Source organism: Chiloscyllium plagiosum, unplaced genomic scaffold (genome assembly GCF_037043375.1).
Source record: "Chiloscyllium plagiosum isolate Xiang-an unplaced genomic scaffold, Cpla_swu_hap1 HiC_scaffold_7, whole genome shotgun sequence".
Taxonomy (NCBI): domain Eukaryota; kingdom Metazoa; phylum Chordata; class Chondrichthyes; order Orectolobiformes; family Hemiscylliidae; genus Chiloscyllium; species Chiloscyllium plagiosum.
Genome location: NW_028270145.1, coordinates 109415563 through 109559741, shown reverse-complemented (window position 1 = coordinate 109559741; position 144179 = coordinate 109415563). Strand labels below are relative to the sequence as shown.

The window sequence follows — 144179 nt, the reverse complement described above, 5'->3', positions numbered from 1 at the left end:
TTGGGTGCCAGATTGTTGTGGGAGCGCAGGGATTATGACAAGGGCTGGAGGCGCTGGGTTCTAAGTGTTGGATAGATGTCAACTATAGGTCATTTCAGGATTGGAAGCATGGAAAATTTAGTGAATGCTGATCTCAAAGTTTTTGAAAAAAGAAGGGTGAAAGTTGAACCTTACAGGCAGAACCACTATATAAACTCATCTGATTCAGAATATGGAGAAGGAATGGCATCAATAATCATTTAATATCAATATTCCTGCTGTTCGAACCATGTCACAATATTTTTCTTTTACAATACTTACATTCTTCTTTCTTCTAAATTATTTTCCCACTGTTTAAGTTACCCACCTCTCCCCCTCCAGAGCCCCTCAGTATCCATTAGTCCCTGCTGTGTGTGGCCTGGCAATGTGGCCGTCTCATTGGTCTTTGCCAAGGTTGTTTGACAGCCTGCTGTTAGGTAATATGTGCAAGAGCTTCTGACGTTTCTGCCCTCACTGTGCTGCCTCTCCACTGGACACCTACCCCTCAAGGCAAATCTGTTGACACTGGACAGATCCTAGATGTGAGACGGTTACTCTGAGGAACTATGTAACATCAACACCGCGTCAGGAACAAATTATAAATATGGTTAAAGGTGGTAAGCAGGGTTAAATGTTGTTCTCATCACTTGTCTTTTCACTTGCAGTCTATCCCTGCCTTGTTCTTTGCAATGGGATCCATCAGGGTTTGATGCGGTGAATATCAAATGGGTCATGATTATACTGCATGCGATCCTCAATGTAAAAGCTGGTGATTCAGTGAGTAGACGCTGGTATTTATGCTCCACATGAACATATTCACACTTTTCTTCATTGATCCTTGTTTCAGGTGCTCTTTCTTGCATAGCTTCCTCATCAATGCACCAATATAGGTGATGGCCCAGGGGTATTATCTCTGGGCTGTTAATCCAGAAACCCAGGTAATGTTCCAGGGACCCAGGTTCAAATCCCACCGTTGCTGATGGTGGTATTTGAAGTCAATTAAAAATCTGGAATCAGAGTCTAATGATGACCATGAGTCAATTGTTAGGAAAAACCCATCTAATTCACTCATGCCCTTTAGGGAGGGAAACTGTCCTCCTTATCCAGTCTACATGTGACTCCCAACCCACAGCAAGGTGTATGACTCTTAACTGCCCTTAGGGCAATAAATGCTGACTTAACCATTGAAGCCCACATCCCATAAACGAATTAAAATAAATCACTGTGCCATCTAAAGTTCCATGTTGACACCATTCCCTTGGCAAAGGAGCTCCTTCTGAGTTTCCAAACCAAGCTATCAAACCCTCAGTTTTGGAGTTTCCCACAAGCGGAAACTGTTTATCTTCATCTGTCCTATGAAGCCCCTTCAAAATCAATTAGGTCACCTTGAGAGAACAGGGCACCAGCTTGTTTGGTCTTTCATCAGAAGTATATACTCACCATATCAGCAAGAGGTGTGGGTCCAAAACAGTGAAGGGTTCTATCGGAGCACCTATAATGATAATTCCCCTGATTGTATTTTAAGTATTCTGCTTCCTCTGTACCTTGCCTGTAAATTCTGTCCACAGACCTCCTATGAATGGGTGAAGAGGGCACAAGGGAGGAGGCAGTTTAGAGGTAACATCACTAGATTGCTCAGCCCAGCCTCAGTTTCTGGTGATATGGGTTCAAATCCCATCATGACTGACACCAGAATTCAAATTTGGTTAAAGGGAAAAACTGGAGTTAAAAGCTACCCTGACAGGATCTTGTGATGCAGTGGTAGTCACCTAACTTATATTATAGAATCCCTACAGTGTGGAAACAGGCCCTTCGGCCCAACAAGTCCACACCGACCCTCCGACCCAGCCCCATTCCCCTATTATTGTAAGTTTACCATCGACTAATGCACCTAACCTACACATCCCTGAATACTATGGACAGTTTAGCACAGCCAATTCCAATCTGCACATCCTTGGACTGTGGGAGGAAACAGGAGAAAACCTGCACAGACACGGGGAGAACATGCAAACTCCCCACAGGCGGTTGCCCGAGGCTGGAACTGAACCCGCACTGTGAAACAGCAGTGCTAATCACTGAGCCACTGTGCCACCCTCTTTGAGCCAGGAGTCCCAGGTTCAAGTCTCACCTGCTGCAGTAATGTGTACTAATATATCCAACAGGTTAATTGGGAAAACTATAAGAGCAGTATCAAGTATTGGTTAGATTACAGCTGGAATATTGAATGCAGTTCTGGACTATAGAATCTCTGTGATTGCACTAGAGAGGAACTAGAGCAGATTTACATATAGCCTGAACTGGAGAGTTTTAATTATGAAGAAAGATTAGATTGGCTGGGGCTGTTTAGTTTTGGAACAGAGGCATTTGAAATAACTAACTCATCCAAAATAACGAGCATCTCGATAAAGTGGATAGACAGCTTGAGTTCCTCATGGCTGAGGGGGTCATAAGTTGGGGGGATATAGATATAGGAAAGAATTTTGAAGAACTCCTGGCATGGTGTGTAGTGTTCCTGTCTTGAGCCAGAGGCTCTGGGTTTGAGTTGCATTCCAGGAGCTGGGATGGTCAAGAAAGGTGAGTATCAGTCTACAAATCCTTCCTACACATGTCAATGACAGGCAGTGAAAGCAGGTCAGACGTGTGATGGAAAATAATGGGTGCCTCTATCTGTAGCTTCAGGCTCCCACAATGTACGTCCAAGTGTGTTGTCACAACAACCCAGGCTCCTCGAGTGATTGGTTAACTCAGCTGGCTGAACTGCCGTTGTGGATCAGATTGTCATCCCTCACAATGGAGTTAATTGCTACGTTGGCTGAGGTAGTTTTGAAACCTTATGCCCTTCCTCTATCTGTGGAACTGCCTATGGCCTAGTTTTTGGGAGCTGTCTTTGGGCCAAGAAATGATGACGTAGAAAGTTCAGAGAGGAGATATTTTCACCCAGAGGGTACTGGGGATCTGAAACTCATTGCCTTAAAGGGTGATATGTAAGGAAGCCATTCAAAGAACATTTAGATGAACATCTACAAGGTTGTAGATAAAGAAAGTGGGTAGACACAATGGGCCAAGTGGCCTCCTCTGTGCTGTAACTTTCTATGGCTGTAAGATGTTTGGTTGTGAGGGCTTTCACTGCAAAATGACTGCTGACATAACCTGACTTGTCTCTCCTTCTCTAATCATTTCAGCTCATAAGCATTTGAGATCCTTATGGCCAGATGAAGTGGGGGAAATTTCTATTCCTCTCGGTCCTATCGAGGCTGATATTTATCACTCTACCAACTTCACTTAAGTATGTGCTATCTGCTCATCCATCGCCTAGCAGCTTGTGGGATCTCACTGTGCACAAACTACCTTCTGTGTTTCCTCCATTACAACAGTGACTACACACCCCCAGACATGAAAAGGGGACGATTGAGTGAAATAAACACCAAGTCTATCTTCTTCCAAAACCAGCTGCCACTCCTCTCCAACCCTTCAAGGTAGCTTTGCCTGGACCCTTTCCAGTAGAGGGCGAGATTTCTTGTCCATTTCCACCAAGTCAGCTTCTTGTTAACAAAATAAAACATAATGTTTTCACCTTCTAGCCAGTTTCACTTCCCAAGAAAAACCTAACAAGCTCCAAGTTAAGTCACATCTGACTTCTCTCTTTATATATTATAAACAGCAAACGCTCCACCCACCCCCAGTTTGAAAGCGCGCAAGTTTGTTGCCATGGTAAACGCAGAAAAACCTGTTAATTTGACAGCAATGTTCTTGTCCTGAGGATAGCCTTCCATTGAAGAAGCTAACGTGACAAGCTCAGTTAACCCCTTTCTCTCGAAAGTGAAATTCATATGAGAAAGGAAGGCAACTTTTAACAAATCCTCAGGGACACTGAATTGTCTAATGCAAACGTCCCAACTAATGGATTCAGGTAGAAGGTAAAAGTAAATTCGCCAGAGTCCAACAGATTGTAGGGCTGCTCTCTCATTACAGCGAGACAACTAGTGTTGGTTTAACCCGAGGGTCAGCGTACCTCTGATAAAGGGAGAGGCGAGAAGAAGAATAATGACCTCAGCCAGTGTATGAATTGAACCCACACTGTTGAACCATCACTCAGAATTGCAAACCAGCCATTCAACCAATTGACCTTAGAGGAATGATAATTCCAGTGATAGTTCCAGTGGGCAAGTATTGAGATAAAACCATGAAGAGGAATTGAAGCTGAATTTATTTAAATGTATGATAATTCCAGGAATAAGCTTTCAGAGGTTCCAAGGTAGGAGTTAAATTCAGTTACCTCACACATATCAAGGTGGTAGAGAAACAAGGTGTTAGTTAACTCAGCTGTCTGGTTAGCTGGTCTGTCTGATAGTAACAGTGTGGGTTCAATTCCTGCACAGGCTGAGGTTACCGTGAAGGCCCTAACTTACTCCTTGCCTGAGGCACAGTGACTCTAAAGTTGAACTCATCACCATTCATCTCTTTCTCTAGTGGGAGAGCAGCCCTTTGGGACCATAGTAACTTTATCTTTATAATAGAGAAAGGGGTTTTAGTGTGAATACTATGCAAGGGATTTCTTTAAGAATCGTCGTGAGGTGGTGGGAATATACTTTTGCTGTGTGTTTTACGCTCTTTGAATTTAATAGACTGGTTTGTTCTATTTTACTTAAATTTCTTTTGCTAATGCACTTCTGTTTAGTGGCGAAATCAAAACCTGCAACATTGCGTGCTTCTGTCTGAATGACAGACAACCTCATTAAAGCCAAAACAAAACAAACAATGATCTGTGAAACCAGATTTTAGTCTGGGATCTGACTTTTCCAGTGATAACATCAGCTGCGATCAGAGCAAGGTGAAGTTAAACGTCGAAGAATTTGATTGCTCAATGTTTGTAATATTGGATCAGCGACACAACTCTGTTTGGAGGTATTTCTGGAGATTCAAACACATCATTACTGACCATATGATGTCTGATCATCTGATGACTGATTGTTGACAGATGATCATATGATATTATTGAATTTCCCTTGGAACACTGGCTGGGTACCCACAGGGCACAATCTTAGTCTGTGGTTTGGTGCCAGTTGCTGTTGTATGGGAAGATCATCAAAGAGTGAGCGAGGCAACCGAGGGAGGGAACACTGAGAGGACACTGAGGGAGGGGAACACCGAAGGAGTGGACATCGAGGGAGGGAAAGACCGAGGGAGGAGAAAACCAAGGGACTGGAAAACTGAGGGAGAGGACATCGAGGGAGGAGACACCAAGAGAGGAGACAACGAGAGAGGAGACGAGGGAGGGGAAAACTGAGGGAGGAGAAAACCAAGGAAGGGGAAAACCGAGGGAGGGGACATCAGGGGAGGGGGACACTGAGGGAGCGGACACCGAGGGAGGGGAAAACTGAAGGAGGGGACACCAAGGGCGGAGAAAACTGAGGGAGAAGAAAACCGAGGGAGGGGACACCAAGCGAGGGGAAACTGAGGGAGGGGAAAACCGAGGGAGGGGAAAACCGAGAGAGGGGAAAACTGAGGGAAGGGACACCAAGGGAGGGGAAAACCGAGGGAGGGTACACTGAGGGAGGAGAAAACTGAGGAGGGGATGCTGAGGGGGGGAAAGAGAGGGAGGGGAAAACCGACAGAGGAGAAAACAGAGGGAAGGGGCACCGAGGGAGTGGACATAGAGGGAGGCGAAAACCAAGGGAGGGGAAAACTGAGAGAGGGGACACCAAGGGAGGGGACACCGAGGAAGGAGAAAACCGAGGGAGGTACACTGAGGGAGGGGAAAATTGAGAGAGGGAAAACTGAGGAAGGGATAAGGGGGAAACTGAGCGGAAACTGAGGGAGAGGAAACCGAGAGAGGGGTAAGAGGAGAAACCAATGGGGAGGAGAAAACTGAAGGAGAGAAACCTGAAATAACTCCACGGTGGCCGGTATCCTGTCACTGATTCACCCTTTATTAATGCGTGGAAAGTCCTTGACACGGACCCAGCTCCCTTAGAGCCAGCTCTCAGGGTGAACGGGATGTCTGACACTGCAGTTCTTATCTGTCAGCCAGGGCTCCCCGAATGGACCAGATTAATAGCCCCACGCACCACCCTCTGTGTGAAAAGGTTGCCCCTCGGGTCCCTTTTAAATCTTTCCTCTCTTACCTCTAGTTTTGAACTCCCCTAGCTTGCGGAAAATACCTTTTCTATTCACCCTATCCAAGCCCCTGATGGTTTTATAAACCTCTATATGGTCACCCCTCAGCCTTTGCACGCCAGGGAAAAAAGTTCCAGCCGATCCAACCTCTTCTTATAACTCAAATGTTCCAATAACAGTAACATCCTTGTAAATCTTTTTTTTTACACCCTTTCCAATTTAATTGGAAAGGTCCATGTGGCCCCCTGCTCTGCCATTCAATAAATGCTAACTGATGTGATTACTCCACATTTCTACCTATCTCCCAATAACTTCTCACCTCCTTTGTTGATCAAGAATTGATTCTCTCTGTCTTGAAAATATTCAAAGTCTCTGATCAGATTTACCACCTTTATAAGACCACAAAGCTTCAGTCAAATAATAGGCTATTCAATCCATCGCTGACACTACTGCGAATCCTCTTGCAAGGATGCCTGCCTTGAAGAAGTTTTCCTCCTCTCTCTATAAGAATCTCTGGGAGTCTCTCTCTCTCACTGCAACCCCCAGGTCATCTCCTCTGCCCTGAAGCTCTTCAACCATGTGCTGAAACAGACTCGCTACCACAGCAGCACCGCCCTCATGACCTGTCCTACCTGCCTATCTTCCTTTCCACCTATCCACTCCACCCTCCTCACCTTCATCCCCACCCCCATTCACCTATTGTATTCTATGCTACTTTCTCCCCACCCCTACCCCCTCTCATTTATCTCTCCACTTTGCAGGTACCCTGCCTCTATTCCTGATGAAGGGCTTTGTCCGAAACGTCGATTTTCCTGTTCCTCAGATGCTACCTGACCTGCTGTGCTTTTCCAGCACCACTCTAATCTATTCAGAACATCGCATCTGTTCTGCCATTCAACATGGTGTCATGGTGGCTTAGTGGCTAGCACTGCTACCTCAAAGCGCCAGGGACCAGGGTTCGATTCCAGTCTCAGGCAACTGTCTGTGTGGAGTTTGCACATTCTTCCTGTGTCTGTGCGGGGTTCCTCCCGGTGCTTCAGCTTCCTCCCACATTCCAAAGATGTGCAGGTTAGGGTGAATTGGCCATGCTAATTTCCCCATAGTGTTCATGGATGTGCAGGTTAGGTGCATTAGTCTGGGGTAAATGTAGATAATAGGGTAGGGGAATGGATCTGGGTGGGATACTCTTTGGAGGGTCGGTGTGGACTTGTTGGGCTGAAGGGCCTGTTTCCAGGGATTCTATGGCAGCTCTGATAATCATCAACTCAGGCGACTGTCTGTGTGGAGTTTGCACATTCTCCCCGTGTCTGCGTGGGTTTCCTCCGGGTGCTCCGGTTTCCTCTCACAGTCCAAAAATGTGCAGGTTAGGTGAATTGGCAATGCTAAATTGCCCATAGTGTTAGGTGCAGGGGTAAATGTAGGGGAATGGGTCTGGGTGGGTTGCGCTTCAGCGGGTCGCTGTGGACTTGTTGGGCCGAAGGGCCTGTTTCCACACTGTAAGTAACCTAATCTAAATCTAAAAAAAAATCTACTTTCCTGCCTTTGCCGATAACCTTTGATTCTCTCCTGATTAAAATTCTGTCTATCTCAGCCTTGAATATACTTAATGACCCAGCCTCAACAAACCTCTGCAGTAAAACATTCCACAGATCCATTACGCTTGGAGAGAAGAAATTCCTCCTCATCTCAGTCTTAAATGTACGACCCTTTATTCTGAGTTTGTACCTTCTGATCCTATACCCTCCCATAAGGGAAGCAACCTTTCCATACCTATCCTCTCAGGTCTCTGAGAATCTTGTAGGTTTCAATAAGGTTGTCTCTCATCCTTCTAAATTTCAATGAGTACAGGCCCAAACTACTCAACATCTCCCCATAAAACAACCCCTTCATGACTTGTATAATCCTAGTGGATCTTCTCCGGACTGTCTCCAATGCTAGTATCCAGTAAATCCTTTGTATCACGAATCGCAAATTTGCCTATCCGTGCCAAAATGTAAGGAACAACAAAATTCCCCTGGCAAAACTCTGAGATTTTTAACCTATTTTTGCATGAGCTCTGCCTTTGTGAATTTTATCATTTGCGGGGATTCTCAAGAGCAGAGTCCTTGCGGAAACGGAGCAATAACTGTACCTTTCCTTAGATAAGGCACTCAAAACTGTTCACGGTATTTCAGTTGTGACAAAGGCCTTACGTAGTTTTAGCAAAACCTCCTGATGTTTGACATTCTGATCCCTTTGAAATTAAGGCTGGCATTGCATTTCCTCTTCAGACAACCTGCCCTTTTTTAGATGTCACTCACACTCTGGAAATCAAGCCTTGCTATTCGTGAAGTTGTCACAGAATTTATAGAGTTTACAATTGTTTGCAAAGATTTACCAACATACGTGTCTTTTAGACCCAGGTTAACAGAAAGCAGAGACCAGGTTTTAGTACTTAACAAAAAAAATTTCTACAAATAGATAGACCTTGGCTACAGACAAATAATTGTGAACTATTTAACTCTATTAGTTAAAACTCTAACCCTGTTAGAAAAAAACACACCCCTACACACACATACAGATAGACACAAAAAGGGTATTGCAGGTGGCGGGAAAGACTGGGAAGGCCATAGGATTTACTGTGATGATTCTTGTGTCTCATCAGGACTCCCCGATCTTCCTTCTCCAGTTACTTTCAATTGGTTTGTAGGAGGCGAAGGGTGATTGAGATCCTGAAGACCTGTGCTCCAGAACTTGTCGCTCTCCTAGCCAAGCTGTTCCATTACAGTCACAACATTGGCATCTTCCTGACAGTGTGGAAGATTGCCCAGGTATGTCCTGTACATAAAAAGCAGGACAAATCCAATGCGACCAGTTACCACCCCATCAGTTTACTCTTGATTATTGGGAAAATGACGGAAGGTGTTGTCAACAGTGCTATCAAGCAGTGTCTGCTCAGCAATAACCTACTCAGTGACCTCATTACAGCCTTGGTTCAAACATGGACAAAAAATGTTTAATTCTAGAGGTGAGGTGACAGGGATAGCTCTTGACATCAAGGTTTCAGTCAACTGAGTGTGATATCAAGAAGGCTGAGCAAGACTGGAATCAATGGATATCCAGTTGGAATAGTACCTGGCAGATGGTTGTAGTTGTTGGAAGTCAGTCATCTCAGCTCCAGGACATCTCTGCAGGAGTTCCTCAGGGTAGTCCCAACTATTTCCAGCTGCTTCTTCAAAGACCTTCTCTCCATCATAAGGTCAGAAGTGGGGATATTTACTGATGATTGCATAATGTTCAGCACCATTTGTGACTCCTCAGGTACTGAAGCAGTTCATGTTCAAATGCAACAAAATCTGGAATATATTCAGGCTTGGACAGACAAGTGACAAGTAATATTCACACCACACAAATGGCAGGCAATGACCACTTCCAATAAGAGTCAATTTAACCATCATCCCTTGGCATTCAGTGGTGTTATGATCACTGAATCCCCCACTATCAATGTCCTGGGGGTTACCATTGACCAGAGACTCAACTGGACTCCCCACATAAAGACAATGGCTACAAGAGTAGGTCAGAGGCTAAGACTACCGCAGAGAGTAACTCATCTCACGACTCGCAATCTACAAGGCACAAGCCAAGAGTACAATGGAATACTCCCCACTTACCTGGGTGGGTGCAACTTCAACAACACTCAAAAGAAGCTTGACACTATCCAGGTTAAAGCAGCCCACTTGATTAGAACCATATCCACAAACATTCACTCCCTCCACCACTGCCAATCAGTAGCAGCAGTGTGTACCGCAAGATGCACTGAAGAAATTCACTGAGACTCCTCAGACAGCACCTTCCAAACCCATGACCACTTCTATCTAGAAGGGGAAGGGCAGCAGATACATGGGAATACCACCCCCTGCAAGTTCCCCTCTCAGCCACTCAACATCCTGACTTGGAAATATATTGCCATTCCTTCAATGTTGCTGGGTCAAAATCCTGGAATATCCCCCCTAATGGCATTGTGGATCAACCCACAGCAGGTGGACTGCAGGGTTTGAAGAAGGCAGCTCACCATCACCTTCTCAAGGGCAATTAGGGACAGGCAATGAATGCTAGTGAGGCCCACATCCTATGACTGAATATAAAAAATGTCTCTGACTAATTTGTTAAAAGCTGCAACTCACAGCAACTGGTGGAAAAAAAAGGTCTTCTTTCGGCTTGAGGTGTTTTTACTGCAGAGAGAAAGGACAGCACTTTCCTTCTCAAAGTTCCAATGGCTCTCACCAAACATTCACACCTGTTCAAGTACTTGGCAGCCAATTACATTATTCTTGGCAGGCAAATGGTCTTTGTCGTCAACAGCTGATCTCCACTCAACAGATCAATCAGCAACTTGTTGCTGGTCGAACTTATGTTCATATGCTCCCTCACTCCAGTTCATTTGTAGCACCTTCCCCAATTGCTTGAACAAACAACTATGTAAACAGCATTTACACTGAGTGTCAGTGAAAGGATTGCTGCAGCGGTTTATAATTGGTGCAGTAATCCTTCCATATCCCAGCTTTTAAAAACAGACCTTTTCTCATCTCAGTCCTCAAACAAAAGTGCAGAAAAAAAATAAAAAAGATACAATCTTTACACAGGTATTAGTTTAGTTAACCTTCTCTGAATTTCTTCCAATGCATTTATATCCTTCCCTAAAAAGAAGACCAATATTGCATACTGTACTCCAGATCTTGTCTTACCAATTCCCTGTATAATTAAAGCATAACCTCCCTGCTTTTGTGTTCAAGTCCCTTTCAATAAATGATAACATTCTATTAGCTTTCCTTATTATTTGCCGTACCTGCAATAAACTTTTGTAATTCGTGTACTTGGACACCCAGATCCCTCTGCAACTCAGAACTCAGCAATCTCTCACTGTTTGGATAACATGCTTTTTTTAAAAATAATTCTTCCTGCCACAATGGACAATTCTACATTTTTCCACAGTAGACTGCACTTGCCACATCTCTATCCAAACAGTTATACTACTTACATTACATCTTTATGTCCCCTTCACATAACACTTTCCTACCTGTCTTTATGTTACCAACAAACTTTCCTTTGATCCTTTCTGAGGAAGAACAATTAATGGTCAACTACTTACAGAGAACAAACTCATAAAATTTGTGAAGGGGCTAGGGTCTAATGCTTCCATTAAACTTCTAATCCTGACGCTGTTGGAGTGATGACGCTTGGTAAGTAACTCATAAAGCCATGGGAAACAGGAACAGGAGTTCAGATCTTTGAGACCGCTCCACCATTCTGTGCAATCATGGGTGATCTAACACCCCTCACACCCACTTTCCTGCCCTTTCCCCATAGCCCTTGATTCCCTGAATGATCAAGAATCTATTTATCTCAGCTTTAAATATATGCAAGGGCTCTACGCTCACAGCTCTTAATGGCATAAAGTTCCAAAAACTCATAAGCCTCTAAGAGAAGAAATTCCTCCTTATCTCAGTCTTAAATTGGTGCCCCTTTATTCTGAGACTATGCCCTCTGGTTCTCGACTCTCTCATGAAGGGAAATATCCTCTCATCAATCACCCTGCCAAGTTCCTACATGTTTCAAGGAGATCACCTCCCATTTTTCCAAACTCCAGTGAGTAGAGTCCCAATCTGCTTAACCTTTGTTCATAAGACAAAAAGGTTTTGGGATGTCTTTACTTTGGGAAAAATGTTGTGGAAATGCAAACATCCTTCTTTTATGTTTGTTGGTGTGATGGGTGTGAGTATAGGGTTAACTGAAGTCTGTTTAGTGATGTGTTTGAGTAAGATCTCTTGGAATCTATTTCACTTGCCTGGGGGAAGCCAAGGAGAAATTTGAAGAAACTGGCCATGTTTCATCATTGAGTGCTCAGTTCAGACTCCTGGCCCCGGGAATTAACATGTAGGAAGGGGGGAGACAAAATTAAAGCAAAGGAGGCAGAAAACTGATTGTCTTTTGCTGTACAGCATGTAAAGATCCATCGTCTGAAAAAGTTACTGCAGTCAAGTTGGCGTTGGGGTAATGGGGTTGTGAAATCAGTCATGAGAGAACCATGCACTGCCCAGCTTATTACAAAAGGTGCACTTTGTAATCTTTGCTCCCTATAATGTTCTCAGCCAAGCAATCAGGTTCTGCCTGTTTCTTTCCTTTCGCGGTCAGAATTTAATTGAAGTTTTAATGAAATTTGGAGCGCACCAGCCTCGGGAAACAATGTTACAATCGAGTCTATTCATGGGAAGTAACAACTTTGTCGGTTGTTAATCATTTGCCTTTGTTGTGGTGCCGGACAGGCACTTCTTTTAATATTAAAAGTTATTTGTTCATTAGCAGCTTCTGCGAACTCACGCAGCCCTTAGACTAAACCTGAGTCTTTGTAACCAGTCAATTAGAATTTTAATAAGGAAGGTGTGCAAATACAGGTTCCTTCTCTGGGACCATCCCACATTCCAACTGCTGAGATATATCCTGTGATAAATCCAAAGGAAATTTATTTTTCAATAAAGAAAACAGTTCACCACCGCATGAGGGATATTTCACTTTAATACTGTGTGCTGCTCTAGTAACACACTTGGATTCAGCTCCAGTGTCTAGCATTATCTCTGCCTTTCTCTTCACTTTGTAAACCCTTCCTTCCAATACTTGTTTACCTGCCCTATTATAGAATCATATAGCAGAGACCATTCAACTCACAAAGCCCTTGCTGGCTCATCCAAAGGATTATCCCATTAATCCCCTGATCTTAGTCTCAAAATGTTCTCTTTTAAAGCATATATCAACAACAAATTGTGTTTATATAACACCTTCAGTATCATTAAATCCCCCGCACTGAATTTGATGCTGCAACATGTAAAGAGATATTGGGAGAGGCCACCAAAAACTTTGAGTTAGTTTTTAAAGAGCCTTTTAAATACACAGAAAAGTTTTGGAACTGAGAAGAGGATATTTTGGCATATTGTGGTGAACTATCACAAAATTACAGCTGTGGCCTAACCAGGGATTTAGTTTGCCTAGCATTACATCCCCACCTTTGTGTTTTATATCTCGTCTAATAAGGGAAAGGATCCCAGCTGCTTTCTTTACCATCTCATCAACCTGCCCTGCCATCTTCAGCAGCCTGTAGATGTGCCCTCCTATTACACTTCCTCCACTCCTCTCAATACTAACCTGTTTATTGTATATTCTCTTGCTTTGTTTGCTATTGTATAAATCTGCTCCAGACTGAATTATCACTTTCCTGCCCACTCAATCTTTGATAACACCCTGCAAGGAACAGTCATCCTTTTTAACTATTGACTACTCGGTCAATTTTTTGTGTTGTGTTCATGTTTCCCCACCATGCTTCCCACATTTATGTCCAAGTCAGTAATATTTACTGCAAACAGCCGGGGGGTGCAACATTGAACACTGTGGAATGTCATTGGAAAGCATTTTTTCCATTCGCAAAGAACATCAATTGGCCATTGTCGTTTGCTTCCCGCTTTTGATCCATTTTTGAATCCAACTTGCCACATTTTCTTGCATCCCAAAGGCTTTTACATTTGAGACCAGTCTGCCTTGACAAGGTCTTACTAAAATCATTAACCTATATATATAAAACAATTAGCTAGGCACACAGCACGAAGCCCTGTGAGCACCACTGCTTTCCATTCACAAAAGTTTCTGTCAAACATTATCCTTTCATTTATGGTGATTCAGGCAATTTTGGATCCAATCTGTTTCATTTCCCTGTATCGCTTGGGAGTTTTCTTTTCTGCCCAGTTTGTCATGTGGGTGCTCAGTAACAACCTTACAAAAATCTATATAGAAAACATTCACTTCACTACAGTCTCAATCATGCATGAATTACAGAAAGCTTGTGTAGGTACAACAGATAATAAGGAAGGCAATTTTGGCATTTGTTGCTAAAGGAAGAGTATAAAAATAGGATGTGTTGCTGCAACAAATATGAGGCATTAATGAGACTGTACCTGAAGTGTTATGTATACATTTGGTCCCCATGCCCGAGAGGGATGTAGTTCACAAGATTGATTCCATGGGTGAGGGGTTTGCCTCATGAAGAGAGATTGAGCAGTTTAGGCTGATACTCTCTTGAGTTTAGAAGAATGAGGGAGACCTAATTCAGGCATATAAGATGCTAATAGGGATTGACAAAGTAGATGTAGAGAGGTTTCCCCATGTGGGGTAATCTAGAATGAGAGGTCATAGTTTTAGGCTAAGGGATGGCAGATTTAAAACTGAGATGAAGAGAAATGATTTCTCTCCAATCTGTGAAACTCACTGTCTCAGAGTGTGGTAGAGGCTGGGATATTGAATAAATTTAAGGAGGAGATAGACACATTTTTAATTAGTAATGGCTTGAAGGGTTGTGGAGAGCGAGCAGGAAAGTGAAGTTTAGGTTGAGATGAGATCAGCCGTGAAAGTATTGAATGGCACTTCAGGTTCGAGGGGCTGAATGGTCTACTCCTGCTCCTCATCAAAATGTGTGGCACTGGAAAAGCACAGCCGGTCAGGCAACATCCAAGGAGCAGGAGAGTCAACGTTTTGGGTTGGGATATTTGGTTGGCATGGACAGGTTGGACCGAAGGGTCTGTTTCCATGCTGTACATCTCTATGACTATATGTCTCTATCAGGAATAACATTCCTGATGAAGCGCTTATGCTTGAAAACATCAATTCTCCTGCTCCTCCGATGCTGCCTGACCGGCTGTGCTTTTCCAGCGCCAGACATTTTGAATCTGATCTTCAGCACCTGCAGTCCTCAATTTCTCCTAAACCTTCTCCTAGTTCAATTAATTTAGTAAGACTTGACCTTCCCTTAACAAACCTCCGATGACCATCTCTAATTAATAAATACCTTTCTAAAGGACAGTTTAACTTATCTATAAGAATTGGTTCCATTAGTTTGCCCACTGCCAAGATCAGACTGACTATCCTGTAAGTATGTGGCCTGTCATTTGCACCCTTTTTAAACAGTGGTGCAATATTCACAGAGTTCCAGTCCTCATGTCACTCATCTATATCTTGTGAGGATTGGAAAATGGTCCTTATTTCCTCCATGACTTTCTTTAACAACTTGGATACAGTCCATCTGGCCCAGGTGATTTATCCACTTCAAAGATATCAGTCCCTCTAGTATTTGTTCTTGAATTACACTAATGGTAACTAATACTTCACATATCTCTTCTTTAACTAGAACGTCTGCATTCACTAACTCTTTTGTGAAGATTGAGACAAAGTATCTATTAATAATCTACCAAATCTTGTCCATCCATGCACAAGTCACTATGTACTCTCTGATAGTCTCTATCCTTTCTTTTGTCATTGTTTTGCTGTTACCTACTCATAATGTATACATCTTTGGGTGTTCTTTAATGTTACCTGCCAATGAATATTTGCTTCCACTGCCTAATTTCCTAAGTTATTTTTTGACTTCACCCTGTACTTTCTAAACTACTGTGGGTTTTCTACAGCATTAGGTCTTTTTTGTGATTTTTCTTTTCTGCTTTACCTTATCCTCAATGTTTGTGGATTACTAGGGGACTTTGAGTTTCACAGTACCAATTGTTTCATTGTGACAATACACTGTTCCAGTCCACTTTCTCCAGACCACCTCTCAGCTTAATAGAATTTGTCTTCCTCCAGTTTAGAACTTATACCCGTTATATCTTTGTCCTTTTCCAGAATGATGATAAAGCTAACTGTACTGAGATCCCTATCTCCAAAAGGGTCACCCACGGCTACTCCAGTCGCTTGATCAGCTTCACTTCCTAAGACTAAATCTAGAATTATACTCTCTCTTGTTGGATTTGCAACACAAAGGCTGAAAGATAATATTCTTCTGAAAGCAATTTGAGAATTTTATGGCATCTGTGCCTTTCACACTGTTTGTATCTCAGTTGATACTAGAGTGGTTGAAGTCCTACTTTCCCTCTCATTTTTCCTGCTCTTGTACAGACCTCAGAGAATCCGCTGCATACTTATATCAGTCAGCATGTGCAGACCCTCCACAAGGCTGTGCCAACTGCCAGTTGAGCTCTGAAACCTGGAGTTCAGGTTTTTGCAACTAGTGACACTTCTTACACATGTAGTTGTCCAGGTCATCAATAACGCCCATAACTTTCCAGACCTCCACAAGATCAAACTGCCCTAAGCCAGACCTTAACCTTATTTCACTGAGATTAATTTCACTTACTTTGGCTTACTTACAATAGCTTTACTTGACTGTAATTTGATAAACTCTACAACAATTGGCAAAGGTTACTAGTACTGGTAAATCCAACTTATTTTTAACACATTTAATAGTTGCAATCAGATTTGTTATCAACCAAGATTTGTGAATGGACCTCTCATATATTGGAGTTGATCTTTTTCTGCGCCTTCTCTACAGCTGTAACACTAAATTCTGCATTCTGTTCTATTACCCTGATGTACCTATGTAAGGTATGATTTGTCTGATTAACATGCAAAGCAACACTTTTTATTGTATGTCAGTACATATGGCAATAATAAATCAATTCATCAATCAATCAATCATCTTTACTCAAAGCAGCCCACGGTGAATTCCCCCATGATCCTAATTTGCTGCTCACTGAGTTTATCTCACTCAGGTATACCCTACTGATCATTTGCCTGGATGGGTGCAGCTCCAGCAACACTCAAGAAGCAGACTGTTTGATCAGCGCCACAACATCAAACATTCACTCCCTCCACCACCAACGCTCAGTAGCAGCAGCGTGTACTATCTACAAGATGCGCTGCAGAAAATCACCAAAGATCCTCAGACAGCACCTTGCAAACCCACGGCCACTTCCATCTAGAGGGACGAGAGCAGTAGATATATGGGAACACCACTACCTTCAAGTTCCCCTCCAAGCCACTCACCACTCTGACTTGGGAATGTATTGCTGTTCCTTCACTGTTGCTGAGTCAAAGTCCTGGAATTCCTTTCCTAACGGCATTGTGGGTCAACTAACAGCACACGGACTGCAGTGGTTCAAGAAGGTAGCTCACCCCCACCTTTTCAAGGGGCAGTTAAAGGTGGGTAATAAATGCTGGACCAGTCAGTGATACCTACATCCCATGTGTGAATTAAAAGTAACCACTTACTGACAGTGTGGTTTGAAAAATATGCTGTTTTATAGAGTGCTCTGATGAGTATGTCCTAAGGGAGGAGACAGAGGAAGAGAGATTTAGTGAAAGGGACTTTCAGAGCTCAGGGCCTTGCCAGCTGAAGACACAATGAAACTTTAGGAAACTGGAAGTGTTTTTTTGGTTTGCTTGAATCGTAGGATCCCTACAGTGTGGAAGCACACTGTTTGGCCATCAAATCCAGATCGACTCTCCCAACAGCATCCTACCTTGACCTATCCCCCTGCCCTATTCCTGAACCCTGCATTTCCCATGGCTAATCCACCTAGCCTGCACAATATTGGACTGTGGGAAGAAACACAGGAAGAATGTGCAAACACCACACAGACAGTCACCTGAGGGTAGAATCAAATGCAGGACCCTGGTGCAGTAAGGCAACAACGCTAACCATTGAGCCACTGTGCCACCCCAATGGAAAAGAATTAGTGAATCTGGGTGGTTATTAAAAGAATGAGAGGAGACCTTATTGAAACATATAAAATTCACAGGGGACTTAGCAAGGTAGATACAGAGAGGATGTTTCCCTTGTGGGGCAATGGAGGACCAGAGGGTATTTTATCTCAGAATAACTGGTTAGGACAGAGATTAGGAGATCTTTTTATCTTGATATATGGTGAGTCTATGGAATTCTTTACTGTAGAGGGCTGGGTCATTAAGTATATTCAAGGCTGAGAGAGCCAGATTTTTAATCAGCAAGGGTAATCAAGGGTTACACAGGGAAAGGCAGGAAAGTGGAGTTGAGGATGATCAGATCAGCTGTGATCTCACTGATCAACAATAGAATAGAACAGCACTTTATTGTCATGTGTATTTTTACAAACACACAGTGAGAAGTTTTAAAAGTTGCCATATTGCAGTGCTTAATTAAAATTACAGGAGTCATACATAATAAGAAATAAATAAGCTAATATAGAGCCATAGAGTCATATAACACAGAAACAGACTCTTCAGTCCAACTCATCAATGCTGACTAGATATCCTAAACTGATCTAGACTCATTTGCCAGCATTTGGCCCATATCCCTCCAAACCCTTCCTATTCACATACCCGTCTAGATGCCTTTTAAATGTTGTAAATGTACCAGCCTCCACCACTTCCTCTGGCAGCTCATTCCATACACACACTTTTCTTTGACTGAAAAAGTTGCCCCTTAGGTCCCTTTAAGATCTTTTCCCTCTTATTTTAAACCTATGCCCTCTAGTTTGGGACTCCTGTACTCTGGGAAAAACACCTTGACTATTTACCCTATCCGTGCCGCTCATGATTTTATAAACGTCTATAAGGTCACCCCTCGGCCTCTGACACAAACACTTAGCTGACCAGGCTTAGAAATCACCGATCGCTCCCAGCTGCTGTGTGTAGTTCTGATAGTCAGTTCTCAGTTGTGAAACTGCACTGCACTGTTTTTGTTCACCTTTGACTGATCTCCAGACATGTTGGTATTTTCATACACCACAGAAACAGACCTTTTGGCCTTACCTGTCCATGCTGACCAGGTTTCCTAAAATGACCTTCCAGCTGCCCGCTGTGTCAGACTGAGGGGTGGAATGGCTTCCTGCATTGTGGTGGCTTGATAGTGTTCCTATGTGTAGGTAGAGCAAGCAATTAGAAACGCAAATGGCAGGCGGGCCTTTAATGCAGGTTGGGTTTTCCAAAACTGGCATTGTTTCATTTATAGGAGAAAGCGCAGCAGGTCAGGCAGCATCCAAGGAGCAGGAGAATCAACGTTTCGGGCATAAGCCCTTCTTCAGGAATGAGGAGGGTGTGCCAAGCGGGCTGAGATAAAAGGTAGGGAGGAGGGGTGTTGGGAATGCGATAGGTGGAAGGAGGTTAAGGTGAGGGTGATAGGCCGGAGAGGGGGTGGGAGCGGAGAAGTTGGGAAGATGATTGCAAGTCATTGGGGAGACAGGCCGCCTACTTGCGGAACGTTTCAGAGAACACCTCTGGGACACCCGCACCAACCAACCCAACCACCCCGTGGCTGAACACTTTAACTCCCCCTCCCACTCCGCCAAGGACATGCAGGTCCTTGGCCTCTTCCATCGCCAGACCATGGCAACACAACGCCTGGAGGAAGAGCGCCTCATCTTCCGCCTAGGAACCCTCCAACCACAAGGGATGAATGCAGATTTCTCCAGCTTTCTCATTTCCCCTCCCCCCACCTTATCTCAGTCCCAACCCTCGGACTCAGCACCACCTTCTTGACCTGCAATCTTCTTCCTGACCTCTCCGCCCCCACCCCCTCTCCGGCCTATCACCCTCACCTTAACCTCCTTCCACCTATCGCATTCCCAACGCCCCTCCCCTAAGTCCCTCCTCCCTATCTTTTATCTTAGCCTGCTTGGCACACCTTCCTCATTCCTGAAGAAGGGCTTATGTCCGAAACATCGATTCTTCTGCTCCTTGGATGCTGCCTGACCTGCTGCGCTTTTCCAGCAACACATTTTTCAACTCTTGTTTCATTTATATATAACCTTGACCTGTGCCTGGAGTATTGCATACAGTTCTAGTCCCATAACATTAAGAAGGATATACTTGCCATAGAGGGAGTGTAACAGAGGTTCACTAGATTGTCCCATGAGAAATGATTGGGACGATGGAACCTATATTCCATAGAGTTGGAAATAACTTTCAAACTTTTGATAGGACTCAACAGGGTTGTTGTAGGAAGATTGTTTTCCTCTAGCTGGGATATGTGGGGGTGGTGTCTGGAACCAGGGGACACAATCTCAGAAAAAGGGGCAAGCAATTATGACTGAGATAAGGAGGAATTTCTTCATTTAAGGGGCAGTGAATCATTTGGAATGCTCTACCCTGGGGGCTGTGGAAGATTACCCATTCAGTAAATTCCATGCAGGGATTGAATCACTATCTGCTGAATGTCTCCACCAATTTCTGTTTTTGTTTCAGATCTCTGAGTTCTCTGGGGCAGCAAGATGGCTCAGTGGTTAGCACTGCTGCCTCAACGCAGTAGGGTTCCAGATTTGATTCCAGCCTTGGGCGCCTGTCTGTGTGGTGTTCGCATATTCTCCCTGTGTCTGGATGCTCTGGTTTTCTCCTGCAGTCCAAAGATGTGCAAGTTAGATGGATTGGACATGCTAAATTGCCCATAGTGTTAGGTGTATTAGTCAGAGGGAACTGGGTCTGGGTGGGTTACTCTGTGGAGGGTTGGCTGGGCTGAAGGCCCTGTTTCCACGCTGTAGGGAATGTAATCTATTCCTGAAGTTACTATGCTTATCCTTACATTGTTCAGGTTTGAACAGCAGTCCTCTGGCACCCCTCTGGCACCACTCTGGCACCACTCTGGACTATAAGGAAGCATATTGCCAGTGTCTCTAGCATTTTATTTCAAATCTCCAGCATCCACAATATTTTGCTTCTATTTTAGATTTAATGGGAAGGTGCAGTTTCCACAAAAACTTCGAGTCAGGAGATGGATTTCTAGTGAAGATTAAAAGCTGGCTGAAGAAGGAGAAAGTGAGGATTGCAGATGTTGGAGATCAGAGTTGAAAAGTGTGGTGCTGGAAAAGCGCAGCAGGCCAGGCAGCATCCGAGGGGCAGGAGAGTCGATGTTTCGAGCATCAGGAGCTTATGCCTGAAACGTCGACTCTCCTGCTCCTCGGATGCTGCCTGCTTTTCCAGCACCACACTCTTTGACTCTGAACGAGAAGAAAGCCAGTGAGTTCTGATACTGAACGGTATGAGACTTTGTTGGGCACAATGGAGGCAACAACTAAATCCAGAGAGGGTTTAACTGGGCTAGAAAGTGCTTCAAATCTATTTGAAGAAAAAAGGAACACAAGTGTGGGTGCAAGAAATATGAAACCAAAACAGAAATTGCTGGAGAAGCATAAGCAATTCAACTCCATTGGCCTCTTCAGACAATCTGCTCTCTCTCTCTCACAGATCCTGTCGGACCTGCTGAGTTTCTCCAGCAATTGCTGCTATTGCTTGCCTAGGAAATCACTCAACCAGATTCAGGGTGTGGATGGAAGGGAGGAGGGGGGGGGGGCTTTCATTTCTCTGCCAACTTCCAGCTACAAATCGACGCGCCCCTTTCCCCATTCCCGGTTAATTTCCCTCCAAACATTCCCACATAACTTCTCCCAAACTGAGGGCTCGCCTCCCCTTGCAGTCGCTGGTTGCACGTTGGGCCGCGAGCGGAGTCCCCGCGGGGTGTCGCTGTCGAGCTAACCTGGACCCAGACCTAAAGTGGTCTCTGGAGAAGAGCAGGGTGAAAGTGAAGGAAGGGGCTGTTTATTAAAGGGCTGCGGAGCTCTGCAGAACTTCCAAATCTGCAGGTGACCGGGTGTATTTGTCCGGCGGCTTGCTCCTTCATGTTCGAGAGCTTGGATGAACGCATCAAGGAGAAAGGGATGGAGTGGGGAGATGAAGAGAGAGGAGGCTGTTATGGTACAGGCGAAGAGCAGATGGGCCGAAGCACTGTTTTTCACCTGTAAAAAACCCTATGTGGAAACACTCAAAGAATTTAATGTGCTGCTACTCGTTGACCTCTTTTCTCATGTCATAGAATCCCAACAGTGTGGAAGCATTTGGCCCATCGAGTCCATACTGACCCCAGAAACAGCATCCCACCCAGACCCAGACCCAGACCCAACTCCCCCCCCCCCCCCCCATATCCCTGCATTTCCCATGGCAAATCCACTTAACCTGCATATCTTTGGAACATGGGAGGAAACCCACACAGACTCGGGGAGAATGAACAAACTCGACACAGATAGTCACCTGAGGGTGGAATTGAACCCAGGTCCCTGGCACTGTGCTAACCGCTGAGCCACTATCACTGCAGTCACTCCTGCAGAGGGATGAAAAGTTTCTCCTCAATATCTTTCTTTCATGTAGTGTTTGCTTCTGTCAGTGATTTGTGAACTGTGTTGACGGTGTTAATAACACTCCTGAGGTTGTCAGAAGAAAGGTCTCCACTGTGATGGCCTAATGGTATTATCGCTGGGCTGTTAATCCAGAGACACAGGTAATATTCTGGGGTTCAAATCCCCCCAATGCAAATGTTGGAAAGTGAATTCAGCAAAAAAAAAGCATTAAGGGTCTAATGATGGCCATAAAGCCATTGCCAATTGTCAGGAAGAAAACCCATCTGATTCACTAATGTCCTTCAGGGAAGGAAACTGCCAGCCTTACCTGCTCTAGCCTACACGTGACTCCAGGCCCACAACAATGTGGACTGCTCTCTGGGAGATGAAGATAGGCAATAAATGCTGGTCTAGCCAGTGACACTCTTCATCCATGAATGAATTTCAAAGCCCCACAGTATAGCAAGAATGTGGAATTCTGGCGGAGGGGTGGAGTGTGGATGGGTTTGAAGAGCAGCTAGACAAATGCAAAAGGAAGTAAGGGATCAAAAGATATGCTGGGTAGAATAGGAGAAGAGTCAGTGAAGTATAGTAAAGACCAGATGGGCCAAATGGTTGTTGTTTTCAATGCATTTAATAATATGTTGAAAATTTCCTGGAGAACCAATACAAGCAAATTTAAAATAAACAAAAAGAATGCTGGAGAAACTCAGCATTTCTGGCAGCATCTGTAGAGAGAGAAATCAAGTTAACATTTGAGTCTGGTATGTTCTTCTTCAGTTCCGACTGGACTTGAAATGTTAACTCTATTTCTCTCTTCCCACAGGTGCTGCCAGACCGGCTGAGTTTCTCCAGCGTTCTCTGTGTTTGTTTCAGATTTCCAGCAACTGCAGTATTTTGCTTTCAACCGGATAAATTAAGTCATGCTTGAAAATGGCATGTTGTGGAAGTTTTTTGTCTTCAGGGCAATTTGCAAGAAACACCAACTCGAGGGGAAAGCCAACATGTCTGAGAGGAGAGGGATTTAATCATAGATTGGATGGCGATGCTGCAAAGATGAGATTTTCCAAGCAGCAGAGTTGGGAAAAGAGTTAGCAAGCAGTGTCACCAAGAGAGATACAGTAGGCAAAAACTCTCCCCAATAATGATAGGTCTAAAATCATAAGACATAGGACAGAGGTAGGTTTTACAGCCTAGGAGAAAGTGAGGACTGCAGATGCTGGAGAGTCAGAGTTGATAAAGCATGGTGCTGGAAAAGCACAGCAGGTCAGGCAGCATCTGGGGAGCAGGAGAGTCAATGTTTTAGGCATAACCTTTCTTCAGGACTATGCAGCGTATTGAGTCTACTCAGTGAGATTATGTTAGTAGAGATGGTTGACATTATGAATAGAAGTAAGTGGAAATAGTCACTATGAGGGATAGGATTGGAAGAATGATTAGCTTTCTTATAGATATCAAAGTGAGAACTGAGGCCATTTGGCCCATTACTATGTGCCAATGCCTGACCTCAGCTCTTACAATGCATGTCCTCCTATTTTGCAGTCTTATCTCCACGTCTTCTAACGCCCTTTCTTTTTGAATGTTGGTCTAATTCCCTGTCAGACATCTCTAATATTTCATTAGCTCCTTCACTGAGAACAATCCTTTAACAGTTCACTCCCTGCTTATAGCTCACGCTCTCCATCTCTGAATCACCACCCTGCCAACAAACAAGCTTTCATCCTTTACCTCCCTGCCAGCGCTTTTTTGAAAATGCCTTTGAAGGCTTCTATTAGAGTGCCCAATTAATCTTCTCAGTTCCAATGGAAAACATTCTAGTTTATTCATCATTTTTTTCCCCAACTCTTCTTCTTCACCTCTGCTATGTTCCTCTTGCATGGAGTGCCCAGAAATGGACATGAAAACAGGAAGATTCAATCCCAAGGCTGGAAATTTTCCTGGAGTTGTTCGCACTCCTTCCCTGACTTATATCCAGCCAACCATGGCCCCATTCCCAATTCAATATCTCTTATTTGCTTTTATATTCAGCATTTGGTTCACAGAACCAAACTGGGAATCTCCCCTGAGCTGCTTCAATGTCAGCAATAGTAAGTTTGTCTGGCAATACACTGGGAATTCTACACTTGGAGTTGTCTGGGAAAGGTGATTTTGCATTGCCTATTTTTATTCCTCATTACAGACAAGGACATCCACAAAATCTTTATGCATCCTTTAGTCTTAGATACTAATTGTTATGAGCTTCATCAACAAAAATGAATACAGCTTGGAAGTGGGAACAACTGTGAAGAGTTTCCTAGCCCCAGAAACTAAGGAATAAGAGGAGGCCATTCTGACTGAGCACTACCATCCCATCGCATCATTGATGCTTTGTCAAGTAACTGTGTTCATAAGCCCTGATAGCCCATCCCAACGAAATTCTATCAGTTTTGGTTTGAACACAAGTTGACCCCAAGTAGCCATTGCTTTTTGAAAACATGAATTCCAAATTTACAATCCTCTTTGTCCTTAAAACATTTGATTTTCTACTTTTATTAATTTTTCTACTTGATTTCCCATCTTTAAAGATCTAGATTGCCAAAAGAATATTTCTATTCTTCCAATGTATTAGGAAACATGCGTTTATACAGTCACAGTGTCTCAGGGATGTACAGCACGGAAACAGACCGTTTGGTCCAACTTGTCCATGCTGACCAGATTCCTAAATTAATCCTGTCTAATTTGCCAGCATTCGGCCTAGATCCATCTAAACCCTTCCTATTCATATACCCATCCAGATGCCTTTTAAATGTTGTAATTGTATCAGCCTCTATCACTTCCTCTGGCAGCTCATTCCATACACGTACCACCCTCTGTGTGAAAATGTTGCCGCTTAGGTCCCTTTTAAATCTTTTCCCTCTCACCCTAAACCTATGTCCTAGTTTGGGACTCCCCTATCCTGGGGAAAATACGCTGATTATTCACCCTATCCTCATGATTTTATAAACCTCTCTAAGATCACCCCTCAGCCTCTGACTCTCATCTCACTCTTCACCACCAACCTCAATTCTACACTATCAAATTATATCGAGGAGTGGTTAAATTAATAGGACATAAAGTGAATGAATACCTGAGACCTGATGATCTATATGATAGATGTGGTTGCAGAGATAATTAATACATTGATGGTCATCTTTCAAAATTCCGTATGCCCTAGAATGGGCTTTACAGATTGGATGATAAAGGTACCCCATGGCTTTGTGCATGGAAAATCATGTCTCACAAACTTGATTGAGTTTTTTGAAGAAGTAACAAAAAGGCTTTATGAGGGCAGAGCGATAGATCTGATCTATATAGACTTCAGTAAGGCATTCAACAAGGTTCAAACTTTATTGCTGGAACAGCACAGCAGGTCAGGCAGCATCCAGGGAACAGGAGATTCGACGTTTCGGGCACAGGCCCTTCTTCAGGAATCCTGAAGAAGGGCCTGTGCCCGAAACGTCGAATCTCCTGTTCCCTGGATGCTGCCTGACCTGCTGTGCTGTTCCAGCAATAAAGTTTCAACTTTGATCTCCAGCATCTGCAGTCCTCACTTTCTCCATTCAACAAGGTTCCCCATGGGAGACTGGTTACTAAGGTTAGATCTCATCGAATACAGGGAGAACTAGTCATTTGGATACAGAACTGGCTCAAAGGTAGAAGACAGAGGGTTGTGGCGGAGGGTTGTTTTTCAGACTGGAGGCCTGTGACCAGTGGAGTGCCGCAAGGATCGGTGCTGGATCCTCTACTTTTTGTCATTTACATAAATGATTTGGATTTGAGCATAAGAGGCAGAGTTAGTAAGTTTGCAGATGACACCAAAATTGGAGGTGTAGTGGACAGTGAAGAAGGTTACCTCAGATTAAACGCGATCTTGACCAGATGGGCCAATGGGCTGAGAAGTGCCAGATGGAATTTAATTTAGATAAATGCGAGGTGTGCATTTTGGGAAAGCAAATCTTAGCAGGACTTACACACCTAATGGTAAGCTCCTAGGGAATGTTGCTGAACAAAGAGACCTTGGAGTGCGGGTTCATAGCTCCTTGAAAGTGGAGTTGCAGGTAGCTAGGATAGTGAAGAAGGCATTTGGTATGCTTTCCTTTATTGGTCAGAGTATTGAGTACAGGAGTTGGGAGATCATGTTGCGGCTGTACAGGACATTGGTTAGGCCACTGTTGGAATATTGCCTGCAATTCTGGTCTCCTTCCTATTCAGAAGGATGTTGTGAAACTTGAAAGGGTTCAGAAAAGATTTACAAGGATGTTGCCAGGGTTGGGGGATTTGAGCTATAGGGAGAGGCTGAACAGGCTGGGACTGTTTTCCGTGGAGTGTTGGAGGCTGAGGGGTGACCTTATAGAGGTTTATAAAATCATGGAGGGCATGTATAGGATAAGTAGACAAAGTGTTTTCCCTGGGTCGGGGAGTCCAGAACTAGAGGGCATAGGTTTAGGGTGAGAGGGGAAAGATATAAAAGAGACCTAAGGGGCAACTTTTTCACACAGTATGGAATGAGCTGCCAGAGGAAGTGGTGAAGGCTGCTACATTTAGAGCATTTGAAAGCATTTGAATGTGTATATGAATAGGAAGGGTTTGGAGGGATATGGGCCCAGGTGCTGGCAGGTGGGTTGGGATATCTGGTTGGCGTGAACGAGTTGGACCGAAGGGTCTGTTTCCATGCTGTACATCTCTATGACTCTGTGACTCTATGACTCTAAGTACATCACAATTTAACTTGTCAATATCACACTGCTCTCTGTGAGAGCTTGGTGTGTAGAAAATGGCATTCCCCCCTAAGTTAGACAGTAACAGTTGAGGACACTTAACAATTTCGTTATTTATTTTTCTTGCTTCCTCTTTGCTGTTTGTTTCTTTCCCATTTTACACTTTTTTTCAGGTAAATAATCTGTTTCTCTTGTCCTCTTGTTATTTATGAATACCCTTCATTGTTGTCTTAAAATGGCTTTCTTCCCACCCCCTCCTCCCCCAACCCCACCCCCACCTCAATCACGCTACCTCCTTCAGGCTCTCAATTTCTCTCAGGCGCTCTCTCACTGTCAGCCTCGCAGTTTCTCTCTGTCTCATAGTCTGTCAGTCTCTCATTTGCACATTCTGTTTCACAATCTCATCCTCTAAGACCTTCTGTCCCTCAACCTCTCTCTCTCTCAGCCTTTAACTTTCATTTTCAGGCGCTCGGTCTCTCCTTCTCTTCATCTCTCACCCTCTCTGTCTCCATCAGTGTTGCACTCTTATTCAAATTCCCTCACCATCTCACTCTCTGAGCCTCCCACTGTTAAAGTCTGTTAGTCTCCCAGTCTCTCCCGGTTACAGTCTCTCTGTCAGTCTCACACCTCTCACTTTCTCTCACTCACTCGTACTCTTCCTCCGCTACAGTCTCCCTCTGTTAGCCTCAGTCTCCCACTTTCTTTCACTCTCACTCTCTCTCCCAGTCTCCCTCTGTTAAGTCTCACACTCCCTTCCTCACAGTCTCGGCTCACCACCCCTCTCACAGAATCTCACAGCCCAGCTTTCTCACACACTCTCTCAAGCCTCTGAAGTTTTATTTTACCCGCCCTCTCAATTTTTTTCCCTTCAGGTTTCTCTCTCTCTCTCTACCTGTTGGGTTTCCCAGGTGAGTACCCGAGACCTTCATCTCTCTCTCTCTCTCGCTCTCTGATGTCTGCCTCTCCATTCCCTCAGTGCTGACAGTAAATACAATAGCCAGCGACCCTGGCACACACCCAGTTCCCCGCAAGTGTTAAAGCCGCTTCCCTGACTGACACACAAATAGTTTTTTTTTGATCGTTGAGAGACGTCAGCGAAGGGCGTAAGTTGAGCGAATGTGTGGGAGAAGAGAGTAATTGTCCCTTCACTGGCAACTTCCCCAAAAGAGAGAGGGCAGAGAGAGGGAGAGAGAGAGAAAGGAGAGGGACAGAGAGAGAGAGAGGAGCGGGAGACAGAGAGAGAGAGAGAAAGGAGTGGGACAGAGAGAGAGAGAGAGGAGAGGGATAGAGGGAGAGAGAGAAGCGGGACACACATAGACAGAGGAGAGTGATAGATAGAGAGAGAGGGCAGTGGGACAGAGAGAGAGGAGAAGCAGAGAGAGAGAAAGGGGTGGGACAGAGAGAGAGAGAGAGAGGGGAGTGGGACAGAGAGAGAGAGGGGAGTGGGACAGCGAGAGGAGCGGTTGTTGACCGGGAGCAGAGAAACTGACAGAGAACATTATCAATTTCACCCTCAGTATGGACTTTCCTTAGAGAGAGACAGACAGAGAGAGGGAGTGAGAGACGGAGAGAGGGAGAGGGACTGTGAGAGATATAGAGAGAGGGGGAGACAGAAAGGGGGAGAGAGAGGGAGAAAGACAGGGACAGAGAGAGAGAGAGAAAATCAGAGAGGGTCGAGGAGAGAGACAGGGAGACAGAGAGAGACAGACAGGTAGACAGAGAGGCAGAGAGAGAGGGACGGAGGACAGACAGAGAGACACATTTTGCGAGAAATACTCCTGTCCCTACTCAATACCCCTCGGACATCTCCAACCACCCCCCCCCCCCGCCCCCAATCTTTCTCTCCCAATCCTGTGATGGACTCCTCTCAGATTGAGAGGGGGGCATCTCGCTCCGATCATTAATCCTTCGGGGGAACAGAATCCCCAAGCAGAAAGAGGAGGGAGAGAAGGGGCTGTCGGAGAGGGGGAGAGGGGGAAAGGGTTATTGGGGGAAGCGGGAAGGGGCTGTAGAGGAGGGGGAAGGGGGGTTATTCCGGGGAAGGTACTATAGGGGAGTGGGAAGGGGTTATTGGGTGAGGAGGAAGGGGCAGGAAAGGAGAGAGAAGAGGGAAGGGGCTCTAGGGAAGGGGTTATTGTGGGAAGAGGGAAGGGAGAAGGGGCAGAGGAAAGGGTAGGGGTTATTGGGGAAGGGGAAGGAGCTGTAGAGGACGGAGAAGGGGTTATTGGGGGAGGGAGAAGAGGCTGTAGAGAAGAGACTGGGTGCAGGGTAAAAGGCTCCCTACCTCGGGGTGATTGAGGTAATTTGGAGTCCGCACAGAACCTTGGAGGACTGACTGGGTCAGAATATGAGCCCCTGGGGGATCCAGGTGAGGGTGTTGTGAGGGGGGTGGTGCTCCATTCCTCACTCCCCAGTCTGTCTCTCTCCCCAGTCTCCCTCCCTCCCTCTCTGTGCCTGGATCCGGGACTGCAGCTTCTCTCTCTCACTGCTCGGCTCTAACTCACTGAAACTTACCCCCTCCTCCTCCTCCCCCCTTCCCCCCCCCCCCCCCCTTCCCCTCCCTCCCTCTTCCACCCACACCCTCCCCACCTCTCCCTCCGAAGAGAAATTGCTGGCAGATCCACTCCGAGATCCCATCAGTAAAGTCCAGCTCCGCTCGCCCGGGAGTCCCACAGAAGCCAGCTCACCGCCAGCTGATCCACTGCACGGCTAGCATCCCGCGCAGGGCCGAGTGGACGCCGGCAGCTCGCCCGGGAAGGTTGGGCGAACGACTGCCGGAGCATGGAGTCGCTGTCCCGGGTACAACTCGCTCTTTTCTTCTTCCTACTGTGTCCGGCCAACATCATCAGCCTCTGGTGGTAAGTGACTGCACTCGAACTATTCTTCCTTCGCCTCCTTGCCCTTCTCTCTGTCTCCCTTTCTTTTCAATTCTTTTCCCTCCTCTCTCGCTTTTCCTGTTTCTTTTCTCTGTCTCTCTCATTTCTCCCTTTGCTTTCCCCTCTCGACCATAACTCCCTCTCCCTCTGTCTCTATTCCTCTCTATCCCTCCGTTTATTTGGAACCTCCTTTGTCTAAACTATCCCCTGACATCTTAATGGACAGAGAGAGCGAGAGAGAGAGAGAAAAGCATGACATGGTAATTTATACAATTGTAGGGCACAATTTTCCAGAAAAGAATGGATCTTTGTTTTGTAAACACAGTGTTGAATCTGCCCAAAATAGACCCCTCAGAATTTTTTTCAAAAATTAATGCAAGGGACATGGGTGTTGCTAACTGGGCCAGTATTTATTGCCTGTCCTTAGTTGCCCCTTGAGAAGGTGGTGGTGAGCTGCCTTCTTGAACCACTGCAGTCCTTATATGGACCCCCAATGCAATTGGGGAGGGATTTATAGAGTCATAGAGATGTACAGCATGGAAACAGACCCTTTGGTCCAACCCGTCCATGCTGACCAGATTAGGACTTTGATCCAGGGACACATAAGAGTCAAAGAGTCATAGCAGGTGAACAGACCCTGTAGCCCAATGCATCCATGCTGACCAGATATCCTAAATTAATCTAGTCCCATTTGTCAGCATTTGGCCCAAATCCCTCTAGATGATTTTCAAATGCTGTAACTGTATCACCCTCAACCACTCCCTCCAGCAGCTCATTCCACACACGCACCATCCTCAGTGTGCAAAATTGCCTCTCAGATCTCTTTTAAATCTTACCCCTTCCACTTTAAATCTATGCTTTCTAGTTTTGGATTCCCCTACCCTGAGAAACAGACCTTGTCTACTTACCCTATCCATGCCCCTCATGATTTTACAAACATCTATCAGGTCACCTCTCAGCCTCCGACGCTCCAGGGAAAACAGCCCCAGCCTATTCAGCCTCTCCCTATAGCTCAAACCTTCCAACCCTGTTGATATCCTTGTAAATCTTTTCTGCACCCTTTCAAATTGAACATCTTTCCTATTGCAGGGAGACCAGAACAGGATGGAGATATGTTTCTGCATTTGGTATTCAACATGAATAAATCCTTTTTTTCTACCCCCAAACCCACAGTAAAACCAAGTGGGGAGGGGAGAGGTATGTTTGGTAGAATTTGTTTCTATCAGCACAAGTGTTCTTTAAATCTTTTGTGGGATTGACATTTCTATCTCCACCAATGGCTCAATTCCTCCATCTATTCCACTCCAACAATCGAGAAAGAGACTGATGACAGTGCCCAGTGAATGTGTTCCAAAACAGAAAGGGAGAGAGAGAGAGAGAAAGCTGTCAGTCCACCCTGTGTTCAATTTTCAGAAAGCCTACAATCAACCTCCCTATTGCCAGTAAAGTATTAATTGCACAGTCTGTGTTACGGTGAAACATTTCCCCATTCATTCCATCTGCTCAACAGAGAATGTGGGACAGACTCCAAGCGGTGAGTGTGCAATCTCCATTGGTGACCTGTCACCTTTTGCCAAGTGTGAAACTGGACTGAGCAGACAGGCATGACATCCTGACCCTTAGCTGCTGAAAGAATTAACAGAAAATCACAATGACCAGCAGTTCGATATGAAGAGCTTTTGTGTTCCATGGCAGACTCAGGGCTGTCTGGATTGTGTTGTAGGTGAGAAATAAGACCTGGTTTCCCAGAAAACGGGATGGATAAGGAAAGCAGTTGGATCATCTCCAGACCATTTGCATTCTTAAGCACCTAGGAACAGTAAAGAGGCCATTCAGCCCAAATTATATCCAAGACAATCTCTCCCTCAACTCCATTCACCTGGCTTTGCTCCCTATTCCTTGTACCACCAGCCAGCAAGAATTACTCACTCTCAACTTCAACTGGTCCCCAATTTGTTTAACCTTTTTAGTGCAGAGGGTTGAAATTTCCACTGATGTTCATGCAGGGAATTGCTTTCTGATTTCACAATTAGATTTTCCCAATTTTAAGTTTACTCCGTGATAATCTTGTTCGTTGTCCACTACACCACCTATTTACTCACCATGCTTCCAATATTCAAATTCAGATTATTTATACAGATGCCCCCTGCTGAAGGTACTGACCCTCAAGTGGTGTAGGTTTATTGCATCAGTAAACCCCTTCAAAGAGTCGACAAGAAAAGATTTATAAGAATGTTGCCTAAGTTGGAGATTTGAGCTATAGGGAGAGGCTGAATAGGCTGGGGCTGTTTTTCCAGGAGCGTCAGAGGCTTAGGGGTGACCTTAGTGGGCGGCACGGTGGCACAGTGGTTAGCACTGCTGCCTCACAGCGCCAGAGACCCGGGTTCAATTCTCGCTTCCGGCGACTGACTGTGTGGAGTTTGCACGTTCTCCCCGTGTCTGCGTAGATTTCCTCCGGGTGCTCCGGTTTCTGCCCACCATCCAAAGATGTGCAGGGTCAGGTGAATTGGCCATGCTAAATTGCCTGTAGTGTTAGGTAAGGGGTAAATGTAGGGGTATGGGTGGGTTTCACTTCGGCGGGTCGGTGTGGACTTGTTGGGCCGAAGGGCCTGTTTCCACACTGTAATCTAATCTAATCTAAATCTTTATAGAGGTTTCAAAATCATGAGGGGCATGGATAAGATAAATAGGCAAAGTATTTTACCTGGGGTCTGGGAGTCCAGAACTAGAGGGCATAGGTTTAGGGTGAGAGGGTAAAGATATAAAAAAAACCTAAGGGGCAACTTTTTCACTCAGAGGGTGGTACGTGTATGGAATGAGCTGCCAGAGGATGTGTTGGAAGCTAGTACAATTGCAACATTTAAAAGGCATCTGGATGGATATAGATGAATAGAAAAGGTTTGGAGGGATATGGGCCGGGTGCTGGCAGGTGGGACTAGATTGGGTTGGATATCTGGTCGGCATGGACGAGTTGGACTGAAGGGTCTGTTTCCACGCTGTATATCTCTATGACTCTAAGACTCTAAGTGTTGAGGGAGTGCTATACAGTCAGAACTTCCATCTTTCAGATGAGATATTAAAGTTGCTTGCCAGTAAAAGGTGCCACAGCCAATATATTCAAGAAGGGCGAGGGAATTACCATCAGTGTCCTGATCAATATGTATCTCTCAATCAACAGATTATCAGATCATTCTCACAATGCTGTGTGTGGGAGTTTGCTGAGTGTAAAATTGTGTTTCCTAGAACTAACCACATTTTAAAAGTACTTAACTGGGATATCCTGAGTTTGGCGTAGGCACTACATAAGTGCATTTCTTCCCTCTGGTACCTCAAATAACTGATCATTCTTCAGAAACATAGTTGAGTGTTGGCAAGGTGATAGATGGTGGTCAGTAATATTGCTGAGGTGCTTTCCCTTCTCCCTCAACATCCAGAGTTACAGGCATTCCCAGCGAGGGTCATCGAAGAAAAGTGAAGCACTTTTTAAAGTGTAGTCTTAGGGAGGAGTCAGTAAAGACTTCCAAGCTCCTTTGGATCTACAGAGTAAGTTACTGTTGGGGACGTGGCTGCAATTCTATTGAATCATGCAAATTTGTTTCAAGTTGACCAGCTGTGGTTTTGGGGAAAGAACGGGTTGAGGGATACAGTAAAAACAAAATGTTTTGCTCTTTGAAATTGCCTGCTCTTCAAATTCCTTAGAAAGTAGTAAGGAACAGTTTTTATTTTCTGCCAACATTGCTGAGCACAGATGGCCTGTTTAGAGACTGTGAGCGTTTATGCGTCCTTTGCTGTTAAAGGTAGCTGAACCAGGATGGTAGGATGTTCGTTTGGCTCCTGCACGGGACCTGGTGGGCCGAATGGCCTGTTCCTCTGCTGTAAATTCCTTGTGATTCAACGTATCTCAGGGTCCTATGTCTTTGTTGTTTTAACGATCTACCTACAACACATGACTGCAGTGATTCAACAATTGATGCAGAGGTGCCTATGTTGGACTGGGGTGGACGAAGTTAAAAATCACACTGCACCAGGTTATAGTCCCACAGGTTTATTCGGAAGCACTAGCTTTCGGAGCACTGCCCCTTCATCCTGTCAACCACCTGATGAAGGGGCAGCGCTTAGAAAGCAAGTGCTTCCGAATAAACCCGTGGGACTATAACCTGGTGTTGTGTGATTTTTAACGTGATTTAAGAAGGCAGTTCACCTTTTCAAGGGAAACAAGGAACTGCAATAAACACTGGCAGATAGCAACAACCACGTTCCATGAATAAATTTAAAAATGAAATCCCACTGGTTATATTTGCATGAAACACAGTGAAACAGCACACTTGACTTCGTTTTGGATTTAAAAAGTTTGTTAAAAGTCTTTTGAGGAGTGTTGGAGCACGGTGTGTTGAGCCCAGGGCTGAGAAACAGCAGGTGCTGGTTTCCTGGCAGAGTTCAATCAGTTTCTTGTTCATGTGACATGTGTTAAATGAAGACGCGAAGAGAGAACAGAGCTTTTCAGGGACTGTACAAACTGCTGAACATTCCTGCCTGTTGAACATCGAAACATTTGCGCATTGCCTCACATCACCATCTGGTGATGACCTGATAAGTTTTGTAAAAAGGTTACGGACGGAATAATTTATTTGGAAAAATCAGCAGATGTGTCTGTGCATTGGAGACGTCACAGCTTGTTTCAAACACGCACAAATCACAACTGAACCACCTGAAAGCAGAGAAAATCAGTCATCTCCTGCTGGTTCTTTCTGACTTTGAATTTTGACAAGCAAAGCGTCATTCTCGTGAAACTTTCATGATGGTATTAATTAGCGTCGACTTGGGTTGAGCAGACAATAACAACTACTTTCATTCATTCAACTGATTCCTTTAATGTAGCAAGAAGTCAACCCCCCCAAAAAAAACACTTTACAAGGGAGTTATCGAATGAATTCTGACACTGAGCCACTAAAGCTGCATTTGACTGGATAGCAAACGCTCAGTTGGAGAGTCAGGTTTTCAGAGGAAGGTAAAGAGGTCCAGGTTAGGGCGTGAATTTCAGAACTCATTGGCTCAGACAGCTGAAAGTCCCATGGAAAGATTGGAGATACAAAAGATTATCAGGAAGTTTGATTGGCATCACATCTGTAAACATTCACTCCCTCGACCTCCAATGGTCAGTAGCAGCTGTGTGTACCATCTGCAAGATACACTGCAGAAATTCATCAATGCTCCTTAGAGAGCACCTTCCAAATCCACGGTCACATCTATCTAGATGGACAAGGGAAGCAGATACATGGGAATGTCATCCCCTGTAAGTTCCCCTCCAAGCCCCTCACCATCCTGACTTGAATGAATGACTTATTGTCACTTGTATTCCACAATGAGCAAGACAGTAAAATACAGTGAAAAGCTTCAACTTGGAAATATATTGCTGTTCCCTCAGTGTCACTGGGTCAAAACCCTGGAATTCCCCCTCAGAGGGCATTATGGGTCAACCCACAGCACACAGACTGCAGCAATTCAAGAAGGCGGGTTGCCCCATCTTCTCAAGGGGCAACTAGGGATGGGCGATAAATGCTGGCCCCAGCTAGCGACACCACATTCTACGGGTGAGTTAAAAAAAAACATTTTGAAGGAGAGGTGAGATGGAGCAGAGCCTATGAATCTAATGACAAGTATGCTCTAGTGTGAGGCCAAGATAGTTGAAAGTTTTGCTGTGAGTCTGAATGTGTGGCTTCAAGTCCCACTCCAGTACAAAACCAAGCTGGCGCTCCTAAGAAGTACTCAGGAAGAACTGGACTGTCAGCCGTACTGTCTTTTGAATAATATAATAAACCCCCAATCACTTTTCTGAAAAAAAAAAGCTGGAAAACTCTCTCTGGTGTCCTGACCAAACCTCTTCTCTCAATCAATAGCTCAAAAACAGATTTTCTGGTTGTTAGTGACTGCTGTTTGTGGGAACTTGCTGTGTATAAATAGGCTGTCATGTTTCGTACATTATAACCATATTGCTTCAAAACATTGCCTTGCCAAGTAATTTAGGAAGCTGAGATCATGAAATGCTTTGTAACCATAATCCTCCTCTGAGTGACTGATGGCAAACTAAAGGGAATATTCAATGCAAGACTTTTGGAATAATGCAGGAGCTGGGATGAATTAAATTTGTGAGGGAGGGTGCAAGGACATGTGGATTTAAGGAAAGATATCATTTCATTGGAGGCAGTTCAGAGGAGGTTCACTCGGATGATCCCTTGTATTGTCTTATGAGCCAAAGCTAAACATACTGGAACTCAGTGAAGTTTAGAGGAATGAGAGGTGATCTCATTGAAACATACAGGATTCCTAAGGTGCTTTGTAAGGTGCTTGATGGGGTAAATACTGAAAGGACTTTTCCCCTCATGAGAGAGTATAGTACCAGAGGGAAACAAAGGGCCAGTCTTAGGAAAAAAGAGCCAGTTTAGGATTAAGATGGGAAGGAGAGGGTTGTGAGTCTTTGAAACTCCTTTCCACAGAGAGAGCTGTGGGGACAGGGTCCTTGTGTAAGGCTGGGATAGATTCTTCACCAATCGGGGAATAAAGGATTACAGGAAATTGGCAGCAAAGTGGACATTAGGAATGTCGGATCAGCCATGATCATGTTGAAGGGAGGAACAGGCTCAACGGGCTGAATGGCGAAGCTTTGTATGTTTTTTATGGCCTTGTGGATAGATTTGTAGCTGAGGGAAAAGATTTTGAATTCAACACATCCAAAAACAGACAAGGGCAACTTCTGCAAAGGGACTTAATGCGGATTGGGATGGATGTAACGACATTGGGGGTGAGTTGGAGTTGATGAGTTCAGGAGCAACAACTTGGAAGGTCTTGCCTGATGGTGATGGATGGATATGTGTAGCTATCAATGGCAGTGAGGATGGGGTCCCATGGGAAATGTGCTATGTGCCAGAGGTTGGAACAGTGGGGTTTAATGAAAGAGGAATCAGAGGGTGGGGTTAGAATTCCAGCTCAATGTTGATTGAACATGACACAGTGAGTGCGGGCGGAATCTGATTGAGCGTTGAAGTACTGGGAGAGATTCAGGGATACGGTATGAGATTTTGGCAGGATAAATGCCTGTGGTTTGAAAGATTGTAATTCAATCTTAATAGGCTCTACTTTTATTTGTAAGTTCTTCATATTGTGATCTTGCATGAGTTGCTTAGATCTATTCCATTCAACTGAGATTCCTTTCATCGACATTATATATAATATTGATGTCCTTCATCATGGAAAGGTAGGGGATAGTCGGAGAGAGATAGAGAAGGAAGAAATTGCAGCTTTCAGGATTGATAATTTACATTCCTCAATATGTGGTTAGGCACTGCATCGCAAAGATTGTAAAACAATGAAGAGTGGCTTTTATTCAAAGGCTTTCGTAGCATCTTGTGAGATTAAACATTCTTGCATTCCCCCAAAAGCTGGTGGAGGCTGAGTCCGAAAGTTTATTCAAGGGTGAGTTTGATAGATTTCTAATGGGCAAGCGTATCAGATGTTAAGAGGAGGGAGGGGATACAAATAGGAAAGAGGAGTTGAGACTCCAACTATCCATTTTATCCATGCCTCTCAACTTTGTAACTTCTACTAGGTCATCCCTCATCCTTTGATGGTCAAGTGAAAACAAACCAAGTTTGTCCAATCTCTCCTCAAAGCTTAATACCTTCCAACTGAGGCAACATCCTGATAAAATGTTTCTGTACCCTCTCCAAACGCTTCACATCCTGCTGGCAGTGTGGCAGCGAGGAACTGTGCACAATATTGCAAATGTGGCCAAACTAAAGTTCTGTATTTCTGCAAATTTTTATACTCCATGCACCGACCAATGAGGGCAAGTGTGCCATACACCTTCTTGACCACATTACCCACTTGCGTTGCCACTTTCAAGGTACTGTGGACCTGTCTAACTAGATCCCTCTGTATGTAACATTACTAAGGGTTCTACCATTTACTGCATACTTCCCTTCTGCATTATATCTTCCAAAATGTATCACCTCGCTTTTGTCCAGATTAAGTTCCAGCAGCCATTTCTCCACCTTATTCCAGCTTATCTATATCCCACTGTATCCTCTGGCATTCCTCCATCACTATCAGCAGCTCCCCTAATTTTTGTATTGTCCACAAACTTACTAATCCCCTACATTCTCCTCCAAATTGTTTATATGTATTACAAACAACAGGAGCCAGCACTGATCCCTGTGGAACACCACTGGTCACAGATTTCCAGTTAGAAAAACACCCTTCGGCTGCTACTCTCCATTTTTTCTGACCAGTCCAGTTCTGTATCCATCTTACCATGTGACTTTACTTTTTGTACCAGTCTTTCATGAGGGACCTTTGCTCAAGTCCACATAGACAAATCGACCGCCCTTGCGAAAGTGAGGACTGCAGATACTGGAGATCAGAGTCAAGATTAGAGTGCTGTTGGAAAAGCACAGCGGGTCAGTCAGCATCCGAGGAGCAGAAAAGTCGACACTTCGGGCAAAAGCTCTTTATCAGGAATGATCTGATGAAGGGCTTTTGCCCGAAACGTCGATTTTCCTGCTCCTCGGATGCTGCCTGACCCGCTGTGCTTTTCCAGCACCATTCTAATCTTGACTCAAATCCACCATCCTGCCCTCATTAATCATCTTTGTCACTTCCTCAAAAAAGCTCAATCAAATTTGTGAGACATGTCCTACTCCACACAAAGCCGTGCTGCCTCTTGCTAATAAGTCCATATTTTTCTAAATGTGAGTAAATCCTTTCCCTAAGAATCTTCTCCAGTATTTTCCCTCCCACTGACATGAGGCTCACTGGCCTGTAATTTCCTTGTTTCCCTTCATAAACAAAGGAACAACATTGATTATTTTCCAGTCCTCTGGGAACTGTCCTGTGACTAAAGAGGGTGCAAAGATTTCATACAAGATCCCAGTAATTTCTTCACCTACCTCCCTCAGCATTCTGGGATTGATTCCATCAGGTCCTGGGGGCTTGCGAGCCTTAATACTTTTCAAATCACCCAACCTCCTTTTTTATACTGACGCCCTAGAATATCAATATACACCTCTCAAGACTCATTATTCATCAGGTCTTTCTCCTTTATGAGTACCATTGCAAAGTATCTCATAAGGATGTCACTCACTTCCCCTGGCTCCACGCATAAATTTCCTCCTTTTTCCTTGAGTGGACTTGCTCAACATATGCATATAAAATGCCTTGGGACTTTCCTTAATCCTGTTTACCAATGACTTTACATGCCCTCTTTTACCTCTCCTAATTCCTTGTTGGAGTTCTTTCCTGCTATCTTTGCATTCTTCAAAGGTTCTGCCTGTCTTCAGTTTCTGAAACCTTACATATGTCTCCTTTTCCTTTTTGACTAAGCCCTCAATTTCTTTTGGCAGCTAAGAATCCCGAATCTTGCCATCCTTTTCTATCATTTTCACAGGAACATATAGGTCCTGAACTCTAAACAATTAACCTTTGAAAGATTCTCACATGCCAGATGTGGATTTACCCTCAAACTGCCTCAAATCTATCTTTCCCAGTTCCTGTTTCATATTGTGGTGGTCAGCCTTCCCCAGTTTAATACTTTTACTCAAGGATTGGGTTGGGATATCTGGTCGGCATGGACGAGTTGGACTGAAGGGACTGTTTCCGTGCTGTACATCTCTATTCTTATCCTTAGCCATAAGTAACTGAAACCTTTCAGAATTATGGTTACTGTTCTGGAAATGCTCCTCCACTGAAACTTTAATGACAAGGTGGGCCTCATTTCCCAATACCGGGTCTACTGTGGCCTCTTCCCTAGCTGGACTGTTTACATTTTGTTTCAAAGAAAACCATCCTAGGTGCACCTAGCAACCACCCGCACTCCCCCCACCAGTGCTAAGGGAGTCCCAGACAATATGGGGAAAGTTAAAATCACCCACAAAACAACCCTGTTGTTTTCACATTTTTCCATAATCTGCCCCATATTTCTGTTCCTCTATCACCCATTGGCTGTTGGGAGGTCTGTGGCATAATCCCATCAAAGTGATTGCACCCTCCAATTCCTGAACTCTACCCATAAGGCCTCGCTGGATGAACCCTCCAAGGTGTCCTCCCTCAGTACAGCTGTGATATTCTTCCCCATCAGTAACACATCTTTCCCACCTTTTTTACATCCCTCTACCTTGCCTGAAATATCTAATTCCCAGAATATTAAGCTGCCAGTCTTGGCCCTCTCTGAACCAAGTCTCCAGCAGCAACAATTTCATAGTTATATGTATTACTCCAAGCTCTAAGTTCATCTGCCTCACCATATCATATTCCTTGCTTTGAAACAAGTAGATCTCAGACTGTCTGTGTTCAGTAACCTCTCCCCTGTCTGTTTTTCCACTTAGACTTCATTTCTAACTCCTCCTTTAGTTATCTCACTTGCTGACTTCCAGCTTTGGGCGACTGTCTGTGTGGAGTTTGCACGTTCTCCCCGTGTCTGTGTGGGTTTCCTCCGGGTGCTCCGGTTTCCTCCCACAGTCCAAAGATGTGCAGGGTAGGGTGGATTGGCCACAGGAAATGCAGGGTTACAGGGTTAGAGTATGAGAGTGGGTCTGGGTGGGATGCTTTTCAGAGGGTTAGTGTGGACCTGATGGGCTGAGCGGCCTGCTTCTACATTGTAGGGATACTATGATTCTATGAATTACTGTTCTGGTTTCCACAATCCCTGCCACACCAGTTTAAATCCTCCTGGTTAACATTAGCAAACCACCAGGATGTTGGTGCCACTCAGTTTAGATGCTCTGTCCTTCTTGTACAACTCCCATCTGCCCTGGAAGACATTCTGATGATCCAGATACCTGAAACCCTCCCTCTTACACCAGATTCTTAGCCACGTATTTAACTACTATCTTCCTTTTCCCAGCTCAACTGGCACATGCCACAGGAAGTAATCCCGAGACTACAACCTTTGATGTTATGCTTTTCAAACTTCCTACATAGCTGTCTGAACTCCCTCACTTCCTGCCTATGTTGTTGATACCAATATGGGCCATATTATGTTCAATTCCGGTCTCCTTCATGTTGGAAAGACGTTGTGAAACTGGAAAGGGTTCAGAAAAGATTTACAAGGATGTTGCCAGAGTTGGAGGATTTGAGCTATAGGTTGTATAGGCTGGGGCTGTTTTTCCTGGAGTGTCGGAGGCTGAGGGGTGACCTTATAGATATTTATAAAATCATGAGGGGCATGGATAGGATAAGTAGACAAAGTCTTTTCTCCGGGGTGGGGGAGTCCAGAATTAGAGGGCATAGGTTTAGGGTGAGAGGGAAAAGATACAAAAGAGACCTAAGGGGCAACGTTTTCATGCAGAGGGAGGTACGTGTATGGAATGAGCTGCCAGAGGAAGTGGTGGAGGCTGGTACAATTGCAACATTTGACAGGCATCTGAATGGGTATATGAATAGGAAGGGTTTGGAGGGATATGGGCCAGGTGCTGGCAGGTGGGATGAGATTGGGTTGGGATATCTGGTTGGCATGGACGAGTTGAACTGAAGGGTCTCTTTCCATGCTGTACATCTCTATGACTATGGGCAATTTAGCATGGCCAATTCACCCTAACCTGCACATCTTTGGATTGTGGGAGAAAAACCCGCGCAGACATGGGGAGAATGTGCAAATTTCACACAGCCAGTTGCCTGAGGCTGGAATCGAACCTGGGTTCCCTGGTGCTGTGAGGCAGCAGTGCTAACCACTGAGGTATCGTGCCGCCCAGCTCTTCTCTGTCTGTGCAAACCTTACTGGTGTGACCAGCTCACGAAACGTGCTGTCCATGGTGTTCTCAACCTTAAGCATGGTCCACAGTGAGACCATCTGCATCTCCAGACGCTCCATGTGACAAACCAGGGACTGCAACTGAACACACTTCCCGAACACGTCGTCAGCATGGACAATGGAAAGTGTCCCTGACTTGCCACCTATTTCAGGAGGAACATTCCTCAGAGCCAGGTTCTCTGGCCAAATGAATTGACGTTATCAACTCCACTAATAATTGAACCTTGGAAGTTCCTTGAGTTTATTTCCTGCTGCCAGCTGCGTTTTCTTTCACTGATGCTCCTTAAAGAGAGTATTGAGTGCTACCAATTTTATCCTGGTCTCAGATTACTCTGGGCCCACAGTTTCTGCCCTTACCTCTCAATGGCATTGACTCCTCCTGGACTCCATTTCCCTGAGTCCTGGATAGGGTCCAGCGACCAATCCTGAACTGTCTTTTCCTGTTCAAGCTGAGAGCTCAGCCTGTATGTGATAGTGAGGATAGTAGTGAGGAGGAAGAGTCCTGCCTGGTGTTGCCTTATCTAGATAAATGGGACCAGACTGTCCTCACCCATGCTTTCCCTACTGATAACCAACTACCAGCAACAATCAGGGATTGGGGTAGCAACCTCTGTACAGCACAGTGCTCCACTGGCTGGTGTATCCATCCATGAGCCGCAGTAAATCCTAACCCAGAGTGTAAAAATATAAGAAATAGCAGTGGAAGGAGGCCAGTTGGCCCATCAAAAAGCCTTACTATTTAAAAAGATCATGGCCACTCATCTATCTTAAGTCTACATCCCTGCACTATCCTCATAATCCCTTAATTCTCAGAGAATCCAATAATTTATTGACCTTTGTATGGAAAGCATTCATTGCTTCAGAATCATTAGGTTCAAAAATCAAATTTTCCAAAGATTCATCATGCTCTGAGTCTAGAAATCTACAGCGTGGCAACAGGCTCTTCGGTCCAACTTGTCCATGCTGATCAGGTTTCCCAAACTAAACTAGTCCCACTTGCCTGTGTTTGGCCCTTATCCCTCTAAACCTTTCCTATTCATGTAACTGTCTGAATGTCTTTTAAATGTTGTAACTGTACCTGCATCTACCACTTCCTCTGGCAGTTCATTCCACGTGTACCACCTTTTGTGCCCCTTAGGTCCTTTTAAAACTATGCCCTCTACTTTTGAACCCTCCTACCCTTGGAAAAACTCTTTATCTATTCACCCAATTCCCGCCTCTCATGATTTTATAAACCTGTATAAGGTCACCCCTCAGCCTCCCCATCTCATTCAGTTCTGAGTGGCTGATTCCTTATTCTGAGATGGTAATTTAGGATTTCACACCAGGGTAAACAGCCAGGCAGCTCATATTCTGTCAAATCCTTTAAGAATTCAATATGTTTGAATGAGAACAGTACTCTGCCTTTTCAACTTAGCAGCACAGTGGCTCAGTGGTTGGCACTGTTGCCTCACAGTGCCTATACCCTGGGTTCGATGCCAGCCTCGGGTGACTATGTGGTGTTTGCACATTCTCCCCATGTCTGCATGGGTTTCCTCCAGGTTCTCCAGTTTGCTCCCACAGTCCAAAGATGTGCAGGGTAGGGTGGATTCGCCACAGGAAATGCAGGGTTACAGGGTTAGAGTATGAGAGTGGGTCTGGGTGGGATGCTTTTCAGAGGGTTGGTGTGGACTTGCTGGGCTGAGTGGCCTGCTTCTACACTGTAGGGATACTATGATTCTATGAATTACTGTTCTGGTTTCCACAATCCCTGCCACACCAGTTTAAATCCTCCTGGTTAACATTAGCAAACCACCAGGATGTTGGTGCCACTCAGTTTAGCTGCTCTGTCCTTCTTGTACAGCTCCCATCTGCCCTGGAAGACATTAATGATGATCCAGGTACCTGAAACCCTCCCTCTTACACCAGATTCTTAGCCACGTATTTAACTACTATCTTCCTTTTCCCAGCTCAACTGGCACATGCCACAGGAAGTAATCCCGAGACTACAACCTTTGATGTTATGCTTTTCAAACTTCCTACCTAGCTCTCTGAACTCACTTCGCAGGACCTCATCTCACTTCCTGCCTATGTTGTTGGTACCAATATGGGCCATATTATGTTCAATTCTGATCTCCTTCCTGTTGGAAAGATGTTGTGAAACTGGAAAGGGTTCAGAAAAGATTTACAAGGATGTTGCCAGGGTTGGAGGATTTGAGCTATAGGCAGAGGTTGTATAGGCTGGGGCTGTTTTTCCTGGAGTGTCGGAGGCTGAGGGGTGACCTTATAGAGATTTATAAAATCATGAGGGGCATGGATAGGATAAGTAGACAAAGTCTTTTCCCTGGGGTGAGGCAGTCCAGAATTAGAGGGCATAGGTTTAGGGTGAGAGGGAAAAGATACAAGAAACCTAAGGGGCAACTTTTTCACACAGAGGGTGGTACGTGTATGGAATGCGCTGGCAGAGGAAGTGGTGGAGGCTGGTACACATGCAACATTTGACAGGCATCTGAATGGGTATATAAATAGGAAGGGTTTGGAGGGATATGGGCCAGGTGCTGGCAGGTGGGATGAGATTGGGTTGGGATATCTGGTTGGCATGGACGAGTTGGACCGAAGGGTCTGGTTCCATGCCGTACATCTCTATGACTCTATAAGTGACCTATGTCCTCAGTGTCCGGAGGAGGGGTGTAGTGATTGTAACAAGGTCAGCCAGGTAGCCTTCATAGAATATGAGTTCCCTGATTGGGACTGTTAACCAGGTCAGACAAATGAGTAACGTGTTTTTCTAGCTAACCCACCCAGCCTGCACATCCCTGGACATTGTGGGAAAGTTTAGCATAGAGAATCCATCCTAACCTCTTTTGAGGAAGACAACTCCAAAAACCCATGACCTTTTGTGTTAAATGACAGTTACCCCTAATTCTAGCCTCCACCTTCCACACCCACAACCACTTCCACCTAAAAGGACAAGGGCAGCAGATGTATGCGAACTCTATCACCCACAACTTCTCCTTTAAGCCACTCACCATCCTGACTTGGAAATATATTGCCAATCCTTCAGTGTTGCTGGGTCAAAATCCTGGAGTTCCCTAAAAGCATTGTAGGTCATCCTACTCACAAAAACTACAGCCGAAGGCAGCTCAGCATCATCTTTAACAAGGGCAATTAGGGATGGAGATGGGAAATGTTGGTAAAAAAAGAATGAAGGTTTGATACTAATACTTCATAATGTTGTGACCTGAACAGAGTCATCATCATAAATCTAGCACCAGTGCTATTTTAAGATTAGATTATTTACAGTTGGAAACAGGCCCTTCTGCCCAATAAGTCCACACCAACCCTCCGAACAGCAACCCACCCAGACCCATTCCCCTACATCTAACACTACGGGCAATTTAGCATAGCCAATTCACATAACCTGCACATTGTATTTTGGACTGTGGGAGGAAACCAGAGCACCCAGAGAAAACCCACGCAGACACGGAGAGAATGTGCAAACTCCACACAGACAGTTGCCTGAGGCAGGCATTGAACCTGGGTCTCTGGCGCTGTGAGGCAGCAGAGCTAACCACTGTGCCACCGTGCCACCCTGTTAGTATTAATTTGGTGTTATTTTAATATGAATGACAAGACATTGTGTTCCCTTCAAAATTAAATGACTCATATGGACAAAGTGTTTGCAGATCCTCAGAACATCCCAAAGCATTTCACAGACAATAAATTATTTTTAAAACTCAGTTGTTGTTGTTGTTATATCGGCAATTTTTACATAATAAGATCTGCCGAAATATTTATGTCCTGTGCAGCATTAGTATGTGCTTTAACTTTGGTAATTGCCTGCTCACCTGTTTTGCACAATTGTAACCAATATATTGCTGTGATGGATTGTCCAGACCACAACGAAGCAGCATGCAAGAGATTTGATTCGATTTGACTTAGTTTATTGTAGTCACATGTACCGATGTACAGTGAAAAGTTTTGTTTTGTGAGCAGCACAGTCAAATCCTAGCAAACAAGGACATATTGATCATACAGTGCTGAGACAGAGTGAGGCATACAAGATTATGACTGCATAGGAGGTGTGCAAAGCAAGATCAACATTTTTTGATTCTGAGGAAGGGTTACTGGACCCAAAACATTAATTCTGATTTCTCTTCACATCCTGCCAGACCTGCCGAGCTTTTCCTGCAAATTCTATTTTTGGTTCAACATTGTTTGGAGTTAGAGAGTCCATTCATTAGTCTAATAATGGCAGAGAAGAAACTGTTCCTGAACAGTGTGTGTGTGTGTTCAAGCTTCTGTATCTTCTGCCTGTCAGAAGAGGTTGTAGGAGAGCATTATCTGGGTGGGAGGGGTCTTTGATGATGTTGGCAGCCTTTCTGTGGCAGTCCATGGATGGGAGGTTGGCTTCTGTGATGGTGTGGACTGTGCACATAACTCTCTGTGGGTAGAGGAGTTGCCATACCAGCCATTATGCAACTGGATAGAAAGCTTTTTATGGTGCATCTGTAGAAGTTAGTGAGGGTCCTTATGGACATGCTGAATTTCCTGAGCCTCCTGAGGAAGAGGGGACCTTGTTGTGCCTTCTCGACTGTTGCATCTAGGTGGAAGGTCTAAGACTCCCCACTGTTTTCTGTGTCATTTTCATTCCATTAAGAGTCTTGCTAACAACATGCGGTGATCTGAATGGCAGCTTGCAGTGCAGCTGATAAAGGACTATTTGTTGACTATTGGGCTTATTTTATGCAGGTTTGGAGGCTGCTGTGTGACCTGGGGGAGGATGAAAATTATATCCACGGACCAAAGTGAGCCAACTTAGTTCAGAGACGATGCTTCACCATCCTTTCCATCACAACTCTAAATCTCCTGTTACTATAGAATTGAGTTCCAGTGGCTTTAACCTTTAATGCTATAAAGTCTTATTCATGTCAGTCAGCAACCCAAGGTTAGGAAGAGTTCAATTGCTGCATGGTTAGGACACCCCTGTTGTAAATGGAAATTGTTTACTCAGACTCTAGGGGGGAATAGAAACAGTCTGAAATGATTATTTTCCCCTGTGTCATTATTAATATCTTTGAAACTTGGACCTGGTTATATATGAGGATTTGGAGAATGCATGAGGGAGAGGACAGATGGCAGAGAGTGCAAATATTGAGACATTAGTGATTGGCTCAGAGTTCAGGAATCAGTCAGGATATGTGATCAGTGACGTTATTTCTATCGATTTCGATTTTTAACTGAGGAAGAGTGTAGCGTTTCTGCAAGAGACACAGTTAAAATATGATCTGCACTATACACAGGATAGGAATTTATATAGGAGATAATCAGCAGCTCATTACAAGTCTGAAATCTAAACAGACAGTCCTAATGCAATGCCTGAATGGTTCACAAATGTTAGCTGGAAGATTGAATTACAGCTTTTTGCTTAGTGTCAGCTAAATGATATTTTTGCATCACATATATGCACTGGGTGGATTAATTGCTGAGTGTTTGGCAGGGAAATCGTGCAGCAGAGTCAGAGCTCAGACACTGGTGAAAGCATAACAAAACTATGCAGCTCAGGTTTTATACATTACATGACAGGCAATAGAAAATAACAGCAGGAGTAGGCCATTCGGCCCTTTGATCAGTCATTCAATCTGAACATGGCTGATCATCCAGATCGGTCCCCTGTTTCTCCCGATCCCCTTCGATCCCTTAGTCCTAAGAACTGTGTCTAAACCCTTCTCAAAACATACACTAGATGTGTGAGCGAGAGGAGTAAGTTACAGTTTGGAACATAATGGGGTCGAGGAGGGTGGTGTGTGTTCAGATGGTTTTCGGACAGTACGGTAGCTCAGTGGTTAGCCTCACAGCACCAGGGTCCCAGGTTCGATTCCACCCTTGGGCGACTGTCTGTGGGGAGTTTTCACATTCTCCCTGTGTCTGCGTGGGTTTCCTCCGGGTGCTCCGGTTTCCTCCAACAGTCCAAAGATGTGCAGGTTAGGTGAATTGGCCATACCAAATTGCCCATAGTGCTAGGTGCATTAGTCAGAGGGAAATGGGTCTGGGTGGGTAACTCTTCAGAGGGTTGGTATGCACTGTTTGGGCTGAAGGGCCTGTTTCCACACTGTAGGTAATCTAATATGTTGAACAATGGATATTTGGAAGTAAGGTCAAGGTTCTAATATAATAGAGTTTTTAGGCCACTTTTGGAATACTGTATTCAACTCTGATGTCCCTACTAGAGTAAGGAGATTATGAAACTTGAAAGGGTTCAGAAAAGGATGTCGCCAGGGATGGACGGTTTGAGCTATGGGGAGAGGCTGAATAGGGTGGGGCTGTTTTCCCTGGAGAGGCTGAGAGGTGACCTTACAGAGGTTTATAAAATTATGAGGGGCATGGATAATTTAAATAGACAGGATCTTTTCCCCGGGGTAGTGTGTCCAAAACTAGAGAGCATGGGTTTAAGATGAGAAAGGAAAGATATAAAAGGGACCTATGGGGAAACTTTTTTCACGCAGAGGATGATGTGTGCATGGAATGAGTGCCAGAGGAAATAGTGAAGGCTGGTACAATTACAACATTTAAACATCATCTGGATGGATACAAGAATAAGAAGGGTTTAGAGAGATATGGGCCAATTACTGGCAAGTGGGACTAGATTGATTTAGGATGTCTGGTTGGCATGGATGAGTTGGATTGAAGGGTCTGTTTCTGTGATGGGCAATTCTGTGACTCTATGAGTTGTTATGGTGGTGTATATTTGGATCAGTGGATATCCTGGAGTATGGTGCAGGCTGGAATCTAATGAAGGTGGGGTGAGTGTGGGGAGGGTGGGGTAGGAAGTTCAGCTGGTTTACATCTGGTATGTGATGGACAATGAATGCTGGTATTACCAGCAACAGTCTGTGACAGAATAAAGCAGAGTATATTGAACAATGGATATCTGGGAACGACATAACCAATTACGGAACAAAATTATATAGATATTTAATCAACAAAATGTATTACAGGCCTTCTAAGTACAAAAATAATATTGGAAAGTGATTTTGCTGGCTACTGATGTCAGTGATGTAAGACAATGTTTATATTGAGAGAATAACAGTTGCAGAACAATTGCTTTGGATTTGTTGAGTCATTAAATATCTCAGGACAGCGTACAGTATAAAATATTGCATGGGCGCCATAACAATCACTGTTTCAAACCAAGGACACACCAAAACAAGTCACTTTCTTTGTGATCAGTTTGTGATACAAATCCAGCATGAATGGCTAGGAGTGATGGGAGAGAAGATAATTTAATGAAGATTTTTCAAATGTTGCTGGCAGACCTCCTTTGTTGCTGCTCCTGACTCTCAGCTGTCCTCTCAGTTTCAAGAACTCAACAAAGTTGAGTGACTGGCCAATGTGTGCTCCTCAACCAATATTGCCATCATCAATGATCTGGTCACTGTCATACCACTGACTCTGGGAGCCTGTTATGCTCAAATGAGCCAAAAGGGTTCCTACAACAGTGACCATGTATTGACATTTGTTGGTTGGAAAATGTATTGAAGTCATCTTGAGGCTATGATAACATGATAATATAAATACCAATTTCTTTTCACTCCAGAACCCAGTAATTTTGAGGTGTTCAGTCTTTTTTCATGGAATGTGGGCATCACTGGCTGGGCCCAGCATTTATTACCCGTCCCTAGTTGCCCCTTGAGTAGGTGAGGGTGAGTGGCTTTCTTGAACTGCTGCAGTCGACATGTGTAGGTTGACCCACAATCCCCTTAGGGAGAGAGTTCCAGGATTTTGACCCAAAGATACTGAAGGAAAGACAATATATTTCCAAGTCAGGATGGTGAGTGGCTTGAAGGGGAACTTCCAGGTTGTGGTGTTGCCATGTGTCTGCTGCCCTTGTCCTTCCAGAAGGAAGCGATCATGAGCTTGGAAGGTGCTGTCTAAGGATCTTTGGTGAATGTCTGCAGTGCATCTTGTAGATAGTATACACTGCTGCTACTGAGCATTGGTGGTGGAGGGAGTGGATGTTTGTGGATGTGGTGCCAGTCAAGTGGGTTGCTTTTGTCCTGAATGATGTCAAGTTTCTTGAGGGTTGTTGGAGATGCACTCATCCAGGCAAGTGAAGAGTATTCCATCCCACTCCTCACTGTACCTTATGAATGGTAAACAGACTCTGGGGAGTCAAGAGGTGAATTATCTGCCTCAGTATTCCTAACCTCTGACCTGTTCTTGTAGGGAACCCAGTAGATGTGGTGTATCTAGATTTCCAGAAGGCATTCAACAAAGTCCCACACAAAAGTCTACTGCATAAGATAAAGATGCATGTATTAGCATAGATAGAGAAACTAACAGGAAGCGAAGAGTGGGAATAAATGAGTGCTATTCTGGTTGGCAATCAGTGACTAGTGGTGTGCCTCAGGGATCAGTGTTGGGACTGCAATTATTCACAATTTACATAGATGATTTGGAGTTGGGGAACACAAGTAGTGTGTCAAAGTTTGTGGATGAAACCAAGATGAGTGGCAGAGCAAAGTGTGCAGCAGACTGAAATTTTGCAGACGGACACAGATAGTTTAAGTGAATGGGCAGATGGAGTCAATTTAATAAATGTGAAGTCATCCATTTTGATAGGAATAACAGTAAAAAGGATTATTATTTGAATGGTAAAATATTGCAGCAGGCTGCTATGCAGAGGGACCTGGGGTCCTTGAGTGTGAATCACAGAAACTTGGTCTGCAGGTGCAATAGGTAATTAGGAAGGCAAATGGAATATTGTCCTTCATTGCTGAAGGGATTGAGTTTAAAAACAGGGAGGTTATGCTGCAGCTGCATAGGGTGCTAGTGAGGCCACACCTGGAGTACTGTGTGCAGTTTTGGTCTCCTTACTTGAGAAAGGATGTGCTGGCACTAGGGGGGGTGCAGAGGAGGTTCACCAGGTTGATTCCGGAGTTGAGGGGGTTGGCTTATGAGGAGAGACTGAGCAGACAGGGATTATATCCATTAGAATTTAAAAGAATTAGGGGGATCTTATCGAAACCAGTAAAATTATGAAGGGAATAAGTAGGATAGAAGCAGAGAGGATGTTTGCACTGGCTGGTGAAGCTAGGACAAGAGGGCACAGCCTCAAAATTAGAGGGAGCAGATTTAGGACTGAATTGAGAAGGAACTTCTTCACCCAGAGGGTTGTGAATCTGTGGAATTCCCTGCCCAATGAAACAGCTGAGACTTCCTCATTGAATATTTTTTAAGGCAAAGGTAGATAGATTTTTGAGCAGTAAAGGAATTAAGGATTATGGTGAGAAGGATGGCTAAGTGGATCTGAAGCCATGAAAAGATCAGCCATGATCTTATTGAATGGTGGAGCAGGCTCGAGGGGCCAGATGGCCTACTCCTGCTCCTAGTTGTTACGTAGCCACTGTATTTATGTGGTGTGTTCGGTTGAGTTTCTAGTCAGTGCTAATCCCCAGGATGTTGATAGTGGGAGGATTTAATGATGGTATTGCCATTGAATGTCAAGGGACAGTGGTTATATTGTCTCCTTTTGGAGATGGCAAAAGTGAGGACTGCAGATTAGAGTCAAGATTGTGGTGCTGGAAAAGCACAGCAGGTCAGGCAGGATCCGAGGAGCAGGAGAATCGACGTTTCGGGCAAAAGCTCTTCATCAGGAATGAGGCTGTGAGCTGAGGGGGTGGTGAGATAAATGGGAGGGGGGTTGGGCTGGGGGGAAGATAGCTGAGAGTGCAATAGGTAGGTGGAGGTAGGGGTAATGGTGATAGGTCGGAGAGGACAGTGGACAGGTAGGGCAGGTCATGAAGGCAGTGCTGAGTTAGAATATTGGATCGGGAATAAGGTGGAAGGAAAGGAAATGAGGAAACTGGTGAAATTCATATTGATGTCATGGGGTTGGAGGGTCCCGAGGTGGAAGATGAGGTGTCGGGTGATGAGGGAGTGGTAATGGAGGAGGCCCAGGACCTGCATGTCCTTGACAGAGTGGGAGGGGGAGTTGAAGTGCTCAGCCATTAGGCGGTGGGGTTGGTTGGTGCGGGTGTACTGGAGATGTTTTCTAAAGCGATCTGAGAGTAGGTGTCCTATTTTCCCAGTGTAGAGATGATTGCACCGGGGGCAATGGATACAGTAAATGACACTGGTGGATGTGCAGGTGAAACTTTGATGGATGTGGAAGGCTCCTTTGGGGCCTTGGATGGAGGTGATGGAGGAGGTATGGGCTCAAGGTTTGCAATTCCTGCGGTGGCAGGGGAAGGTGCCAGGAGGGGAGGGTGGGTCGGTGGGGAGGGTGGACCTGACGAGAGAGTTAGGTAAAAACAATGACTGCAGATGCTGGAAACCAGATTCTGGATTAGTGGTGCTGGAAGAGCACAGCAGTTCAGGCAGCAGCTGAGGAGCAGTCAAATCGACGTTTCGGGCAAAAGCCCTTCATCAGGAATAAAGTCAGAGAGCCTGAAAGGTGGAGAGATAAGCTAGAGGAGGGTGGGGGTGGGAAGAAAGTAGCATAGAGTACAATAGGTGAGTGGGGGAAGGGATGAAGGTGATAGGTCGGGGGCAGGGGGAGGGTGGAGTGGATAGGTGGAAAAGAAAATAGGCAGGTACAATAAATGATATTAGTGGATGTGCAGGTAAAACTTTGATGAATGTGGAAGGTTCCTTTAGGGTCTTGGATGGAGGTGAGGGAGGAGGTGTGGTCGCAGGTTTTGCAGTTCCTGCGGTGACAAGGGAAGGTGCCAGGATGGGAGGGTGGGATGGTAAGGGGGGTGTGGACTTGACCAGGTAGTCACGGAGGGAACGGTCTTTGCGGAAGACAGAAAGGGGTGGGGAGGGAAATATATCCCTGGTGGTGGGGTCTTTTTAGAGGTGGTGGAAATGTCGGCGGATGATTTGGTTTATGCGAAGGTTGGTAGGGTGGAAGGTGAGCACCGGGGCGTTCTGTCCTTGTTACGGTTGGAGGGATGGGGTCTGAGGGCGGAGGTGCGGGATGTGGACGAGATGCGTTGGAGGGCATCTTTAAGCACGTGGGAAGGAAATTGCGGTCTCTAAAGAAGGAGGCCATCTGGTGTGTTCTGTGGTGGAACTGGTCCTCCTGGGAGCAGATGAGGTGGAGGAATTGGGAATACGGGATGGCATTTTTGCAGGAGGTAGGGTGGGAAGAGGTGTAATCCAGGTAGCTGTTGGAGTCAGTGGGTTTGTTAAAAATGTCGTTGTCAAGTCGGTTGTCATTAATGGAGATGGAGAGGTCCAGGAAGGGGAGGGAGGTGTCAGAGATGGTCCAGGTAAATTTAAGGTCAGGGTGGAATGTGTTGGTGAAGTTGATGAATTGCTCAACCTCCTCGCGGGAGCGCGAGGTGGCGCCAATGCAGTCATCAATGTAGCGGAGGAAGAGGTGGGGAGTGGTGCCGGTGCAATTACGGAAGATCGACTGTTCTACGTAGCCAACAAAGAGACAGGCATAGCTGGGGCCCATACGTATGCCCATGGCTACCCCTTTGGTCTGGAGGAAGTGGGAGGATTCGAAGCAGAAATTACCAGGGAGTTATTGAGGGACTGGTCTTCACAGAAAGTGAATGGGTTGGGGAGGGAAATATATCCCTGATGGTGGGGTCCATTCGTAGGTTATGAAAATGGCGAAGGATGATGCAATATATCTGGAGGTTGGTGGGGTGGAAGACGAGGACCAGGAGAGTTCTGTCCTTGCTGCGGTTGGAGGGGTGGATTTGAAGGCGGAGGTGCAGGATGTGGATGAGATGCACTGGAGGGCATCATCAACCATGTGGGAGGGGTAATTAGAGTATTTGAAGAAGGAGGCCATCTGGTGTCCTGTGGTGGAACTGGTCCTTCTGGGAGCAAATGCGGCAGAGGCAGTGGAATTGGGAAAACGGGATAGCATTTTGAAGGAGACAGGGTGGCAGGAGATGTAATCCAAAATTGTGTTGACTATCCCTAATCAAATTATTCCTTTCAAGATGACTATAAATCTTATCTCTTCTAACCTTTTCAACACCTTACTCACAACCGAAGTAAGGCTCACTGGCCTCTAATTACTGGGATTGTCCTGATTCACCTTCTTAAACAAGGGAACAACATTTGCTACTCCTGTTGACAATGATAACATAAAAATCAAAGCCAAAGGCTCTGCAATCTCCTCCCTGGCTTCCCAGAGAATCCAAGGATTAATCCATCTGGCCCAAGGATAGAACATAGAACATTACAACACAGTACAGGCCCTTCGGCCCTTGATGTTGCACCGACCAGTCACAATCTGAAGCCCATCTAACCTACACTATTCAATGTACATCCATATGTTTGTCCAATGCCGACTTGAATGCACTTAAAGTTGGCGAATCTACTACCGTTGCAGGCAAAGCATTCCATACCATTACTACTCTCGGAGTAAAAGAAACTACTTCTGACATCTGTCCTATATCTATCACCCCTCAATTTAAAGCTATGCCCCCTCGTGCTCGCCGTCTCCATACTTGGAAAAAGGCTCTCCCTGTCCACCCTATCTAACCCTCTGATTATTTTATATGTTTCTATTAAGTCACCTCTCAACCTTCTTCTCTCTAATGAAAACAGCCTCAAGTCCCTCAGCCTTTCCTCGTAAGACCTCTCCTCCATACCAGGCAACATCCTAGTAAATCTCCTCTGCACCCTTTCCAAGCAAAGATCTTATCTATTTTTGGATTTTTAAAATTGCTAAAACCTCTTCTTTGTCAACTGCAATCCCATCTAATCCTGTAGCCTGTATCTCCATATTCTCACTAACGTTGCCCTTTTCCAATGTGAATAATGATGAAAAGTATTCATTAATCACTTCTCCTATGTCCTCAGATTCCACACACAACTTCTCACTACTGTCTTTGATTGGCCCTAATTTTGTTCTAGTCATTCTTTTATTCCTGATATACCTATAGAAGGCCTTAGGATTTTCCTTGATCCTATTGGCAACAACTTCTCATATCCCCTCCTGGCTCTTCTTAGCTCTCTCTTTAGATCTTTCCTGGCTAACTTATAAATCTCAAGACCTCGAACTGAGCCTTCACACTTCATCCTCTCATAAGCCTTCTTCTTTCTCTTGACAAGAGCTTTAACTTCTTTACTAACCCATGGTTCCCTCTCTTGACAACTACCTCCCTACCTGATTGGTATATACTTATCAAGGGCCCATAGTAATTGTTCCCTGAATAAGCTCCACAGTTCAAGTGTGTCCAACCCTGCAGTTTCCTTACTCATCCTATGCATCCTAAATCTTGCCTAATCACATCATAATTGCCTATTCCCCAGTTATACCTCTTTCCCTGCGGTATGTATCTATCCTTGCCCATTGCTATTGTAAACATAACCCAATTGTGGTCACTATCGCCAAAGTGCTCACCTACCTCCAAATCTAAAACCTGGCTGGGTTCATTCCCCAGTACTAAATCCAATATGTCATCGCCCCCTGTTGATCTGTCTACATACTGTGTCAGAAAACCCTCCTGCACACATTGAACAAAAACTGATCCATCTAAACAACTTGAACTATAGTATTCCCGGTCAATATTGGGGAAGTTAAGGTCCTCTATAACAACTACCCTGTTACTCTCGGTCCTATTGAGAATCATCTTTGCTATCCTTTCCTTGACATCGCTAGAACAATTCGCAGGCCTATAGAAAACTCCCAACAGGGTGGCCTCTCCTTTCCAGTTTCTAACCACAGCCCAAACGACCTCAGTGGATGAGTTCTCAAACATTATCTCAGCTGCTGTAATATTACCCTTGATTAACAATACTACCCTCCCCCCACTCCCCTTATACCATCTTCTCTGTTCTTACTGAAGCATCTAAATCCCGGAATCTGCAACAACCATTCCTGTCCCCCTTCTAGCCATGTCTCTGAAATGGCCACGATATTGAAATCCCAGGTACCAACCCATGCTGCAAGTTCACCCACCGTATTCTGGATGCTCCTGGCATTGAAGTACACACATTTCAAACCAACATCCTGATTACTGGTGCCCTCTCGCGACCTTGTAAACCTATCCCTGACCTCACTACGCTCCACCTCCTGTGGACGATTAGCAAATTCCCCCCCCCCCCTCAGGATATTGGTACCCCTCTGGTTCAGGTGAAGACCATCCTGTTTGTTGAGGTCCCACCTACCCCAGAAAGAGCCCCAATTATCCAAGAATCCAAGACCCTCCCTGTTCCTCGCTTTGCTAGCACGTGGTATGGCCAACAAACCAGAGATAACAACTCTGTTTGTTCTCGCTCTAAGCTTCCACCCTAGCTCCCTGAATTTCTGCCTTAAATCCCCACCTTTCTTCTTACCTATGTCGTTGGTGCCTATGTGGGTCACGACTTGGGGCTGCTCCCCCTCGCCCTCAAAGATCCCGAATACAAGATCAGAGACATCGTGAACCCTGGCACCTGGGAGGCAACACATCAGCTGTGAGTTTCTCTTGTTCCCACAAAACCTCCTATCTGTTCCCTAACAATGAAGTCCCCAGTGACTAAAGCTCTGCTCCTCTTCCCCCTTCCCCTCTGAGCAGCAGGGACAGACTCTGCGCCAGAGACCTGTGCCCCAATGCTTACCCCTGGTAAGTCATCCCCCCCAACAGTATCCAAAACAGTATGCTTGTTGTTGAGCCCAGCTCTTCATCTGTTTCTTTCTTCTTTCTTTAACTCTGTCCACACTGTACTATTTATGTCCAGTGAGAAGCAGCTCTTTGACATCATTGCAAGGTTGGTCTAGGATCCTAAAACCATACTGCAGCATCTCTACGTATGAAATAGGAGCAGGAGAAGGACATTCAGCCCTTCAATACTGCCCTAACATTCAACAAGATAGTTGTTGATCTTCCCCAGGCTTCCACTCCTGTTTTATACATACCCATCATAGCCCTCAACTCCTGTTTTATATATACCCATCATAGCCCTCAACTCCTGAATATTTAAAAAAAAACTCTGCTGCCTCATCTTTAAAAAGTTTTTTAGTGATCTAGCCTCAACAACTCTCTGAGGTAAAAGAGCTACAGAATTCACTACCTTTTGAGAGAAGGAATTATTGTGCATCACAGTTTTAAATGAATGACTCTTTATCCTGTGACATATCTCCTAGGTTGAGATTCCCTCGCGAGAAGATGAATGTTTCAATAAGGTCACCCCTTACTCTAATGAAAGAGACATAAACTGTTTAGCCATTCCTGATAAGATAATTCCTTCATCCCAGGAATCATTGCTATGGAACTACCTCCTTTCCTTAAGTACAGGGAACAAAACTGTACACAATACTCCACATGTAGCCTCATCAACACCCTATACAATTGTACCAAGACTTCCCTATTTTTTAATCTCCAAGAAATTCCAATTGCCTTGATAGTTACTCACTTGTTAAATTCAATCTAAGTATGTATGGCTTCTTGGTAATTGCATCAAATTTGAGAAGGCTTGGAGATTTGAGTGATGTGCCAACAGACAATAACACAGTATTCTTTCTGAAAACTATGGTTAATTCAAATTAGCATTCCAATTTTTGCAAGTTTTCAATATTTTCAAAATGTCATGTAAATTTTTTGGGGATAAAGTGAGCTTTATCATCTTAAATACCTTTCTTAAAAATCTTTCTGACCGTAAATCTACTGAACCCACTTTCTTAACTCTAATTTAGTAATCTGAAACCTTCCTAGTCTGAAATTTAAATAATCTCAAATCCACTTAATCCCAAATCTTTCAAATCCCAAATCGAACAAGATCCAAACTTTCCTAATCTCAAACTTTCTAATCCCAAAAGTGCTCAATCTCAAGTCCCTTGATCTCAACCTGGTGTTGCAAAACAAACCAAAACTTGACCCTCCCGTCCCAAATTTGCTGAAAGTCCCCCCCCCCCCCACTACAGAATAAACCCCAGAAAACTCAGCAACTCTCACAGCTTCTGTGGGGAAAGAATCCAGGGAGTTGGTGCCATAATGGTTATGTAATTTCCAATGGCCAAAGGTAATGTTGAGGCATAGGTTCAAATTTCACCACCGCAGCAGTGTATTTAATGTAAAGCTAGTCTTAATAATTATTGTTTAAAAAAAATACCTGCGGCTTGGCTCATTCCCTTCAGTGTTGAGATGGAGGTACAGGTGGACAAGGTCAGAAGTCACACGAAACCAGTTTACAGTGCAACAGGTTCATTTGAAAATCACAAGCCAGAGGAAATGGTGGATGTGGGTGCAGTCACAACATTTGGACAGGTAAATGAATAGGAAAGGTTTAGAGGGATATGGGGCCAAAAGCAAGCAAGTGGGGCCAGTTTAATTTGGGAAACTTGCTGGTCATGGACAACTTGGACCGAAGGGTCTGTTTCTGTGTTATGTGGCTCTATAACTCTATGACCCCTCATGATTTTAAACACCTCTATCAGATCACTTCTCAATCTTCTTTTTCCAAATGTTCTCACCATCCCCAATTTATCTTCACAACTGAAGCTCCTTATCAATGGAACCATTCTTGCGTATTTTTTATGCACTCTCTCTAATCCTTTCATATCCTTCTTAAACCCTTGTTGGCACAATGCTCCAACTGAGGCCAAACTATCTTATGAATGCTCATAACTACTTTGTTTTTGTGGTATATGTGTCTCTTAGTAGCAATTATAACAATAACAATGAAGGTGTGAAGTGTAAATGATGATGATCCCCCCCATGCTTTCTTCTGAAACCAGGACATTAGCAAATGATAAGTATGGGGGGCACGGTGGCTCAGTAGTTAGCACTGCTGCCTCACAGTGCCAGGGATCCAGGTTCGATTCCAGCTTTGGGTGACTGTTTGAGTGGAGTTTGCACATTCTCCTCATGTCTGTATGGGATTACTCCCTCAGTCCATTGGTGTGCAGGTTAGGGGATGTTTTGGCTATGCTAAATTGCCCCATAGTGTTCATGGATGTGGAGACTTATTGGATTAACTATGGTAAATGTGGAGTTCCGGGGATAGGGTGGGAGGGTCGGTGTAGACTTGATGGGATGAATGGTCTTTATCTGCACTGTAGGGACTCTATGATCCTGTAGGAAATTGCAGAGTGAAGAAGGCTGCAAATTAGTTGGATAAGGAGATGGAGAGAGGAATTTTTAAAGGCACAGTCTCTATCTCTCCAGATACTGTTGCTGCTGTGACTAAAGCTCTGCTCCTCTTCCCCCTTCCCCTCTGAGCAGCAGCCCTTCAATACTGCCCTAACATTCAACAAGATAGTTGTTGATCTTCCCCAGGCTTCCACTCCTGTTTTATACATACGCATCATAGCCCTCAACTCCTGTTTTATATATACCCATCATAGCCCTCAACTCCTGAATATTTAAAAAAAAACTCTGCTGCCTCATCTTTAAAAAGTTTTTTAGTGATCTAGCCTCAACAACTCTCTGAGGTAAAAGAGCTACAGAATTCACTACCTTTTGAGAATTATCCATTATCCACTTTGAGGCTATTGCAAGTTAAAAAGCAAATCATTCTTGCAAGTATCAATGATAATGTATTTATTCACAGGAAGTGGATGTTGCTGGCTGGGCCAGCAATTACTGCCCACCTGTAGTTGCCCTGGAGAAGATCAGATTCTCCTTGCTGGATAAGACCTTCATACAAATGTGCTCTTTTATATTTTTCATGGGATGTGGACATTGCCCATCCCTGAGTGGTTAGCTGGACTATGTCAGAGAGTGGTTAGAAGTCACTCACGTTGCCGTGTGTCTGGTCGCATGTAGGCCAGCAGACTTCCTTCCCCCAAAGGGATAGTGAACCAGATGAGTTTTCATGGTAATCAATAATAGCTTTTAGGTGCCAGCTTTAGCAACCAGGTTCACATTTAACCTACGGTCGTGGGATTGGAACCCATGTACCAAGAGTATTAATGCAACAGGATTATTAGAAGCATCTGGTGAGGGGATGGCCTAGTGATATTATCGCTAGATTATTAATTCAAAAACTCAATTAATATTCTGGGGACCTGGGTTTGAATAACACCACAGCAGATGGTAGAAATTAAATTTCATGAAGAAGAATTAAGAATCAACTGATGTAAGCATTGTCGATTGTCAGAAAAAACAACCCACTTGGCGTTCCTAATGTTTTTCAGGGAAGGAATCGGTCATCCTCACCCAGTCTGACCTACATGTGACTCCAGGCACACAGCAATGTGGTTGACTTTCAGCTGCCCTCTGAAATGGCCTAGCAAGCCAGTCAGTTCAAGCGCAGCTAGGGATGAGTAATAATTGCTGGTCAGCCAGCGATCCCCATGTCCCAGATACAAAACATTACTAGCCCAATGATATTACTACTGTACCATCATCACCTTCCCAACAGCTTACTGCAGCGTTTCAAAGAAAAAAGAACAAAGAAAATTACAGCACAGGAACTGGCCCTTCGGCCCTCCAAGCCTGGGCTGATCCAAATCCTTCATCTAAACCTGTTGCCTATTTTCTAAGGATCTGTATCCCTGTGCTGTCTGTCCATTCATATATCTGTCCAGATATATCTTAAGTGACGCTATGGTGCTGGCCTCTACCACCTCCACTGGCAATGCATTCCAGGCACCCACCACCCTCTGCATAAAGAACCTTCTATGCATATCTCCCTTAAACCTTTCCCCTCTTATGTTGAACTCGTGAGTCGAGAGTGTGGTGCTGGAGAAGCACAGCAGGTCAGGCAGCATTTGAGGAACAGATACTGCTCCTCAGATTCTGCCTGACCTGCTGTGCTTCTCCAGCACCACACTCCTGAACTCGTGACCATAGTAATTGAATCCCCCACTCTGGGAAAGTTTTAGAGGGCTGTGGAAAGTCAATCGCATTGCTATGAAGTCTGGAGTCACATATAGTCCCAGTCTAGTTAAGGATGGCATATTAGCTTCCCTCAAGGGCATTAGAGAACCAGGAGAGGCTTTTAACAACAATCCAAAAGCTTCATGGCTACTTTTCCTGACACCAGCATCTTTTTTCTTTTTTTTTAATAGAAGATAGATAAATACAGCGCAGTACAGGCCCTTTGGCCCTCGATGTTGCGCCGATCCAAGCCCACCTAACCTACACTAGCCCACTATCCTCCATATGCCTATCTTATTTCCACATTTGCGAAAAGATTTATTTCGACTTCTTGAACAAACGCAATGGGATTCAAACTCAGTTGTTGTCTGGATTATTAACCTTCAAGCCCATTCTGTATCCAGGAATAAATTTCATCTGTTTGCTGGTGGTAAATCAGGCAGCAACATCAGCCGTGAGAAAAAGTTGGCAGAAGAATTGGAACAGTTTGAGGAAGTTTCTAAAAGCTGGGAGTTGTTGTTTAACATGTAGGAGTACAATCATGTCACTTGGAAAAGGGAGGCAGAAATGTGACTCCAAAATAATTGGGAACAGATGAAGAAAGTGTACAGAAGAGTGGTCTTGAGGTTTTAATGAATCATGATATTCATTGACAGTGAAATCTTAATCTGAAGAGTATTTAGATCAAAGAAATGGTTAAAATCCTGAAGTACTTCGAGAGAGTAAATAAAAAGGAGCTGTTTGCAGTAAATGGAGAGTTGATAATTGGAAGACACATGTTTGAGGTGAGCCTGAAATGAATTAGCATTCTTGTGATTGGTGGTTGTAATTTTTCAAAAATCATTGGATTCTGGAGAAGTACCAGAAGATTTGGAAAACTGCCAATGTGCCACCACCCCTAAAGGGAGGGAGGCAGGCAAAAATCAGGTAACTGTAGGCCAGTTAGCCGAACATCTATTGTTGGAAAAGTATTGGAAACAATTATTAAGGAAGTGACAGCAGAACATTTAGAAAATCATAATCTAATCAAGCAGAGTCAGCAAGGCCTCATGAAAGGGAAAACATGTCAGACCAATTTATTTGTGTCTTTTGAGGAAGTCTCAACCAGAATGGATAGAGGGGAACCAGTAGATGTGTTGTCCTTGGACTTCCAGAAGGAATTTGAGAAGATACCTCATAAAAGATAAGTAAGAAAATAAGAGCCCACGCTGTTGAGAGTAGTGTATTGGCCTGGACAGAGAATTGGCTCATGATCAGCAAGCCGGGCTAAGGGGTTATTTTTCAGATTGGTGGCCCTTGACTAGTGGGGTTCCACAGCTACCAGTGCTGGGACCGCAACTGTTTACAATAAATACTAATAACTTGGAGGAAGGAAGTGAATGTACTGGAGTCAAATGGGCAGACAGTACAAAAACAGGTGGAATGGCAGGTGGTGAGAAGGATGCAAACAGTTTGCAGAGAGATATTGATGGGTTAAGTAAGTGGGCAAAACGTTGGCAAGTGGAGTACAACGTGGGAAAATGTGAAGTTGTTCATCTTGGAAGGGGGAACAAAATTTTTTTTTAAATGGAGAAAAACTGCAGAAAGCTGCAACACAAAGGGACTTGTGTGGGACTTGTACACGAAACGTGGAAAGCGAGCACACGGGGCAGTAGGTAATCAGGAAGGCTCATGGAATGCTGGTCCTAATTTGAAGGGGTTGGGGTATAAGAGGAGGGAAATCTTACTGCAACTGTACAAGGTGCTGGGAGACCACATCAGGAGCACTGGGAGCAGCTTTGGTCCCTTGTTGAAAGAAACATATCATTTTATTGGACACAGTTCAGAGATGATCCTGGGTATGGAGGGATTGTCTTATGAGCAAAGGCTAAGCATATTTGGACTCCGCCCATAGGAGTTTAGAAGAATGAGAGGTAATCTCATTGAAACATAGAGGATTCTTAAAGGGCTTAACTTGTAAAATTCTTAAAGGGCATGGTAGAGTTTAGGACCAGATGGCATAGCCTCAGAATATAGTGGTGCTAATTTAAAACTAAAACAAGGGTGGCACGGTGGCTCAATGGTTAGCACTGCTGCCTCACAGCATCAGGATCCCAGGTTCAATTCCAGCCTCGGGTGACTGTCTGTGTGGAGTTTGCACATTCTCCCCGTGTCTGCCCGGGTTTCCTCCCACAGTCCAAAGATGTGAAGGTCAGGTGAATTGGCCATACTAAATTGTCCATCGTGTTAGGTGCATTAGTCAGAGGGAAATGGGTCTGGATGAGTTACTCTTTGGAGGGTCAGTGTGGACTGGTTGGGCCGAAGGGCCTGTTTCCACACTGTAGGGAATCTAATCTATTCACGAGGAGAAATGTCTTCTCTCAGAGGATGGTGAGTCTTTGGAACTCCTTGCCACAGGGAGTAGTGGGGTAGAGTCATTGTGTATATTTAAGGCTGAGATAGGGAGATTCTTGAACAGTTGGAGAATTAAGAGTTATGGGGAAAGGGCAGGAAGGTGGATGTGAGGAGTGCTGGATCAGCCATGGTCCTACTGAATGGTGGAACAGACTCAAAGGGCCGAATGGCCTCTTTTGTTCCTATTTCTTATGGTCTTATGGATTGGTAAAAGTACCAGAGTTGACACAAGGAAAAACTAATTCATGCAACTAGTGTTTAGAATTTGCATGGAACCTTGAAGGAGATAAAACTACAGGGTTATAGAGAAAGAGATGGAGTGGGTCAGTCTAACTGGTGATGGTCTGAATGGACTTCTGCTGGGCTATTCAATAACAGCTTCTGGATTAGTGGTACTGGAAGAGCACAGCAGTTCAGGCAGCATCCGAGGAGCAGTAAAATCGACGTTTCGGGCAAAATCCCTTCATCAGGAATAAGGGGCTTTTGCCCGAAACGTCGATTTTACTGCTCCTCGGATGCTGCCTGACCTGCTGTGCTCTTCCAGCACCACTAACCCAGAATCTGGTTCCCAGCATCTGCAGTCATTGTTTTTACCTATTCAATAACAGCAGCTATTGTATGGAAATTGGCCAGTTATTGTTGTTCAATTACAGGTTCCTATTCTCATTCTGTTTACTACTTTCCCGACATGACTTGAGTCAAGGTTCTAGACTCTGGAGTAACCTTGCAACGATGGCACAAGACTGTTGCTCACTGAGCATAAATAGCACTGTATGGGTGGAGTCAAGAGAGGGAGCATGAAACAGATGGAGAGCTGGTGTGGAAGCCTCAACTCTAGTCATGTGAAAGTTAAAAGAATGTGCAGAGCAGTATGTGGAGTAGATTGACTAGCATTGGGTGGCAGAGTTTATGGAACAGTCTTTAAATAGTGTAACTGTATAATTAGAACCTGATGCATCATTTTTGATTTGATTTGATTTATTATTATCACATGTACCTAGGTACTGTGAAAAGTTTTGTTTTGTGTGAAGGACAGGCAGATCATACCACACAAAGTGCAACAAGGTAGAAGAACAGAGTAAGGAACACAATATTACAGCTGAAGAGAAGGTGCACAGAGACCGAGATCAACATTACATTTAAAATTTGAGAGGTCCATTCAAAAATCTAATGACAGCAGGGAAGAAGCTGTTCTTGAATCTATTTGTGCGTGTATACAAACTTTTATATCTTCTGCCCTATGGAGGAGGGTGGAAGAGAGTATACCTGGGGTGGGAGAGGTCTTTGATGATGTTGGTTGCTTTCCCAAGGCAACGGAGTCAATGGAAGGAAGGCTGGTTTGTGTGATGGACTGGGCTGTGTTTGTGGCCAGTCTTTCTATGGTGCATCTATAAAATTAATATCAGTACCATGTTTTGTAATATGTAGCTTTGTAATAAACAGTATAATGAAGAAGTCCAAGCTTGAAGAAAGTTTTTTGACCCTGCCTTCTCCTCCGTTGGTGTGTCTTGAACCCAAGCTTATGGGTGTGGGCCTGAAGCCATGCAGTAGAAGTTAATCCTGATTTCTCTCCACAGATGCTGCCAGACCTGCTGGGTTTTTCCAATAATCTCTGTGTTTGTTTATGATTTAAAGCATCCACAGTTTTTTTGGTTTTTAAAAGTGAATCCTTTCCATTTCAGTCCGTCATCGAGTCCATTTTTAAGTGATGCTTTTGTATTTGCCATAAGGACACTTGGAAAATCATTGAAATTTCTATTAATGACTTGAACCCTTTCCTGCCTGATTCACCAGCCAGTGGAAACAACCTTTCATTATTAAAGTCTTTCTCAACGTTTGGAGGCTTCAGTTAGATTTCCCTTTGGGCTTCTCAATAGAATTGTTATTTTAAATTAAGCCTTGATACTCCAGTTCTCTTTTTGAAGATAATTCTGTCATATTGTGGGGATTCTTCAAACTCCCCTTTACAAATCTCTAACAGGCTTCTTGCAACAGGCCACATGCATTTATGGAAATGTACAGGAAGGACCTGCCGTGGAGAGGACAGTCGTGTTTGGTCCTGCTTTCTGTCTGGAACCCTGTAGGTTTCTCCACAAGTACCTGTCCAACCCACTTGTAAAATTATTCATGGAATCACCTTCCACTGTGCTTTCAGCTATAACTTCTCAGACTGTGACAACTGTCAGATTGTAAAAACAAATATTTCTCCTTATCTCCTTGCTGGATCTTTTGCTGAAGATTTTGAATCTGGTTATTGACCCTTTTGCCAGGGGGTATAATTTATTTTCTTTCGCTATTGAAACCTCTCATCATCTTGGGAAGCTCGGTTAAGTCAGCTTTTAACCTTTCCATTTGCAAGGAGAGCAGTCAGAACTTTCTTCAACTTTCTTCATAAATGAACCCCTTGAAACTTGGTAAATCTCCTCGGTGCCCTTTCTCAGGCCTTTATGCCTTTTTTTTCCAAATGTTGTGCCCCAAATTGTTTGAAATACTCCCAAGTGAATTTTCGAGTCTGTTGTTTTTTTTTTAAAGAGGTCTAGCAGAGACTCTCTGCTTTTAAATGCTGACCCTCTATTTTCAGACATGTGGATAGTAAAATGGGTATCGTTGAGAGGTAGGGGCGAAGAAGGACCTTATGCGTGGAAGTGGGAGACACAATAACGTCAGAACTAGAAGCAGGAGTAGGCCAATCAGCTACTCCGCCATTTAATATGATCATGGCTGATCTCATCTTGGCCTCAACTCTGTTCTCCATAACCCTTCAACCCATTACTAATTAAAAATCTATTTCCTCCTTATATTTATTCAGTGTCCCAGCATCTACCTGCTCAGGTGTACTGATTTTCACTTTGAGAAAGATAATTCCTCCTTATCATTACCCTGTGGGGTTAAATGAATATTTTGCATGTGGCTTTAGCAAGGAAGGGAATGCCTGCACAGTTTTTCTTTTGATTCACCTTAGGTCAGCCCAACATTTGACAAGTCCATCCCTAATTGACCTTGAATTGAGTGTCTTGCTGGGTCACCTTGGACTGTTGTTAATTGTCAACCACATTGCTGTGGGTCTGGAGTCACATGTAGACCAGACTGGGTAAGGAAGGCAGATGTCTTTCCCCTAAGGACATTAATGAATTAGATGCGTCTTTGCACTGATCAGTGATGGTCACCAGTTCTCAAATCAGTTTCAATCCTGCTCCTGCTTTGGTGGAATTGGAACCCAGAACATCAGCCTTAGCCTCTGGGTTGCTAGTTTGGAGGGGGTGATTGGTTCAATTGGCCAGACAGCTGGTCTGTAATGTAGAGTAACACCAACATCAGGGATTTAATTCCCACACCAGCTGAAGTTCCCATGAAAGACTCTCCTCAACCTCTCCGCTCACCTGAAGTGTGGTGACCTTCAAGGTTAAACCATCACCAGTCGTCCTCTTGCTCATAGAACATAGAACAGTACAGTACAGTGCAGGCTCTTTGGCCCTCGATGTTGTGCCAACCTTTTATCCTACTCTAAGATCAAATAACTGAGCAGGTCTGTGGTCTGATAAGACGATGGTGACTTTGTCTTGATTAGTTCGATGATGTTACCACGACAACATCACCCTCCCAAAGGTCCTGCCTGTAGATCTGGTCATCCCACTCCAGAAAAGATATTATTAAACTAGAAAGAGTGCAGAAAAGATTTACTAGGGTGTTACTTGGACTGGAAAAACACAGAAGGCCAGGCAGCATCCGAGGAGCAGGAGAATCGACGTTTCGGGCATAAGCCCTTCTTCAGGAATGCCCGAAACGTCAATTCTCCTGCTCCTCGGATGCTGCCTAGCCTGCTGTGTTTTTCCAGCACCACACTTTTCAACTCTGGTCTCCAGCATCTGCAGTCTTCACTTTCTCCCTGTTACCTGGACTGGGAGATTTGAATTATAGGGAGAGGTTGGATAGGCTAGGTGCCCCATCACACTTCACTTCGACTCTGATGAAGAGTCATCTAGACTCAAAACATAGCCTGCTGTCTCCATAGATGCTGCCTGACCCGCTGTGATCTCCGGCATTTTCTGTTTTCAGTACAGATTCCAGTATCTGCATTAATTTGCTCCAACTTGGTTAGGCTGGGACGTCGTCCCCTGGAGCATAGGAGATCGAGAGGTGGCCTTATAAAGGTCTATAAAATCATGAGAGGTTTAGATGAGGTAGATACCCAATAGCTTTTCCCCGGGGTGGGGCAGTACAAAACTAGAGGGCATATGTTAAAGGTGAGAGGGGAGAGATACAAAAGGGTCCAGAAGGACAACTGTTTCACCCAGAGGGTAGTGAGTGTCCGGAATGGGATGCCAGAGGTAATGGTGGAAGCGAGTACAATTCTGTCATTTAAGAAACATTCATACAGGTACATAGATGGGATAGGTATGGAGAGATATGGACCAAACACAGGGAAATGGGACTAGATTGATTGTGAAAACTGGACAGCATGGGCAGGTTAGACAGAAGGCCCGTTCCCATGCAGTAGACTTCTATAAGTCTATGTGTCTATCATAGTGAAACAGAGGGAGTTTAGATACGTGAAAGATTTAGAGTGATAAGGAGGAAGTATTGTGGACAAGTTCTCTCTAAGTTGCATGTATGTCCCCATCCTGAGGGTCCGTACCTGCCAACCAGTGTGTCAACACCATTCTCAATGTTGATTGGAAATTTTGGAAATCACTGTCAAGCATGAACCTTCTGGATCCACTTTAAAGAAAACTAAATTCGAGGGAGCGTGGATTACCGAGGATGTCAGATAAAACACCAAGCCCAAATCAAATACATCCACGGGGATAGAGTAAAGTGAGAGTAGAAGTTATGGAGGCGCTGCCAGTAATAGTCTCAGGAGGAGGGGTGGTGCTAGTGGACGAGCAAATTGCAAATGTTACACCTTTATTCCAAGAGGGATGTAGAGAGTACCTCAACAACAGATGGTCAGTCAGCTTAACCTCAGTGGTGGGGAAGCGTTTAGACACAATGATTCAGGATAAAGTTAAGTCACTTGGGCAAATATGGGTTCATTATGGAAAACCCAGATTTGTTAAGGTCAAATTATGTTCAATTAACTTGTTGAAGTATATTGAAGAGCAGGTTGGTGAGGGCAATGTTTTAAATGTGGTGTACGAGACAATAGGCTTATGATCAAAGTTAATGTTTACGGAGTAAAAAGGACAGTGGCAACATGAAGACTGTATGGACTGAGAGACAGGAAGCAGAGAGTAATGGCAAACACGCCGTTTCAACTAGAGGAAGGACATTAGAATTCCCTTGCTGTGTATCCTATATTCCAATGTACGAAATCTGGAACTCCATTTGGCTTTCAAAAGTGTTTTTCTAATGCAATTCTGTTTTTTAACAATCAATATATCCACACATTAACCCACTGGAGAGTTACTTACTCTAGTTCAATGCAATTCTGGAGATATTTTTTAATGATCTCCTGCCCATGACTGCCTCTGGCTGTAAAACAGCCTTTACAGCCCCATTTACAGCAGTTGTATTCCTAATAAATTAAAGAGTTCAAAGGAACAGGGAAAAAAAGTCACAATGTTTTCTTTACAGTCTGAATGGTTTTCCTCTTGGTCTTTGATGCTTTGGGAGAGTGACTTCCATTTGAGAGACTTCCTGGTGGTTCTGAAGGGTGAAGATCCCAAAGCAGAGTATGTTAGGCTCTTGTGATGCAGTGGTAGTTTCCTTACTTCTGGGCAGGTGGCCTGGAGGCTCTAAATGAACCTGTGAGGAGGTTGATAAGAAGATGTTGCTATAAAGATGTATCATTATTTCAATATCCTCTGAAGTGTGTTTTTGTTTTTGCTGCTGTTTACCTATTATTTACTTATCTATGTTATTTAACTCTGTGATCTGCCTGTATTGCTCTCAAGACAAAGCTTTTCACTGTGCCTCGGTACACGTGACAATAAATTCAATTCAATTCAAGTGGCCTATTTTGCCTAGTCTCTACCAGTTGTTCCCAGGACCTGGAATTCTGCAGGGGGCGTGGTGTACTGATAACTGGAATGATGGTAGCTTATTAGCACAATCACAGAACTAGAAGCCTCTGGGAACACAGGGTCCAACCCCACGCTGGTGGAATTAGACTTTGGTGAATAACAAGAGAATTCTGGAATCTAGAGGTTCTCTCAGTCATGGTGACCATGCTAACTACCCTCTGCAATGTTCGAGCAAGGCACTCAGCTTAAGGGCAGTTAGGGATGGACCATTCTTGCTAATAATGCCTATGTTGCATGGAAATGTTAGAAATGAAACTGGAAAGAGTGGGGGGTGGGTTTTCCCATTGTTTGGTTGGTAACTCTCCTTCCTTTGAGCCAAGTGGGGCATGAAAGCATGGAAACATGGAAAATAGATCTAGAAATGTGCCATGCTTACTGGACATGCTTACGGGACATCCTTAATCATAAGGATTTAAAATATTAATAGGCAGACATGTATTACATAAGAACCAGCACATAAGAGCTAGAAGCAGGAGTAGGCCATTCAGCTCCTTGAGCCTGCTCCATCATTCAATACGATCATGACTAATCTCATCTCGGCCTCAACTCCACTTTCCTGCCTGCTCTCCATAACCATTCAGCCCATCACCAGTTTCAAATCTGTATATCTCCTCATTAAATTTATTCAATGTCCCAGCATTTACCACACTCTGGGAGAATGAATTCCACAGATTCACAACCCTTTGACAGAAGCAATTCTTCCTCATCTCTCTTTTGAATTTGCCAATTACTTTGTCTAAAACTATGACCTCTCAATCTATATTGCTGCAGAAAAGCTAACATCCTCTCTAAGTCCACTTTGTCCAATCCCTTCTGCATCTGATATATCTCAGTTAGATGTCCTTCCATCTTTCTAACTCTCGTCAGTGTATGCCTAAACTGCTCAAACTCTCCTCCAAAGACAAGCCTTCCATCTCTGGAATCAATCTAGTGAACCTCTTGTGCACAGCCTCCAATGCAATTACATCCTCCAGAATTGTACGTAATACTCCAGTGAAAGACTGAGATAAGGAGGAATTTCTTCAGCCAGAGGGCTGTGGAGGCCAAGTCATTGAGTGTATTTAAGACAGGGATGGGTAGGTTCTTGATTAGTAAGGGGATCAAGGGTTATGGGGAGAATGGGGTTGAGAAACATATCAACCATGATTTAAAGGTGGAATAGACTCAATGGGCCAAATGGTCTAACTCTGCTCTGATATCTTATGGGGTCACCAATGCTTTCTACAATTGTGACAATATTTCCCTACTCTTACATATGCTCCTATGTATGTGCACATGACAAACATCCGTGTTTATATGGAAATGTGTGGACATACATACAACCATCTGATGAAGGAGCAGCGCTCCGAAAGATAGTGCATCCAATTAAACCTATTGGACTATAATCTGGTGTTGTGCGATTTTTAACTTTGTACATAATACCCTTTCACCTCTTTGTTCTGTAGCTCCCTATGAGGACTGGGATGCGCTAGGGAACTCATTCCTGACTGATTAATGCCTGGGCATTACTGAAGTGCACCAATGCATCATGGCAACTGGGTTATGCATTTCACAGGGGAAGAAATGAGCAGTACCTCTCACACCAATCCCTGACACACCTCCCCCTCCAGTTTACTGTCAGACAGAGATTTTCCCTGTGTGTTGGTAAAGGGAGTTCAAGCATGGTCAGAGAATCCGGCAGAGCTTGCCTGTGCCTATGCCTTTTTGCAGAGCTGTTAAAGATTCCATGGGGGCACACTGGGGATTAATCTTTGATTTAAAACAGAGCTGTTGATCATGTGGCTGCATGTTTGATATTTGTGTGTGTGGATGTGTGTGCACGCATTTTGTACTTAAATGAGGCTCATACTAGTCCAACAGGCGGCAAATGTTTTTCCAGGTTATAGTCCCAGCATCTCAAGATGGTGAGAGATGTGGTGAAACACATCTAATACCAAATCAACAGCAGAAAAAACAGGCCATTCGGTCCATCTGGTTGCTGCCAGCATTCATGCTCCAGGTGAATTGAATTGACTTTATTGTCGCATGTACCGAGGCACAGTGAAAAGCTTTTCTTGCTAGCAATACAGGCAGATCACAGAGTGAAGTGGCATTGATAAGTAAATAATAGGTAAACAGTGGCAAAAACAAAAACACAGGTACAGGCGAATGTTAAGAGTTTGAGAGTCCATTCAGTATTCTAACTACAGTAGGGTAGAAACTGTTTTGAAACCGGCTGGTGCATGTGTTCAGGCTTCTGTACCTTCTCCCTGATGGTAGAAGTTGTAGAAAAACATAGCCAGGGTGGGATGGATCTTTGAGAATGCTGGCGGCCTTTCCTTGACAGTGGGCCTGGTAGATGGATTCTATAGATGGGAGGTTGGCCTTTGTGATTGTCCGGGCCGCGTTCACCACTCTCTGTAACCGTCTCCAATCTCAAATGGTACAGTTGCCATACCAGGTAGTGATACATCCAGACAAAATGCTCTCGATGGCGCACCTATAAATGTTGGCAAGGGTATTCGCCGTCATGCCAAATTTCCTCAGCTGCCTGAGGAAGAAGAGACATTGTTGGGCCTTTGTAACCAGTGCGTCCACATGAAGAGTCCAAGAAAGCTTATTGTGGATGACCACTCCCAGGAGCTTGACACTCTCCACTCGTCCAACCTCTGTGCTGTTAATGTGTAAGGGGGTATGAGTAACATCCCGCCGAAAATCAATAATGAGTTCCTTGGTTTTGCCGGCATTGAGAGTTAGGTTGTTCTCAGTGCACCATTTTTCCAGTCTTCAACCTTCCATCTTTAGTCTGTTTCGTTACCATCTGAGATTCGACCGACTATGGTGGTGTCATTAGTGAACTTGTAAATAGCATTAATCTGGTATTTGGCGACACAGTCATGGGTATACAGTGAGTCCAGTAGGGGGGTGAATACGCACCCTTGGGTGGCTCCAGTGTTGAATGTTAATGAAGATGAAAAATTGTCCTCAATCTTCATTGATTGTGGCCTGTGGATCAGGAAACTGAGGATCCAGTTGCGGAGAGTGGGGCTTAGTCCAAGATCACTATGTTTAGTAATCAGTCTCAAGGGGACAATAGTGTTGAAGGCTGAACTATAATCAATGAGTAGGATTCTTACATAGCTGTTCTTGGTGTCAAGGTGTTCTAGGGAGGAGTGAAGGGCAAGTGATATGGCTTCTGACATGGTCTGATAGGCAACTTGGAGTGGGTCAAGAGTAGTGGGGAGGCTAGAGTTGATTAATGCCATGACCAGCCTTTCAAAGTTCTCCCAACCATGATAAACAGAAACATAACCATAACATGACATTTAGAAATGTATAGGATTCTTAAAGAACTTGACAGGATAAATGCTGAAAGGTTATTTCCCCTCATGGGAGAGTCTAGTACAAGAGGGCATAGTCTCAGAATAAAGGGAAACTAGTTTAAGACTGAAATGAGAAGGAATTTCTTTTTTTAGAATCCCTACTGTATGGAAACAGGTCCTTCAGCCCGCCAGGTCCACACTGATCGTCCGAAGAGTAACCCACCCAGACCCATTCCCCTACCCTATATTTGCATCTGACTAATGCACTTAACCTACACGTCCCTGAACACTTTGGGCAATTTAGCATTGCCAGTCACCTAACCTGCACACTTAACCTGCACACTTAACCCTTCTCTCAGAGGTTTGTGAGTCTTGGAACTCCTTGCCACAGAGAGCTGTGGGGGCAGAGTCCTTGTGTACATTTAAGGCTGAAATAGAGAGATTTTTGATCACTTCAGGAATCAAGGATTACGAGGAAAGTGGACTTGAGGAATGTTAGATCAGCCATGATCCTACTGAATGGCTTGAGGGGCCAAATGGCCTACTCCTGTTCCTGTTCTATGGTCTGACCAGTTTATCATACTCTTCCATGCTTTCTCTCTTGTGTTTATCTGGCTCCCCTTAAATGCAGGTTTTCCCCTCAACTGCCCCTTGTATTCCACCTCCTGACCTTCCTGGTTAAAAACATTTCTCCTGTTCTCCTTATTGGATTTACTAGTGACCATTGTGTATTTATAATGTTATGGCTGTGGTCACTTTTCAAGAGGGAATGCGTTTAGTCAAACTCACCATTTTCCAGCACCTTATTGGGTCTTGTCTTAGCTCTGTCTTTTCCAGAGGAAACAGTTACTCTCTGTACAGTCACTGCCAGTGGTTCAAACTATTCTATACTTGTGAATCTTCTTCAGGGAGGCAATGGCCTATTGCATACTATCGCTGGCCTGTTAATCTAGACACCCAGGCAATGTTCTGGGGACCTGGGTTTGAATCCTGCCACAACAGATGTTGGAAGGTGAATTCAATATAAATCCAGAATTAAGAATCCAATGATGACCGTGAACCCATTGTTAGTAAAAGCCCAAATGGTTCACTTAATTCCTTTAGGGAAGGAAACTGCCTTCCTTAAATGGTCTGGCCTACATGTGACTCCAGACCCACAGCAATGTGGTTGATTCCTAACTGCCCACTGAGAAAATTAGGGATGGGCAATAAATGCTGACCTAGCCAGCGACAAACTCCTCTCATGAATGAATAAAATAAAAAGTTCTCCCCACTTTTGATAAAAGTGAAGTCGCCTTGATGAGGGATCAACATTTGAGGTCAAAATTGTGTTGATTTTTAAAAAAGAACCACTTCTGTTTCGGCCGCAGGGCAGTGGGAAGTCCCCTGGTGATGGACCCAAACAGTATCTGCCGGAAAACCAAGCGGCTGGCGGGGAAGCAGGCTCAGCTGTGTCAGACTGAGCCGGAGATCGTGAGTGAGGTGGCGAAAGGAGCCAGGCTGGGGGTGCGGGAGTGCCAGTTCCAGTTTCGAAACCGAAGGTGGAACTGTACCATCCACAACAAGTACTTCCGGAAAATCCTGCAGCAAGGTATGAGCTAAATCGGATCATGTGCGGCTGGTTCTGCTATACCGCGTGTCTCTTCAACGCGAATTGACTTTGACGCAATTGAAGAATTTAGATGATTTGTAGAATGTGAATTTTCCTTACCCTTATTGGCTATAACACGATTCTGGTCTCACTGATTTAAGCGACGATCCTATTATGCAATTTTCTTATAACGTGAGATAACACGGAAGCAGAATTATCGCATTATATCAGAATCATCTATATCAGGTTCTCAAGCAGGAGTGACATGGAGTGATCAAAGGGCACATTTGCTTTAATGCTCACAGTTTAATCTAATGACAGTAATTTCTTCTATACAGTGATAGTCATGTTCCTGTGCGCCCCCACGCTATACAAGAATCGCTTGACAACATTTAAAGTGTTGGTGTTGCAATCGCGCTTTAACCAACACATTTTAAAAGTTCATGCTTTAGAAACAGCGTCCCTATTTGTCAATCGTGTTACAACGAATTTACGTTGATGAAACAAGCACTATAGCAGAACAACCTGTACATGAACTGTTCTCTGAAGGGGTTACTGTTTCAGTGCTACCTATTGAAGCTGCACTCTGAGCTGCTCAAACACACATTGCATCAACCTCAAATCACACGATGACAGATGCCCTGATTAACATTTCAAACCCAAACCCCCCTCCATCCTGCCCATATCCATCCCCCCCCCCCCCCCACCACTCAGTAATTAAGCCCTCTCAAATGAGCTCCCATCCATTTCCCAAAGGAATAATTTGTTGGGGTTGTCACATGGGCCACTGGATCATTTCCAGGGCTTGAAGTTGCCTAGGATCTGGACAAATTGTCACAAGCTTGGTCTAGGAATATTGACGGGCATTGAAGAGTGTGCTAGGATGCCATGTGGGTAATCAGGTGTGAAGTTGGAATGCGTTGGTGTGTTTCAGCTCTGGCTAAAGCCAGCAGCTGGTGAGGATCTGTCCCAGAAGGTGATGCAAACATTAGGTGACATCGCAGGTCTACAGCAAATGAAACCTCAACTATGAGGAGGGCTGTCAACCATCTTCATAATCCCACTTCCGAGGGTGGAAAGGAAAATATCATAGTTTTCCCAACTGGTTGCTAGCCAGAGATGTGGACACTTGCTTGTACCACTGTGCTATTTCACCCTATACTACATCACCCAAACTGCTTTTCATGCCTGGATGAGTGCAACTCCAACAGCATTCAAGAATCTCAACACCATTTAGAGCAAAGCAGCCCGCTTGATTGGCATTACATCTACCTGCTACAATATTCACTCCCTCCACCACTGATGCTCACTGGCAGCAGTGTGTACCATCTGCAAAGTGCACCGCAGAAATTCACCAAGGCTCCTCAGACAAACTTCCCAAACCCACGACCACTTCCATCTCGAAGGACGATCGCAGCAGATACATTGGAGCCCCACCCCCTGCATGTTCCCCTCCAAACCGCTAACCATCCTGACGTGGAAACAGATCGCCCATTCCTTCACTGTTGCCAGGTCAAAATCCCGGAACCCCTTCATTAACAGAACTGTGGGTGTCTCCATAACACATGGATTGCAGCTGTTCAAGAAGCTGAAGGGCAATATTCCCCCTTCTCCAGGACAATAAATACTGATCTGGCTAGTGATACCAACATGCCATGATTGAATGACACTAAAGACGTGGACTTGACATGACTGTCAATATCACTCAGTATGAGTCTAAGAGGTAGGAGCAGGAGTAGGGAGATTTGCCCTGCTGTGTTTGGTCCTTTGCCATTCAACAAGGCCTTGATTGAATTTTTACCTCATCTGGATCTTGACCAGATGGGCCAATGGGCTGAGAAGTGGCAGATGGAGTTTAATTCAGATAAATGCGAGGTGCTGCATTTTGGGAAAGCAAATCTTAGCAGGACTTATACACTTAACAGTAAGGTCCTAGGGAGTGTTGTTGAACAAAGAGACCTTGGAGTGCAGGTTCATAGCTCCTTGAAAGTGGAGCCGCAGGTAGATAGGATAGTGAAGAAGGCGTTTGGTATGCTATCTTTCATTGGTCAGAGTATTGAGTACAGGAGTTGGGAGGTCATGTCACGGCTGTACAGGCCATTGGTTAGGCCACTGATGGAATATTGTGTGCAATTCTGGTCTCCTTTCTTTCGGAAAGATGGTGTGAAACTTGAAAGGGTTCAGACAAAATTTACAAGGATGTTGCCAGGGTTGGAGGATTTGAGCTATAGGGAGAGGCTGAACAGGCTGGGGCAGTTTTCCTGGGAGCGTCAGAGGCTGAGGGCTGACCTTATAGAGGTTTACAAAATTATGAGGGGCATGGATAGGATAAATAGACAAAATCTTTTCCCTGGGAGTCCAGAACAAGAGAGCATAGGTTTAGGGTGAGAGCGGCAAGATATAAAAGAGACCTAACGTGCAATTTGTTTCACACAGAGGATGGTGCGTGTATGGAATGAGCAGCCAACGGAAGTGGTGGAGGCTGGTACAATTGCAACATTTAAAAGGCATTTGGATGGGTATATGAATAGGAAGGGTTTGGAGGGATATGGGCCATGTGCTGGCAGGTGGGACTAGATTGGGTTGGGATATCTGGTCGGCATGGACGGGTTGGACCGAAAGGTCTTTTTCCATGCTGTACATCTCTATGACACTATGACTGTACCATCCCAATCCAATCCCAAACTCCATAGTTTGCATTGTATCCCCAACTGTCTCAAAATCTATCTTGAATGCACTCAACATTACAGCATCTACAATGCACCAGGTGAGAAAATTCCATAAAGCCACATGCTTTTGAATGAAGAACTTTCTCCTCATCTCTGAGCTTAATAGCCAGTCCCTTATTCTGAGGCTATGATACTGTTTTCTAGACTCCCCCACCCCAGCTATGGAAGCGTCCTCCCACTGTTTACACTATTCAATTCCTTTAAACAAAATGTAAGTTTCAATCAAATCACATCTTGTTCACTTAATCCCAGGGAATAGTGTTAGGCTGGTTGGCAAAAAAATAAATCACATGGGGTTGGGGATAAAATACTGGCATAAATTAAGGATTGGCTGACAGACAGACAAGAAAGCAGAGTTGGAGTAAATGGGTCATTCCCATGCTATGCTGGGATCAGGACTTGCCCACCAGCTGTTCCCAATATATATCAATGATTTGGATGAGGGGCCCAAATGTAATATTTCCAAATTTGTGGATGATAAAACGCTGAGTGAGCATGTGTGCATTGAAGAAGATGTAAATTGCCTTCAGGGGGATTTGGACAGGCTTTAGTGAGTGGGCAAAAACATGGCAGATGGAATATAATTTGGAGAAATTGAAGTTATGCACTTTAGGAAGAGGAACAGATGTGCAAATTATTTCTTAAATGGTAAGAGGTTGGAAAGTCTAGATGTACAAAGGAACTTAGGTGTGTTTGTCGGTAAGACGCTGATTTGCAGGTTCAGAAAGCTATTAGGAAGGCTAATGGAATGGTAACCTTTATCACAAGGATTTATGTACAGGAATAGTAAAATCTTGCTTCAATTGTATAGAAGCTTGGTTGGACTGCACGCGGTTAGAATATGAAGCTTGGTTGGACTGCACGCGGTTAGACTATGAAGCTTGGTTGGACTGCACGCGGTTAGACTATGAAGCTTGGTTGGACTGCATGTGGAGTACAGTGTTCAGCTTGGGTTTCTTTAACTAAGGAAAGGTACTGTTGCCAGAGTGGGTGCAACAAATGCTCACCAGACTGTTGCTGGGAAGGCAGGGCTGTCCTGTGAAGAGACATTAGTTAAACTTGCCCTGTGCTCTCGAGAGGTGAAGGTTTGGAGGTGACCGCATTGAAACTTACAAAATATTTAAAGGGATAGACAGGATGGGTGCAGGGTAAGATATTTACCCTGGTTGGGAAGTCTACAATCAGAGGGCTCAATTTAAAAATAAGAGGGATGCCATTTATGACTGGGAAATTGTTTTACTCAGAGGGTTGTGTAAATCTTTGGAATTCTGAAACTCAGAGGGCTGTGAGACCTCAGTCTTTGAGTGTACTTAATGCAGAAAATGATAAATTTCTGTTTACCAGTGGTCTAAAGGGTAATGGGAGTGATGAGGTTAAAGGCATCAAAGTCAAGGATGGGCTCTGAGGAAGGGTCGCTGGACCCACAATATTAACTCTGATATCTCTCCACAGATGCTGCCAGACCTGCTGAGCTTTTCCAGCAATTTCTCGTTTTGTTTCTGATTTCAGCATCCACAGTTCTTTCAGTTTTAAAGGCATCAAATATTCAACCAATCTTGATTATATTGAATAGTGGGCCAGGTTCAGTGGACTATTCCTGTTCTTATGTTCCTTTGATTCCTGTCGATGTTACTACTGGACAAACCATATCCCAGGGTGAAATCTAGCTTGATAAGTCTTGTTTCTTGCTTCATTTGATGTACTTCTCCTGGGACATAAGCACACAAGACTGCAAATTTGCTTTATCAATAAAGCAGAAGTTTATTACACAAAAGATGTAAAAATGAAAACAAAATGATACAAACCAAGCATCTAAGTATCACACAGTTTGAAAACATTCAAAATACACAATAAAGAAATAAAATCCCATCTTCTCTCCAACACCATCACCTTCAAATTAACAGAAGTCCAGAGAGATTTTCCTTTCTTATCAAATCTGTAACTCTACCTTAGCTGCCTCTTCTCAGATCCTGGTTGCGTGAATGTAAAGTCATTTCACTGGAATACTCACACATCTGAGAGCTCAAACTTTCTCAGTCTTTTAGCAATCTACAGCATTCTAACCAAACACTTCTGGTCTTGATATTTTCACAATTGAAACCTTTACACAGTGTTAACTTATTCCCTTAACTGCTGCAAACAATCTCCTTTTCTAGGAGAAACTATAATTGCATATGCATTCGGTCAGGCCTCCTTTCAACTGCCCAAAAGCTTTTGAACTAAATTAAATAAAAATATTGGAAAAGAATCAGCAGGTCTGGCAGCATCTGTGGAGAGAAGACAGAGTTAATGTTTTGAGCCCAGTGGCCCTTCTTCAGTTCAACCCAACATAATTTAGGGCGGCACGGTGGCACAGTGGTTAGCACTGCTGCCTCACAGCACCAGAGACCCGGGTTCAATTCCCGCCTCAGGCGACTGACTGTGTGGAGTTTGCACGTTCTCCCCGTGTCTGCGTGGGTTTCCTCCGGGTGCTCCGGTTTCCTCCCACAGTCCAAAGATGTGCAGGTTAGGTGAATTGGCCACGCTAAATTGCCCGTAGTGTAGGTAAGGGGTAAATGTAGGGGTAGGGGTAGGGGTATGGGTGGGTTGCGCTTCGGCGGTGTGGATTTGTTGGGCCAAAGGACCTGTTTCCACACTGTAAGTAATCTAATCTAATCTGTAAGTAATCTAATCTAATTACAGCAAAATGGGTTTACATGGTTAGTTCTCACTAAAAAAAAACAGACACAATGATTTAGAGTGGAGATTTCCTTCCCTTGGAGGACATTGGTAAATCAAAGATAATTGACAGTGGCTACATGGGTGTCATTAGGCTGGACTTTATCAAAGTAGGATTAAAAGCTAATTGAGTGGTGACCATGTAGCAATTGTCGTAAACCCCCCGGGTTCACCTATATCCTTTCGGGAATGAATTTTGTCTTATTTTTTCATTAAATGTGTGGGCATCACTTGCTAGACCAGATCTATTGCCCATCCCTAATTGCCCAGAGGGCAATTTAGAGTCAACCATGTTACATGGAGACCACGCCAGGTAAGGAAGGCAGATTTCCTTTCCTAAACTTCATCAATAACATTTTGCAAACATCATTAATAGATGTTTAAAGTTAAAAAATCCAGATTTTATTGAATTCCACAATCTGCCATAGTGGGATGTGAACCATGGTGCTTAGGACCTTGCAGGTGGTCTTTTTATGGATAATCTACCAACAATACTGACACACCATTGCCTCATCTGCTGTTCTGACTCACTCTGGCCTACATGAGATTCCAGACCCAAAGCAATATTGTTGATGTTTGACCACCATCTGATATAGTTGAGCGAGCCACTCAGTCCATGGGGTAATTAGGGATGGGCACCAAAGACCGGGCCCACCAGTGATGCCTCCAACCACGGAAGAATAATAAAAAAATACTGCTCCTGTTGAAACGATGTGGAGGTGCCAGTGTTGGACTGGGGTGGACAAAGTCAGAAGTCACACGAAATCAGGTTCAAGTCCGCCAGGTTTATTTGAAATCACAAGCTTTTGGAGTGCTGCACCTTTTTCAGCTGAAGTGGTTGAAATGGTTATGTGATCGCCAGTGGCAATATTTGACCCAGTTGTCTGTCCAATGTGACCACTACTGACTTGTATTGGTCAGTTGACACTTTACTCTTTATAACGACTTTTTATTTATTCACTCATAGGATGTGAGTGTCGCTGGCTAGGCCAGCGTTTATTGCCAATCCCTAGTTACCCCTTGAATTAGAGGAGGCTTGTGTTGTAACATTCCTTAACTAAATCTGTCAGCTCTTGAAAGGTTTTAGTATCTGCTAGTGATGGTGAGCTGCCTTCTTGAAGCACAGCAGTCCATGTGCTGTAGGTAAACCCACAATGTCTTTAGGGAGGGATTTCCACGATTTTGATCTGACAACACTGATGATTTATTTTCAAACTAGGAGGTGAGTGAGGCACTTGCAGGGAGTGGTGTTCCCATGTATCTGCGGCTCTTGTTCTTCAACATGGAAGTGATCATAAGTTTTGAAAGTGCTGCCTAAGAAGCCTTGGTGAATTTCTGCAGTGCATCTTGTAGTTGGTACGCACAGCTGCTACTGAATATCGGTGGTGGAGGGAGTGGCTGTTTGTGGACGTGGTGACAATTAATCTTGCTCAGTGAACACTGACTGATAAATTTCACAGCAGAGCATCAGTGATGGGACTTCAGACTTGGTTTGGAAGATGATTGGGCTGTTTCTGAATGACATGCTGGGCTGTTAAATGAATAAAACACCCTCTAATACCTTTCTGTGTTACACCATCCAGGGTTCTAACTTCCAAACTTATGGATTCCTTCCACAGATGATCAGCACCAAGTGGTTTTGTCATTTATTTTCTTTTGATGAATGCAAGTTGGATTTTGATCAACAGAAAGAGAGTCATGAGGTACTAATTAAATCCTCCGTTGAGCTGCAAGGAACATTTCACAGAATAAAACTTGTATTGATTTCAAGAGAGTTGTGGCACTGGTGCAGGGAGAGCAAGCTGGGTGTAAGCAAGACCCTCCTTGCTAGCAGAAAGATGTGCACTCCCTTCAGTATCACTCCCCATTCATGTTCCCCACTGCCCTCAGTCTGAGAAGAATCTCTTCCACATGCAGGTCTGTATTGTGAAGGAGGTAAAAGGTCAAAATTGGGACTCATATGGAGGTTACTCTTCAGCTGAGTTTAATATTTGAGGGAAATGAAGTAGAATAATCAAAATATAGAAAATAGAAGTAGGAGTAGGTCATTCAGCCCCTCAAGTCTGGTCCACCATTCAATATGATCACGGCTGATCAATCAACTCAGTCCCCTGTTCCTACTTTCTTCCCATACACATTGACCCCTTTAGATATATTTCTAACTCTTTCTTGAAAACATTCAAATGTTTGGCCTCAACCAGTCTCTGTGGCAGAGAATTGGGTAATGCTTGTAATGAAGTCAGCCAGGTGGACCTCATAGAATATGAGTTCCCTGATTGGGGCTATTAATCTGGCAGATTAGAACAGGAGTTAGCAAGTTTTGAGAAGGAGTGTCAGAAGTTCTGTTCACAGTGAGAGCTGGCTCTGAGGGAGCTGGATCAGTGTCAGGGGTGACTTGGTGACGGGATACCAGCTCTGCTGAGGTATTTCAAATTCCACAGACTACCCACACTCTCCTCATCTCATTCCAAAATGGCCTACCCGTTTCTTTGGACTGTGCCCCCTGGTTCAGACTCCATGATCATTGGGAACATCCTTCCTGTGTTTACTGTCTAGTCCTGTTGGAATTTGATAGGTTTTCAAAGTTTGGGAGAAGATTTGTAGCTCAGGTGCTCGTTGTTGTGGTTCTGTTCGCCGAGCTGGGAATTTGTGTTGCAGACGTTTAGTCCCCTGTCTAGGTGACATCCTCAGTGCTTGGGAGCCTCCTGTGAAGCGCTTCTGTGATGTTTCCTCCGGCATTTATAGTGGTTTGTCTCTGCCACTTCCGGTTGTCAGTTCCAGCTGTCCACTGCAGTGGCCGGTATATTGGGTCCAGGTCGATGTGCTTATTGATTGAATCTGTGGATGAGTACCATGCCTCTAGGAATTCCCTGGCTGTTCTCTGTTTGGCTTGTCCTATAATAGTAGTGTCATACGACCAGCTATCCTTAGTAGCCACACACTCAGATGACAAGCAACATGAATTCGACTGGGACAACACTACTATTATAGGACAAGCCAAACAGAGAACAGCCAGGGAATTCCTAGAGGCATGGCACTCATCCACAGATTCAATCAATAAGCACATCGACCTGGACCCAATATACCGACCACTGCAACGGACAGCTGGAAGTGACAACTGGAAGCGGCAGATTCAAACCACTACAAATGCTGGAGGAAAGATCACAGAAGCGCTTCACAGGACCTAGACAGGGAATGAAACGTCTGCAACACAAATTCCCAGCTCGGCGAACAGAACCACAACAATTTGATAGGTTTCTATGAGGTCCCCCTCATTCGTCTAAACTCAGGTGACTATAATCTTAACTGATCCAGTCTCCCTTCCTGGCATCCCAGGACTCAGTCTTTGTAGCACTTCCTCAAGAATCAGAACATCCTTCTTAGCATCTGAAGTACCTTAAGTGTTGCTCTTGGCCTCCTTCTTACCAAATATGCCTAAATAGATTCTCCAGATATCCTTCAGAACCTCCCCTTAGCCTATCTCTGCAAGTTCAACTGGTTCCTCTACTTCACATGGCAAATTCCTGTCCCGTCCTGAACACTTGGGCCAGTAGCATAGACTTTCCTTGGCTCTTGGTCTTTGCTGCAGAGAATAATATCAAGCCCTCTACGCCCAGTGCAATCTGTTATTCTCCCCCGCACTTGAATGGCTTCTTGAACCACAGTGCCTAACACAACAACTATGAACTCGAAAGATATTCCTGAATAAAGTGGATCCTGTTTCTTTAATCCTGGGCCATGTCCCAGGAGAACACCATTGAAGAAACAAAATCCCTCCTTGTGGCATTAATTTCTTGTATGTTTACATGTCGAATACTAAACCGCACAGACAGCATCTAGAAAGCACCAATCGACACTTCTAATTTGTAAGAAGAGATGTCAGTTTAAACAGAGTATCAGAAGCAGCACTATGAAAGAGAAGGATCATCAATGTTGAAAGATATAAGGAGTTCGTGTGGACCTGACAAAACATCTTGCTATTATGTACAGGCTTTGACTGATTTACTGGAGAGATTCACCTTTATTAATACCTGCAGTAACCGCAGAGTTGGCAAAATCCGTTGGAGGTCAGATTTCACGTGACCCCTGCGAGAGTTCTCTTGTTTGAAGGACATTATTGGCTGTAAAAAAACAAAAAGAAATCTGTGAATGCTGTATATCAGAAACGAAAGCAGAAATTGTTGACAAAGTTCTGCAGGTCGAGCAGCATCTGTGGAGAGAAGCCAGAGTTAACATTCTGAGGAAGGGTCACTTGACCCAAAACATTGGCTCTGACTTCTCTCCACAGATACTGCCAGTCCTGCTGAGCTTTTTCAGCAATTCATTTTCTTTGTTATTTATTGCGCATCCCTAGATTCCCTGGACAGATAGCGTTGGGTTGTCTCATTGAACTACTGGTGCCCTCAAGACGTGGTAGGGACCATGTTCGGAAGGGAATGTCAGGACTCTGGCCCAGTGACTGAGAATTAGGACTGCATTTCTTGGAATTTAGAATGGTATGGGGTGATTTTGAAGCTTTCAAGAGATTAAAGCAGACAGATAAGGTAGGTTGAGAGAAATTATTTTCTCTCAATGGAGAGTGTAGTGCTTTATCTAAGTATCAGAAACACACCTTTCAGGACTTGTTTTATTCACATATGGGATGATGACTTTGCTAGAGAGGCCAACAATTGTTGTTCACCCCTAATTGTTCAGAGGACATTAAGAATCAATGACGTTTCTCATAAGTCTAGAGTCACATCCTTCCCCAAAAGAATTAGTGAACTAGATGGGTTTCTACAACATATACACTGAATTTTATTTCAAGGTTTTGTAAATTGAATTTGAATTTAGCTGTCTATCATGTTGGGGTTCGAACCCATATTCCTAGACCATAAGGTGTAGGGGATAGAAGTAGACCATTCAGCCCATCGACTCTGCCATTTAACGTGATCATGGCTAATCTGATAATCCTGAACTCCACTTTCCTGCCTTTCCCCCATAATCCTTAATTCCTCTGCCTGATTAAAAACCTATCCATCTCAGCCCTCAATGTGCTTAATGCCTCAGCCTCTGTGGCAATGAATTCCACGGATTCACTCCTCTCTGAGAGAAGAAATTTCTCCCCATCACTGTCTGCGCTTTTGTCCGGGACTCTCCCGCAAGGGAAGCAACCTTTCCACCTCTACCTTGTCAAACCCCAGCATATTTTATCTCCTCTCATTATTCTAATCTTAATCAGTACAAGACCAACCTACTCAACCTCTCAAAGAACGAAGAACAGGACAGTGCTGGAACCGGACCTTCAGCTCACCAAGCCTGTGCTGACACATAACACCTTTCTAACCTACTAACCTACGCGGTCCAAATCCCTCTATTCCCTGCCTATTCATGTATCTATCAAAATGTCTCTTAAACGTTCCTACTGTATGTTCTTCTACCACCTCTTTTGTCAGGGCACTTACCACCCTCTGTGTATAAGACTTGCCTCTCTTAAACTTACCCTCTTTTACCTTAAACCCATGTCTCCCAGTAATTATTCTAACTATTCATTCCATCCATGCCTCTCATAATTTTGTAAAGTTCAAACAGGTTGCTCTCATTCAAGAAAATCCCTCCAAACCAACACCTTCAGATTCAGAATATGCCGGCTGGAAGATAATCAGCAAGGCGCTGCTGGAACTGAAGTTCTGAGAAGGCAGAATGATGGAGGTCCAACCCAGGAAGCACCAGGATCATTGAGTCCAGATTTACAGATGAGACAATCATTGAGTTGGGATGGGGATAGGCTTGGCTGGAGGAAGGTGGTCTTTGTGATGAAAACAATGCAGGACTATAACTTCAATTTGAGTTTGAGTAAAGTACTGAGATTGGAAGCAGCCTGATTCAAGCTGAGGCAACAACCCATGAAGTGAGAGGGAACTTATAAAGTCACAGAGTCATACCTCACAGAAACAGATCCTTTGGTACAACCAGTCCATGCTGACCATAATCCCAAACTAAAGTCTTCCCACCCACCTGCGCTTGGTCCATATCCCTCCCTTTCATGTACTCATTCAAATGTCTTTTAAATGTAACTGTGTCCGCATCTACCACTTCCTCTGGAAGTTCATTCTACACACGAACCACTCTCTGTAGAAAAAAGTTGCCCCTCATGTCCTTTTTAAACCTTTCTCCTCTGACCTTTAAAATAAGCCCCTAGTGTTGAAATATTCCATCCTAGGGAAAAGACACCTGCCAGTCACCTTACCTATGGCTCTCATGATTTTATAAGCCTCTATAAGGTCACCCCTCAACCTCCTATGCTCCAGTGAAAAATGCTCCAGCCTATCCAGCCTCTTATGGCTCGAACCCTCCATTCCCAGCAACATCTTGGTAAATCTTTTCTGAACCTTCTCCAGATTAATACAATCCTTTTGAGAACAGGGCGACCAGAACTGGACACAGTACTCCAGAAGAGGCCTCACCAATCGCTGAATTTACGGAGTCCGTGGAAGGAGTAGGGGAGTGATGAAGTGTGAAAGACAGTGGCTTCAGTTTTGAGGAGCACTGTGTCCAATTCTAGGCAACACGCTTTGCAAAGGATGTGAAGGTATGAGGCAGAAGATTCATGAGAAAGGATCCAGGAATGAGGAGGTTCAGTTACAGAGATTGTAGAAGCTGGGACCCTTTTCTCTTTTGACAAGAGCAGATTGGGAGGAGATTTAATCGGGGTGTTCAAGACCGCGATTGCTCCGGACAGAGTAGACAGGAAGAATACCAGGATGTTGCAGGGTTTGAGTTATAAAGAAAGGCTGGATGGGCTGGGACTTTTTCACTGGAGCATAGGAAGTTGAGAGGTGACCTTACAGACGTTGATAAAATAATATGGGGTATAGATAGAGTTAATGGTAGTTTTCTTTTCCCTAGATTGGGGGAATTTCAAGACCAGGGGGGCACTTTTTTTAGGTGGGAGAAGAAGAGATTTAAAAAAGACATGAGGAGCAGATTTTTACACAGAGGGTGGTTCACGTGTGGAATGAACTTCCTGAGGAAGTGGTGGGTGTGGGTAAAATTACAACATTTAAAGGACTTTTGAATAAATTCATGAATAGGAAATGTTTGGAGGGATCTGAGCCTGGAGCAGGCAGGTAAGTCTAGTTTAGTTTGGGATTATGTTTGGCATGGACTGGTTGGACCGAAGGGTCCATTTCCATGCTATGCGATTCAGTGGCAACTGGTAGATTGCTCTTGCAGAGAGCCAACACAGATCTAGTGGGTCAAATGGCCTCCTTCAATGCTATAACCATTCTACAAATCAGTGATTTCCCAGAAAAGGTGTGTCACGTAGAGGAATTGGGAAGTGGGGGCAGCAGCAGGCGAAGTCAGCAAGAAAATCTGTAAAGAGCACAGAGGGAAAAATTATTCCTGTGGTAAAATTGCTTGCAAACATTTGCATTTTGGGAGACATGTGTAAGGGCTGATGTTACAGTCCATCTGTACTTTATTAGAATGCATGGGAGTTCAGTAAATTTACACCAGGGCTGAATAATTCAGAGGAAATGGACAATCGAAGGGAAGCAGCTGAAGAAACATTTAAATCAGGGCTGAATGCGTTGGGATCCAGATTCCTGGGTTGGCAGAATCTGGAAAAATTATACAGTTGGCTGCAGGTACATATAGATCTCTCCTTTGCACGTCATTTCGAAGCAGAATTCTATATTACTGGATCATGTCCCATATTGATGATTGGAATTTAGTTCTTAAAGGGACACTCCTGCTTTGTAGATGTCAATATTTTTTATGTGTTCATGCGACGGGGCATCACTGGCAGGGCAAACCTTTGTTACACATCCCTTGAGAACTGAATGTCTTGTGCAGTATTTTCAGAAGACATATACAAGGTGACCATTGTGACCTAGAGTCACATATAGACCAGACCAGGTAAGGGCTGATGGTTTCCTTCTCCGAAGGCTGTGACTGAACTAGATAGTTCAGTGGTAGTTTCACAAACACCATCACTGAGACAAATTTCCAATTCTATTCTTTTTCTTTAATAAATTGGATTTAAATTGCACCAGCTACTGAGCTAGGATTTGAGCCCAATCCCCCCCCCAAAGAATTAGCCTGGGTCCCTGAATTCACAGCTCATTGGATTTCTGGATTTTTGACATCGTTGCTTGGAGAATTTAACACATCAAGGTTTTTTTTCTAATTAAAAAACAGTTACCAGCTTTCAATAAAATGTCAATTCATGGAACAACACAAACACCAGGGAGGCCATAGAGTGATATTAACTGAGACCCCATCTATCCCTTGAGATGGATATAAACTTATTTAAATTATATATTAATTATCACTTAAATGGAAAAGGACTACAGAATTCTGAGGTGCTGAGGGATCTTGGTGATGTAGGATGAACCACTGTAAAATGCATATGTAGGTATAGTAAGTAATTAAGAAGGTGAATGATGTAAAATACAAATGCTATCCTTTTCAGTCATAGTCATACAGTTGTACAGCACAGATACACACCCTTTGGTCCAACTCGTCCATGCTGACCAGATATCCCAAATTAATCTAGTCCCATTTGCCAGCATTTGCCCCATATCGTTCTAAGCCCTTCCTATTCTTATACAAATCCAGATACCTTTTAAATGTTGTAATGGTACCAGCCTCCACCACATCCTCTGGTGGCTCATTCCATACATGTACCACCCTCTGTGTGAAAAAGTTGCCTCTTAGGCCTCTTTTATATCTTTTCCCTTTCACCCTCTAGTTTTGGACTCTCACCTGGGGATAGGTCCTTGGCTATTTACTCTATCCATGCCCTTCATGATTTTATAAACCTCTATAAGGTCACCCCTCAGCCTCCGACACTCCAGGGAAAACAGCTCCAGCCTATTCAGCCTCTCCCTATAACTCAAACCCTCAAATCCTGACAACATCCTTATAAATCTTTTCTGAACCCTTTCACGTTTCACAACATCTTTCCTGTAACATGGTGATCAGAACAGAATACAGTATTCCAAAAGTGGTCTAACCAATGTCCTGTACAGCTGCAACGTGACCTCCCAACTCTTCTTCAATGCACTGACAAAGAAAGGCAAGCGTTCCAAATGCCTTCTTCATCATCCTGTCTACCTAGGGCTCCACCCTTTTGGAAATATGAACCTGCACTCCGAGGTCTCTTTGTTCAGCAACACTCCCCAGGACCTTACCATTAAGTGTATAAGTCTTGCCATGATTTGATTTTCCAAAATGCAGCACCTCACATTTATCTGAATTAAACTCCATCTGCCACTTCTTTACAAAAGGAATTGGACATGAACATAACATTTATTATGCTTCAGTTATAAAGGGTATTAGTGAGGTCACATCTGGAGCAACGTGTTGGAGGCAGGTCAAAGATCTTTTATGAGGTTGCTACCGGAAAGATTGGGTAATATACGAAAAGGTTGAACACACTGGCTTTATTTCCACTGAGGTTTATAACTGTGAAGAGTGACCTGACTGAAGTGTATAAGGCTCTGAACTGTCTTGACACGATAGATGGGGAAAGGGTGTTTCCTTTTTTTGGGTCAGCTCTAGACCTGGGGACACTGTTTAAAATTTCGGAGTCACGCTTTTGGGGAGAAATTGTTTCATCTCAGATGGTTGTGTGACTTTGGAACTCAGAAGGCAGTGGAGCTGGGCTCATTGGATATTTTTAAGGTGGAAGAAGATAGGTTCATGTGAGGCAACGGACAGAAATGGCTGTGTGTGTGGGGGGAGGGTAGATGGGAATGTGAAGTTTCAAACCCATCCATAGAGTCATAGAGATGTACAGAATGGAACCAGATCCTTCAGTCCAACCTGTCCATGCCGATCAGATATCCCAATGTAATCTAGTCCCATTCGCCAGCACTTGGCCCATATCCCTCTAAACCCTTCCTATTCATATACCCATCCAGATGCTTTTTAAATGTTGTAATTGCACCAGCCTCCACCACTTCCTCTAGCAGCTCATTCCATATACGTACCACCCTTTGCATGAAAACGTTGCCCCTTAGGTCCCTTTTAAATCTTTACATCTTTCCCCTCTCACTCTAAATCTATGCCCTCTAGTTCTGGACTCCCCCACCCCAGGGAAAAGACCTTGTCTATTTATCCTATCCATGCCCCTCATGATTTTATAAACCTCTATCAGGTCACCCCTCAGCCTCCGACGTTGCAGGGAAAACAGCCCCAGCCTGTTCAGCCTCTCCCTATAGCTCAAATCCTCCAACCCTGGCAACATCCTCGACAAAATCAATTTGAATGGTGGAGTAGACACATGGGCCTACTTTGGGTACTAGTTCATGACTTTATATGTAACATATTCTACATGAATGTTTCAGAGGAGAGACGGGGGATGTTTAAAAAAATTTGCTCATGGGACGTTGCCATCACTGATTGGGCCAGTGTTTATTGTCCATCCCTAATTGCCCAGAGGTTAATTAAGAGTCAACCACATTGCTGTGGGTCTGGATTTGCCCAGTTATAGGCCAGACCAGGTAAGAATGGTAGTTTCCTTCATGAGTTAACCGGATGAGTTTTCACAACTGACTGTGGTTACACGGTTACCATTAGATGAGCCTTTAACTCCAGATCTTTAATCGATTTCATTTTTCACCTTCTGCCAAGTGGGATTTCAACCCATATCTCTAGACAGTGGTCTGGATACATCTAATTGAGTAACATTACCACCTTCTTCTCACCATTTGCCTACTGCCCTGAATGAAGCTAAGATTCATCTTTAAAACAGAGCTTATCTGATTTATGTCATTATTATTTCTTGGAGCTAAATGATAAATCCATGTCAGGTTTCATGCATTACAGCAATGACTGTACTTCAGAAATAATGCTTAATTGGCTGTGTGGAACTCTGGAATTTTTAAGTAATTCATTCACAGGATGAGGATGTCCCTGGCTAGACCAGCATTTATTGCTCATCCTTAATTGCCCAGAGGGCAATTTAGGGGTCACAAAGTGTGGCATTGGAAAAGCACAACAGGTCAGGCGGCATCTGAGGAGCAGGAGAATTGATGTTTTGGGCATAAGCTCTTCATCAGGAATATCTGATGAAGGGCTTATGCCCGAAACATTGATTCTCCTGCTCCTCGGATGCTGCCTGCCCTGCTGTGCTTTTCCAGTGCCGCACGTTTTGACTGTGACTCTCCAGCATCTGCAGTCCTCACTTTCTCCAAGTTTAAGAGTCAACCGCACAGCTGTGGGTCTGCAGTCACATGTAGGCCAGAGTAGCTAAGGATGGCAGTATCCTTCCCTCAAGGACATTAGTGAACCAGATGGGTTTTTCTGACAATCAACAATGGATTCATGGCCATCATCAGATTCTTAATTTCAGATTTGTTTTTGAATTCAAATTTCACTATCTGTTGTGGTGGGATTCCAAACCTGGATCTCTGGAACACTACCTGGGATTCTGGATTATTAGGCTTATTAGGCCAAGTCTGGATTATTAGGCCAAGTCTCCCCTCCCCCTCCCCCTCATGTTAATGTAGAAACTAAAGGTACAACTTAAATACAAATGCTTTGTTTCTTTGATGAGGGGCTTTTAGATCTAAGCTTTGAGAGGCTGGCTCCCATTCTTATACTTTATTAGACTGTGTGTTGACGGGCTTCGTAGAAGGAACCAGGTCTACATTCTAGACTGGAACACAAGGACCGAGAATATAGTACTGGAAAAGCACAGCAGATCAGGCAGCATCTGAAGGGCAGGAGAATTGATGTTTCAGGCATAAGCCCTTCATCAGGATCTCCTGCTCCTCGGATGCTGCCTGACCTGCTGTGCTTTTCCAGCACTAGACTCTTGACTCTGATCTCCAGCATTTGCAGTCCTCACTTTCTCCTTCTGGAACACAAGGATGCAGAAGTTATGCTGCAGTTGTACAAAACCCTAACTAGATTCCACTTCGGGAGTGCTGTCTGGGCACCGCACCTTAAGGAGGATGGAGGGAGTACAATGTAGGTTTACAAGAATGATACCTGGACTTCAGGGGTTAAACTATAAAAAAGAGATTATACAAATGAGCCCTATTTTCTCTAGAATTTAGATGGATAATTGGTGATCTGATTGAAGTCTTCAAAGGATAGTACCAGAAAAAGATAGGATAGATAATGATAAACTATTTCGACTGGTTGGGGATTCTCGAACTAGGGACATGGTCTGAGAATTGGGGCCAGTCCATTCAGGAGAGATGTTAGGAAGCACTTCTACACACAATGGGTGTGGGAGGTCTGGAACTCTCCTTCACGCACAGTTGTTGGTGCCATGTCTGTTGTTAATAGTAAATCTGAGATAGATTTTTAGTTGTTAAACAAGGATGAAGGGATATGGGTCAAAGACAGGTATGTGGAGTTAGGCCAAGATCAGCCATGATCTCATTGAATGGTGGAACAGGCCAGAGGGATTTCATGATGTTCACATCCATGAATTAGTTTTTTATTTGATCATGAAACATTAGCACCAATGACTAAGCCAGCATTTATTGCCCATCCCTAATTGCCGACAGGGCAACTAAGAATCAACCAAGACTTTTGATTATTCATGTACTCCACTACACCATCACATCTTTGACGGCCTATTGCAAACATGTTCAATGTCTTTGCTTCTACAGATCTCCATGGCTGAGATTTCCAATAATTCACAACCGTTTGAGTGATGAAATGATTTGAAATAACAATGAGATGACATCCTTTGAGGGACATGCCAAGTGCAAGATGCACTACTGAAATTCACTGCAGTGGAATCCCTACAGTGTGGAAGCAGGCCATTTGGCCCATCCAGTGCACACTGACCCTCTGAAGAGTATCCTGCACAGAACCAACCTCTTCCCATACCCCATAACCATTCATTTCCTGTGGCTAATCCAACTAACCTACATATCCCTGGACACTATGGGCAATTTAGCATGGCCAATCCACCTAATCATGCACATAGAGTCATAAAATTGTACTGTATAGAAACAGACCCTTTGGTCCAACTCGTCCATGCTGACTAGACATACTAAATTAATCTAGTCCGACTTGCCAACATTTGGCCCATATCCCTCTAAATCCTTCCTATTCACATGCCCATCCAGATGCCTTTTACATGTCGTAATTATATCAGCCTCCATCACTTCCTCTGGCAGCTCATTCCATACGCACACCGCCCTCTGCGTACAAAGTTACCGCTTTGGTCGTTTATCCCACCAAGGGAACATTTTTTTGACACCCACTCTATTAAATCTCTCAACAGTTTTAATTATAATCTAGTTTTTACTGAAATTGCCTCTCATTTTTTCAAACTTGGATGAATACAGACTTAGTTTGCGCAATCTCTCTTCTTAGGACAAGTGCTTCATTGCAGGAATCAGTCCAGTGAGCCTTCATGCCAGTTTCTCTTGGTCAATATGCACATACTACGACAAGAAATTGCACACATTACTGCATTCCTCCTCTAAGACAGGGAGGGAAAAGACTGAGAGGGCATACTGGGGAGTGGGAGAGAGTTGTTGGCAAAACCTCAACCATGGTTTTTTATTCATTCATTGCCTACCCCTAAGAGGGCAGTTAAGAGTCAACTGCTTTCCTGGGTCAAAATCATAAATTGCTGAAGAAACTCAGCAGGTCTGGCAGCATCCATGGGAAGAAGGCAAAGTTAACCTTTTGAATCTGGTGACTCTCCATCAGACTTACCCTGATTTTCCTGGAGTCACATTCAAAAGGTGTGATGCTGGAAAAGCACAGCAGGTCAGGCAGCATCCGAGGAGCAAGATAAGCCCTTCATCATTCCTGACGAAGAGTTTATGCCTGAAATGTCAACCCTTATGCTCCTCAGATGCTGCCTGACCTGCTGTGCTTTTTCAGCGCCACACTTTTCGACTCTGACTCTCCAGCATCTGCAGTCCTCACTTTCTCCTGTCTGGAGTCACATGTAAGCCAGACTCAGTGAGGATGATAGATTCCCTCCCTAACAGAGATCAGAAAATCATTTTTTTTCCCCTACAATGATTGACAGAGTTTCTGTGGTCGCCATTAGCATAGCTTTTCATTCCAGGCTGTTACTGAATTCAAATTATACCATCTCCATATGGAGGGATTCAAACCCATGGTCAAGTCCATTCACTTGGAATTCTGGATGACATTACCACTACACCACTACTCTACTACCTTTCTGTAAATCATCCTCCAGAGATGACAGTGGTAGTACATTACCAAGAATCTGAGTCACTGCAGCAATGTGCTTGTTATAGACTGAACCTACGGTTAGTGGTAATAGAGGGTCCATTTCTCTCAAATGGTAGACCAGGAAACTCAGCCACACTTGCTGTTTGCTATGGGCATACATTTAATTTGATTTGATTTGTTGTTGTTACATGTACCTAAGTACAGTGAATAGTTCTGTTTTGTGAGCAGTACAGGCAGATCATAACATACAAGGGCATACTGATCAGAGGGTACTTAGAAACAGCGAGGCATACAAGGTTACAGCTGCATGGAAGCTGCGCAAAGCAGGATAACCATTAACAGGATCAACATTAGAATTGAAATTACAGAGGTCCATTCAGCAGTTTGATAACAGCAGGGAAGAAGCTGTTCCTAAACCTGCTGCTGTATGTGTTCAAGCTTCTGTATCTTCTGCTTGATGGTAGAGGTTGTAGGAGATCATAACCGAGGTGGGAGGAGTCTTTGATGATGTTGGCAGCCTTTCTGTGGGAACGAGAAGTATAAATGGAGTCCATGGATGGGAGCTTGGCTTTTGTGATGGTCTGGGCTGTGCACACCACCTTCTGTAGTTTCTTACGGTCAGAGCAGTTGCCGTACCAGACTGTAATGAACCCGGACAGTATGCTCTCAATGGTGCATCTGTTGAGGTTGGTGGCGTTGACATGCCAAGTGTCCTGAGCTGCTTGAGGAAGAAGAGGCGTTGTTGTGCCTTCTTGACTGTGTTGACTGATTTGCACGTTGACTCTGTTCAGGATGAACCACTCTTGGCTATTAACTCCCAGAGCTTCTGGTTCACAGACAGGAATCCATTGTGTCACACGAATCTCTTTGCATACAGAGATGACCAAATGCTTGCTAATTGAAATCAGCAAAGTTCCATTCTCTGCCTGAGGGTCATTCCGTCAGGTGTAAGGCAATGAGGTTGGAGTGGAATGCAGTGTGAGAGGACCAACTAGCTGAGGGACACTGAGTTCTTGTTTTATTCCCTTACAGGACATGGGTTTGTATTTATTGCAGTCCCTAGTTGTCCTTTGAGAGGGTGGGGGTGAGCTGCCTCCTTGATCTGCTGTTGTCCGTGTGCTGCAGGTAGATACACAATGCTGTTAGAGAGGGAATTCCAGGATTTTGACCTAGCGACACTGAAGGAATGATGATATATTTCCAATTCAGCATGGTGAGTGGAGGGGAACTTGAGGGTGGTGGTGTTCCTATGTATCTGTTGCCCTTGTCCTTCTAGATGGATGTGGTTGTGGGTTTAGAAGATGCTGTCTAAGGATCTTTGGTGAATTTCTGCAGTGCATCTTATAGATAGTACACACAGCTATTATTGAGTTTCCACCTCTTCTCTGCCACTGTCTGATAAAAATATATAAAAATGCTCTTTCCTTTGTTAAAATCCCATTGCAACCGGAAACCCCAAGCCAGACATAACAATCTGAAGGAGCAAGCAGTTTGGAATTTGGCAAGATTCAGCTGGAGAACAAATTGTGGGCAAATGCCTTCGTTGTCTATTCAACCTCGAGTTAAATACAACACTGTCAACTGTAGATTACCTAAGCTGCCACAAGCCAGCACTTAACATCTGTGCTGTCCTTTCTTCAAGATGCAAGGACCTATTCAGTATATTCATGGGTACGCAACGATCAAGTTACCAACTATCCCATCGAACAGAAACAATGGGCAAAAACCTTTTCTCTTTCTCTCTCTACGTGTTCCTGGGTGATTTTGTAATGTGAGGCTTTATTTTAAACAGGGTTTTTTTATGTAAATATGTAAAGTAATGGAAAAAAAAATTCGCTTCAATGTCCTCTCTTGGCACTTAGCTGAAAGCGCCTGGCAGGTTGAGGCAGAGACTTGCAGGTAAAATTTGTTCGGAATTTGTGTCCTGAAGGACTAGTGAACTCATCAGTGTTCAGTATTAAGACAGGGTTCCGCCCCCCTCTCACACAAGCATGCCTTATAGACAACATTGCCGTATCATTGCAATATGTTCTTTTTTTTCAAAAAAATGCATTCTTAACGTGTTTACTTAAGCAGATTAACCCCTCGTGTGCCCTGCTTTTCCAATTTCTCGGCAGAGTTACATTAGCAGTCCTTGCTCCCTTTTTCATGTCCAGACACGGCCCCGTACACTTGGTGTTTTTTTTTGTTGTTGTCGTTCCCTTTTTGGTTGCGTTTTCCCTGGTTTGCTGCCAAGGTGCATCTGCTAGGTCAAAACTGTTTTCTTTTTTTAAAGACTGAAAGGCCTGAGGTTGGGTCTCAGCATTGTGTCAATTCTAGGTACCACACAATAGGAAGGATGCTGAGGGTGCAGAGGAGATTTGCAGAGTGGTACATGGGTTATATGACGTCTGTGAAGGTGGAGAGGCTGCAGAAACCTTACAGCGGGGAAGGTCAATGGGAGACTGGAGAAAGGTGCTCAAAGTCATAAGGGTGGCACGGTGGCTCAGTGGTTAGCATCGTTTCCTCACAGTGCCATGGACCCGGGTTTGACTCCAGTCTTGGGCGACTGTCTGTGTGGAGTTTGCACATTCTTCCTGTGTCTGTGTGGGTTTCCTCCAGGTGCTCTGGTTTTCCTCCCACAGTCCAAAGATGCCTAGGTTAGGGTGAATCGGCCCTGCTAAATTGCCCACAGTGTCTAGGGATGTGTAGGTTGGGTGCATTAGTCAGGGGTAAATGTAGAGGAATAAGTTTGGGTGGGATGCTCATCGGAAGGCTGGTGTGGATTTGTTAGGTTGAAGGGTCTGTTTCCACCCTGTAGGGATTCTAAGATTCTATGCAGTCTTGATGACACTGCCCAAAGAGGAAATGTTTCCACTGACAGGACAGCCGGTAATCAGACGACGTGGATTTAAAGTAATTGGAAAAGGAACAAAGAAAGATGAGAAGAATATCCTTACACAGTGAGCCTTTGTGATCTGGAATGTACTGCCTTGAAACCTCGCTAGAAACAGATTTAATGATAACGTTCGAAAGGGAATTTAAACCCGCACAGCTATGGAGAGTGGATCGTCCTTGCAAAATGCCAGCCCAAGTTCGAAAGAAGACCCATGTTGAACTGGAAACATGAATGCAGTTTCTCTCTCTCTCTCTCTCTGTCTCTCTGTCTCTCTATCTCTCTCTGTCTCTGTCTCTCTCTCTCTCACCCTGTCTCTCTCTATCTCTGTCTCTGTCTGTCTGTCTGTCTCTCTCCACAGACACCCACAGGCATCTTTGAGCTTTTGCACCAATGTCTGTTTGCATTTCAGGCAATAACATTGGTATCTATTGTTCCTGGTGCTAGCACATTTGGAGGCGCAAGGGACATTTGATGAGCTAGGTAGGAGCATCTCCAATCCTTGCTGGCCCCCCCATGTCCATTGTAACCGGCTTACCTGCCCCCACCACCAACTGAGACTTGAGTAGCCAATCAAGATCCACTGAGTGGCCTCAGGAGGCTGCTGGATTCATTGGTCTTGTGATTTTCCCAAGGGTTGGCGCCCTGCAGTCACTTTGTCTGCGGGTGGGAGTTGAAACTGGGAGGAGTGGGGGGGAGTGGAACTGGGGGAAAGGTTATCAATGCCTGATTGAGGGACTTTACATCAAGTAATCAAACAAATGGATGAGAATGGAATAGTGTAGGTTAGATGGGCTTCAGATTGGTTTCACAGGTCGACGCAACATCGAGGGCCAATGGCTCTGTACTGCGCTGGAATGTTCAATGTTCTAAGTTTTAAGGGCTTCCTCACTGGGAGCTAGCTCTGGCCCTTGCTTCTGCTGCTCCCTCTCCCAGTGATACCCAACTCGGAAACACTGAATCCCTATCCTCCCTCCAACACATCATGTCTAACTTTCCTTTGTTCTTAGCTCTCTCTGCGATCCTGACAGCAGCTTCCTCGACTATTTTCGTAGAATTCCTACAGTGTGGAAACAGGCCATTTGGCCCATCAAGTCCACACTGACCCTCCGAAGAGTATCCCAGCCAGACCCATTCCCCTAACCTATTACTCTACATTTACCCTGACTAATGCACCTAACCTACACATAGAGTCATAGAGATGAACAGAATGGAAACACTGGAAGAGGCAATGCCACTCTCTCTCTGCCGACTGGCAAGACCCCAACATCGCCTGCATCCTCCCCACCCCCACCACCCGCCAACCTCACCACTGGCTGCCAGGTCCACAATTACAATGCTGGTCTGCAGCCATGAGTCATAGCCACACTCTCATGCACTGTAGCTGTTGAAGTAACTGGGATCCATGGCAGTCAATCAGTGCACAGCAAGATACCACAAACGGCAATTGACCAGGGAATCTGTTTCATTTTAGTGACGTGAGGTTAGGGAATTTGTGAAAGGGTCACGTGCTGCCAGTCTGAACCGGACAGTTTCCCAGTCTGCTATTGTACAAAACCACCACCATACTTACCCAAGCAAAACCGTGGACCAGACCAATGGATCTCACGGTTACCCAACATCCTCTTAGGATATGGTACCTCAAGAAACAGCTCACAGGTTTGTTATTATGGTGTAGAAGGAGACCATTTGGCCCATCATGACTGCACCAGTTCTATTATCTAGTGCCAGTTTCCTGCCTTTCCCCCAAATCCCTGAGCACTGTTGCTCTCCAAATAATGTCCCAATATCCTCTTGAGTGCCTCAGTTGAACCTGCCTCCACCACATTTCCCGGTAGTGCGTTCTGGACCCTAACCAATCGCCATAAGAAAAAGATTTTTCTCACATGAGCCCTTCTTCATTTGTTGTAGTTGTGTGTATGTTCGCCGAGCTGGGAAGTTGATTTGCAGACATTTCGTCCCCTGTCTAGGTAACATCTTCAGTGCTTTGGAGCCTCCTGTGGAGCACTGCTGTGCTGTGTTCTTCTGGAATGTATTTGGTTCCGTTTCTGCTGCTTTCGGCGGCTGGTTCTGGAGGTTCATTGTAGTGGCTAGTGCATTGGGTCTAGGTCTGTGTGTTTGTTGATGGAGTCCATGGATAAGTACCATACTTCTAGAAATTCTCTGGCTGTTCTATGATCGTTGTATTGTCCCAATCGAACTTGTCATCTGTGTGTGTGTGGCTACTCGGACCAGCTGGTCATAATGTTTAGTGGCTAGTTGGTGTTTGTGGATGCAGATCATTAGATCTATCACCTTCATCCCCACCCCCACTCACCTATTGTACTCTATGCTACTTTCTCCCCACCCCAACCCTCCTCTCATTTATCTCTCCACCCTGCAGGCACCCTGCCTCTATTCCTGACGAAGGGCTTTTGCCCGAAATGTCGATTTTCCTGCTCCTCGGATGCTACCTGACCTGCCGTGCTTTTCCAGCACCACTCTGATATAGACTCTGGTTTCCAGCATCTGCAGTCCTTGTTTTTACCTAACAGATCATTCGTTGTCTGCCTGTTTGCCCAATACAGTGTTTCGTGCAGTCCTTGCATGAAATCTTGTAAGCTACGTTTGTCTTGCACATGATGGGTATGGGGTCGGTTCTGGTCTGTTTTTACCAAGAACCGATATCCCCAAAACTTCATCCATAGTTGCCTAACAGACAAAAAACACGACAAGGACGTAGCACGACCTAACTCACTAGCCACGTTACCTTATATTAAAAAAAATGCCTCAGAACTGACAGCTAAACATCTCCACCCACTGGGATTCATGACAGCCCATAAACTGACAGCTACTTATCAGCCCAAATCTTATTGTGTATCAATTTTCCTATTCCTATTGGCGCAGTAGTTAGCACTGCTGCCTCACAGTGCCAGTGAGCTGGGTTCAGTTCCACTCTTGGGCGACTGTCTGTGTGGCGTTTGCACGTTCTCCCCGTGTCTACATGGATTTCCTCCAAGTGCTCTGGTTTCCTCCCACAGTCAAAAGTTTATAAAATCATCAGGGGCATGGATGGGATAAATAAACAAGGTCTTTTCCCTTAGAATGCGAGGGAATAGGTTTAGGGAGAGAGGGGAAAGATTTAAAAGGGACCTTAAGGGGCAACCTTTTCACACAGTGTGGTGCGTGTATGGATTGAGCTGCTAGAGGAAGTGGTGGAGCCTGGTACAATTACAATATTTAAAAAGCATCTGGATGGGTATATGAATAGGAAAGGTTTGGAGGGATATGGGCCAAATGCTGGCAAATGGGACTAGATAATTTAGGATATCTGGTTAGCATGGATGAGTTGGACTAAAAGGTCTGTTTCTGTCCTGTACATCTCTATGGCTCTATGTGCAGGTTAGGTGGATTGGCCATGGGAAATGTAAGGTTACAGGGTTTGGGTGGGATGGGCTTCAGAGGACCGGTGTGGACTTGATGGGCTGAATGGTCTGCTTCCACACAGGGATTCTATCTTCAACTGCTGTTTTGGAGAGATACTTGCACAGTGGGGGACAGGACCACTAGCTGCCTCTTCCCTTATCAATTATGTGATGGATTGAATTTTCGGCTGAGGTGTGATGTTCCTGACTTGCTGTTGACATGACAGTTGGTGTTGAGCCACCCTTGTCTGGGCAGATTGCCCAGCGTCTATTTAACGCTGCATGAGTTTCCAAATGACATGTGGTGGGTCTTCCATCTCATTGGAAAAGAGATTCCATCTCTAAGCACTGCTGGCCAATCAGAGGGACGGCAGCTCTCTTGGGCTCAGCAGTGCCACTGGGAGCTGTGGTTGCTGTTGGAACTTCGGGCGGTCCTGATGCGGAAGAGAATGATGGAGCCAGGCTGGAAGGCTAATCAGAGGTCTCACCTGGTCTAGGGAAGGCAGGCATTGGGGGTCAGCAGCATGAAGGTAGAGGGTAAGCCCTGGGTGGGCAGAATTACCGAGGGCAGAGGCACAGGGTAAAATATAAAGGAGGCACCTCCTCATCTCGCCATCAGTCTGTCTCGTCTGGACACTTGCGGTTGGCTCCACACTTTCTGTGTAAAATCTTGGGCAGGGGAATGTAGTTGGTAGCCATGACACTGCCAATGTAATCAACGTTAATCCAAGCATCACGTCTTGACATCCAGTGGCTTTACCCTCACTGAATGCCCCACTCTGAACATCCTGGGGGTGAAACTTGATTAGAAGCTAAACTGGACTTACCATTTGAATGGCTATGAGAGCAGGTCAGAGGTTAGGAATACTTGGCAAGTAACTCACCTCCTGACTCCCAAAGCCTGTCCATCATCAACAAAGCACAAGTCCGGAGTGTGATAAAATACTTGTCTGGTCCAATAACACTCAAGACCTTGACACCATCTAGGCTGGGGCATAAACCCAAACTACGGTAGATGCAGGACCTGATGGACCACCTCCCAGATTCTGTCCACACATATCGCTGGGCGCTTTGACTCAACTTGATCCACATAAATGTTGGCACTCGGTGAGGTGGAGTAAACTGCAGTAGGAGGTGACGTTTACTGCTTTATTAGTCTGCCTGAATGGAACACAGTCTGGAAGGATGACTAGAGGAAAGGAAGTGGGTAAGGGGAATGGGGATGTGTTCTGTGGGATGATGCTGACTGTTGCGGGTGATGGGTGGTGGTGCAGGGGGAGGTGTACAGTGGAGTGGGTGATGTGTGGTGGGTGTAGGGGGAAGGTGTACAATGGAGTGGGTGATGTGTGGTGGGTGTAGGGGGGGTGGTGTACAGTGGAGTGGGTGATGTGTGGTGGGTGTAGGATTGGAGGTGCACAGTGGAGTGGGTGATGTGTGGTGGGTGTAGGGGGGAGGTGTACAGTGGAGTGGGTGATGTGTGGTGGGTGTAGGGGGGAGGTGTACAGTGGAGTGGGTGATGTGTGGTGGGTGTAGGGGGAGGTGTAGAGTGGAGTGGGTGATGTGTGGTGGGTATAGGGGGGAGGTGTACAGTGGAGTGGGTGATGTGTGGTGGGTGTAGGGGTGGAGGTGTACAGTGGAGTGGGTGATGTGTGGTGGGTGTGGGGGGGAGGTGCACAGTGGAGTGGGTGATGTGTGGTGGGTGTGGGGGGGAGGTGTACAGTGGAGTGGGTGATGTGTGGTGGGTGTGGGGGGGAGGTGTACAGTGGAGTGGGTGATGTGTGGTGGGTGTGGGAGGAGGTGTACAGTGGAGTGTTGATGTGTGGTGGGTGTAGGGGTGGAGGTGTACAGTGGAGTGGGTGATGTGTGGTGGGTGTGGGGGGGAGGTGTACAGTGGAGTGGGTGATGTGTGGTGGGTGTGGGGGGGAGGTGTACAGTGGAGAGGGTGATGTGTGGTGGGTGTGGGGGGGAGGTGTACAGTGGAGAGGGTGATGTGTGGTGGGTGTGGGGGGGAGGTGTACAGTGGAGAGGGTGATGTGTGGTGGGTGTGGGGGGGCAGGTGTACAGTGGAGAGGGTGATGTGTGGTGGGTGTGGGGGGGCAGGTGTACAGTGGAGAGGGTGATGTGTGGTGGGTGTGGGGATAGTGGAATGGGGGAGCTGGGGGAATGTTGCAGCGTTGAAATTACAGACAGTCTGGCTCCAGTCAGCTAATCACTCACTCACACCGCGCTCCCAGGTGCTACTTAAAAGCGTTCCACTGTATTTAAGTCGCCTTATCAATATACTCGAGTTAATGGCATGGATGCACCAGAGGCTATCTTTACAAGTCCCGTTCAGGAGGAATTGGCATATCCTGCTCACCGACCCTTGACCTATCCATTTTTTTCACATCTTGAAAAATGCACGTTTAGGACTGGAAGCAAGTTTGTACCTGCTCAGTTCCCATTCCTGCCTGTTACTGGGCTCTGATTACAAAAGGGGGCTAGATATCGCAATCCGCTTACTTGTGGTATAGGCTTTTATCTGCAGGCCTGGATAAAACAGGTTCCAATCAGTGCCCCAGTGAGGCTAAAGGACCCAGGAATGTGCTTTGGAATTGGAGATGGCTGTTGTCTGTCCCCTCCCTGGCCCATCACAGGTTAAGTACACACTCTGGGCATTTTGGTTCAGGGGTCAAAGATTATTCTAACACAGTCCATTGCTCCGTAGTGGAGGGGCAGAAATGTTGATATTTCAGATTATTGGCTCAGGTCAGCATTCACGTAAATGGAGAGAGAGAGAGAGAGAGACCAAAGGACGTTCTCTACTTCCTAGGGTGCACGCTGTCTTGGGCCAACACACACTGTCTGGATCTAAGGGTTCAAGTCAAGGTCAGGTCAGCCAGGCTGGAGTGAGCCTGGGGCACAATGAGAGGGATGAAGTCTCGGGCAGTACCAGAAGACAACCAGCCCCTGAGAGCAGGGGGGAGGGGGGTCAGCTGCAACATTTGCATGTTCCAATAAAGGTATTCACCTTCAACCCAACCTGGCTGCCTATTCTTGCAAACTAAAGGAGGGGATTTCATCCCTTGCAATGGTAACCATAGCAGATCGCTCATGGAGTCTAGAAATAATGCTGGTGCCCAGAAAAGCAAAGATACAACTGCAAGGAAAGATAGTAGCTGGACAGAGGAGCATTCGGAGGAGATTTGACTGCAATCATTTTTATCGAGTATCTTTTTCATGGGACATGCCTGTTTCTGGCAAGGCCATTATATATTTTCCATCCCTAAACCGAAAGCAATGCACAATGGAGAGAAGGATGTAGAGGAGCTGGTATTGACTGGAGCAGACAAAGTTAAAAATCACGCAACACCAGGTTATCATCCAACCACCGCTGTGGACAACCACCTGACAAAGGAGCAGCGCTCCGAAAGCTAGTGCTTCCAAATAAACCTGTTGGACTATAACCTGGTGTTGTGTGATTTTTAACGATAGAGGGAAGACAGCAGCAAGGAACCAAGTTGGATGACATTGTATTGAGTGGTGGAGCAGGCTCGAAGGGCTGAATGGCCTACAGTGGCTGTAGGTTTGGGAGTCAAAGATCAGCCAGACCAGGTCAGGATAAGGTGCTGTGAGGATGTAAGTTAAGCCAGATATGCTTGTACAAACAGTAGTTATAAGCATCTGTTTCCCACTTCTGCAAAAACAAAAAAACAAACCCCAATTAAAAGGTCATAAGGGTCAATATGGTTGAGGAATAGGAGGGAATGTCACAAGTAAGGGAAATAGATGGCAGTGAAGGAGCATATACCTAACAATGGACCACAGCAGGATGTGGTGAAATGGCCAAGTAAAACGTATACTTTGTTATGCTGAAGGTCAGATACGGCAGGAGATAAACAATAGTAATGGGCACAGGGTTTGGAGTAGTGAATCCTATATAAGATATGTTCTTGCTAAACTCTGGGTGTCTATTTTAGGCACCACGCTTGCAAGCGTATAATAAACGATACTGATTGCTTCAGATCTTGTCTCGGACTGAAATTATTGAAGTGAGTGAGCTTTGTTTCTCACAGTATGAAGAGAGAAACGATATTGGACTGTGAGCCAAGATGCAGAGAGGCCATTAAAACAGAGGAAACTATGGTAGAGCTTAAAAAGCAGCAAGGTCAATATCCCTGTGCTCTGTGTTGGGTGCATTCCTTTTCCCTGGGGGTACATAGTCCCACGCAGTTGTTGCCCCAAATTATTGCCTCCTCTAGCTTTTGTTTTCATTTACTCATGGGATGTGGATGTTGCAAACAAGTGATTACCTGTCCCCAATTGCCCTTGAGAACACTTAAGTTGCTGGAGGTGTGGAGTTTTGTTTTTAATAACTCAAGAGATGTGGGCATCTCTGGCTAGGCTAGGATTCATTGCCCATCCCTAATTGCCCAGAGTCTACTACATTGCTATGGGTCTGGTGTCACATGTAGGCCAGCCCGGGTAAGGATGACAGATTTCCTCCCCTGAAAGGCATTAATGAAACAGATGGGTTTTTCCTGAAAATCGACAATGACAGCATGCTGGCTCAGTGGTTAGTACTGATGCCTCACAGGGACCCAGGTTCAATTCCAGCCTCGGGCGACTGTCTGTGTGGAGTTTGCACATTCTACCCCTGTCTGTGTGGGTTTCCTCCGGGTGCCTCCCACAGTCCAAACATGTGCAGGTTAGGTGAATTGGCCATGCTAAATTCTGGATCAGGGGTGCTGGAAGAGCACAGCAATTCAGGCAGCATCCAACGAGCAGCTCCTCGGATGCTGCCTGAACTGCTGTGCTCTTCCAGCACCACTGATCCAAAATCTGGTTTCCAGCATCTGCAGTTATTGTTTTTACCACGCTAAATTGCCCATAGTATTCAGGAATGTGTAGGTTAGGTGCATTAGTCAGGGGTAAATATCGAGTAATAGGGTAGGGTAATGGGTCTGAGTGGGATACTCTTCAGACAGTCGATGTGGACTTGTTGGGCCAAATGACCTGTTTCCACACTGTAGGGATTCTATGATTCATAGTTATCCTTCGACTCTCAATTCTAGCTTTTTTTCATTGAATTTAAATTCTACCATCTGCCATTGTGGGCTTTCAATCCAGGTCCCCAGAACATTAGCTGAGTTTCTGAGTTAATAGTCTGTAATAATACCACTAGGCCATCGAGTTACATGTTGGACAGACCAGTTGAGGATGACAGATTTCTCTGTCTGTAGGAGGTTAGTGAATCAGATGGGATTTCTTTGTAACAATCAAGGACACTTTCAGGGATTACTGTGACAGAGATTAGCATTGCATTGAATATGAATCCCTTCAACATGAAATCATATTCCTAGAACATTAACGTGGGCCTCTGGATTACTGGTTCAATGATATTGATACAATATCATCATCTGTCCTGAGCCCATGACCTTGGGATGTAAACTGCATAGTTTCCAGCTCCATCGGTGGGATCAATACTGTAAAAAAACACATTTTCTCTGCACTGTCTGATGCATATTCTGTAATGGAACTGCTCGCGTCTTCAATCACACCTCCAACAGCCGCAAAGCAACTAAATTTTCATGCTTGTGTTGCAATCAAGCCATGACCTCCCTCTTCCCACTCCTACCTCCTGTGATCCAGCGGTAACTCTGCATTCCTGCAGTTCTGACCCCTTGAGCATTTCTGGTGTCCATGACAGCATTGTTATTGGCTGCCTGGCCTCCACACTCACAATTCTCTCCCCAAAATTTCTGCATGTCTTCTCAACCATGAAGACGTTCCTCAAATCCTGCCCCTTTGACAAATCTTTCAGGTCACCATCCTAACCTCCCATGCTTTGAGATTAATTCTGTTAAGGTGTTGCACAATGCAAGCTGTTGTTGTAATGACTGGAGCTGCCAGAGTGTTGTTACTGAGGAGCTAAGGATGAAGCAAGAAACCTTTGTCCCCCTTATCAGCATTGACCATGAGCCATATCAATATTGCAGCTACAAGAGCAGGTCAGAAACTAGGAATACTGCTGTGAGCAACTGGGCTCCCTAAAGCCTGACCACCATCTACATGAGGTAAAAATAATAACTGCAGATGCTGGAAACCAGATTCTGGATCAGTGGTGCTGGAAGAGCACAGCAATTCAGGCAGCATCCAACGAGCAGCGAAATCGACGTTTTGGGCAAAAGCCCTTTATTCCTGATGAAGGGCTTTTGCCCGAAACGTCGATTTCGCTGCTCGTCGTATGCTGCCTGAATTGCTGTGCTCTTCCAGCACCACTGATCCACCATCTACATGACACAAGTCAGGAGTATGATGAAATTCTCTCCATTTACCTGGATGGGTGCAGCTCCAACAACACTCAAGAAGCTTGACACCATCCAGGATAAAGCAGCCCCTGCCTCAGTGGCACCACATCCACAAGCAGCCATTCCCACCATCACATGTGCGATTTACAAAGCACATTGCAGAAAATCACCAAATATCCTTAAACAGAACATTCCAAATCCATGACCCCTCCCATCTAGAAGGACATGGGGCAACAGATACCTGGGAACACCACCCCCTGTAAGTTCCCCTCCAAGCCACTCACTTGGAAATATATCACCATTAGTGGTTAGCACTGCTGCCTCACAGCACCAGAGACCCGGGTTCGATTCCAGCCTCAGGCAACTGTCTGTGTGGAGTTTGCACATTTTCCCCGTGTCTGCGTGGGTTTCCTCTGGGTGCTCCAGTTTCCTACCACAATCCAAAGGTGTGCAGGTTGGGTGAATTGGCCATGCTAAATTGCCCGTAGTGTTCAGGGATGTGTATGTTAGGTGCATAAGTCAGCAGTAAAATGTAGAGTAATCGGGTAAGGGAATGGATCTGGTTGGGTTGCTCGTCAGAGAGTTGGTGTGGACTTGTTAGGCCAAAGGGCCTGTTTCCACACTGTAGGGATTCTAATTCAGTTCAAAGATTCCTTCACTGTCGGTGGGTCAAAGTCTGGGAACTCTCTCCCATAATAGCACTGTTGATGTCTGAGCACCAAACGGACTGCAGGTGTCTAAGAAGGCAACTCACCACTATCTCCTCCTGGGTAATTGGGGACAAGCAATAAATGGTAGCAAAGCATCCCACAAGCAATGAAAAACGTTTGTAGTCTGGTTGTCCTGTAAGGAGGAAAACAAAGCAATCAATTTGTGCTCTGCAAGCTGACCCAAAAAAAAATAGAGGGACAGGAGCAGGTTACCTTTGTCTAGTGATGGGTCAACAGTCCCAATATTTCATTATAAGGTTATAGACATAGGAGCAGGAGTAGGCCATTTAACCCATTGAATCTGCTGCATCATTAAGTGAGATTGAAGCTGATCTGATAATCCTCAACTCCACTTTCCTGTCTTTTTCCCATAACCCATGACTCCCTCACTCATTAAAAATCTGTCTATTGCACCTTTCTATATAATTGATAGCCCATCTGAACAGTAAAATAAAGGCCCATAGAGAATTTGAACCCAAGACCTCTTGTATCTTATTTGCCAACTCACGCCAAAGTAAGAATTATGCCTGTAGAGTAATGAACCAACTTAAACACTGGAACCTAGAAAACAGGAGCACGGGATTGAATGGTGCAGTGGTAGTGTCCCTCTCTCTGAGCCAGAGTTCAAGTCCTACCTGTTCCAGAGGTGTGTGATAACATCCCTGGAGATGTTGATTAGAAAACAGGAGTGGGAGTAGGCCATTCACCCCTTCAAGGCAAAAGTGAGGACTGCAGATGCTGGAGACCAGCTCGGCGAACAGAGCCACAACAACGAGCACCCGAGCTACAAATCTTCGCACAAACTTAGAGATCAGAGTCTCGATTAGAGTGGTGCTGGAAAAGTACAGCAGGTCAGACAGCAGCCGAGAAGCAGGAAAATCGACATTTCGGGCAAAAGCCCTTTATCACCCCTTCGAGCCTGATCCACCATCCAATATTAACATGGCTGATCATCCAATTCAATAGCCTGTTCCCATACTTCCCAACATTGATCCCTGCACCAAAACACAAAAGACCTGCCAACACCGGAGTTCTGATTAAGGGTGACTGGGCCCGAAACATTGACTCTGCTTTCTCTCTCCACAAATGCTGCCAGGCCTGCTGAGTGCACCAGCAATTTCTGATTCAGATCCTTTGATCCCTGATTGTTCTATGTGACCACAGTGGGAAGTACAGTGGGATTAGATTCCCGACAGTGTGGAATCAGGCCATTTGGCCCAACAATTCCTCACTGACCCTCCGAAAAGTAACCCACCCAGACCCACCCTCTCACTAATGCACCTAACACAATGGGCAATCTAGCATGGCCAATTCACCTGCCCTGCACGTTTTTGTGGGAGGAAACTGGAGCACCCGGAGGAAACCCAGGCAGACACGGGGAGAATATGCAAACTCCACACAGACAGTTGCTCGAGGCTAGAATTGAACCTGCATCCCTGGCACTGTGAGGCAGCAGTGCTAACCACTGAGCAACTATGCCACCCCAATTGATTCTATTAGGATGGGTGGGGGTGGTGGGGTGGTGGGTATTCCAATGAAAGTTGTTGTATCATTCAGTAACCCTGCACCATCTTTGCCATCTCCCACCTTCCCCACTGCCACCATCCCTCCGCACACGCAGACATCCGGGAGACGGCCTTTGTCTACGCCATCACCTCGGCGGGTGTGACACACACCGTGACCCAGGCCTGTAGCATGGGCGAGCTGCTACAGTGCGGCTGTGACAGGTCCCGCAACCACTCTCCTCCGCTGACGGGCGCGGGCACCAGGATGGAGGGCACTGCCTGGGAGTGGGGAGGCTGCGGTGACGACGTGGACTTCGGCTACGAGAAGTCCAAGCAGTTCATGGATGCCAGGCGGAAGAAGGGCAAGAGCGACATAAGGACGCTGGTGGACCTGCACAACAACGAGGCTGGAAGGCTGGTGAGTCATTCTTGCCGCTCTCTTTTCGGACAGGCTGGCTGGCGTTGCTAAGCACATGGGGCGCAACACTGGTCTTTGTAAAGTGGAGTGAGACGCCTCTATTAGGAGCAGGAGTAGGCCATTCAGCCCTGTGAGCCAGCTCAATCAGACCATGGCTGACCTGATTGTAACCTCAACTCCATATTCCTGTAAATCTCCAACATAAAGAAGTAGACAGGCGGGAGGATAGAGGAACTCAGCAAGCCAGGCAGCATCAGGAAATGGAGAAGTCAATGTTTCACATGTAACCCTTCTTCTGGACCTTCCATTATAAAGAGGCTGGGGCTGTTTTCCCTGGAGCGTTAGAGGCTGAGGGGTAACCTTATAGACATTTATAAAGTCATGAGGGACATGGATAGCATAAATAGACAAGGTCTTTTCCCAGGGTTGGGGAGTCCAGAACTAGAGGGTGCAGTTGGGGTGAGAGGGGAAAGGTATAAAAGGGACCTAAGGAGCAATGGTTTCACACCGAGGATGGTGCATGTGTGGAAAGAGCTGCCAGAGAAAGTGGTGGAGGCTGGTGCAATTACAACATCTAAAAGACATTTAGACAGGTGTACGGATAGGAAAGATTTAGAGGGATATGGGCCAAGTGCAGGCAAGTGGGACTAGCTCAGTTTAGGAGCATAGTTGACATGTATGAAATGGGCCGAAGGGCTATATGATTCTATGACTCTGTCACCCTCTTGCTAACCAAAGATCCATCCACTTCTCTCTTAAACATTCTCAAAGGGTTTGTTTCCGCCATCTTGTGAGGAAATGAGCTTCAAGGACAAGGGTGGATGGCATCATAGGCATTTGGTGGCCATTCCTAATTGTCCTCGACCTGAGTGGCATTTCAGAGGGCAGCTGAGAGTCAGTCATATTGCTGTGGGGCTGGTGTCACACGTAGGTCACATGCGTGAAGGCACCAACCACCTCTGATAGATTCTTGATGAGCGAGGGTGATGGAAGGACATCGGGGGATATGCAGGAATGTCGAGTTGAGTTTGAAGTCAGATCAGTCATGATCTTTACTGGATGGTGGAGTAGGCCCAATGGGCCGAGTGGCCTCCTGTTCTTCCTTGCTCATGTCTTTGTGTGACAGGCTACAGGTGGTAGCCAAGCATAAACAGCAGAAAGTGATGTGCAAAACCCCAAGTGGGGTGTGGATGACTTAACCACAACACACGTTCAGAGGTGGAGGAAATGCATGCCCAGCCTTGAGGTTGCCCAAGCAGTAGTAGGCCAGATTTCCTTCACTGAACAACGTAAGGGAGCCAGAGGGGTTTCAATGGCAACTGATGGTAATTTTGTAATCACTGTTACTGAGAGTAACTTTCAGATGTTATTCATAGAATCCCTACAGTGTAGAAGCAGGCCATTCTAGTCCACGCTGACCCTCACCACCCACCCCCACCTTACCCTCTAACCCTGCATTTCCCATGGCTAACCCACCTAACCTGCATATCACAGACAATTGGGCATGTCCAATCCACCTAGCCTACACATCTTTGGACTGAGGGAGAAAACCAGAGGGAACCCAGGAAGGCACAGGAAAAACGTGCAAGCTCCATGCAGACAGTTGCCCAAAGCGGGAATCGAACCCAGGTCCCTGGCACTGTAAGGCAGCAGTACTAACCACTGAGCCACCGTGCTGCCATGCTGCTCTGCTAGGATGAGAACTCATGTCTCTAGGTCACATTATTTGAATGGCTATAAATTGAGAGAGGAGAATGTTAAACGAGATCTGGGTACCCTCATGCACCAGTCGCAGAAAATAAGTGTGCAGGTGTAGCAGACATTAAGGAAGGAAAACTGTATATTGACTTTCATAGTGAGAGGATTCGAGTACAGGAACAAGGATGTCTTGTTGTAATTATACAGGAGAAAGTGAGGGCTGCAGATGCTGGAGATCAGAGCTGAAAATGTGTCGCTGGAAAAGCGCAGCAGGTCAGGCAGCATCCAGGGAACAGGAGAATCGACGTTTCGGGCATAAGCCCTTCTTCAGGAATGAGGAAAGTTTGTCCAGCAGGCTAAGATAAAAGGTAGGGAGGAGGGACTTGGGGGAGGGGCATCGGAAATGCAATAGGTGGAAAGAGGTCAAGGTGAGGGTGATAGGTCAGACTGGGGTGGGGGCGGAGAGGTCAGGAAGAAGATTGCAGGTTAGGAAGGCGGTGCTGAGTTCGATGGCTTTGACTGAGACAAGGTGGGGGGAGGGGAAATGAGGAAACTGGTGAAATCCGAGTTCATCCCTTGTGGTTGGAGGGTTCCTAGGCGGAAGATGAGGCGCTCTTCCTCCAACCGTTGTGTTGTTGTGGTCTGGCGATGGAGGAGTCCAAAGACCTGCATATCCTTGGTGGAGTGGGAGAGGGAGTTGAAGTGTTGAGCCACAGGGTAGTTGGGTTGGTTGGTCCGGGTGTCCCAGAGGTGTTCTCTGAAACGCTCCGCAAGTAGGCGGCCTACTTATCAAGGCCCTGTAATTATACAGGGCCTTGATGAGACCACACCTGGGATATTGTGTGCAGTTTCGGTCTCCTTATCTGAGGAAGGATGTTCTTGTAATAAAGGAAGTACAGTGAAGGTTTACCAGTTAATTCCTGGGATGGAAGGACTGACATAAGAAGAGAGATTGAGTCAAGTCAGGATACATTCACTGGAATTTAGAAGAATTAAGGAAGATTTCATAGAAACCTATAAAAAACCTCATAGGTCTAGGCAGGTTAGTTGGAGAAAAGATGTTCCTGATAGTGGGGGCGTTCAGAACGAGGGGCCACAGTTTAAGAATAAGGGTAAATCTTTTAGGACTGAGATGAAATGTCTTCACCTAGAGAGTGGTGAGCCTCTGGAATTCACTACCACAGAAAGCGATTGAGAACAAAACATTTTTTTTATTCAGGGGATGAGGGCATCACTGGCTAGGCCAGCATTTAGAATGTTACAGCATAGTACAGACCCTTCAGCCCTTATTGGTCAGAGGGCTGTTCGGAGTCAACCACATTGCTGAGGCTTTGGAGTCACATGTGGGCCAGACCAGGTAAGGATGGCAGTTTCCTTCCCTAAAGGCCAATAGTGAACCAGGCCGTTTTCCCCCAACAAGGTGACCTTATAGAAGTTTATAAAATCATGAGGGACATAGATAGGATTAATAGAAAAGCTCTTTTCCCTGGGGTGGGGAGTCCAGAACTAGAGGGCATAGGTTTAGGGTGAGGGGGGAATGAGGGGACCTAAGAGGTGATTTCTTTCACACAAATGGTGATGTGTGTATGGAATGAGCTGCCAGAGGAAGTGGTGGAGGTTGGTACAATTGCAACATTTAAGAGGCATGTGGATGGCTATATGGATAAGAAGAGTTTAGAGGGATATGGTCCAAATGCCAGCAAATGGGAAGAGATTAATTCAGACTATCTGGTCAGCATGGACTGTTGAACCAAAGGGTCTGTTTCCATGTTATACATCTCTATGACTCCAATCAATTCATGGTCATCGTTAGACTTTCAACATTAGATTTTTATTGAATTCAAATTCCACCATCTACCAATACAGGATTTGAACCTGAGTCCCCAGAGCATTACCTCGGGCTCTGGATTAATAGGCCAGTGATAACACCATTAGACCAGCCCCTCTATTATATGCCTTTAAGATGGATATAGCTCTTGTAGCTGAAGGGATCATGGGATCTGGGGGACAGTGGAATTAGGGTAATAAGTTTGATGATCAGCCATAATCATATTGAATGATGGAACAAGCTCAAAGGATCGAATGGCCTACTCCTGCTTCTATATTTCTACGTTATTCACCTTGGTCTCTGGATTACTAGCCCAGTGACATTACCACTCTTAAGATGTCACATCATTCAAGGCTGTGGAACAAATGCAGGAAAGTGAGATTAATGTAGATAGGCAGGATGGGCCAAAGGGCCTCAGCTGTGCTGTATGATCGTATGATACGGTTAACCTTTAAATGTGTACAACACCATAAAGCAGTAAGATGTGGATTCAGTATCTCATTCCTGGGTCCAGTTACAGACACACAAGTCCAGGTTAGATATCACCTGGGAGTGCATCACAACTTTGGGAAGGATGCATTGACTTGGAAGGGGTGCTGCATAAAATGGCTGGAACAATACCTGGAATCAAAGGGTTAAATTAAGCAAAGAAATTACACATATTCCCTGGAATTTAAAAGATTGGGGGACTAGTAATCTAATCTAATCTAAACTATTTGATCATACCTTTCAAGATATTGGGAGGAGTAGATAGGGTCGATTGTTGGGGGATTAAGGACCAGGGACATAGTGTAAAAGTCGGAGGCAGGCATTTCAAAAGTGAAATTGGTAATTTATCTACACACCAATAGTAGTAGAGTTCTGAAACAAAATCAGAAATTGCTAGTGAAACTCAGCAAGTCTGGCAGCATCTGTCGGAAGGAAGCAGAGTTAATGTTTCGGGCCCAGTGGTTCTTCATCAGAATGTTGATGTACCACACCACACAGGAAGAAGATGTGAATTTAGTATCTCGTCCCTGACTCCCACATTTGGAGTGTTATAAGTAGTTTTGGGCCCCATATCTCAGGAAGGATGTATTGGTTCTGGAGCATGTTCAGAGGAAGTTCACGAGAATGGTCCCAGGAATGAAAAGCTTAACATGTGAGGAATGTTTGAGGACTCTGAGTCTATACTCAATGGGGTTTAGAAGGATGAGGGGGGAATCTAATTGAAGCATACAGAATACTGAATGGCCTGGACAGAGTGGATGTTGAGAAGATGTTTCCATTGGTAGGAGAGACTAGGACCCGAGGGCCCAGCCTGAGAGTAAAGGAAAACCTTTTAGAACGGAGGTAAGGAGAAACTTCTTCAGCCAGAGAATCTATGGAATTCATTGCCACAGAAGGCTGTGGAGGCCAGTTTATTGAGCATATTTATGACAGAGATAGATAGGTTCTTGAGTATCAAGGGGATCAAGGGCTATAGGGAGAAAGCAGGAGAATGGGGTTGAGAAACTTATCAGTCATGATTGAATGGCGAAGCAGACTGGATGGGCTGAATCGTCTGACTTCTGCTCCTCTGTTTTTATGGTCTTATGTATTCCAGGGTTCTGATGAAGAATCCCTCTGCTTTCTCTCTCCACAGGTCTGCTGAGTTTCTCCAGCAATTTCTGTTTTTGTTTTAGAATCTGCAGTTCTTTGTTTTATTTTAGTGGAAGCTTGGAAACCTCTTCCTCAAATAATGGTTGCAGCCAGCTCAGGGGGTTAACAATAAACTGAGTTTAACTCATCCCAAGAATTAATTAAAAATAAGACTTGGACAGATGCTTAATAATCATAATTTTTTTTTAAATGGTCACAACATATGGATGCCACTAGCTAGGCCAGCATTCATTGCCCATCCTTAATTGCCCAGAGGGCAGTTCAGAGTCAACCACATTGCTGTGGGTCTGGAGTCACCATTAGTCAGACCATACAGTCATAGACTCAGAGGCATACAGCATGGAAACAGACCCTTCAGTACAACTAGTCCATGCCAATCATGTTCCCAAACTAACCTTGTCCCGCCTGCCTGTGTTTAGTCCACAAGCCTCCAAACCTTTCTGATTCATGAACTTATCCAAATGTCTTTTAAATGTTGTAATTTTACCTTCATCCACCACTTCCTCTAGTAGTTCATTCCACACACTAACCACTCTCCAATTTAATAATATCCTCCCTATAGCAGGGTGACCAGAACTGTACACAATATTCCAAAAGAGGCCTTGCCAATGTCCTGTACAACCTCAACATAATGTCCCAACTCCAATACTCAAAGGTGTGAGCAATGAAGACAAGTGTGCTAAACGCCTCTTAACAACACTGCACCCCTGTGATGTAAATTTCAAAGAATTATGTACCTGAACCTCTAAGTCTCTTGTTCTGCAAAACTACTCAGGGCCCTGTCATTAACTGTATCAGTCCTGCCCCTGTTTGTTTTAACAAAATGCAATATCTCACATTTATCCAAATTAATCTCCATCTATCAATCCTCAGACCAACTAAGGTTCACAGATTTCCTTCCCTAGAAATAAAATTAGTAAAACAAATGATTTTAACAACAATTGACAGCAATAACGTAGTCATCCTAGCATTTAATTCCAGATCTTTTAAAATAAATTGAACTCAAATTTTACCAACTGCCATAGCAGGTTTCAAACCCATGCCCCAGACATTCGAGTGGATTACCAATAGACAATAGACAATAGACAATAGGTGCAGGAGTAGGCCATTCTGCCCTACGAACCTGCACCACCATTCATTATGATCATGGCTGATCATCCTCAATCAGTACTAACCCAGTGACATTACATGGATCCTCATTAAGCGACAGGGCGAAAGCCTGGTCAATTGGGTTAGATTGAAGGTCAGGAGAAAGTGAGGACTGCAGATGCTGGAGATCAGAGGCGAGAGTGTGGTGCTGGAAAAGCACAGCAGGTAGGCAGCATTCGAGGAGCAGGAGAGTCGACATTTTGAGCATAAGCCCTTCATCAGGAATTCAGAGTTTATGCTTGAAATGTCAACCCTCCTGCTCCTCGGATGCTGCCTGACCTTTCCCAGCATCACACGTTTTAACTTAGATCGAAGATCACCCATAATCTTATTCAGTGGCAAAACAGGCCCAAGAGATTTTGATTAACCCATTCTTGTTCTTACAACCCTGTGTCGTACTCCAACTCAGGACTGTCAATTCAACGATGGTACAGATAAATCAGCAATGAACTGAATCACAGAAAGCTGAATAGCCAAGGACGGAAGCCAGTCTTTTTCCTGAGATTCTCTCATGCATTTCCCCCATCAACATATGCCAGAGGAGCACTGAACACAGGGCCCCTCTATTACTTGCTAATGGTTCAGAACACAGTCAAGTCACCTTTACCAATCATAGTTACCATAACTAGCAGCCACCTGAGACCAATTAGATTAGATTAGATTAGATTACTTACAGTGTGGAAACAGGCCCTTCGGCCCAACAAGTCCACACCGCCCCGCCGAAGCACAACCCACCCATACCCCTACATCTATCCCTTACCTAACACTACGGGCAATTTAGCATGGCCAATTCACCTGACCTGCACATCTTTGGACTGTGGGAGGAAACCGGAGCACCCGGAGGAAACCCACACAGACACGGGGAGAATGTGCAAACTCCACACAGTCTGTCGCCTGAGGCGGGAATTGAACCTGGGTCTCTGGCGCTGTGAGGCAGCAGTGCTAACCACTGTGCCACCGTGCCGCCCCAAATTGATGTAACAAAAGCCAAGAAAGCACTCAATGAAAATAGGTAAATCATGAATAATGCAGCGGAGGCACTGGCCTAGTGGTACTATTGCTTGACTGTTAATCCCGAGATGCAGGAATTTGAATTCCACGACCAAAGTCTGGATTTAAGAGTCTTAATGATGACATTGTCAATTGTTGGGGAAAAACCCATCTGATTCACTAGTATCCTTTAGGGAGGGAAACCTACCTGGTCTGGCCTACATGTGATTCCAGACCCACAGCAATATGCTTGACTCTTAATTGTCATCTGGGCAATTAGGGATGGACAATGAATGAATGAATGAAATAAATGTTTTCTTTGTAAAGTGTTTATGATGTTCACTGTTGCGTTTTAGCAACTGTATTGTCCTGTGATATAAAGGGGTAGACAGCTAGGCTCGACTTGACATAGATATGATGTGCCGAACGGACTCATTTTGTGCTCCGTGATTATAATGCAAAAGACCTTCTTTATCGCATCATAGAGCTGTACAGCATGGAAACTGACCATTCAGTCCAACTCATCCATGCTGACCAGATATTCTGAATAAACCTAGTCCCATTTAGAGTCATTGAGCCATAGAGATGTACAGCACGGAAACAGACCCTTCAGTCTAACTTGTCCATGTCGACATGTTGTAATTGTACCAGCCTCCACCATTTCCCCTAGCAGCTCATACATGCACCGCCCTCTGCGTGAAAAAGTTGCCTCTTAGGTCCCTTTTAAAACTTTCCCCTCACCCTAAACCCATGCCCTCTAATTTTGGACTCCCCACCCGGAGGAAAAGATTTTGGCTATTTACCCTATCTATGCTCTTCACGACCTTATAAAGCTCTATAAAGTCACCCCTCAACTTACAATGCTCCAGGGGAAATGGCCCCAGTCTATTCAGCCTCTTCTTATAGCTCAAATCCTCCAACCCTGGCAACATCCTTGTAAATCTTTTCTGAATCATTTCACATTTCACAACATCCTTCCTATTGCAGGGAGACCAGGATTGCATGCATTATTCCAAAATTGGCCTAACCCATGTCCTGTATAGCTGCAACATGACATCCCAATTCTTATACTCAATGCACTGACCAATAAAGCCAAGCATACCAAACACCTTCTTCACTACACTATCTACCTGGGACTGCACTTTCAAGGAGCTATGAATCTGCACTCCAAGGTCTCCTTGTTCCCTAGGATCTTACCATTAAGTGTGTAAGTCCTGTCCTGATTATATTAATTACATGTTGGGCAGGCTCATTGTTGGGGGACATCTGAACACTTCACCCTCATGGTGTTGTGGAACCGATCACAAAGTCTTTCAAATTATTTATAGCAGAGAAAGAGGCCAGTCTGCCCAGCTAGTTCATGTTGTATTGATGCAGCACACAGACTTCCTCCCACCCCGATTTATCTCACCATAGTTAGACTATAAGCCCATAAGACATAGGAGCAGAAATTAGGCCATTCAGCCCGTCCAGTCTGCTCCACCATTCAATCATGGCTGATACGTTTCTCAACCCCATTCGCCCGCTTTCTCCCCGTAACCCTTGATCCCCTTGATACTCAAAAATCTATCTTTTTCTGTCTTAAATATGCGCAATGACCTGGCCTCCACAGTCTTCTGTAGAAGTGAATTCCACAAATTCACCACTCTCTAGCTGAAGACGTTTCTCCTTATCGCCGTTCTAAAAGGTCTTCCCTTTACGCTAAGGCTGTGCCCTTGGATCCTAGTCTCTCCTACCAGTGGAAACATCTTCCCACCATCCACTCTGTCCAGGCCCTTCCATATTTTGTGAGTTTCAATTAGAATCCACCTCATCCTTGCAAACTCCATCCAGTAAAGACCCAGAGTCAACAAATGATCCTCACATGTTAAGCTTATCATTCCTGGGGCCATTCTCGTGAACCTCCTCTGAACATGTTCCAAGGCCAGCACATCCTTCCTGAAATGTGGGGCCCAAAACAGTGCACAATACTCCAAATGTGGCCTGACCAGAGCCATATAGAACATCAGAAGTACATCTCTGCTTTTATGTTCAAGTCTTCTCAAAATAAATGTCAACAGTGCATTTGCCTTCCTAACTACCTGCAAGTTTTCCTTTCACTATCATGTGTTTAGCGAACTTCCTATTAAATATATCATGCTATTTGTCTCAACTGCTCCCTGCGAGGTCCACGTTCCCCTCACTCTGTGGATAAAGAAAAAAAATCTTTCTTCTGAATTTGTTACCTGATGGTCTCCCGTTCTGGTCTCAGCCAGCGATGGAAACATCCTGTACCCCTACCCTATTGAATCCTTTCATTCCTCACTCAGGGCAGAAGACATGTTGAGGTTGATTTGTAGGATGATCTGATGGAGCATCCACTTTGTCCAGGCAGTGGAGGGAGCAAAGGGGGGTCGTTAATGCAGCTCTGTAACAAACACAGGATAGACTTCAGTTTTAGCAACACAGGAGCAGGCTCCAAATGCAGATGAGACAGCTTGTTGTACTGGCCCTTTTGCTCTGATAGATCCTGCACAGTTACAGAATCCACTCATTATTTAATCGCCTGAAGGGACAGAGACTTTGCAGGAGCTAAACCTTCCAAGACAACTAAAACTACGGTGATATGAACTTATTCCTCAAGCCCTGAAGGTAAACCCAAGATATTAATCTAACATTAACATCAAACCTACATTATTCAATGCTGACCAACCACATTCCTCAAATGACATTACCGCAGCCCCATCATGTCCCATACATAGTTTGATCATTTCTGTCAACTTGTATACCCATCAATCCTGTCCTTAATCTGTCCTTACTTCTGTTACAAATTCTCTAAACGCTGATCTCATTCTAGATTTGTTAATTTTATGAACAAAAACAGAAATTGCTGGCAAAAACTCAGCAGGTCTGACAGCATCTGGGGATAGAGAAACAGAGTTCATGTTTCGGGTTTGGTATGACTCTTCCTCTGATCCCTGAAATCTCGGCACACACTGTTCCTGGCCGCCTGTGTAACCTCTCAGTAACTGAACCCATTTTGGCTCAATGGAAACACTCTCACCTCTTAGTTAGGAGCTTGTGGGTTCAGGATTCTGTTCCAGAGATTTGGGAACAAAGCCCAGGAGGCGACTGCTATTACTGAGGGAGCACAGCACTGTCAGAGGGTCTGTCTTTCAGGGCCGGTCTCTCAGGTGGACAGAAAAGATCCATTGGCGCCATTGCAAGGAAATGTTGGGCAATGACTCTAGTAACCCATTTCCACCCATTGTTTACTCCTCCCCCTCTATCCCTCCACGCCTCTTCAGCATATATGCCAAACTCCAGCAAATATACCAATCATTAGAGAGAAGAAGGATGAGAGGTGACTTAATAGAGACGTATGAGAAAATCAGAGGTTTCGACAGTGTGGACAGTGAGAGCCTTTTTCCTCAGATAGTGATGGCTAGCACGAGGAGACATAGCTTTAAATTGAGGGATGATCGATACAGACAGGTGTCAGAGGTAGTTTCTTTACTCAGAGAGTAGTAGAGGCATGGAACGTACTGCCTGCAACAGTAGTAGACTCACCAACTTTAAGGGCATTTAAATGGTCATTGGATAAACATATGGATGAAAATGGAATAGTGTAGGGTAGATGGATTTCAGATTGGTTCCACATGTCGGCGCAACATTGAGAGCCAAAGGGCGTATAGTGCACTGTTTTGTTCTATGTTCTATGTTCTTTTTCCATCAGTTCTGAAGAAGAGTAACTGGACCTGAAACGTGAAATCTGCTTTCTCTCCACAGATGCTGTCAGACCTGCTGAGTTTTCCCAGCAATTTCTGATTTTGTACCAGGTTTCTAGCAACCACAGTTCCTTTATTTTGTTCAGTGTCTCCAGTTATCTGACTGACATTGCTAAAACATAGACTATCTGGTAATCATCGCACTGCAGTCTCTGGGATCTTGCTGTGCACAAATTGGACTACCGTATCACAATCTCGACAATACTTCGAAAAGATACTTTATTGACAGGAAAGCCCTTTGGCATCTCTTGAGAGGTGAAGCAAGTCTTTCTTTTTTAGGTTTATCTCAATTTAACAACCTATAGGAACATTGGAGCAATGAGAGACCTTTCAGCCCATTGAGCTTACTCCAATATTCAGTGCGATCATGGGGGCGAGGGGTGGATCAAGCCATGATCAGCACCCTTTCCAATACAATCCCATTATGTCATTGGGATTTAGCAATGTGACAATCTCTACCTTAAGCTTTCTCAATGATTGCGAGCTCTCTGAGGTAGACAATTGCAAACATTCTCCATTCTGTGTGAGAAGAAATTCCTCCTCATCACCAGTGATCCCCCCCCTTATTTTAAAATCTCTTCTTTATAGACACCCCCCAACAGAAGAGGCATCCAACCTGCATCTACTCTGACTGTCCCTTTCAAGTACTTTGTAGATTCCAATGAGATCACCTTTCATTCTTTGAAATTCTGCAGGCCCAGTTTCTCCAATCTCTCTCTCTCTCTATCTGTCTATCTCTCTATTATCTACCTACCCCTACCTGTATTCTTGTCTTAACCACAGACATCTCATGATAAGTGAATAGACATGGAAAACCTAACCAATAGCTAGACATGTGTAAATAGATGGATAGGTTGATGTGGAGATAGTTGGATGGATAAAAGGATAAGTAGATGGATGGGTAGCTAATTAAGTGGATGGGTTGATGGATAAGATGATAGGTACAAATGTTTTCTTTCAACATAATTATCTGTAAAAAAAGGAAAAGGTTCCAGATTTGAGAGTTAACCCCATGGATTTCTGGCTGAACCCCTCACCTGTGTGGATGGAAGGGCCTGTGAGTGCCCTGAACATTCATTGGCACAGTTACACATCCCCCTGTCCCTGCCATAAAATCCCAGAGTTTTCCTAACATCTCATTCAAACCCTTATTCTCAGCTCCCCCACCTCCATTCTGCTGCTGGATGCATTTTCTTTCCACTGAATTATCTCGCCTTCAATTCTCAGCTCCTTTTCATCTCACTTTGATGCGGAATTTAATCAAACAGAGGATTCCGGTGGATTTGTGAGGCGTGACCCATTGCTTTATGCAGGCTCCTAGCTTCTGGTGGTCTCTAGGTTCATTAGATTTGCACTGATAGAGTCCAGCTCCTGGGGTGACGTGCTGTCAAGCATGACCCCTCTGTATTATGGCTGTTAAACAAACTAGAATAGAAATCGTGATGCCAAGCTGCATGTCTGAATAGTAGGATTCAAGGGTAAATTGTTGCTCATGTGGAAAGGGCCTGTGCTAGAGAAAATTTGGGATATCCCCTAAAGTAGAATACTATTGCTGGAACTGTTCTATTTAAAGCCAAAACACTGTGATAAAATTTGTAATGTTTACTTATTATAACATTGACTACATTTGAGCAGTAGTTAATTGAATCCTGAGTGCTTTAGAACATCTTGTGGTTGCAAAGGATGCCATGTAAATGCAGGTTCACTTTCTTTTTTAAAAATAAGGTCATTCATAAAGTGTGTAAAAGTTTTGTGGCTGCAACTTTCAAACCCACGAGCTCTGGCACTCGGAAGGACGGCACTTGCATTGGAATGTCACCTGCTGCTCCCACCCCTCCGAGTCGCACACCGTCCTGACTCGGAAATATATCGCCAGCCCTTCAGTGTCTGTTCCACAATCCTGGAATCGCTTCCCTGACAGCGTTGTGGGTTTACCTACACTCCAATGACTGCAACGGTTCAAGAAGGCACTCACCAACGCTTTCTCAAGGGTGACTAAGGCAGCAACACCCACATCCCATGAGCACAAAGCTGAATAAAAATGTTGCTGTTTTTAATAGTTTGAGAAGGGGGGGGAAATGTGGGTTGGGTTGGCGGGTGTTAAATGAGACTTTTTTTAATGTAATTATCTTTAAATTCACTCAAGGGACGTGGAGTCACTGGCTGAGCCAAAATGTACTGCCCATCCTTAGTTGTCTTTGTGTTAATCTGGCTCCAATATTGCCTACTCCTAAACCTAGTGCTCTCTTAGGAACATTCACCAGAGCTTCATTCAGTCCCTCTCTCATTTTCTCCATGATTTTAAAGTGCTTTTAGACTGTTTCAAGATGCCTCTAGGCACTGAATTCTCTTCATTACACACTTTACCGCACACTCATTCACTTTAGATTCCATAGATAATTTGATTTAGAAATTGCCAGCAATCCTAATTTATGAAGACAGAAGTGAAGGATTCATTTAAAATGATTACTAGTTCTTGATTGTCTGTAATAGTTCAACTGAACTTGCTTAAAGCATTCCTTTTGATTTTTGGAAACTTTAATTTTGACTGTACTTTCTTCCCTCCCCCTCTCCCCTCCTTGCGCTCTGATGACACAAGAATCCTGTTGGGATCTTTCAAGGTCATGAAAGGTCCTACCTATAGTTTCTCCTTCATACAGGCTGGGCAGTTACCTACAGTACATGCAACAACAAATCGTATTTACACAGCACCTTTGACATAGCAACACGCCTTGGGGCTCATCACCGTGTCACCATGTAAAATCTGACACCAAGCCAATAGCGAGAGATATCAGGTCAGGTGGCACTTAACAGGTATAGATAGCTGGGATCGAGTGAATCCCTACCAAGTGTAAGGGCAGTAGAAGTATACTTAAGAGGAAAATCAGGAGGGCAAAAAGGGGACATGAGGTCGCTTTGACAAATAAAGTTAAGGAGAATCCAAAGCGAATTTATAAATACGTTAAGGGCAAGAGAGTAACTAGGGTGAGAATAGGGCCCACCAAAGATCAGCAAGGCAGCCTACGTGTGGAAACGCATGAGATGGGGACGATACTAAATGTGTATTTTGTGTCAGTATTTACTGTAGAAGCCAGAGAGCTTTGGGAAATAGTGATATCTTGAAAAATGTCAATATTATATAGAGGTGGAGGGGCTGGACATCCTATTAAGGTAGATCAGTCCCCAGGACTTGATCAGGTGTACCTCAGAACTTTGTGGGAAACTAGGGAAGTGATTGCTGGGTCCCTTGCTGAGATATATGCATCATCGATAATTACTGATGAGGTGTCGGAAGACTGGAGGTTGGCTAACGTGCTGTCATTATTTAAGAAAGGTGGTAAGGAAAAACCATGGAACTATAGACTGGTGAGCCTTACATCAGTGGTGGGTAAGTTGTTGAAGGAGATTCTGAGGGACAGGATTTACATGTATTTGGAAAGGCAAGACTGATTAGGAATAGTCAGCATGGCTTTGTGCGTGGGAAATCATGTCTCACTAAGTTGATTGAAAATTTTTGAGAGATGACAAAGAAAATTGATGAAGGCAGAGGTGTAAACAATATCTATACAGAGTTTAGATCAGAGTGGTGCTGGAAAAGCACAGCAGGTCAGGCAGCATCCGAGGAGCAGGAAAATCGATGTTTCGGGCAAAAGCCCTTCATCTGGAATGATGTTTATAGAGACTTCAGTAAATCGTTTGACAAGGTTCCGCATGGTAGGCTGGCTAGTAAGATTAGATTACATAGGATTCGGGGGCGCTATGCAATTGGATACAAAATTAGCTTGAAAGTAAGAGACAGAGGGTAGTAGTGCCCCTCCCACGGCCAGATAAGCTCTCGTCAGGGTGGTAAAAAAAAATAAGAAAAAAAAAATCCTCATGATGACCATGCCAACCATTGTTAGTTGTTGCAAACACCAATCTGGTTCACTAATGGTCTTTAGCGAAGGAAACTGCCATCCTTAGCTGGTCTGGCCCACTTGTGACTCCAGACTCACAGCAATGTCTCTGGGCAACAAATGCTGGCCCAGCCTGTGGATGAATGAAAGTGTTGCTGTTGAACAGATAGAAAAGAATGGGGGAATGGTGGGGTTGGGGGTGCGTGGTAGTGGTTGGGGTGAGGTGGCAGTATTGGTTAAGGACGGTGTTGCAGTGGGGGAGGTGTGTGGGTGGGGTGGCAGTGTTGGTTAAGGATGGTGTTGCAGTGGGGGAGGTGTGTGGGTGGGGTGGCAGTGTTGGTTAAGGATGGTGTTGCAGTGGGGGAGGTGTGTGGGTGGGGTGGCAGTGTTGGTTAAGGATGGTGTTGCAGTGGGGGTGTGTGTGGGTTGGGTGGCAGTGTTGGTTAAGGACGGTGTTGCAGTGGGGGTGTGTGTGGGTGGGGTGGCAGTGTTGGTTAAGGATGGTGTTGCAGTGGGGGTGTGTGTGGGTGGGGTGGCAGTGTTGGTTAAAGACGGTGTTGCAGTGGGGGGGGTGGGTGGGGTGGCAGTGTTCGTTAAGGATGGTGTTGCAGTGGGGGTGTGTGTGGGTGGGGTGGCAGTGTTGGTTAAGGACAATGTTGCAGTGGGGATGTGTGTGGGTGGGGTGGCAGTGTTGGTTAAGGATGGTGTTGCAGTGGGGGGGGTTGTATGGATGGGGTGGCAGTGTTGGTTAAGGATGGCGTTGCAGTGGGTGTGTGTGGGTGGGGTGGCAATGTTGCTTAAGGACGGTGTTGCAGTGGGGGGGTGTGGGTGGGGTGGCAGTGTTGGTTAAGTATGGTGTTGCAGTGGGGGGGTGTGGGTGGGGTGGCAGTGTTGGTTAAGGATGGTGTTGCAGTGGGGGGGGTTGTATGGGTGGGGTGGCAGTGTTGGTTAAGGACAGTGTTGCAGTGGGTGTGTGTGTGGGTGGGGTGGCAATGTTGGTTAAGGACGGTGTTGCAGTGGGGGTGTGTGGGTGGGGTGGCAGTGTTGGTTAAGGATGGTGTTGCAGTGCGGGGGGTGTGGGTGGGGTGGCAGTGTTGGTTAAGGACGGTGTTGCAGCGGGGGGGTTGTGTGGGTGGGGTGGCAGTGTTGGTTAAGGAAGGTGTTGTAGTGGGGGGGTGTGGGTGGGGTGGCAGTGTATATTAAGGACGGTGTTGCAGTGGGGGGGTTGTGTGGGTGGGGTGGCAGTGTTGGTTAAGGACGGTGTTGCAGTGGGGGGATGTGTGGGTGGGGTGGCAGTGTTGGTTAAGGACGGTGTTGCTGTGGGGGGTGTGTGGGTGGGGTGGCTGTGTTGGTTAAGGATGGTGTTGAAGTGGGGGTTTGTGGGTGGGGTGGCAGTGTTGGTTAAGGACGGTGTTGCAGTGGGGGGATGTGTGGGTGGGGTGGCAGTGTTGGTTAAGGACGGTGTTGCTGTGGGGGGTGTGTGGGTGGGATGGCTGTGTTGGTAAAGGAACGTGTTGAAGTGGGGGTTTGTGGGTGGGGTGGCAGTGTTGGCTAAGGACGGTGTTGCAGTGGGGGGATGTGTGGGTGGGGTGGCAGTGTTGGTTAAGGAAGGTGTTGCAGTGGGGGAGGTGTGTGGGTGGGGTGGCTGTGTTGGTTAAGGATGGTGTTGAAGTGGGGGTGCGTGGGTGGGGTGGCAGTGTTGGTTAACAACATTGTTGCAGTGGGTGTGTGTGTGGGTGGGGTAGCAGTGTTAGTTAAGGACAGTGTTGCAGTGGGGGTGTGTGTGGGTGGGGTGGCAGTGTTGGTTAAGGACGGTGTTGCAGTGGGGGGATGTGTGGGTGGGGTGGCAGTGTTGGTTAAGGATGGTGTTGCAGTGGGGGGTGTGTGTGTGGGGTGGCAGTGTTGGTTAACAACATTGTTGCAGTCGGGGTGTGTGTGGGTGGGGTAGCAGTGTTGGTTAAGGACGGTGTTGCAGTGGGGGTGTGTGTGGGTGGGGTGGCTGTGTTGGTTAAGGATGGTGTTGCATTGGGGGGTGTGTGGGTGTGGTGGCAGTGTTGGTTAACAACGGTGTTGCAGTGGGGGGGTTGTGGGTGGGGTGGCAGTGTTGGTTAAGGACGGTATTGCAGTGGGGGGATGTGTGGGTGTGGTGGCAGTGTTGGTTAAGGACGGTGTTGCAGTGGGGGCGTTGTGTGGGTGGGGTGGCAGTGTTTGTTAAGGACGGTGTTGCAGTTGGGGGTGTGTGGGTGGGGTGGCAGTGTTGGTTAAGGATGGTGTTGCAGTGGGGGAGGTGTGTGGGTGGGGTGGCAGTGTTGGTTAAAGACAGTGTTGCAGTGGGGGTGTGTGGGTGGGGTGGCTGTGTTGGTTAAGAATGGTGTTGCAGTGGGGGGATGTGTGGGTGGGGTGGCAATGTTGGTTAAGGATGGTGTTGCAGTGGGGGGGTGTGTGGGTGGGGTGGCAGTGTTGGTTAAGGATGGTGTTGCAGTGGGGGAGGAGTGTGGGTAGGTTGGCAGTGTTGGTTAAGGATGGTGTTGCAGTGGGGGAGGTGTGTGGGTGAGGTGGCAGTATTCGTTAAGGACGGTGTTGCAGTGGGGGGTGTGTGGGTGGGGTGGCAGTGTTGGTTAAGGATGGTGTTGCAGTGGGAAGGTTGTGTGGGTGGGGTGGCAGTGTTGGTTAAGGATGGTGTTGCAGTTGGGGAGGTGTGTGGGTGGGGTGGCAGTGTTGGTTAAGGATGGTGTTGCAGTGGGGGAGGTGTGTGGGTGGGGCGGCAGTGTTCGTTAAGGACGGTGTTGCAGTGGGGGGTTTGTGGGTGGGGTGGCAGTGTTGGTTAAGGATGGTGTTGCAGTGGGGGAGGTGTATGGGTGGGGTGGCAGTGTTGGTTAAGGATGGTGTTGCAGTGGGGGAGGTGTGTGGGTGGGGTGGCAGTATTGGTTAAGGATGGTGTTGCAGTGGGGGAGGTGTGTGTGTGGGGTGGCAGTGTTGGTTAAGGATGGTGTTGCAGTGGGGGTGTGTGTGGCTGGGATGGCAGTATTGGTTAAGGATGGTGTTGCAGTGGGCGTGTGTGTGGGTGGGGTGGCAGTGTTGGTTAAGGACGGTGTTGCAGTGCTGGAGAAAGAGGGTGTTTTGGAGGGTTCAAGGACACAATCAATTAGGCTGGAGCTAAGGAACAAACTCTTGAAATAACAGGACAGTGGCAAGGTGGATACAAAATTGGCTGAGCGATAGGAAGTAAAGAGCAATGGTCATTAGATATTTTTCAGACTGGAGGGAGTTTTCTCGTGGATTTCCCAGAGGCCAGTATTGGGACCTTTGTTTTTCCTGATCTGTATTGATGATCTGGATGTTGATGTACAGGCGAAATTTCAAAATGTGCAGATGACATAAAACTTGGAAGAATTATAAACTGTGAGGGGACAGTATGGAACTCCAAAAGGACATTAACATAAGTTGGCGGAGTGGGCGGATAAGAGCAGATGAGTTTCAATGCAGAGAAGTATGAGGTAATATACTTTGGTCAGAAAAACACTGAAAGACAATACAAAATAGGTAGTACTGTTCTAAAGGGAGTGTAGGAGCAGAGGGAGCTGGGGGTTTATGTGGCAGGATAAGGGGAGAGAGCAGTTAATAAAGCATACAGTGTTCTTAGCTTCATTAACAGAGACATAGAATACAAGAGCAAGGAGATGAGGTTGATCAAGATATTTATTAGACCTCAGCTGGGGTTTTGTGTACACTTCTGCACACCACATTATAGGAAAGTTTAGAACACATTGTAGAGATTAGATTAGATTAGATTACTTACAGTGTGGAAACAGGCCCTTCGGCCCAACAAGTCCACACCGACCCTCTGAAGAGCCATTCCCCTTCACCTAACACTACGGGCAATTTAGCTGATCTGCACATTTTTTTTGGACTGTGGGAGGAAACTGGAGCACCCAGAGGAAACCCATGCAGACACAGGGAGGATGTGCAAACTCCACACAGACAGTTGCCTGAGGCGAGAGTCGAACCCGGGTCCTAGAGTCATAGAGTCATAGAGATGTACAGCATGGAAACAGACCGTTCGGTCCAACTCGTCCATGCTGACCAGATATCCCAACCCAATCTAGTCCCATCTGCCAGCAGCCGGCCCATATCCCTCCAAACTCTCCCTATTCATATACAAATCCAAATGCCTCTTAAATGTTGCAATTGTATCAGCCTCCACCACTTCCTCTGGCAGCTCATTCCATACACATACCACCCTTTGTGTGAAAAATTGCCCCTTAAGTCTCTCACCCTAAATCTATGTCCTCTCGTTCTGGACTCCCCCACCCCAGGGAAAAGATTTTGCCTATTTACCCTATCCATGTCCCTCATAATTTTGTAAGCCTCTATACGGTCACCGCTCAGCCTCCGACACTCCAGGGAAAACAGCCCCATCCTGTTCAGCCTCTCTGGATAGCTCAAATCCTCCAACCCTGGCAACATCCTTGTAAATCTTTTCTGAACCCTTTCAAGTTTCACAAATCTTTCCGATAGGAAGGAGACCTGAATTGCATGCAATATTCCAACAGTGGTCTAACCAATGTCCTGGACAGCTGCAACATGACCTCCCAATTCCTGTACTCAATACTCTGATCAATAAAGGAAAGCATACCAAACGCATTCTTCACTATCCTATCTACCTGTGACTCCACTTTCAAGGAGCAATGAATCTGCACTCCAAGGTCTCTTTGTTCAGCAACTCTCCCGAGGACCTTACCATTAAGTGGATGAGTCCTGCTAAGATTTGCTTTCCCAAAATGCAGCACCTCGCATTTATCTGAATTAAACTCCATCTGCCACTTCTCAGCCCATTGGCCCATCTAATCAAGATCCTGTTGTAATCTGAGGTAACCCTTTTCTCTGTCCACTACACCTCCAATTTTGGTGTCATCTGCAAACTTACTAATTGTACCTCTTATGCTCGCATCCAAATCATTTATGTAAATGACAAAATGTAGAGGACCCAGCACCGATCCTTGTGGCACTCCACTGGTCACAGGCCTCCAGTCTGAAAAGCAACCCTCTACCACCACCCTCTGTCTTCTACCTTTGAGCCAGTTCTGTATCCAAATGGCTAGTTCTCCCTGTTTTCTGTGAGATCTAACCTTGCTAATCAGTCTCCCATGGGGTCTCTGGTGCTGTGAGGTAGCAGTGCTAACCATTGTGCCACTGTGCCTAGAGCTGTAGTTTACAAGTATGGTTTCAGGAATGAGAAACTTCTGTGAGGGTACAGCAAAGAATTTGGACTGTTCTCCTTGGAGTGAAGAAATTTGGGAGGTGATTTGATTGAGCTTTCAAAATTATTAGAGGTCTATTTGGAGTGGATAGGGAGAAACTATTCCCAGTCATAAAAGGAAGAAGAAACAGACTTAAATTGATTTGCAAAAGAAGCAAACACAATACAACAAAGTAACATTCTCACACAATCTGTAGTCAGGGTATGGGATACACTGCCAGGGTACGGGTGGAGGCAGGTTCCATTCAGAGTTTCAAGTGGGTATCGGGTGATTATTTGGATAGAAATAATGTTCAAGGGTAAGGGGAAAAGCCGGAGATTAGCACTAGGTAATGATGCTTGTTTGAAGAGCAGGTGATGGGCCGAATGGCCTCCTGCTGCACTGCAGCACCAATGTGATCATGTGTGGTAGGCAGAACACCTTTTTGGGTGTACAGTAGCACCTGTTAGTAATGCCCTTGGAGATGCATTGTCGCCCTGGCTTCAACTGTCTGCCTGTTCCCATTTCACTGACCTGTTGCCCATGCTGTGTGCATATAGGTGTCAGTGGACACCAATCACCTATGACAGTCACTAATTGATTTGATAGGGAACCCAGGAACAAGAGGGAGATGAGAATGAAGAACTCGCTCATTGCTGACTAACATTAGCACTTTAGAGGAGGAGTTGGATAAAGACATAGAACAGTACAGCACAGTACAGGCTCTTTGGCCCTCGATGAGGGAGAGAAGCGTAGAAGTACTCATTGATATGGTGAGGTGAGGAGGGGAGGGAGCTCGAGTGGAGCATAAAAATTGGTTTGAGTAGTCGGCTCCTGTGTTGGTAAATTCTTGGTAAATCTCTTCCTCCCCTGAGCCCAGCAAGTGTTGAGTAGGATTCTCACCCAACCCATTATTAGCTTTGACCAGGGAGAATCAACTTGCCATTGAGAGCCTTGTGAACATTAGGTAAGGAATATTATACATTTGCATACAACCAGGCACGTTTGCATTTCATGCTTAAACTGGAATTCTCTTGAAGCTGTACGGTGACTGCCTCACAGCGCCAGGGACCCGGGTTTGATTACCGTCTCGGGCGACTGTCTGTGTGGAGTTTGCACTTTCTCCCCATGTCTGTGTGGGTTTTCTCCGGTTTCCCCCCAACAGCGCCCAAAGATGTGCAGGCTAGGGTGTATTTGCCTGGAGAAATTCAGGGTTACTGGGATGGGGTAGGTCTGGGTGGGATGCTCTTCAGAGGTCAGGTGCAGGCTTGATAGGCTGAATGAGTATATTTAAAACAGAGATAGACAAAGTCTTGGTTGCCAAGGGGATCAAAGGTTATGGTGGGAAAGTGGGGTTGAAAAACCTATCAGCCATGATCGAACAATGGAGCAGACTCGATGGGCCAAATGGCCTAGTTTCTGCTCCTAGGTCTTGTGGCCTCTATCTGCACTGTAGGGATGCTATAAATTTAGCAGGGAGATGACGGCAGGGTGATAACGTCATTGGACTAGTTCTCTGGAGATTAAAAACAGAAATTGCTGGGGAAATTCAGGAACTGTGGAGAGAGAAACAGAGTGAATGCTTTGAGTCCAGTGAGCCTTCTTCAGGACTGATAGCAGCTGAGAAAAGGTGGGATGGATGCTGAAGACAGGAGGGGTATTCACTGGACCTAGAATGTTAACTCTGCTTTCTCTCCACAGTTGCTGCCAGACCTACTGAGTTGCTCCAGCATTCTCTGCATGTGTTTCAGATGGGTTCAGATCCCACCACAGTAGCTGGTTGCAACTTAAGTCCAATTATTTTTACCCCAGAAGGCTGTGGAAGCTCAGTGTTTGAGTTTGTTGAAGGCAAAGGTTGATACATGTTTACTGATGGATGGCATAAAAGTATGGGAAAGGTGTGGATAAGAGGCATTGTTATGTTTGATCAGCCGTGACCATATTGTGTGGAGGACCAGCTCGATGGGCCGAATAACCTCCTCCCATTCCTATGAATAGGAAGCTAGTCTCAGTGATAGTAGCCAAGTTATTGAAAGGCTAACACTTGGAGATGTGGATTCAAATTACACCACGATAGCTTCTGGAATTTAAATTCAATCTGAGTCAAAAGTGGAATGCTAGCCTCAATGTTCTAACACTGACCAAACACATCTAGTTCTCTAACATCCTACACCGATGGAAATCTGCTGTCCCTGTCTAGCGTGGCCATCATGTAGCTCCATGCAACATGGTTAAGTTTGAACTAGCCTTTGAGATGAGGAAGAATTTCTTCAGCAGAGCATGCTGAATCAATGGAACTCATTGCTGCAGAAGGCTATGGAAGCCAAGTCATTGAGAATATATAATAAAGAGATAGGTAGTTCTTGATTAGATTCTGAAAATTTAGAGATGTACAGCACAGAAACATACCCTTTGGTCTAACTCATCCATGCCGACCAGATATCCTAAATTAATCTAGTCCCATTTGCCAGCACTTGGCCCACATCCCTATAAACCTTTCCTATTCATATATCCATCCAGATGTCTTTTAAATGCTGTAATTGTACCAGCCACCACCACTTCCTCTGGCAGCTCATTCCATACACATACCACCCTCTGTGTGAAAAAGTTACCCCTTAAGACCTTTTTATATATTTCCCCTCGCACCCAAAACCTACATCCTCTAGTTTTGGACACCCCCAATCCTGGAGAAAAGACCTTATCTATTCACCATCTCCATGCCCTTCATGATTTTATTCACCTGTATAACGTCACTTTCCCTCATCCTCCAACACCCCAGGGAAAATAATCCCAGTAAGGAGATTGAGAGTTATGGGGAGGAGGCAGGAGAGTGGGGTAGAGAAACCAATGATCATATGGCTGATGGGCTGAATGGCCTAAAATTTTGCACCAGTATTCTGTAGCCTTGTAGTCTAAATGGCTGAACCAAACGCTAGTTCACGGGCAGTTATGACGCTGACCTGGCCTGCAGTACACATATTCGGTGGAAAAATATTTTATGTAATTCTTGGAGAGAGCTGATCCAGGCAGCATCCGCTGTGACTCTAGTATATCTGAGTCTTAAATAGTCACAGCCTGGGGTGGAGAGGAATAGGGAGCTCAATTATTTCTGCTGGATCCTAACCCTTTCTTGTGATGGATTCCCAGGATTTCACCTCCTTGGTTTTTAATAAATGGAATATTGGCTTTCATTGCAAGAGAGATTGAACTTAAGAGCAGGGAGGTTCTGCTGCAGTTGTACAAGGTGTTGGTGAGGCCGCAGCTGGAGTATTGTATGCAGTTCTGGTTTCCTTACTTGAGGAGGGATATGTCTGGCTATGGAGGTGATGCAGAGGCAGTTCGCTATTGATCCTGGAGATGAGGGGGTGCCCTATGAGGAGAGGTTAAGCTGCCTGGGACTGTACTCACTAGAATTTGGAAAATTAAGAGGAGATCTTGTACAGACATAAAAAAAAATGAAAGGGAAAGATGAAATAGAGGCAGGCAAGTTGTTTCCACTAGGCAAAAGTGAGGACTGCAGATGCTGGAAACCAGAGTTCAGATCAGAGTGTTGCTGGAAAAGCATAGCAGCTCAGGCAGCATCCGAAGAGCAGGGAAATCGACGTTTCGGGCAAAAGCACTTCATCAGGAATAGAGCTATTCCTGATGAAGGGCTTTTGCCTGAAATGTCGATTTTCCTGCTCCAAAAGTTGTTTCCACTAGTGGTTGAGACTAGGACTAGGAGACATGGCCTCAAGATTAGGGGAGTAGATTCAGGACAGAGATGAGAAGGAACTGCTTTTCCCAGAGAGTAGTCAATCTGTGGAATTCTCTGTCAAGGAAGCATTAGAGGCAGCTTCAGAAATTAGATTCAAGACACGGTTGGGTTTTTGTATGTTAGAAATTAAGGGTTATTGGGAAAATACAAGTAGGAGGAGCTGAGACGATCGATAGATCAGCTGTGATCTTAATGAATGGCAGAGTAGGCTTGATGGGCCAAATGGCCTATTCCTGCTTTTATTACTCTGAAACTATGGAATAATCAGCAAACCACGATTAAACTTCAGTACTAAAACTTTTCTGACAGTGGCTTGGTGCATTAATACAGTCGGGTATGTAACTGATAGAACCTGACAATCCTTTGCCTGTAGCTATCAGAATGAATCCTTCAATGAGTTCAGAGAAGAACGCCTCATCTTCCACCTTGGGACCCTCCAACCACACGGCATCAATGTCATTTTAACCAGTTTCCTCAGTGCCCCTCCCCCCACTTTATCCCAGATCCAACCCTTCAACTCGGCACTGCCCTCATGACCTGTCCCACCTGTCCATCTTCCTTCCCACCTATCCACTCCATCTTCCTCTCCAACCTATCACCATCACCCCTCCATCTTCATCTACCACTCGCATTCCCAACTACCTTCCCCCAGCCCCAAGCCCCTCTCATTTACCTCTCAACCCCCTTGCTGCCCCCTCCTCACTCCACCCACCTACATTCCTGATGAAGAGCTAATGCTCGAAACAGTGACTCTCCTCTTCCTCGGATGAATGGCTGTACCTTTCCAGTGTCACACTTTTTGACTTTGATCTGCAGCCCTCACTTTCTGCTGAGTTTTATGGTGCCAATCTACCTGTTGATGGTCTCTCTCTCTCTCTCTTTTTCTCTCTCGGGCTGTAGGCTGTGAAGAACTACATGAGAACTGAGTGCAAATGCCACGGCCTATCGGGTTCCTGCACCCTCCGGACGTGTTGGAAGAAAATGCCCAATCTGCGCGAAGTGGGCACCAGGCTTCTGGACCGCTTCAACGGTGCCTTCAAGGTGATGGGAGGCAACAACGGCAAGAGCCTGATCCCAGTCGGCCAGAACATCAAGCCCCCCGACAAGCACGATCTGGTCTACTCCGCCAACTCCCCCGACTTCTGCCTCCCCAACCGCAAGACTGGCTCACCAGGCACCCGGGGCAGGACCTGCAACAGCACGGCGCTGGACGTGAGCGGTTGTGACCTGCTCTGCTGTGGCAGGGGTTACCGGGAGCAGACGGTGGTGGTGGAGGAGAACTGCCTCTGCCGCTTTCACTGGTGCTGTGTGGTCCAATGCAAGAAATGCACCATCCGCAGCCAGCTGAGTCTCTGCTTGTGACTGACCAGGCCCTGTGTTTGGACAGGGGCTGGGGCGTGGAGGGGGCACGGCGATGCAGTTGCCGAAAACCCCCTTTGGCGACCCACACCTAGAAGACTTTAACCACGAGCCTTAAACCCTGCTCGGCTTCTACCCTGCCAGTTGGAGGCTACAGGAAAGCCAGCCCCACACACCTAGTTTACTACAACTGAGGCAAGACAGGGAGAAGATCTTACCAAAGGAGTGGCCTGAGAACTCAAAGCTTGTTGCAATTCTATAACTGCAGTGATGCGCAAACAACCTCATTTCGAACTGGTGCGGGTGATGGAGGTGTGGGTTTTAAATAAATGTGTTGGGGTGGGGGAGGGAAGGCATGAGAAGCTTTTGAGAAAGTGGACCCCCTGCGTCCCTTGTTCTCCCGCTGACTGAACAGCCTAAACATTAACTTGTGATCTCAAAGGCAAGAGGAGCGATGAAATCTGTCATAATAAGACCAGAAAGACAAAAAGCACAAGTGATATGCACAACACATCCATTTGATAAGAAGCCCAAAACATTTGCTTTTCTTTCTTATGTGTGTTTGTGTGTGTGTGAGAAAGAGTAGGTGTGTGCTTGCGCACGCGCATGTGTGTGTGAGAGTAGGTGTGTGCTTGTGAGTGCGTGTGTGTGTGTCTGCATTTATATGTATGTCTGTGTATAGTTGTACATGAGTGTGGGGCAAGTGTGTGTTTGGGTTTATGCACATGAGTGTGCAAGGCTGTGTGTATCAGAGTGCATATGTGTGAGTTACTGTGCCTGTGTGTATATCATGTGCATCTGTGCATATGGCAAAGTTTTGTGATTGTGTGCACATATGCATCATGTGTGTTTGTGCATCATGCATGTGTGCGTGGTTGTGACGGCATGGGTGTGTACACTGTTCTCGTCTGTCAGACATGTCAGTAAGTATGTGCGCGCATATCTGCGTGTGGATCATGTGTTTGCATGTGTATCATATATTTGTGATTGCATGTGTGTATCATATAATTTGTGCATGTCTGCGCCATGTGTTTGCATCACATGTGCAGACCTGGTCAATATGTCTACATGTGTCATGTTGGCTATGCTGTATGTGTTTGTGGGATGAAGGGAAGACAAAAGGGTGGTGTTGCGGATAGAAATTGCCTGTGACAGCCTGCAAAAGAGTTTGGTGAGGACACATTTTCCTTTGAAAAGACAGTTTCTGAGACACTTCTGTTTTACCAAGTCAAATCACAGCTACGGACCGAAATCTGTATTCCATCCATGGCAATTCTCCAACTGCATCTTAATCCCAGACCAATTCCTTTTTATTTTCATGCCTGTAGTTTCTCTCTGTAATATGTTCTATGTATAACATGTCATTAAATACATGAGGTTCTATTTAAGGAGAAAGAATTCTTCCTGAACATTTTGCTAATTCAGACCAGACAAGATATGTGCATTTCTCGTTCTCTCTAGATAGTTTTGCAAAACACTTTTTAAGGAAAAACTATACAATTTGTAAGGCTAGGACATTTTAAACTTTATCTGTGTAGAATTGTATGGGAATTTAGATACACTCTTGCATGTTCATTGTTAATATAGTCTGTTCTGATAGAACGTGATAGTTCTGTTCCTGTGCGATCCCGTGTTATGAGAAAAATCACACAATAGCCATGCCATTTAAACCAATGGGACTAGAATTGCATTATGGCCAATACAGGTAAAGAAAGTCTGCATTCTACAAATAACAGTTTAAATTCTCCAATCGCATTAAAGCCAATTCGTGCTGAAGAAACACACGTAATAGTAGAACCGACCGTACTGAGAAAGTCCCTGTGTGGGGAGGCGATGGCTTAGTGGTATTGTCACTGGATTAATACTCCAGAGATCCAGGAAATGCCCTGAGGTTCTGGGTTCAAATCTAACCACAAGTGGATGATGGAATTTGATTTCAACAAAATCTGGTATTAAATGACCACGAAACCCCTTTAGGGAAAGGAGGTTCTGCCATCTTTACCTCGCCTGGTCTGTATGTGACTCCAGACAATAATGTGGTTGATTCTGAAATGACCAAGCAAGCCACACTATTATAACAGAATGCTGGAAAGTGCTAAGGAAGGAATGATGCCAAGCAGTGACCTCAGTACTGGAATTAACAATGGCAAATTCGACCCTGTCTACCCTGCTTTGTCAACAGCTGGAAGTTTGTTCCAACAATAACATCTCAGACGAGTCAAGTAACAGCCTGATGTAGTCATACTTATAGAATCAAATTTTAGCCAGACAACATGAGCACCCTTCCTAACTAGAAGTGGACCACTCGGCCCATTGAATCTCTGCTGCCATTCAATGAGGTCATGCCTAATCTAATCACCAACTCCATTTTCTTGATTTTCCCTTAACCATTCATCCCAATGATTACAAATCTGCCTTCACAACCCTGTATATATTTAACAACTAAGAGATAACAGCCGTCAGAAATAAAGAAGTCCACAGATTCATTACCTCTATTCTAGCAGCTTTTGGAAACATAGGATGGAGGGAGTTACCCTGGGAGTCCTCAACATTGATTCTGGACCCTATAAAGTCTCATGGCTTCAGGTTAAATGTGGGTAAGGAAACCTCCTGCTGATTACCATTTACCATCTTCCCTTGGCTGATGAGTTGGTACTCCTCCATGTTGGATAACACTTGGAGGAAGCACTGAGGATGGCAAGGGCACAGAATGTACTCTGGGTCAGGAATTTCAATGTCCACCACCAAGAGTGGTTCAGCAGCAGCATTACTGCTTGAGCTGGTCAGGTCCTAAAGGACAGAGCTGCTAGACTGGATCTGTGGCAGGTGATGAGGGAACCAACAAGAGCGAAACACAGACTTGACCTCATCCCTAGCAATTTGCCAGCTCCATATTGCATCTGTCCATGACAGTATCAGTAAGAACGACCACCACACAGTCCGTGTGGAGATGGTGACGCCTTCGCATTGAGAATAACTGCTATTGTGTTGTGTGGCACTGTGCTAAGTGGGATAGACTTCAAACAGATCTAATGACTCAAGACTGGGTAACCACGAGGCACTGTGGGCCATCAATAGCAGCACTATCTGTAACATCATGGCCCAGCATATTCCCCACTCAACCATTACCATCAAGTCAGGTGATCAACCCTGGTTCAATGGAGAGTGCAGGAGGGCATGCCAGGAGCAGTACCAGGTATACCTGGAGATGAGGTGTCAACCTAGTGAAGCCACCAAATAGGACTACTTGAATGCCAAACAGCATAAACAGCAAGTGATAAACAGAGCTAAGCGATCCCACAACTAATGGATCATCTAAGCTCTGCTGTCTGGCTATATCCAGTCATGAATGGTGGTGGACAATTAAACAGCTCACTGAAGGAGGAGGCTAGACAAATATCCCCATCCTCACTGACGGAAGAGCCCAGCACATCAGTGCAAAAGGTAAGACTGAAGTATTCACAGTAATCTTCAGCCAGAAATGCAGCTTGTCTTCAGCTAATTCGATTCACTTCATGTGAAAGCAAGGTTTGGTTGGAGGCACTGGACACTGTAAAGGCTATGGGCCCAGACAATGTTCAGGTAATAGCACTGAAGATGTGTGCTCCAGAACTTTCCAAATCCCCTGCCAACCTCTTCTAGTATATTTACAACCCTGGCATCTACCCAACAATATGGAAAATTACTCAGGTGTGTCCAGTACACAAATAGCCGGAACAATCCAACCCAGCCACTCACTGCCCCATCAGTCTACTCTCAGTCATCAGGAAAGTGACAGAAGGTGTCATTAACCATCTTTTAAAATACTGACAATGTAAAATCGCAAGAACTAGGAGCAGAAGTAGGCCATTCAACCCACTTCTCAAGCCTGCTCCGCCATTTAAAACAATCATGGCTGATCTCACAACGGCCCAGCTCCACTTTCCTGCCCACTCCTCATAACCCTTCAACCCATAACTCATTAAAAATCTGTCTATCTCCTCCTTAAATTGACTCAATGTCCCAGCATCTACTGTACTCTGGGGTAGTAAATTCCACAGATTCATGGCTCTTTAAGACAAGTAATTTCTCCTCATTTCTGTTTTAAATATGCTACCCTTTATCTTAAAACTATGACCTCTCATTCTAGACTGCCCACAAGGAGAAACAAACTGTCTACATGCACTTTGTTAATCCCCTTTATCATCATATGCTTCAATTAGATTGCCTCTCAAACTGCTCAATCTCTCTTCATAAGACAAACCTCTCATCTCTGGAATCAATCTAGTGAACCTCCTCTGAGCTGCCTCCAATGTAACCACATCCCTCCCCAAATAAGGAGACCAAAGCAAGTTTTGAGATTTGTAGCTCAATTTGAGGTTCTGGATGTAGGTTTGCTCACTGAGCTGGAAGATTCGTTTTCAGATGTTTTGTCACCATACTCGGTAACATCATCAGTGAGCCTCTGAATGAAGCACTGGTTGTGTAGCCCGCTTTCAAGTAATATGTTTGAGTTTCCTATGGTTGATGATGTCATTTCCTGTTCTTTTTCTCTGGAGGTGGTAAATAGGATCCAAGTCAATGTGTTTGTTGATAGAGTTCTAGTTGGAATGCCATGCTTCTAGAAATTCTTGTGCGTGTCTCTGTTTGGCTTGACCTAGGATGGATATCCTGTCCCAGTCAAAGTGGCGTCCTTCCTCATCTGTATGTGAGGATATTAGTGATGTCGTTTTGTGGCTAGTTTTCTGCCTGTTTGTCCAATGTAGTGTTTGTTACAGTTCTTGCTAAGTGTTTTGTAGTCAACTAGCCACAAAAAGACATGACCCACTCTCACTAGTATCCTTACATTTGGATGAGGAAGGACACCACTTCGACTGGGACAACACATCCATCTTAGGACAAGTCAAACAGAGCCATGCACAAAAATTCCTAGAAGCATGGCATTCCAACTGGAACTCTATCAACAACACATTGACTTGGATCCCAGTTATGACCCCCTGAGAAAAAGAACAGGAAATGACATCACTATAGAAAATGCTGTCACCACAGAAAATTACATCACCAACCATAGGAAACTCAAACATATAAATAGAAAGCGGGCTACGCCAGCAGTGCTTCATCTGGAGGCTCACTGAAGATGTTACCCAGTACGGTGATGAAACATCTGAAAACAAACCTTCCAGCTCAGTGAGCAAACCTACATCCATAAGGAGACCAAAATTGTAAGCAATACTCCAGGTGTAATCTCACTAATGCTTTGTATAGTTGCAGCAACACTTCCCGACTTTAATACACCAAACCTTTAGCAATAAATGTTAAAATTCCATTTGCCTTCCTTATTACCTGCTGAACTTGTATACTAGGCTTCTGTGATCCATGCACGAGAACATCCATATCATTATGCACTCTGACATTTCTCTCCATTTCAATAATTGTCTTTCCATTCCTCTGACTTAAATAGATAATCTCACATTTATGCACTTTATACTTCATCTGCCAGATTTTGGTGCATTCACTTATAAGTTTCATACTTCCACGTTGAAACTTACTTACTCACCTGTCTTCGTGTCATCTGCAAATTTGACCATTGTACATTTTTTAAAAAAAGATAAAGGTAAAGTCTCCATTATCTCACCAGACTACTGGGCTACTGTCTCATTAAGAGAGAGAGCAAGAGAGTGATGTTTGCTGTTTGTTTAACCTGAGGGCCACCTTACCTCAGTTAAAGGGGGAGATAAAGAAGAAGAGTTCTTCATGGTAACCTCAGGCAGTGTGGGAATTGAACCTCACTGTTGAATTCTATCTCTGCATCCAAGTTATTAAAAATTTGAGGGCCAAGGAACTACTCTACTAGTTATGGTTTACCAACTAGAAACAGACCCATTTATCCTGATCCTCTGCTTTCTGTTGGCTAACTAATCCTGTATCCAAGCTAATAGATTACCACTAACCCCATATCAACTTACCTTGTGTATTAATCTTTAGTGTAGCACCTCATCAAATGCCTTCTGGATGTTCAGATATACTATCCATAGAATCCCCTCTTAGAACATAGAACATTACAGCGCAGTATAGGCCTTTCGGCCCTCAATGTTGCGCCTACCTGTGAAACCAATCTGAAGTCCATCTAACCTACACTATTCCAATATCATTCATACATTTATCCAATGACCATTTAAATGTCCTTAAATTTGGCGAGTCTATTACTGTTGCAGGCAGGGTATTCCATGCCCCTGTTATTCTCTGAGTAAAGAAACTACCTCTGACATCTGTCCAATATCTTTCACCCTTCGATTTAAAGCTATGTCCCCTCGTGCTGGCCTCAAATCCTTCAGCCTTTTCTCATAAGACTTTCCCTCCATACCAGGCAACATCCTGGTAAATCTCCTCTGCACTCTTTCCAATGTTTCCACATCCATCCTATAATGTGGTGACCAGAACTGTATGCAATACTCCAAGTGCGGCTGCACCAGAGTTATGTACAGCTGCAGCATGACCTCACGGCTCTGAAACTCAGTCCCTATATCAATAAAAGCTAACACACTGTACACCTTCTTAACAACCTTATCAACTTTGGGTGGCAACTTACAGGGATCTATGTACATGGACACTGAGATCTCTGCTCATCTACACAACCAAGAATCTTACCATTAGCCCATACATTGTATTCATGTTACTCCTTCCAAAGTGAATTATCTCACACTTTTCCACATTAAACTCCATTTGTCACTTCTCAGCCCAGCTCTGCAGCTAATCTATATTCCTCTGTAACCTGCAACATCCTTCAACACTATCCATAACTCCACCGACCTTAGTGCCATCCGCAAATTTACCAACCCATCCTTTTACGTCCTCATCTAGATCATTTATAAAAATGACGAACAGCAGTGCCCCCAAAACAGATCCTGTGGTACACCACTAGTAACTGAACTCCAGGATGAACATTTCCCATCAACCACCACCCTCTGTCTTCTTTCAGCTAGCTAATTTCTGATCCAAACCGACTAAATCACCCTCTATCCCATGCCTCCGTATTTTCTGCAATAGTCCACTGTGGGGAACATTATCAAACACTTTACTGAAATCCATATACACCACATCAACTGCTTTACCCTCATCCACCTGTTTGGTCACCATCTCAAAGAACTCAATAAGGTTTGTGAGGCACTACCTACCCTTCACAAAACCATGTTGACTATCCCTAATCCACTTATTCCTCTCTAGATGATTATAAATCCTATCTCTTATAATCTTTTCCAAGACTTTAACCACAACCAAAGTAAGGAGGCAAAAGTGATTACTACAGATGGGGGGCACGGTGGCACAGTGGTTAGCACTGCTGCCTCACAGGCCCAGAGCCCTGGGTTCAATTCCCGCCTCAGGCAACGGTCAGTGTGGAGTTTGCACATTATCCCCGTGTCTGTGTGGGTTTCCTCCGAGTGCTCCGGTTTCCTCCCACAGTCCAAAAATGTGCAGATTGGGTGAATTGGCCATGCTAAATTGTCTTTAGTGTTAGGTGAAAGGGTAAATGTAGGGGAATGGGTCTGAGTGGGTTGCTCTGGGTAGGACAGGCCATGTGGAAAGTTGGAACTGGGGTAAGGTGGGGGGGAATGAGGATACTGATGAAGTCCATATTGATGCCTACCAACCTCTGCATAAACTGCATCATCCGCTGCCATTTCTGCCACCTCCAAACCGATCCCACCACCAGAGTATATTTCCCTCCACACCCTTATCCGCTTTCTGCAAAGATTGTCCCATCTGTGACTACCTGGTCAGGTCCTCGCACCCCCCCCCCCACCCCCAACAACCCACCCTCTCCTCCTGGTACCTTCCCCTGCCACCGCATGAATTGCAAAACCTGCGCCCACACCTCCTCCCTCACCACCATCCAAGGCCCCAAAGGAGCTTCCACATCCATCAAAGTTTCACCTGCACATCCACCAATGTCATTTATTGTATCTGTTGCTCCCGATGCGGTCTTCTCTACGTTGGGGAGACTGGACGCCTCCTGGCAGAGCGCTTTAGGGAACATCTCTGGGACACCCGCACCAATCAACCCCACCACCCTGTGGCCCAACATTTCAACTCCCCCTCCCACTCTGCCAAGGACATGCAGGTCCTGGGCCTCCTCCACCACCTCTCCCTCACCACCCGACACATGGAGGAAGAACGCCTCATCTTCCGCCTCGGAACACTTCAACCCCAGGGCATCAGTGTGGACTTCACCAGTTTCCCCATTTCCCCTCCTCCCACCTTACCTCAGTTCCAACCTTCTAGTTCAGCACCATCCACATGACCTGTCCTACCTGCCAATCTCCCTTCCCACCTATCCGCTCCACCCTCCTCTCTGACCTATCACCTTCATCCCCACCTCCATCCACCTATTGTAGTCTTGGCTGCCTTCTCCCCAGTCCCGCACCCCTCCCATTTATCTCTCCACCCCAGAGGTAAGGGAGTGGTGGAGGAGGAGGCCCAGGACCTGCATGTCCTTGGCAGAATGGGAGGAGGAATTTGAAATGTTGGTCCACGGGGCGGTGGGGAGATCTCCTGAGGTGATGAGGTTGTGTATTGTCTGGGAGATGATGATTTGGTGATGGGGGGTGGGGCCATGGTCGAGGGGGCGGTAGGAGGAGGTGGCGCCTGGCTTCAGCAGTGTAGAGGTCAGTGCGCCAGACTACCACTACACCCCCTTTATCTGCTGGCTTGATGGTGAGGTTGGGATTGGAGCAGAGGGATTGGAGGGCTGCGCATTGTGAGGGTGAGTGGTTGGAGTGGGGGAGGGGGGTAGATAGGTTCAGGCAGTTAATGTCTCGGCAGCAGTTGGAAATGAAGAGGTCGAGGGCAGGTAATAGGCCAGGGCGGGGTGTCCAGGTGGATGCAGTATGTTGAAGGTGAGTAAAGGGGTCCTCGGAAGGGGAGCGGGAGTCCTGATTGTAAAAGTAAGCTCGGAGGCGGAGGCGGTGGAAGAAGTGTTTGACGTCACGGCGTGAATTAAATTCATTGATGCGTGGATGGAGGGAGATAAAGGTAAGGCCTTTGCTGAGGACTGATCATTTGTCCTCAGTGAGGGGGAGGTCAGGGGGGATGGTGAAAGCTCAGCAGGGTTGGGAGCTAGGACCTGGTGTAAGTATGGAGCTGGGAGTGGGGGCGGAGCCTGTAACTGGAGTGGTGTGGTGGTGGGGGGAATGGGGGTGGAGTCATAAGCAGGGGTAATGTTCCCCTCAGGGTATGGGGGGTGGGGATAGTGACAGTGGGATCTGTGGGGGGGTGTCAGCAGAATGCAGGTGAGTGGTGTTGGTGGGGGCGGAAGTGGTGGCGAACACGCAGTAGGCGGGGCGGAGGTTGCTGGGTGTGTGACGTCAGCGATGATGTGAGGGGCGGAAGTGATGTCATGAATGGTGAATGTGAAACCGTGAGGGGAGGAAGTACCTGTGGAAACGGTCATGATGGGGGCAGAAGTGACGTCATCAATCACCATAGGGATGGTAGCTGTACCAGCCTCATAACTAATGGCGGCCGAGTTGTTCCGGAGGCCAAGGGAACCTTCTGGAATGTTTGAGGAGTGCTGATTATGGAGGTGGGTATGTAAAAGTTTGTTGTACTTACAGTTTTGATGTTTGAAATGGTGTTGAAATACTGTTTGTTGAGAGTATGAATTCTTCTTAGGATATAGTACAGGAGGGGTCCTTTGCAGTTCTGAGAGAGTTTGGCCCTCACTCAGTGAGTGAGGCATAACTGACTGTAGAGAGGTTAGGTTCCGGCGCATGGCTGTGAGTGTGGAGCAGAGGAGCTTGAAGGAGAACCGTTGCTGGTGGTTTTGAATCTGTAGTCTGCACTGGTTGTCCTGTTCAGATCCAAACTGTGCTGGTTTAACTGTAGTCCATGTGGGATCATTTGGCTGTGGAGGCAGGCACTGAGGAAGCAGATGTGGCTGTGGTAGCGATTCTGTTTCAGGACGTGGTTGAAGAGCTTCAGGACAGAGGAGATGACCTGGGGGTTGCAGTGAGAGAGAGACTCACTGAGATTCTTGTAGAGAGAGGAGGAGAACTTCTTCAGGGTAGGCATCCTTGCAAAAGGATTCACAGTAAGGTTAAAATCAACTAGGCGAAAGTGAGGACTGCAGATACTGGAAACCAGAGTCTAGATTAGAGCGGTGCTGGAAAAGCACAGCAGGTCAGGCAGCATCCGAGGAACATGAAAATTGACATTTTGGGCAAAAGTCCTTCATCAGGAATGAAGGCAGGGAGCCTCCAGGGTGGAGAGATAAATGGGAGGGGGTAGTGACTAAATTGTGGTCACTACCACCAAAGTGCTCACTTACCGCCAAATCTAAGACCTGGCCAGGTTCATTACCCAGTACCAAATCCAATGTGGCTTCGCCCCTTGTTGGCCTCTCTATATATTGTGTCAGGAAAGCCTCCAGCGCACGTTGGACAAAAACTGA

At 45.1% G+C, this 144179-nt stretch overlaps 1 protein-coding gene across 1 annotated transcript; it reads left to right on the top strand.

Moving 5' to 3' along the window:
* Nucleotides 1–29090: 29090 nt before the first annotated feature.
* On the top strand, nt 29091–135136 carry LOC122551802 (protein Wnt-6-like). The gene is made up of 4 exons (XM_043694272.2): nt 29091–29721; nt 73387–73607; nt 108127–108428; nt 133295–135136. The coding sequence occupies exons 1-4, from the start codon at nt 29645–29647 to the stop codon at nt 133754–133756; spliced, it is 1062 nt and encodes a 353-aa protein (XP_043550207.1). The 5' UTR covers nt 29091–29644; the 3' UTR covers nt 133757–135136.
* The last annotated feature ends 9043 nt before the right edge of the window (nt 135137–144179 follow it).

Coding starts and splice junctions, on each gene's coding strand:
- LOC122551802 (XM_043694272.2), top strand. CDS start 29,645: ATGGAGTCGCTGTCCCGGGTACAACTCGCTCTTTTCTTCTTCCTACTG. Junction 29,722..73,386: donor AACATCATCAGCCTCTGGTG/GTAAGTGACTGC, acceptor TTTCGGCCGCAG/GGCAGTGGGAAGTCCCCTGG. Junction 73,608..108,126: donor CCGGAAAATCCTGCAGCAAG/GTATGAGCTAAA, acceptor CCGCACACGCAG/ACATCCGGGAGACGGCCTTT.